At 36.1% G+C, this 113,075-nt stretch overlaps 4 protein-coding genes across 4 annotated transcripts; 2 read left to right on the top strand and 2 right to left on the bottom strand.

Moving 5' to 3' along the window:
* Positions 1–24,788: 24,788 nt before the first annotated feature.
* Positions 24,789–61,257, top strand: LOC121424728 (adhesion G protein-coupled receptor A3-like). The gene is made up of 17 exons (XM_041620480.1): positions 24,789–24,864; positions 39,834–39,905; positions 41,168–41,239; positions 44,635–44,804; positions 45,111–45,334; positions 45,879–46,038; positions 46,579–46,784; positions 47,442–47,588; positions 48,962–49,056; positions 50,439–50,682; positions 51,361–51,580; positions 52,174–52,278; positions 52,874–52,977; positions 54,262–54,398; positions 54,682–54,971; positions 55,399–55,465; positions 55,872–61,257. Exons 2-17 carry the CDS (start codon positions 39,874–39,876, stop codon positions 57,502–57,504), a joined length of 3,906 nt encoding a protein of 1,301 aa, XP_041476414.1. The 5' UTR covers positions 24,789–24,864; positions 39,834–39,873; the 3' UTR covers positions 57,505–61,257.
* A 5,136-nt stretch (positions 61,258–66,393) lies between these two features.
* On the bottom strand, positions 66,394–74,138 carry LOC121425022 (dihydropteridine reductase-like). The gene is made up of 6 exons (XM_041620954.1): positions 74,031–74,138; positions 71,891–72,080; positions 70,721–70,861; positions 70,105–70,213; positions 69,521–69,604; positions 66,394–68,592 (listed from the first exon to the last, which is right to left on the bottom strand). The coding sequence occupies exons 1-6, from the start codon at positions 74,115–74,117 to the stop codon at positions 68,493–68,495; spliced, it is 711 nt and encodes a 236-aa protein (XP_041476888.1). The 5' UTR covers positions 74,118–74,138; the 3' UTR covers positions 66,394–68,492.
* Positions 74,139–74,291: 153 nt separating this feature from the next.
* On the top strand, positions 74,292–93,259 carry LOC121424662 (E3 ubiquitin-protein ligase KCMF1-like). Its single transcript, XM_041620398.1, has 8 exons — positions 74,292–74,505; positions 80,816–80,983; positions 83,359–83,498; positions 84,179–84,280; positions 84,765–84,930; positions 86,178–86,359; positions 87,429–87,604; positions 88,234–93,259. Exons 1-8 carry the CDS (start codon positions 74,490–74,492, stop codon positions 88,481–88,483), a joined length of 1,200 nt encoding a protein of 399 aa, XP_041476332.1. The 5' UTR covers positions 74,292–74,489; the 3' UTR covers positions 88,484–93,259.
* A 931-nt stretch (positions 93,260–94,190) lies between these two features.
* On the bottom strand, positions 94,191–111,292 carry LOC121425136 (probable ATP-dependent RNA helicase DDX56). The gene is made up of 13 exons (XM_041621128.1): positions 111,176–111,292; positions 106,885–107,046; positions 105,936–106,016; positions 105,250–105,323; positions 103,858–104,119; positions 102,959–103,128; positions 101,981–102,184; positions 100,790–100,912; positions 99,909–100,003; positions 99,044–99,117; positions 97,969–98,164; positions 97,014–97,126; positions 94,191–96,452 (listed from the first exon to the last, which is right to left on the bottom strand). The coding sequence occupies exons 1-13, from the start codon at positions 111,245–111,247 to the stop codon at positions 96,399–96,401; spliced, it is 1,680 nt and encodes a 559-aa protein (XP_041477062.1). The 5' UTR covers positions 111,248–111,292; the 3' UTR covers positions 94,191–96,398.
* Between the last annotated feature and the right edge of the window lie 1,783 nt (positions 111,293–113,075).

Below are 113,075 nucleotides of genomic sequence, written 5' to 3'. Positions count from 1 at the left end.
TTCAGCTGAATGGCTGCCAACGCGGAATAATCAATGGGAAGAGTTGGCTGGGGATGATATGAAAAGACTGAGGTGTTTGGACTTCAGACCACAAAGTTATCTTCTGTCTTTTGTGACAGGAAAATAAGAATAAAAATGTGTAAAACAGCAATCCAAGGCAGTGTGTAAAATTAATGGGATCTTTTGAATCAGGAATAATGCATTTTATTGAACACAGCAAAAACTGTGGTGTACTAAGGGTGTGTTTATGCTTCCACTGCGAGGACAGAATCAGCGATTTCAAACGTCGATTCAAAACGCCGATCGTAAACGTGGTTCTGGGAGTGCTGTTTATGCTTGACTTTTTAGAGCAAATCATGATCTCCAGCTGGCTTCGCATCGTAAAGCGAGGTCAAATTGGGCGCGCCTTTTTTCGAAAGTTTTTTTCCGATTGTTGTTATTACGTAGAGATTACGTGGAGCAACAGACTGTATTTGCCCGCGGATTTTCATCTCACCGGAAGCATGTACCAAATGACGTCATTTAAACACGTTTACGATCGTGGTTCTGTTTATACTTCCCCAGAAAGCCTGATTCTGGTCAAACGACGTTTACAAAGGCACCTTTTTGTGAGTTTACGATCGGCATTTTGAAACAGCGTTTAAATGAAAGTAAGCATGGACGCAACCGTGTTTTGGACTAATCACGTTTGGAAACGCTGATTCTGGCCTGAAAAGTGGAAGCATAAACACGGCCATAGAGGACCACACCAGTTATTTTACACCGGTGTTAAATTGGTGGTGTTTTACACCTATAGGTGTTACAACACCTATGGTTGTTACATTTATACTCTTTGGTGTTATGTTCAATCTCTAGGGTGTTATTTAACAAGGTCTTAGTAATCCTAAGGGTAAATGCCAGATGTAGTAACGATCTCAGATTCAGTTTGAGCAGAATCCAATAAAATGAACGCTTGAGTGTTGGATAAAAATTATGTGCCAGATGGCTAAAAAAAAAGTGAAATTGCTGAGAAATTAGCAAAATAAGCACAGAATTCCATGAAAAATGGCTGGTATTTTTCCTAGCAATATTAATACACTGTCCCACATATGCCTTTTTGTGTTAATAGTGATTATTAGAGTTATATCAGTTTTCAACTAGGATTTCATGATTTGACAAAGTTCAGTTTCTTTCAATGTACCAGAGCCAGATCTGTGATAATATAATGGCAATTAACCTTGCTTTTAAAGACTTTCTAATGAAATAATTTGTTAACTGCAACTACTTTCTTTTACGTTTAAGAGTATGGAAGGTGAAATCCTGAATAAGCATGCAGTTTATCATTAAAAGATCAAGTTTACCCCTACAGAAAATTCACCTTAACAAATACAAAATCGGACTACTGTAGCTCTGAAAATTTCATCAAAATCAAATGTAAAATATGAAACATGTAGAAGGAAAATTAGGCCACTGTAGACAACTAGACATAAACTTCATTTAATAGAAACTGAAATCGGCTTTCAACTTTCTGAAAATAAAAAGATTCAAAGATAGTTTTATGAAGAACAACAGTACAAAGAGGCATATTTCACCTGTGTAGCTACTGCTATGTTTACCAATTTCTGTCATCTGAAAGACATTTTTCAATGGATGCCCTAGAGCCAGAGGTTTTATTTTGCATCTTGACATTATAACTTCCTAAAGTTATCCAGAGATTATTTGAGAGAGATGGTGCGAAACCCAGTTATATCCCACAATCATGCAAAAATATCCTGGAAATAAGGGCAAATTGTGCTTCTGATCTACATCCATAATTCACAGGCAATTTGGGATATTGGGATGGCTTGCCAGGCAAGGTGTTTGTACGAGCAGCCTTGTGGGGATTCACTGCTCTGGTATCAAGAAACCAGGATTGAACACACAAGTTCAAGGCAGCCGCGTCGCTTTACGAATTACCCGTGAGGCACCACTGTATCAGCTCGGGGAATGAAACCTGAGGTGATGCAAAGATTCCGTAAACCTGTGACCAGAAGTCCCAAGCAAAATTCAATATTTGATCCCGATCCGACGAAAGCCATCTTTTGTGTAAATGCAAATTACCCATCAGGCAATGGTATAGTGTCGGGATAAAGTATTACATAGTGGAGAGATTACTATCTTTTTTATTGGTCTTCTACTGATCGGTATGAGGAGTGGGTCTTAGGCATTGTTATTTTCATGCAAATTCTCATAATTTGAAATGTCACTTGGAATATAGATTTTGCTTTCTCATCTCCTGAACTAAGTATTCCATTGTGAATCTACTTTCGTTGCTCTTGCCTGGCCTCATATGCTTGCAAGAAGCTTGCTAAGTCTGCTCTTGAAGTCTGTATCCTTCTATTGAAAATACTTCATGTCTGTAGAATTGGAGATTGTGATAGGCCTACAAAAAGAAATGGTAATTCTCAAGGCCTTGCTTGATTTAGATTGTGATTGACATTGAATGTAAGTGGTGGATTGAAGTATGAAACAATGCCCTTTCTCTGTATTTGAATGTCGGCTAAATGGAAGGCATTGATGTGAACATTTCATTTCTTCACAGAGCTCTTGGCAATGAATCACCCATTGCTCATGAATAATGCAAGCCATGGTTCTGATTGCTTTTTCACCAGGATGACATATAGCATCAATGTGATCACTTCGGCTGAACCATCAAGCATGATGAAAGGACTCCTCCGAAAGAATGATTCTGTCTGGATGACTGGGTGAATGTCGTACGATTGATGACTTTCATTACTGACATCGAGAGATGTGAAAAGATAAAGTGAGATCTCCAAGAGGAGATATCCCATCTTAGAGATCAAAACAATCGTGGGTAGTTACCTAGCCGTTAAAGTGCTTGCTGAATCTCAACTGTGAGGTGCAAGCAGATACTGCATGACTGATGAGTGGGAACTGCCTCAACCGTAAAAGAGACATCAATCATGGACAGTCTTTTCTTTCTTTTACAAGATTCTTGGCATGAATGTTATCTTATCAACAGGCTGAGATTGGGCCCACATCAGTAGCGCATTGTGCCCATTGTCCTCAGGAGTTCTTTGAGGGCATAGACCGATGCCGACACCAGGCTGCGCCTCCCTTCTCCCTCCTTGCCAAAAGATTACAAAAGGAGGGTGAAGAAATCTTTCCATCGACTGCACAAAAGCATGAGGTTACCTTGGTTGTAGAGGATAATGACTTCATCGCGAGTTGAATGAAATGAACCCTGAGGTCTGTAATTGATAAATAAGAGTTGTCTTTTGCTGTGTATACATAGTATTCATGGTTCCACAGAGATGGGCGACATTTGTTCACACCAAATAGCTAGCAGTGCACTATTCAAAGGGGTTTTGTGATTTTTATGAGCGCCTTCAAGAAGAAATTTTTAATTTATTTGAGGAGCCATTTTATAAATGTGATTAACACAGTGAAACCTGTAACTGTAAGGACAGCAAAGTCATAACAGTGTACACTGTTAACTTGTTGAGTACTGAATTTTGATTTTCAGACTTACTTGACCTGTAATAGGTCATTCCATGTAGTTATTGGGTCAACAAGTATGAATATTTCATCTGCACGAATGAATTATTTTTGTTTTTTGTCCTTCAGGATTTCTTGTCCAAAGGGCGGACTTGCTTGTTTTTATTATTATTTTTATCTTGCTACCTTCAACCTAGCTCTAAAAAATATCTTGTTAAAATGATATTGCTGTAAATTAAGAACATAAATAAATTATCACATTCCCCACGACGTTAGCCCATCTAGGCAGAGGAGGCAGCTATTGTCTATGTTTTCATGCTAAAGGCAAGTGGCAAGGCTTTAGTTGAAGTAGTGCAGCCACCACATATGCTCGAGTCTTGCTTTAGTTGTTGTTTGTTCATTGTAGAACTTGATTTGGTGGAAAAAATATTTTCTTGCAAAAAATGGCCAAATCACTGTCAATAATAAGAAAGCAATGACTACATGAGGATATAGGAGCATGGTCGGCAGCCAGGCTGGCCACATCAGATGTTCGTTTCCGTTCTCTCTGGTTTAGTGTTACTGCAATGACTAGCTTCAGCCACTGTCTAGATTATAGGCTACCATTCCACTTATGCAGCATCTTGTCACACTAGCAGACAAGATGGACTGAGACAGACAACACTCATGACTTTAATGAACATGACATTGACAATTTAATTCCATCAAGGTGACACAACCAAGGAGTGAAATATTGCAATGAACCTGTCATTGGCCACCAGTAGCAGAGGCTAACATGAATTAGCTACCATGACAGCCCTGCAGGATAGAATGCATTGCCAATTAGACCGTATTCATAGTCACATTCCTGGACTGACCCAGTAAGGGACTGATCTAGAGGCAAACGATCCTGATTGATCCTTGAGCCTGATACCAAAGTCCACCTCAAAATGTGGTCTTTGAAGTGTAGACTGGTCCATGAATGACTAAATGGAAAAAAAACATTCTAGGAAGTAATCTTTACATGAGGGTACTTTTGTGGTTCACAGGAATTTTAATACATAGAGTGAACTTGAAAGTGATAACCCTGCTGAATAACACAGCATTTCCATAGCAACAAGAATGATCCTGTGACTGAATTAAAAGTGCATACTCTTATCCAATCCTCTGGATTGGTCCAGTTATGTTCAATCCATGAAAGAAACTGTAAACATGGTTTTACACCCTATTTGATAAATTGCTCCTTTTGATTTGATGTAGTATCCTTGTCCAGGAATCAACAACAAAATCACTGATAACATTGTAAACTCCGCATACATTCGTAATTCCGAAGCTTTGGTAATTTCATTTAAAGTCAGTGAAACATATCTTTTTCCTGATTCTTCACGAGATTGAAGGCATAGAAGTTGAGAAATGGGAAATCCCTGCTCTCGTTTTATCTCCACCCTAATCAAATTCAAGTTGCTTTGTTACCCTACTCAATCAGCATGGATTAGAATAGTTCATCCCTTTCTCCTCTCCATATTCATTTCTCTACCAATCAATGTTCAGAGTGTTTTGTTTCCAACCCCACCCTTGCCCCCCGTTCCCGTTCTCCCTTTTTGATCTCAATTAGAATATGTTGGTACCTTGGGAAATTTGTGGTAGAGAGTGCATCTCCCTGCATCCTTGTTTCAATCATTCTTCTACCCACAAAGTTTTAAGATTATATCCAACTCCACCCCCACCTCACTTCCTCTCCCCTCATCTCCTCTTTTTCTCTTCTCCCACCCCATCTCCGTCTTTGTCCTACTGGTGCATCCCCCTGCTCTCCCATCCCCTACCCCTATACTTCCCTTACACCCATACCTCATTTGTCTCCCACCATACCTCACTCGCTTCCATACCTCACCCCACCCCGTAACTTACGCTCCTCCCCTAATCTCTTCTACCAACACCCTTGCTCCAACACCCTTCCCACCCCTCCTCTCTCCCCACCCCACACTTCTCCGCTGTCAATTCTTCAAGCTCCATCCTGGAGAAGTTGAGAATGAGTGACACAGAGACTAGAGGGGAGTCCATCTTGGTCTGTTTACACAGCATCCTCAGCGCTGGGTATAGGGGTCATGAGGTCACGGGAGTCCGCATCAGATCTCCAGTGCTGCTACATCACTCAATCATGCCCCTGCCAATACCTCCACTAGGACTGCTGGAAAATATTTCAGATATCTATACACATCTTTCTTCTCAGATCTAAATATATCCCCACCTACATTTCTCATAGCTCCCAATTCCCATGAAAGTCTCATATGATGCATTTGTTCCCTACTATATTGTATACGGGTCCTGAATAAGCATTATAAATGTACATACCAAATAGTTTGCATCTTTTATTTTTGAAAAGGCTAATCCAGAGTCCAGAATATAAATGTACTATCTAAAACAGTAAATGATACATGTAGATTATGATTGCATCACATTTAGATCAAATCACAGTAACATGTTTATTTTTTATGTAATTAAATTTATGATGTTTCTTGTAATACTTGGTGTACAGATTGTTCCCAACTCTGAATGCATACCAGGTATTACAAAGGTCTCTACAATAATATCCATTAACCATTATCATTCTCTGTGTGTGAGTGATGTCAGTCATAATCATGGCTCTGTGTAGCTTTGATGGAAAACAAAGCATACATCAGGTTGATGATGGACTGCGTAGGTAGTGGTATGTTAATATCTTCAGAAGATAGGATGCACGTACAGAAACCCAGCTGTCAAGTGCATGGATGATCTCACCAACGTGTATCTCTCTTTGGCTTCTTTGACAAGGAGTTAGAGTACAACCTTAAATTAATTCAAGGTCGTTGAAGGCCGTGACTTTGGTTGCCCTGTTCACCGGCCTTGATGCCGTCCCCTCCAAACGGCCTTAGAGATTTGTTGTCTTCTTTAATTTTCCCATTTGTGCTGCAATATAGAAATGAGTCCTATGGAAAAGTTGCCTTGCTTTGAAAAAATATTAAAATTTTGGGCTTGAAGTCAGTTGATTACATTGTGAAAGTTGGGAACTGAAATGATGTAGGCCTGATTCAAAGTGGTATGAAAGCATACAATGGAGAGCAAAGCGAAGCCCTGAGAAAATGTCAAAAGAAGAGCACTAATTGCTTAAAAATGTGATGTACTGTGTAAAACTGCAAGTGATTGGAGTTATTGATGGTGCTTCCTTTCGTAGCATGCAGTGTTATATGACGTAAGGATACCACAGAACACACTTCAGTTAGGCATATCCTGATAATATGGAAGTACTATTTCAAAAGATATTTCTTGAAAAATATTTTTTAAAAAGAGGTGAAAACCCAGGTAAAAACAACAGACATCCAGGGACCGACATTAACTAACCTTGAAGACATCATCTGGGGCCTGTAACACAAAGGTTAGCGATTGATCGTAAGCTTGATTTTCATGATTAATTCAATTTCAATTCAATTCAATTCTTTTATTTCATTTCCATTCAAAACATAATACAAAGTAATATAAAACAATACAAGTCAAATACAATTTTACAGAAGGGCATTCTTACTTCGTAAAAAAAACAACAACAGTATAATATAGAGCATAAATGGAAATGGATATGAGGGGATCCACTAAAGAGCAAAGCTTTTAAAATTGTGGATCCCCCTTGGAAAAGAAGAAATTATAGTCGACTTACTATACGCGTACATGCATGTATTACAGGAAAGAAAAAGAAATCATATTGACGGAAACATAATTACTGAACAAATGCAAAGCTTTTCACACAAAGAGGTCTTAATTGTTGATTGTAGTCAATGGAATATTAAAGTCGTAGACAAATGTTCTACGATCATTGCTAAGTTTTGTGTTACTGACCCAGGATCTAGATTCATTCATTCATTCATAGCCCCCAAATCATGCTGCTGTCAAGTTTGTTGTCCCTTCATAATTTCAAGGACTTCATACATGCCGGAAGATATTTCTTAAAAAGTACAGTTGAACCCTACCAGCTCAAACGCTGTCAGAATTATTAGGTCCCTTGCATGGGGTTAGTCTATACAGTGCGTATCAAAAAAAACGGGACAGTTTTGAAAAGTCTATAAAAAATTTGTTTCAAATCATTATGTCTATATTTTGATGTTAATAGATGCTCTAAGATCTTATCTTTGAAATGCCATTCAAAAAAATAAATTTTGTTTATGCTTGAGCAAACACGAGACGTTTTTGTTCAAAAAGATGCCTGCGCCAAAATGGCAGAAATGGGAAATTTGATGATTAGAGTTTGGCTACTCAGACTTCCTCTTAATCTTTTCATTTTCTTTGCCATAGTTTTCGAATTATGCTGTCAAATTTAATTTACAAATTTATTTATTTTCCTGAATTATATGGTTTTTCATTCAAACTTCTTTTACCTTTGAATTTTCCTTCATAAGTAAAAATAGAAGAGACTTTTGTCAACCCAAGTAAGAAGATTTGCATCATTAATTGGGAGAATTTGTAATAATTCAAATCCTTTTATTATGTGAAAAATTGTTATTTTACCTTTAACAATTATCATGTGAAACAAATTATGTTATGGTACCTATTAAAGGCAGGAATCCTTTTTTTTCAAGGGGTTAGTGAATCCTTCACCAAGTTTAATTATGTGCTTGACAGGAAAAACAGGAAAGGATTCATGTTTTTCAATGGCAATGGTGAATTGAGTCAATTTTGAAGGAGCAAGATATGGCCAAATCGGGTAAAATGTATTAAAAAGTTGTGAAGCGAGGAAGCAAAATTTTCCACTTTTTTATTAAAATATCAAATTTTGTGATTTTGAAATATTATTCAGAAAATGATATCATATTTCACTTTCTATGTTTTCTGATATTTTCCTTTCCACTTTTTTGGTCGGTCATTATTTTTTTTTATTGGGGGGGCACCCCAAGCCCCCACCCCTCAGTATGCCACTGTTCAAAGGCACCATAACCTTTGTAGCACACAATGAAAGGATTAACAAAAAACGCTCGATCTCCCATACTTTGGTTTTAAAAAAAAGTTCTTGCCTAAACAAGGAATATTCAAAGCTAAAAGAGAACATATTAAAAAAGAACAACAGAACTATTCAAGCAAATAAGTAGATTTGGGAATGAATTTTGACCGCATAATTTGAAAATTATGGCAAAGATAGTGAAAAAGTTAAGAGGAAGTCGGCTGATTAGCAAGAAGTCCGACCATCATATTGATTATTTTATGCCATTTTGGCGCAAGCCTCCTTTTTTGCCCCAGACAAAAACATTCCGTGTTCGCTCAAGCATGAACGAAACAAAATTATATTAATGGCATTTGAAGGATAAGACTCCAGAGCATGTATTGACACCAAAATATAGATATCATAATTTGAAACAAAAATTTTATAGACTTTTCAAATCTGTCCCGTTTTTTTTGATACGCACTGTATATATTAGACCTGCAGTTTGCTCACAAGGGTAGTGCCCCAGTCACACATGAGAAACCAACCCAGACCAAGTGACCAAATCTACTTGGCCGCCCTTTCACACGGTACCAAAATCGTAATTTGAATGATGATTCCAGTTAAAAATAATTCTAATGATGAATTTTTAGCATGTGTGAAACCAAACTAGAATCACAATCACAAATTCAAATTCTACTCTGGAGATGAATTCCAGTTAAGTTCCACTCAAATTACGATACAAATTTTACATATGAAAGGGTTGACCTCCAAAACATCTTTCTTTTTTTTTAGGGGGGGGGGCGCAGAGCTTATGTGACCTTTCAAGCACTTCCGTAGATAATACAATTGTCATGCACTCATTGTTGTAGTTTGTATTCGTGATGCATTGCTTTGACTGACAAGTCACCAAGGAGACAATACCGCCTTCGCTCAGGGATTCGAATTCAAATCACAGTTTTCGAGTGAATGTGTGAAGGGTACGATGATTCTATAAAGACAAAAATCTTGAATCATCAGAAGGATTAAAGATTTTCATTTGGAAAGGCCATAGGTTCTATGCTACATGTACTGTATTTTCAATGGCTTACCATCTGTTGGTTTGGAGTCGGTTTTGTTGGTGTGACTCTAGCGTATAAAGGATGTACAAGTGTAAAGAGATCAGAAGTGACAAAGCATTGTTAAATTGCAGAGGGTGAACTGGAAGGAACAATTGTGTTGCACCATGTCTAATAAAATTTTTGTTGTCAAGATATCACAAATACATGTATAGGACTAGTTCATATCTAGAGCTAACTGTTGCATCCAGAAAAAACAGACACGTCAAATAAACAAGATACGTGTAGGCCTACCCGTTTGACCTCAAAACTTGTATGATTCCCTTTAAATTGTGTAAATTACTTCTACTACCAGTTCTGAAATACATGTACCTGTATACTGAAATATATACTGATATAAGTGATATTCAAAAATATGGTTGGATTTTGAATTCTAATCTCATTATATCACCCTTTGGTAGTAACATACGTTTCATCAATAATTGTACATGTAATAGAACCAATACTGGTAACAGCTGTCTTCCTGGATTTGGACATAGCTACATGTGCAGTATTGCAGTATTGCAGTACATTGTAAAGTATACTTGTCTGCCTCCAAAGCATTGCACTTTTCCCAAACTTCTATCAAATTAGAACCTACATGAAAGGAAAACAGGTTTGATGTTCTTCCACTACATCTATTTCTTGAATGGGGAGGAGGAGGAAATTTGGTGTAATCGTAGCAGCATCCATCAAACCCTGCTATGTAATCATCAATTTTCTTCACCATTTTCTAGTCGGCCATGCTTCCTCCCTCTCTCTTGGCTCCCCTTCATAACTTCATTCTTTCCATGTGATTACATCTCCCTTGGAGGGGTTACCAGGGGATACAAGAAGATGCAGCATGTATAGACATCTCATTGAACATGGAAGTGAATGCCATATATCAAGAGTGGTCACTGGCACTTCTCATACGACACCAGCAAGGAGAGTCCCAATTTGAGATCTGTTTTTCAAAAGAGTTTTTAAAGCCTGATGTAAATATGTCCCATCTTATGTTATCTGTAATGTGCAATTTCAGTGTTAAAAACTTGAATGCAGTGTTTTGTGTCCCCTGGGCACATTTGACCAATGTGATGGTGGGATATGTATTACTGGGAACTTAAAGTGTGAGGTTGAGCCACTTTGTGACACAGTTCTCAGTTTCACAAACATTGACTTGTGAAGTTGTCAGATCTGACAGCTCGTCTTGGTTTTAATTGGCTGAGAAGTGCAGGTGTCTGACGGTTACTATGATGACTGTCGGATAACAGACCTTGTCACTGTGCAGCTGCATTGCAACATTTTACCCAAGGAGGAGGGGTCACTTGAGGCCCACACTTTGGCTATTTTTGGCTGTCTGCCTACCATGACCCACACATTTTTTTTTTTTAATGGAAGGGGGGGGGAGTGATCACAGGTTTAAGTGTTTATTTTCCCTGCAGAAGCATGTTTAATAGGCTAAAATTCATTTCGAATTTGCATGATTCAATAAAACTATCCAAAACCACTTGTACCCATTTATTAGCTTCACAAAATACCACTCCAACAATTACTGATAAACAGCAGCTTAAGTTGCACAGTTGTAAAAACAGTGATAAATAGGGCCGTCTGCACCATCCCGAGTTTTCAAATTAGCGCGCTATTTCTGATCTGACACATCCCAAATTATCGTGCTATTTCGTAGGAATAATCTTGAGATTGCAATCCCAAGTCAACTTGGGATTATTTGCAAAATAGCGCGCCATTTCACGAATTATAGCGCTAATTCGTAGGTGCAGACGCACTCGGGATTATTTATACACGGCAATGCATCGACGCCTCGCTCGAGCAGGAATTGCTCTTCTTGCGATGGTGGAGACAGGGCTTCTTGAATCTCGAGATTAATCGCGAAGAGGGCAGATCGGGCAAACTCGGGATGGTGCAGCACCGCCTATTGTGTCAGCATGAAGGGGGGGGAATACATGGTCTCGAAGGAGTAACCTTATTTAGCTTGGAAGTCAAGAGACACAATCACCCTGTTCAGACTGTCCCCCGTCACCCGGGACATCCCCTGGAAAATCAACAGTCTGGACGGTCTGGAGGATTGTCCCCTGTCTCCCGGTTCTATTCCCTGGGTTTTTCGAAGGAAGAGCGACCTTGGCTCGTACTCCGAGATCACGCACCAGTTTTAATGATAAGTGCGCATGCGCGAAATGTGGTGTGAAGAGAACTGCTTCCCCTCAGGTCGATCATGATCGACAATAGTGCTTGGCTAGCTGCAAGTAATTGCATTTTCCACGTTATTATGTGTGGGCACGCCTTACATAACCATGCAGATGACCTAACCCACTCATCCCCCGGTGCCAATCTTCCGGATACGGGGGGGGGGGGGGATGTATGGCCGGTTGGTCGTAAAGAGATGAGATTTCTCTCCTCCTTCCCCCCCGGGTGACGGGGGACAGTCTGAACAGCCTGCTTATCATATATTTCTTCAACTGAAAATCACTTGAAATCATGAGTGTTTCTTTTCTCTCTATCTCAAGCAGAGATGTACATGTAAGTCTAGCAAAGCCTGTTAGAGAGATTTAGTAAAAAAAAATTCTTTCTAGTAAGTTTGATTATGAACCATATCCATTGAATGGTCATAAAAGGGTTTAAATGGGAAGACTTCAGAAACATGTAGTTATCCAGCTGCTCATAGGGTCTACCTATTTCAGTCAAACAGCAACTTGTCCAGGTAATACAGGGAGAAAGTAATTGAAAATGGATTCCACTTGAACGGGGATAAGAGGCTGTATCGAGATTAAGCCCGTAATGGAAAAGCTTTTTCTCTCTATCCTTTATATCCACTACCCAGGTTAGTTAGCCTACTTACCAGTGTTTCTATTCCTACTGCAATTTGCTTCTCAAGCCTTTGAAATCAGAAGCAATTTTGGTCAATATACTGTATCCTACACAAAATATTAATGATCTCCTACACATCGTATTAAAACATGATCCTGCAGAGGTTGGAGTTATTAATTTTTTTTCTAAAGGATATCATTTTTAAGAGCACAGGCAATTCTTGCAACCTCTGAAAAGGTTGATGGTTTGTCATACATTACATGTAGGCTTTACATGTATATAATATATTTGTATAATGTTTTTTATGTCGTCTGACTTTACTAGCCAATCAGAGACACGTGCCTTACATGCTGCAAGGCATCGTTCATACGCCACCCTGACAGAGTATAGCCTCTTTTTTACAACTTCAGCTCATTCTTCTGAAGATAACAAGACACTTGTCGAAACGTCAAGTTTGTGGAAGTCCTTTTTTCAGGACCAACATATGCCAATGAAAGATAATTGTGTACCTTAAAATATAACTACTGCACTCTGTGTTAAATGCGTTTGTGCTCTGGTATACTGAGTATGTAAAATTCTTAACCGCTCAATTAGAATAAATTTTTAAGGATTGTTGATATTTTTGAATGCGTATTCAGGGAAAGGGGAATCAAAATCAGCATTACACTTGAAATATTGTAGCTGCCTATTTGAGATAATTCAGCTTCCCGAAATCATTTAGAAACAATGTTGTCAAATTATGTTAATTCATTACTTTGCCTATTAAACTAGGATTTCTCTTGAAAGCCACAGTGAATATTTTATGGGTCTAATTAGTTTCTGTATAATGCAAGCAGAGGAAGACAAAATACAGTGCTCAGTTAAAACAAAACATTATTTTTCATTGACTTGACCAGAATTGACGTAATATTGCTTGTAGACTGCAGAGGCTGTTTTTTTACATTTCGTTTAATCTTTAAAGTTTCTTTGAATTGAAGAAACTATTATAATGAATAGAGATGAAATATATCATGTGATACAGAAGTAAAGTGGGGTCATCAGCTTTCTGAATCAAACAGCTTTAATAGGCCTACCTGTGCATTTAGACTTGTCATTATTCAATGTACACAAAACTTTGAAACACTTTGGAACAGGCCTACTGATTTGCACTTGATACGATGAAATCATAATCAAATTGACATGTTTTGTTGAATTTTCTTTATTTTATATTCAGACAAGCTTGATGTATGATATGTGATCAGACTCAGAGCACAGTCTCCATCTGTGCACAACTCTAGGTACAGTTGCGTACATGATGGGCTGAAGTAGCCTATAATTATGAAAGCACTACCTTTGGCCAAACAAGCTAGAAACAATCAAATAAAGCTGACTACCGTTAGAAAGTTCTTCCTCGTTGATCAAAGTTCAAACCACCTACTCCATAGGATCACTGGATTTCGGAGTGAATGACGGTAAAAAAAAAGAAGGTACCCCAGATCCGCCAAATCAACATTCTAATGTTCCTTTGCTTGTTGACATTGTCTCTGTTCACTGTCATAATAAGGTGGGAAACGTGTTTGCAAAGTCAACAACATCACTGTCAAGATTGGCGAAGCATGAGCAGGTCTCAATCGATGGTTGCCATTACACAGAAAGCTATACAGTGGGACTGAAGGTAAATGAGCCTTGAGCTTAGCTGTCCAAACAGGGAGGATTTATTGATGGTACAATCAATAGATAAAGCTTATTTCTCTCCAGGTTTTTTTCTCTGTGACCTCACAGATGTACTTCTGGTTCATCATACTCTTCAGAACATTATTATGTTATGATGATAGAATAAGAATAGAAATAGAAACTTTGTGTCATGAATGATTGCAGTATAAAGACTGTAGATGTATGGGTCTTGGATGAATACAGATATCGACCTTATAATCTATACCTTTACGTGAACACCACCTGTACCTTACTTCAATGGAAAGCTTTAATTAAGATTTCGAAGCCAGAAAATCTGGTTAATCTGTAACAACACTTTGCTGTCCTGCTTCCTCCCTTAACAGGCTTATGCAAAGCGCTATACTAAGATTCATTTTTATTGTAATCCTATTGTTCCTTTATGTCACTGATTATACCATCTAGCCACAGTATTATCATATTTACTTTTTGTCCTTTTTTGTTATGACTTATAAAGGGTTACTAAAGTGATAGTATTTGTTAATATGACATCAACACTGGTTGATTGTGGCATTACATGGCAAGTCTGAAGATGGCTACATATTTTTTATTATTTGCAACAACCTACCTAGATCCTTACATTATAGAAGCAAGACGATGGATGTCTCCTGAACACACATGCACCTGTGTGACCATATTTGTATGATTTATCAGTCCCTTGAACAATACATCACCATGCATTATGAATAGGGGGATACAACTTGACTTCTATTAATGATTAGACTTTCAGAAGAAAATATATGATGTCCTCGGGGAATTCTCTCCATTCCCTACCCCCAGTTCAGACAAATAGAATCTCTGTATAACTTCAGTTTCTAGTTTAAGAACTCTACCTGTAACCATACAAATACCATTTACCATAAGAACAAGAATATTTTAAAGATCTTTTTCACATGTCTTATTGTATGCCCACATGATGGTAAATTATTTTTTTCTGTTTTTCACATATGGAACATCAGCAAGCTTTTTTCTATTGCCATTATATCAAAACAATACCAGAATCGTAAAAGTAAGGATGTGTGAAAATATTGTGAGTACACTGAGTGCTCCCACTGGCTTTCCAGTATGCAGTGATAATTACCGGTAGGCAGACATTTTTTTTAAATGTTTGATAAAAGCATCAATGTTTAAAGTAATTTCAGGTGAAGAAAGAACGATGGTCTCAGAAGTGAATCTGAAAAAAATCTGTTAAAGTAAAACCACTCTGACAATTTGCGCCTTTACTTCGAAATATGTGCATAGAATTTTAAGAGAGAAAAATTTTCTAGGCCCTAGCTTAAATTTTAAGATCCTCATATATTAGATGTGTGTGATTGGACAAGGATTGTCACTCTGTACACTGGCGAATCCCTTTCAAACTATAACATGTTGTCATAAAAGTGATACTTTAAAGTTTGAATATTTTAAATTGTTCTATGCTACATGTATATGATATGTGACATTCATTTTCAATTTAAAATATAAATGTGGTCAACACATGCCCATATAAAGAAAACATGATGTACTGTTAAGCTTCTACATGGAATTTACAATGTAACTATTCATCCATATGTACATGTTATATTTTTTGTTGTGTGAACAGGGTATTACTAGTACAGGGTATTATTTCTACTTTGTATATAACCAGGTCACGTTGATGGATCATATTGTTAATGGCTTTAGAAAGAGCTAGTAATTACAAACAGTATTTGGATAAGACTTGCAATTCATAATGACATTTTACAGCATCTATAGGTGGTTTCAGACCGCCTCGAAGTTCGCCAGTTCCAGGTATTCTCTGATCGGGAAATTTACCCCAATCAGAAAATACCAGGTATTTTGGTAATGTGAAAGCAAACTACGCGTAATTTCCCCGAAAGAAAATACCCGATAAATAGTAGGTACTTGGCGAAATTACGAGAACTTTCATGGGGATTTTTCCAAGGTCGCAGGTATTTTGGCGATGTGAAAGCAAATTACGGGAACTTTTATCCCAGCGTGTCGTTGGGCGCGGCGGCGTGGGTGGCTGCTGGGCTAGAGATTTTGAATCTCCCGCCTTGCCTGCTTATCAGACCACACTGCGCATGCTCGTAACTTCGGGAACTTATCCCGAAGGATGTGTTTCGGGGCGGTGTGAATGCAGGAATAATTAACGGGTATTTTTTAGCCTTAAAAATTTCTCGTAATTTAACACGGATTCTTGTGATCGAGGCGGTTTGAAACCGCCTATTGGTTCTTTTTGGGGATAGGATGTGGATTGCAGCTGAAAATATGGGATCAGCTTATTTTTTATTTTGCCCTAAATCTCCCCCCTGCAATTCTTTTACAGTGACAAAGATTAGATTGGAATTCCTGTGATATATATTTCTCTTGTACATCTAGTTAAAGGGGAAGTTCACCCTGAAAAAAAAGTAAGTTGTAAAACTAGCAGAAAAATAATGAAAAATATTGGTGAAGGTTTGAGGAAAATCCTTAGAAGATTAAGAAAATTATTAGAATTTTAAATGAAGTTTTGCATTCGTGATGTCATAAACAAGCAGCTGCCCCATAATTATGTTATGTAATATAAAATGCATTAATTTCAATTTTCTAGTTGTTCGTGATGACTTATTTTTGTTTTCTTTTAAGAAACGGGTGTCTATTGATATACTGAAGGTAAAGAAATTTTTTTTTAAATTTTCTGAGAAAATGACATTTCATTTATTTTTTTTACCATCCGATATGTACATGTTGGAAAGCTACTTGCATATGACGTCACATATCAAATAATTAAAATTCTAATAACTTTTTTTATTCTTTGATTGATCTTTCTCAAACCTTCCGTTATTATTTTGTATGCTTTGTTACAATGAACTTTTTTTTTCAGGGTGAACTTCCCCTTTAATGCAGAGGTAGTGGGAGTGGTAATTTTTTTTGACTGACTGTTGATCAAACACCAGTGGATGGTCAATATCTTGACCAACAATTTTGCTTATTAATTGACCCTAGCATGATCAAAAGAAAAACAGAACAAATATTATTTTCCCAACATATATGCAAAGACAAATTATGCCCGACATCTTTACTTAAAATGTCAAAATACAAAGGCAGTGCTAGACAAATATTTCTTGGAAACAGCTTTAATAGAACTTTTGGCATGATGGATTGAGATGGGATGAAAGAAGAGACATATCCTGGAGATAGATATCCAGAGGTCAGACCAAGGTCAATGAAACCAAAGACATTGAATCTCAAACGTGACTCGAGGGTCTGTGGCATTAAAACTAGTCGCTTCATAGTTTTGGGATATGATTTGATATGGTGAGCATATTTCCAACAGGGCTCCAGGATGTAATAGATTGTCAATTGAGGGTAATCTTAGCTCCCATTGTGAGCCCATTTAAGCCTGAATCAAAGCATCAACCCGCTCCTGACTTTGGAAATGTAGTCTGTATTTTCACACCCTTTTCAAATATGCTCACTAATGTGTAGTTAATTCAATTTAGAATTTAAAGTCATAAAATCACTGTTTACCAAAAGATGAGCAAAATTTTTTGCTAAGAATCACAACAAGAATTTCATACATAGAAATTTTTAAAGCGAGGTGCAAAAGCTGGTGGATGATGATCGTGATTAATCGACTCAGACTTGACGCTGAGACCACAGTCTGAGCAAGTCAAGTTGAATTGCCCATTTGTAATAAAAGCATCATATAGCCTACTGATGGCTTGGTAGTATAATATTGTCCCCCAACCACTCATTTGCTCTCCCACTCATGTTTACTTCTTCAGAAAGTGTCTTCGTCTTTTGATCTTCCATCTTTGGAATGTTTACTTCAACTTTTGAGTTAAAAGGAGGACACACATTTTTTGATATAAAGACAAGTGAATTTCTATTAAACCTTCCTAAAAAAGATATCATAATGCATTTTTAGAGATATCTGAATTAAGACATTGAAATAGAACAACAGTTTTGTTTGTGCATACTATTACAGGGTTAAGGTGTTGGCATTTTAATAAATATATTGAGTTTGACATCTTTAATTAAATGACTTGATATACATACATGTATATGTGAAAGCGAAATGTTACATTATAGGAAAACGAAAGGAATTACATTTCACTGATTAACATAAAATTGAAATGAGACAGAACGGTATCCTATTTCCCATGATATGCCAAGTCAAAGTTATCAATATTTTGATATTTGAAAGACCTGTGCAGATAGCCATTTTGCTCATACCCCCTATATCTCTGTGGGGGGTTGTGACCTCAGCGACGTACAACTCTGTGTCCGACCTCGGCACTCGCCTTTGATTGCTAGCATTAAAGACATGGGCCAAAGTGGATCTGGCTGCTGAAAATTGGTCAGAGAGGGGCACAAAATGCAGCTTTTGCCAAATTCCTGATCCGCAGAAGAGGCCAGAAATCTCTTTAAAAAATGAGTGGCTGCACTAAAGGTTGAGAAATACAACATTCTTCCAAATTCACGAGGATAAGTTTTGTGTTACTTAAAATCGACGGTAACAAATAATAAACAACGTTAGAAATATTGAAATATACCACAATTAACAATTTAACAATATTCAAACGGGATAGACAACCAAACTTCCAACATAACAGTTAACAAGATCACTTGGTTCAGGGGCCGGCGGTCGGTACTTAATGGTTCATAACATGCCGCCGCGTACAGAAAAATCAAGCAATAGAAGTCGTGTGTTGTGGACGCCAGAAGGAAGATCCCAGCACGTGCAACCCAATAGATAGAAATCCACTGCCAAACGCAGTTCACGGTGCTGACTAATACTAACCTTGCAATATGTGTGATGAGTGGGCAGCCGGGGACGGCTGTACTGTCTACGTATTTAGCTTTGTCAAATTTGCCAATAGTTTGGATATAATAAATAAATGTGCAAACATTTTCATAAAAACTCATCAATTTGTGTTTTAAACCATATAATAATTTGAATAGCTTTTTGATGATATTTTCAAGTATTTTATGTATATATTATATTTATTTCTTGTAAAAAAAGTATCTATATTATGCAAACTCGGGGTTGGTTTCAGCCTGTGACTACATGTAGCTGCACATGGAAGTTAGTACCGAGAGCAGTTGTTCGCCGCTGAAGTCACAATTTTGAACGAACCTCGCAACAATGGCGATCTCCATTCAGAGACTTTGAACATGAAGAAGCCTAACTTAAAGAGATGGTACTCTACTCTGGGAAATCGGATTTGGGTAAAAGTGGAATCATTTTGATTATTGTTTAAGATCATGTTTCTGTATTAACACAAAGGTTAAAGATTAATCCGTCAGCAATTTTACGAACTGGCTCAAACATCAGCTGGTCTCCAACGTATGATTTAAAGATAATTGCGTTCAAAGTAGGGATGTTTTTCAGACGCTCATACATTAACTTTGAGCTTTGAAAGAAACCAGATCAATTGTTTATACCAATTTAAAGCCTACATTCTAAAATACAAAATTTTGTCCGCAATTTGTATGTATTCTTTTAATATTTGAAATAAAGTGCTTATATGCATTTTAGAAGCTGCTAATTTTTACCTAAAATGGGGTTTTGAGCCAGTTCGTAAAATCATGTGCTCTGTTTTAACTGTCATAAACGATGGTTTGAGCCAATTCGTAAAATCATTCAAGCAATGTGCATGTGCACAACCTTGTGCAAAGCACATACGCAACGCATATGCGCCACATCTAGGTCGGGTCTTTGACCTGTGCTCGCCATTCCAGAGACTTTATAGTATGCCATGTATGGTTTGAGCCAGTTCGTAAAATCAAAGGAGGGGGTTGAGCCAGTTCGTACAAATATTAAATACGCCCTTTTTAAATAATACGAATTTTGATCTGAAATTTGGCAAATCAATAGAGTAAATCATGGGCTTTCAGAATATATGCAGAAAACAAATTCCGAAAATTTGACAGAAAATTAGGTTTGAGCCAGTTCGTAAAATCATTGCCGAATCATACATTGATGTCAATGTAATAATGGTAAAAAATGTTCTACGATGATTTCTAAATGAATAAGATTCTAGCATCAACACAATACTTACAAAAGAAATGGGTTGATTTGTTGTGGTATTGAATGAGACTTTTTCCTCCTTTTCACCTGTACATTATGATAAATTTGAAGATAAAAAAATTAACCAAACAAATATTTCTTTGGATTACTTGTTACTTAATTATCTCTGTACTACTGCAGGAGAAAAGTCCTTTGAGTCTTTAAGTGACTAAATAACCATTTTAAACAAGTTTTCGTTATGCAGTAACTCTCAAGTGAATTCAAAACAGATTCATTTTCACTCATGTATGTAATTGAAAAATAAAGGTATCCATCATGATCTCTCCAAAAATTCTGGGTAAAAGCATCAACATTTTCTCTTGTCTGTTTTGATGCGGAAGGAGCTTGTCAGAATTCGGTATTCTTTACCCATCCCCTCGTAATATGACATGCAACGCACTAAGAATTGATTCTATTGAAATGACAGCCTAACTCACATGACATTTGCGATTCATTACGCCTGTCTGACATCCCTTGCCATGCACTTTTCACTTCGGTTCGACAATCAACATTCATGTGGCGTCAAAATTATGCAGGGATCGAGCAAGCACATTTGGGGGAAAAGAAGGAGATTTGAAACGATAAAAGATATTGGAGATGAGTAAGTTCCACTTCCAGCAAGAGGCAAACCATACTGGTATATGAGACTGGAGAATAGGTAGATGAAATTTTTAGGAAACCTAGTTATCATCTCCCTTTTGATTAGAAAAATGCAATTTTAACAATTTTTTTTGTGAATGAACATACAAGTTTACAAGATAGAACATGTTGAAACATTCATGTAAATATTTGTGGCTTATTAAAGTTGTGTGAAACGAGAACTATTTCCTGGCATGCAAAGATTGAGATTATCAGGTCCGTTGCCTGCCTGTTAAATGCATAGGCCTAGAATAGGTTGAAATAAATAATGGAGGGGATTTTTTTTTCACATCATTTCAACAAATATTTTCAGCTTTTTTATATTGCTCTCTTTGATTGGGATTACTATTTCTTATCCCATTTTATAATTCATTTGAGTTTCCATAGGAATACAATACATATCCCATATTAAAGACCTGGACATAAATCAGCGAGATTATATCGAATCCATAATTGCATTGAGATAGGTGATTTGTTCTAATGAGGATGATAGTAGTCGGAGAGTGATAAATGCGCTAATTAATATCCCATCCTAGTATTTACCATCATTTAGGATTGATGGAACCTAAGTACTGTTATCTCTTTGAGTAATCCAGAATGTTGACCTTTTGAAGGTAATGATGAATAGCCTTCTTAAAGGACAAGTCCACCCCAACAAAAACTTGATTTGAATAAAAAGAGAAAAATTCAACAAGCATAACACTGAAAATGTCATCCAAATCGGATGTAAAATAAGAAAGTTATGGCATTTTAAAGTTTCGCTTATTTTCAACAAAATATTTATATGAACGAGCCAGTTACATCCAAATGAGAGAGTTGATGACATCACTCACTCACTATTTCTTTTGCAATTTATTATATGAAATATGAAATATTTTCTCTTCATTTTCATGTGAAATGAAGTTTCATTCTTCCCTGAAAACATGGAATTCCATTATTTTAACATTTTGTGCTTCAGGCAAGGAGGTCCTATTCGTCAAATTCGAAAAATTGAAATATTGTATAATTCAAACAATAAAAAACAAAAGAAATGAGTGAGTGACATCATCAACTCTCTCATTTGGATGTAACTGGCTCGTTCATATAACTATTTTGTTGTCATAACTTTCTTATTTTACATCCGATTTTGATGAAATTTTCAGCATTGTGCTTGTCTGATTTTTCTCTATTGATTCAAATCAACATTTTTCTGGGGTGGACTTTACCTTAAAGTATACATGAAGCCCTACCTATTCAATTTTCCACTGCAAGTCAGAATATTCAATTTGATTTAATTTGATAATGATGATAGGTTATTCACATTGTGTAGATATCTTATCCACCTAGGCAAGAATAATAATTGTCTTTTCTGGGGATTTGTAACTAATCGAAATGTAGAGGAGGCGCGATAGCTCAGTTGGTAGAGCGGGGGTTTTGGATTCCGGTGTCCCGGGATCGATTCCCAATGGTGCGCTAGTGCCCTTTGTTAAGACATTTATCCTCATTACCAGGTCCCTCGGAGAGGACCTTAAGCCGTTGGTCCCCTGGTTGCTGGCTCACAGGCATTCGTGCTTTCTTAGCAGTCAGGTAAAAAACCTCAGTATATGTTCAGGAGAACAACTGATTGTACAGAGACTCAAAGACTGAATTTTAGTCTAATATCCACTTTGTTAGTTTCTGAAGGTGCTTCTTCATAACATTGACCCTAATTTAGCAAGACTACCTCGGCTACCAACTTTTTGAGGAATTCTTTATTAATAAATACCCTTGTAATGGCACCTGGGTTGAGTGCAGCATGGTGTGGATGAATTTCTTGCCAAAGGGAATTGATTCACCTATTTTGAAATGGGAAGAATCGCCCCTCTCAGTTGTTAGCTGTTCTGGTTTTCATGTACTTATTAAAAATAAAAAGTAAATTTTGTTGTTGAATTTATCGAAATATCAAGGAGATTAAGAGCATTACAATGGAGACTGAAGTACAGTGTAATCATTGCCAGAAGGTGCTATGTTGCTGATAAACACCGAGCAGCTATAGCATCTTTGTTGCATTGAAGTCCTCACAGTCATCATATGTAAGAAAGGAATTTATATGATGTTTACAGTGCAAGATGTAAACAGTCATGATGGTATGTGGACCAGGTACATGTAGGATGTATGGCCTGGAGAATCTCATTGGAAAATACTTGTGCTAGAATAATTATAGGGACAGAAATATGAATTATAAAGATATGTGTCAGGAATCTTGTAGGGTTAGCAACTTCATGTGAAATACTGTTAGATGCTGTAATTTGGAAACACTTGACTATTCCTTGGGTAGTACATACATGTTTACTCCTTGCAACATGCCAGGAATAATTTTGGTAGGCTGTTCATGTCTATAGAAGACAAAAATTGCATTTAAGTAATGATTCGTGATATTTAATATTAATTCAAAGTTCTGAAATGGAACAGTGAACTTGAGAGCTTCAAATTCATTTTAAGGTGTTGGGATAACTCATCCCTAGTTCTGTCCTCATGTTTGTTGGACATGAATTGACTTATTGTACCGATGTCATGCATGTACCTTGAGAATGTAAGTATAATGCATGCCTAAATTAGTGGCTAGAAGCATGGTCCCGTAGGCGTTATGATACACTATCCATTATCCAAAACATTCTTTTCGAGAGTAGATGATGGCCATTCAGAACATTTTTGTTGAAATGTTTCTCAAACTCCTGCTTCAGAATAAGAAAATTTGATGCATGTAAAACAGAACAGAAATTTCACTCTAATGCGTGTTATACAGAGGTACTCCTGCTTCACTGAATTGGGACATATAACTTTCTTTCCTGCTGAAGATTGTATCTAACCTAAATTCTACATGTCACTGCTAATGACACTCTGGTATCTGGCGTATCTTGACTATGCAGTTGAAAGAGAATGCAGTATGACAGTAGCCATGAAACATGGGTGTTCTGTTCCGCGTAGCCAGATTGGCAGATGTCCATGCTACACACTGGATCATATGGTTTTATGAGATAATGAGAGACAGTGTCATGGTCAGCTGGGTAGAGCAAGGTCGTGCGAAGGAATCTTTCAATTTATCGTTGAGTGGAAGCTGCGCTATGATTGTAGCTGTAATTTACTACATTAGTGATGTGTATCGTTATATTTACCCTAACGCCCATATTCCTTGTCCCTAAACCAAATATCATACAGATATTGCCTGCAAAGAGTTTGAATATAACATTTCCTCTCCCCGACAGAGTTATATTTTTCTCAAGGGATTATATTTTGCCCGAAGTGCACAGCGCTGAGGGGAAAATATTCTCCCAAGAATATTGGGAAAAATATAGCTTCAGAGGGGAGTTGAAATGTTATTTATTGAAACGATAGACCAGGCAATATTATATTATATAGTCTGTGTGGATTCGCAATCAGAGATTGCATTCATCATCTGGCTCCAACCCAAAATTCTTGCTACAGCTCTGATCCATCTGCGTCATAATAGAATTAAAAAAAAATACATCAAGCGCGTTCTTCATGCAATCGACACGTTAAAACTAGCACGTTCATCAAACGAACTACCTCATTGTGCAACTTGTAAGCAGCGAGTGACGTCACCTTCGTGAATATAACACCGCAAATAATAATACAACACAGTTATATTCGCCGAGGTGACATCAAAACCTAGAATATGACAAATGCGATCCTCGCAGCTATGGTCACTTGATGGCTTATTGACCTATCACTGATTGGAATCTACATATTCTATGTACCTGTAATATAAAATAACATTCAATAAAATAGAAGAAAAATAAAAAAGAAAACAAAAGAGATGTAGTAATTATTCTTTTCATTTCAAACTTCGAAGCAAGATGGTCACTGAAAGATTACAAGAGAAATTACAATTTGCACCATTACACCTTACAGTATCCTGTGCTGAGCATGTGGTACCCTGTATCCACACCCAATGTGTGATGGGACACAGAGAAGGTGGAAATCAATGATCATCATACTTATAGTCATCTTGATTGAATATAATTTTATTCATGACTATGTATGCGTAACTATGTGTTATGTGCTTTAAAAGAACAGATTTTAATTTACCATTGTTTCTCTGTTTTTTTTCTCTCTTTTCAATACAGGAATCTAAGTAGGAATGCCATCAGTTATATAGAACCCAGGGCATTTGAAGGCTTGTCAAGTCTTACTGTATTGTAAGTATTTTTGCATTGATGATTTTATTCAAAACTGCATCCTTCTATTTGATTAGTCCACTGTAAATAAGCTGTAATAAACAATGTATTTGAAAGTGTGGTCATGGTTTTAGTGAAGCTTACACAAGGACAAACTACCAATCTTAATACCTATTTCACTGGCATAGATACCCCCTCCCCCCTCCCCAAAGATGCCAGTTGCTCCTGGTATAAGGGCACAGTTGAAATTTGCAATGATTCTCTTTTCAAGCAATATCAAGGAGATGAGAGCTGCCATTCTTTCAGAATGTCTGTGACATCTAAAGCAATCTTAGCTCGGCAAAACAATAATCAGGCAATAACCTAATCTAGCCTGTAAAGCATAGGCCCTATTGGTATATATATTTTTTTTCAGTTCATGGGTGCCCCAATGGCTACAATAATCCCTTGCTCAGAGTTCAGTGAGGCCCCCTTCGAGCCTGTAGAAACATGCATTTCAAAGCAGTCCATATTGAAGAGTGCACACATTATTGCAAAGATTGTAGACTTAATTAAATATGTAATTGTAAAAGTGATTATTGAACTATCAGATTATATAAGGTACATGTAGTTATGGAAATGGTAGGTAAAAGAAAATTTTTAGAATTAAAAACAAATGTATTCAATAAAAAATCAGGATTTTCATAAAGAAAAAAGCTTTGCAATTATGAAAGAAGAGATCTAATTGGATCTTGGCCATTATTTTGAGCAAAATGTGGTTGCAACAATAATTTTGATTGGCCATCGACATTGAGCGATTGATTGCGAACCTCTGTTTAACAAAGCCCTGTCCTTTCATATTTTGAGTGAAACAATTGAAGAAAAAAACTCACAATAACAATATACTGATAATGTCTGCTGAAGAAAATATTACTGCACGTAGAGGCATGCTGGTTGGCAGCGACAATGCATCCTCGGGTTCAAGGTTTACTCCAAGATTAAAAGGAGTTTGATGTTATATGAACGCCTTATGAGTCATGGATCAAGATGCGTCATCGAAATGTAATGTCAAAGAAATGATGATCATGTTTTAATGTTGCCGTTATGGTTTGTCATAATAACTTTGTTCCCAATTAGCTGCTCATTTTCTTCCCTCTGACGAGTACCATGATAAGTGCATGGTGAGGAAGACAGACAGTTATTATTAATTTTGAATGAAATGCAAGATTAAGTAGATACTGATATAAGTGATACTTCAAAGTCAAAAAGTTAAATCATTATCAAACATATATCAAACATGTTGAAAGGAAGTGTATTTTTTTTTATTTGGAAACAGAGTTGTACTAAAACATTTGATGTATCTGGCAAATATTTTGTTTTAAAAATCACGCATATCCAGTTGAAAGTGAATTTTCAATTCCTTGATGATGCAAACGCTTTTTATTGGTCCAAAGTATAGAAATTAGAATTGAACATGAATTGAAGTGTGAAGTTCTTCTGATTATCAACTCAGAATTGGCTGGGACTTATTGTTTTAAAGGTGTTATGGTATGCAAACATTACATCTTTGCAAGGGACTATGCAGTTCACTTCTTGGAATGCTCCAAATAGTTTTATCTAGGGATTTGGGTTGATTGGAAGCCCATTCTTTCTTGAAAGGGAAATGTGACCCAGGTTATTATTTCCTAAAGAGAAGCAATTTGTCTAGGGATCTGGAGATCGTCTCCAAGAATTAGCTATCTTCCATTGATGAGGGGGCCCTTGGTATTCTCTATCGGGATAGGGGTGCTTAGCCGGAGTCACGGGTCGTTATCCGATGAGCATCATCTCTCTGCCTCATCAAACACCACCAATAAAAACTTAATTACATGCCATTTCCAAATGCAAGCTCTATTGATATCAGAGATAAGGAACCTTGGAGGCGTCTTGTATCTATAGAGCCGCAAGTCAGTGACGGATTGGGGCAAGGCGTGACTGAAGAGTGACGAGGTATCCACAAGAAAGGCTATTGTTAAATACTATTGAAGATCAATTTTGCATTGTATGGTTGTATTGTAGATATCACCTTGCTCTGGTCGTACAAAAGAGTACTTAGTTAGGTTTACATTCAATATTTTTTGTGCTGCTTGTATGTTTTGGACAGCAAGACATATTTTATGAAAGAGAGAGAGAGAGATAAGGAATAAGACATGGAGTTATTTAAGTAAATGAATGTCAAAGACTCTAAGAAATTGAGAATATTGAGAAAGTGAGATGACATAGTATGTTTTTTAAGGAAAAAATGTTGTGAATTTAATTGTCCACACGTGAATACAAGATACAGTGTAATGATCTTGCAGTAATTTGATGACCAACAGGATTTAAAAGTTATTTAAAATTCTGGAGAGAACAAGATTTTAAAATCCGGAGAGGCTGACAAGAGAGACATGCAGAGAAAGTAAACAACTTAGAGCTGTCGCAGTTACGAGTGGTTGAAAGTATGAAATATGGGACGGATAAGGAAAAACGTAAGAGATCAGCAAATGAAATGAAATTGATGGCACACATTAAGAGGTCAGTGGACCTACCTATAATCTTATTCATTGTGATATATACACGGTAATGGGATGAGCAAATTCGACATTCTTTCTTTGGTTTCGTTAATGAGTTTCTTTGAGCATGGCAGGATCCGAGCCCGCTTCTGTGGAAGTAATCGAGGTAAAAGGAATTAGGGCTTGAAATGCAAGTTCATTTGATGTTAATGAGAGGATACTAATATTACCCAGGGGATATTTTCTCCATAAATGATTTGGAATTTGGATATACATTGCTTGTCAGATGAAGCACTTTGTTAAGAGATTGACTGGTATTTGGAATTTATGTTTTAAGTATTTAAGATTGAGTAAGTTCATGTTCATCAAGAATTAGACGTTTGTATAAGTCACAAGAAAGTGTGTTTCGGACTATCAGTTTAAGAGAAGGAAGTAGGAAGAGGGGCAGGGCGGGGAAAGGTAGAGAGAGCAGGGGGGGGGGTGAGGGAGAGGGACAGTGACAGTGACAAAGAGCAAAACAAATGGAGAAAGAGAGAGAAAGAAAAAATAAAACAAAAAGCAAGATAAGAATTGGGGTAAAGAGTAACTTTTGAAATGAATAATGTTTTAATATCTACTACTGATAAGAGTATCCCAGTGTACATCAACCTATAGCTGTTCTTTTCTTATGTTTATCATTAATATAGTCAATTGATACTGTGCCATGTGAATTTCGATCTTTCTTAAAACTGATATCAGTTTAAGATCTACATGACAAACCAGGCACTGAATTATGTGAAAAGCATTAAAGTAGAACTATATTGAAAATCGTAAAAATGGAGAATCATATATCACAATGAAGGAGAAAATAAGGAGAACACGATGGTGTACATCATTTATCATGGAGACCGATGAAACTCAGTTAATTGATAGTTTAAAGTTCTCTCTCTGAATGCTTCAAACACGCAGAATTACGTCCGCGAAATTGGGGATTTTTTATGACGTCACTGTCTGTACGAGAGGCGTGATTGGCTCTCCCATGTGAAGCTCCACTTGCATGCAAAACCTGTTGCAAGGGTACATTTTCTCCACACTGTCACTGAATATAACTTCGATCCCGAAATGAAAGAAAACCCAGAATTTTATCTATATTTGGATTTTCAAATTGATGATTTTGAGATGAAGGGAATGATGATGAAGTGAACATCACAGTGACGTAGTTGGGGTAAATTGGGGAATTACGCCGATGATGATGATGAAAATTCAACTTGCAACACCATCACAAGTGAAGTCATGTCCATGCCAATTCGCTACCAATTCATGCTGCTGGAAGTGCTAACTACACCGTCTATCATGTCTATCATAAGAAGGAAAATAATGATATAATTGTACTTACAAACAAGTGAATAATCCGAACCTGAAGGCAAATCAACTCAACGAATAGCAGCAGACGTTATGCACCGACGATAAACTTCATGTGGCTGGGATAGATTGTCACTCGTTCTGTATATGTAACTTTTATCTCATTAATTTGACAAAATTACGAAACTCGGGGAATTATTTATCTATATGAAAATATAGTAACATCTCTTATCATTTTTTGAATTACGATAAAACCTGTTTTGAAGGAAAACGTTGAGGTAAATTAAAATTAGATGTAAAAGATCATCCCCGGCCATCATGCGTAGCATTATGTGATCGTAAACAAACCATCACAACAACACATGCCGTATTGTTTGCTCGCCTTGGCTGAGAGAGAGAGAATAAATCTATGCACGTGTTGCACAGCTCTCAATCAGCAAGGCGAGCAAGGAAGGAATACGTGCATGTTTGAGATGGTTTGTTTGCAATGACATACAAGCTACGCATGTTGGGGGATGATTTAGTTTACCTCAACTTTTTCCTTCAAAACAGGTTTTATCGTAATACAAAAAATAATAAGAGATGTTACTATTTCTATATATATAAATAATTCCCCGAGTTTCGTAATTTTGTCAAATTAATGAGTTACAAATTACATATAACAGAACGAGTGACAATCTATCCCAGCCAAATGAAGTTTATCGTCGGTGCATATCGCTATTCGTTGAGTTGATTTGCCTTCAGGTTCGGATTATTCACTTGTTTGTAAGTACAGTTATATCATTATTTTCCTTCTTATGATAGACTCTGTCTGGATGTGGTTATTCATTTTCATGGATTTAATTTGGCCCGCGTGGTGTATAGCTAGCACTTGTAGCAGCAGCTGCATGAGTTGGTAGCGAATGACTTGTGATCGTCAGGCAAGTTGAATTTTCATCATCATCATCGGCATAGTTCCCCCAAATTTACCTCCAACTACGTCACTGTGTTGTTCACTTCATCATCATTCTCTTCATCTTTAAAATCATCAATTTGGAAATCCAAATCTCGGATAAAATTCTGGGTTTTCTTTCATTTCGTGGTAGAAGTATTCAGTTACAGTGTGGAGAAAACGTACCCACGAAACAGGTTTTGCATGCAAGTGGAGCTTCACGTGGGAGAGCCAATCACGCCTCTCGTACAGACAGTGACGTCATCAAATTCCAGTCAATTCAGAGACCGATGCGAGGCATATTTCGGAGGGGCATTTTAGCGTTTTTTAATCGGCGATTTTCACCTTTTTGTATTATTTTCGGTATTTTTGAATGACCCACTGATGATCCCCACATCATTACCTTTCCATTGATATATAATAAGACCACATTCATAATCAATATATTTCTCCTTTAAGTATTCAGGCATTTATATCTTATTCATGATTGAGGGCAGCCACCTCAAACCTACTTCAAAGGTGCATTTTGAATCATGATTCAGCCCGTATCACCATTGCTTGAATCAATTAAATGCAACAGGGACCTTAGTCATGTTTATAAAGATATGACTCTGCCCTACAGTTGAAAATGCACACCCCTTGACTGACAGGTGTACATGTATATTTAATAGGGTTTCAAGGGCTTGAAATATAAATGCCATACGGTAGTAACGGGTACACATTAATTAAATTCTATTTCCAAATGTAAAATCTGCCTTCCTCACTGAGGATAAAGAATTGAGATTTATAAAACAGTTTTATTATCCTTGATTTGCCCTGTTTTCATACCACTGGGTTTGGAAAAGATCATCTTCACTTGAATTTACAAATGGAAAAAAAAATGTGAGAAATACAGTATGAGTTCTGCAATACAGGGGGAAAATATGAAATTGGTACATTCTGTGTCTTCTCAGGGGAAGAAGCTACGTGTTATTGTTATTCACTTCCCATATTCCCTGTGTGGTTTCTGTGCCTTATGCTCATTAAGGGAATCGAATCTCATTCCACTCCAGTGATATGCATCACAATAATCAATATCTCTATCATGCCTGAAGGTCTGCTGCGGACAAGGCAGCGGATAAAATACTGTATTTTCCTGTTTTGCGGGAGAGTAACCCGGCAAGAGACTCTAGTCGACGCTTAATTGGTTTTGCACCATCCCGATGGGGAGGGTTGCCAGTGCATAACGCATCGGAGGGGATCTAGCATGGATGCGACTTTACCAATCCCACGTTACATGTGTGTGAGTGTGTGTGTGTGTCGGAGTGGAGCGATGGAATCAGGAACTCTGATGTATGCGCGCATGAAGATTAATGAAGTGAGTCATCGTCATGGCGATTGGGGAGTGGGAGATGGAGGGTGAATAGCTGGTGAAAGGAAGAGGTAGTATTGTTGTTGACGGAAAGGGACTTCCTTGTAGAAGATACTCAGGTGATTTAGAATCACTTGGTTAAGTGATTCAAGATGGTTGAGGGTGAAGAGGGAGGGGGGGGTACTAAAAGGGGATCTTTTTCTTGGGGTCAGGACAATTTTCTAAAGCACTTAAGGAGGACATTTTATTCCTAGCTTTTTCACTCGTTTTATGAAACTAAAGTTTATAAAAAATTGTTATGAGATCTGTATCCTGTAACATAAAAGATACCATACAACAGAGACAATCACTCAAATCCGCGATATTTCATCACTAGAAATAATCGGCATCAGTAATCTTTCATTGATGTTCATTACCTTGCATTTAAAGACATCAAGGGTATACTGTGGTCTGAAATAAACATGAATTGAGCAGAATCAAACTCACAAGACAACGAAAGGATTACTTGAATCAAAATAAGTAGGCATTAAAGGTGTATAACATTTGTAAGTTTGGCAATATTTCAAATGCCAAAATAGTTGAACGTTAATTATTATACAAATTACAATTCATCTTCTCTGTCATTGGTATTTCAGCATGTTAAAGCACAATTTCATTTTGTAATACATTTGTATTATGTCTGTTGTAGACCTTAACTCATTTAACGAGGAGTCATATTTTCTTTACTCTTCCAGGTTAAAAGATCAAATTAATGATTTCAATAGACTAGTTAGGAATAAGTTTAGTTCTGGATTTTATTTGAATCCAAAAGATTTATTTTTTAATCGTGAAATTAATGAAAAATATATATTCACTTTTTGTTGAATTGATGATGAAGGGCACCTTTATAATTAAGTCAATGAATCATATTTCAAACATATTTATTGTTTTATTACACATCAAGCAGATGATTATTCTGTGCAACATAAACAACTTCTATATTTTGAAAGATCTTTATACTTCTGGTTGTATTCCGCACCATACAGCCATGGACATATCTTTGTTTTATTATTGGAATTTGACAGTTGTAGCTTATGAACAGACGACCTTTCGTAGACAGTCCAAAATAATTCAAATCATTCAATATATTCACTCTGGTGACGTCAGCCAAATTTAGAGCTTCACCAGGAATGACAAATTCTCTTACAGGGTAGGGATGACTGTTAATATCTCTACTTTATTCCATCCCGGCCGCTTGTTAGATATTTTATTTTGGCTTGACCAACTTAACCAGATTTTAGATGTTGAAGTTATTGACCGCCCTATAAAGCTATTGGCAGGAGCTGTCCATTTTGAGGAAAATATTTTGAGAAATATATTTCAAGTAAGTGACCATTTATAGATTGCTCATATTTTTCCCATTGTTTTAAATCAGATATAACATGTATTTCGTTCCTTATTTTGGTCATTCATTCATTCAGTCAGTCAGTCATTCTTTTATTCATTCATTCATTCATTCAATCAATCATTCACTCCAATCAATCAATCAATCAATCAATCATTTTCTTTCTGTACTTGTTATTCCATTCACTTGTTTGTTATACTATATGGGCCAATATTATAGATATTTCATATTTTCTGACTTATTCCTGAGTATGATTCAGTGGGATATACAGCAGTGGCCATTTAGAAAAGGGCTGAATATAAGATTAGTTTAAATAAACCAATTTACAAATTCTAGTTTTATGAAATACTTTTAATCCACATGAAACCTTTCATTTCCAGAAATTTTCTCAATTTATCTGTCATTGTGTCAGGAATCTATTTTGTTCAAATTTGTTTTTCATTCATTTATTATTTTGCCGAATTTCACAGTATAGCATTTTGCTTTGGTTTACGATCTTGCATGTACTATGTAAAGCAACTATTAAAATTTAATTGCTTTTTCTGATGACCTTGCAATCTTGATAGATTTGAGAGTACCATGCCATATGAAAGATACAAACAGCAATAAGATATTGATATTTCCCTCTTATTTGTACGAATGAATATTTGAAAATTCAATTGATTTCACTCAAGGATAGTATTATTTGGCTCAGGCCATGGCCTTAATATTTAATAAGTAATAATCTACATCATGTAGCTAATAATTTATTTGATTAGTTACATTAATAGCTTGTTTATCTGCACAAGGTCCTTTGATTATCATCCTACAGTGTATAAAGATATCAATATCATCTTTGTATGTGAAGAAATAATTATTTTGTTGTTAAATACGCAGCATAAACTAGAGCATCTGAACATCTGTTTAGTCTCAGTGTCAGAAAGGAATTATTACCAGTATCTTTTTAGAACCTCTCTTTGGCAATATATCATCCGTTCAGAGCTAGATGGTCACTAATGTATAAATTTAAAAGGTTCAGACTTGAAAATAATAAAATATTGGAGATAATGTACATGTACATTGACTTTGATAGCATGTGTAAATGAAATATAAAATTTCTCTCAGAGAAAACATTGCCAGATTATTAAATCATCAACTAATACCTTGGTCACATTTGCTCTAGGTGAGTCGAAAAACAGCCGTTTTATTCATTTTTATGCAAACCACATATATGTAGCTCGTACTTAAAATGTTAAAACGGCTGTTTTCTACTCGCCGTACGGCCGCCGTAGAGCAAATGTGATCAATGTATAAATATCATTGCGAGATGGACAGGGTGGGGGTTGTACTCAACTGAACATATAATTTATAGGTCAGATTCAAGAACATATTCCTTTCCTTTGTTCAAGGTATTCTATTCCGGCAAGCAATTACAAATCATGGTTCATGGAGCACATTGTGATCGCTGCTTGCATGGTAGGGAAAAAAAATGATAGAAAAATGGGAAATGAAATAAATCGACTGGTTGGATGACAATAGACACGGCATGTTCGGCCTTGCTGGAGGAAATGTCAACAGTCAATGAATTTCAATCACTGAAAATGTCACAGACTCTGGTGATCTTCTTGCTCAATCTTTTAACTCGTTCATCCTCTGGCTTTAGGGGTTGATATTAAAAATCTTGAGGAATGAATTATCCTCTGTTTTTTTTTGTAGAGAAAAGAATGAAAATTCTCTGATTTAACAGTGCAAAGTGGGTCGGAGCGTCTGCAATACAATTTTGATGGATTACAATTTACAGCTAGAAGAAGATATATAGAAGAAAAGTAATTATATTTGTGAATATTGTTATTGCTTGATTTTTGTCAGCGTGGAGGAAAAAATTCAAAGTGTATTATGTACAGAAAGAACGTTCTTGCATTCTAATATAGCATCATAGGAAGTGCATGAGGGCGTACACGTATACATTCGTAATTCCGAAGGTTCGGATATTCCGAAGGTTCGGATATTCCGAAGGTTTGTTAATCCGAAAGCGAAATAAGGTTCGTTATTCCGAAGGTTCGTTAATCCGAAAACAAAATGAGGTTCGTTGTTCCTAAGGTTCGTTTATCCGAAAACGAAATGAGGTTCGTTGTTCATTTCGTTTTCGGACAAACGAACCTTTGGAATTACGAACCACATTTCTTTTTCAGATTAACGAACCTTCGGAATTACGACTCTCATTTCCTTTTCGGATTAACGAACCTTCGGAATTACGCAACAAATGTTCGGATTAACAAACATCGAGTTATGAGCAATTTACGTGTTTCGGAATTACAAACCTTCGGAATTACGAAGTGTAACCGCATGAGGGCAATGGGTGACTTTGCCCAAATTGACTATAAACATCCCTACATGTAAAATGAAATACTTTGGGGTTACTTTCTTTTTTAGACTCGAAAGTTGCCCGATTGAAGAACGTTTAGAAAATCAATATTCTAGTATGTGTATGGCTCAACAAAAGGGTCAGCAATGCAACTGTTAATTTAGTCATATTTGACTATTTTCTAGGTCATTTGACTGAAACACATTCCTTTCTTAATGGGAATTTGTATTAAGATATCAGTTCCACCCAGCTAGTCCTATAGTGGGGATTTTTAGTATTGTTGAAGACTCATTATACACTTTAGGCCTCTATGAGGTCTGTATTTAATTGGACAACAAGTGCATGAATTTATTTGCTTCACTAATTGAGTGTATGAAGGGTCAACAGCTCAGTCTGTAATTGCCCAGTTTTTCATGCTAGGCAGGTACACCTTGCTGTCAATATTAATGACATAGTAAATGGATAGCTTGCGGGATTAATCTTTTTATTGACAGTAGGAAGCGAGTGTTGTGCCGCATGTTATTGGGTATATGTAGCATTGCTCATGACCATGACTGTTCAATAGACGTTGTATCTGTCATTGTTTTGTTTATGCTGAAATTGAAGGAGTTAGAAGCAAAAGACAATGAGTGAGAATGTGAGATTCTTGTAACAGGGTATGTGGCCTGGGCTCATGGGGCATGCATAATTTTCCAAAGGGGGCGGGCACATTTTTCAAGGAAAATTTGACAAGCAAAAAAAAAGGAAAAGTTTTCAGTAAAAAATGAAGGTTATTTTGTCCCGCTTCAATTTGAAAAGCAAAAAATAAAAAGTAAAAGGTCCTCACTTCTGTTTGAACGACATATTCCTTGGGGGGGGGGCACTGGCTGGATGTGCCCCCCCTGGATCCACCATTGCTTTGGGCTATTAATTTTTGCCCAAATCATGGGTGTCTTAACTTGTGTGAATTAGCTGAAAATTTGGCATAACAGTTCGTTATTTGCAAATAAATCTAGGTAGATTTCAGTTTGCAGTCTTGAGATTACATTAATTTATTTAGTTTTTTATTAATTTTTCCATTACAAATGAAAAAATCTTTTTATTATTTTGATCTAGATAATTCTTTTCCTTAGAAAAAGTGGTATAATCAGGGATGCCACTTTCCAGACCAAAGTCAGATTCAGACTTTATTTTTTTAACATACACGCATTTTCAGCCACAGAAAACATGTTTTTTCACGTATAGGAAAAGGTGGCAATTCAAGATGATTTTTAGACTTTTCTACCAAGCATCCCTGTTAATATCTGAAAAACATAGACTGGTGGAGATGTGCGTACTATTGCGCATCACAAGATGACTGGGCCCATCTGTAACTGAAGGTACATGTAGGAGGACTGCAAGGGCAGGAAGACAAATATGCCCCCTAGCCATCTAATCAGAACGGAAAGCTGTTCATAATGAGAAAATCAAATTTGCTCAGTGAATCACACTACGAGCAGAGATCCAGCACTCGAGGAGAATCATATGAAATCATACTCCACAAACGCCTCCTGCATACGGGATCAACTATGGATACTAAGAAATACATAGTAGCGCGGTGGAGGAGTGCTTCTTTGTGAATGATTGGATATATTTATCATAATGATTATGATATTCTTGAAATGTGCTTGTTTTAAAATGAAAGAAAATCGTGTGATAAAACCATTGATTGAATGTGATAGCTTGCTCCCCCATTCCAAGCTTCTGTACTTCATATGATTTAGCCAAATTTTGTTCACTGCTTACTCATCCATTAGAATTCTCCCCTTTTTCCTCCTTAAAAAAAGTAAATGAGAATCCATATTTTACTGTTCAAAATAAAAATCTGATGTATAGAAATACCGGTAAAATTAATTGTGGCCAATTGATCGTAGGCCTGGCAGTCACTGTGCAGCGTCACATCGACGTTGCTCTCTATCCCTTCCAGGTCAAGTCCACCCCGGCAAAATGTTGATTTGAATAAAAAGAGAAAAATCAAACGAGCATAACACTGAAAATTTCATCAAAATCGGATGTTAAATAAGAAAGTTATAGCATTTTGAAGTTTCGCTTATTTTTCACAAAGCAGTAATATGCATAGCTCACTGACATGCAAATGAGTCAGTCGATGATGTCCATCAGTATTTCTTTTGTTTTTTATTGTTCGAATTATACAATATGTAATTTTTTACAGTTTTGACCGTAGGGACCAACTTGACTGAATTATAGCATTAAACAATGCTAATTCCACATGTTCAGGGAGGAATTAATCACTGTTTCACTTGACAATGAGGAGAAAATTAGAATATTTCATATTCAATAGTGAGTGGATTACATCATCAGTCTCCTCATTTGCATACCAACCAGGATGTGTATATAACTGTTTTTTAAATTAAGCGAAACTTGAAAATGTTAGAAATTTCTTATTTTACATCCGATTTTGATGGAAATTTCAGTGTTATGCTTGTTGGGTTTTTCTATTTTTATTCAAATCAATTTTTTGTTGGGGTGGACTTGTCATTGAATTAAAAGTCTAACAGGGTGGCAGCCACTCTCTCAGATCCGGGGGGGGGGGAATCCCCTGAGGGCAGCAACTCTGATCTATTAACACATTTTAGTCTGACGTGGCAGGGGCTTGAGCTTCCAACCTATTGCTTGTGAGATGAAGGTTCTTTCAACTTAGCCAACACACCACAATAAAAACACTTCTATTTCAACCAAATTGGTAAATAATCCTTGCCTTTTCTTGTTTTGATATATGTTCAAAATTGTAAGCCTACATCTGGTATATAGGCTATATTTCCCTTATGTTTCTTTTGAATGAACCATTCTGTTTGCATCTACACGTATATGATTCCACGGTTTTACTTGAAGACTTGGATATAATCTAGTTTTATTGATTGATCTGAATCCAAAATATTTTTTGGATATTGATTCAATTGAAAATTAATTTTCATGGAGACGTAAGATATCAAGATTTGTAGTAGTTTTAGCAGGAGTAGTCCTCAACTGGGTCATATCCGAAGTGAATTGAGGAATGCTCTTCTTTATTTCATCTACTTTTCTTAAATCTAATTGTATTTTTTTTCCCGAGATCTTTTTATCTTTGATTAAGGAAGATATGATTGAGAAGTCATTTTGGGGCAGAGTAAATAAGAAGCAATTTATGAAATGAATTCTGTCAGCCAGCCGACTCAGTGACAGCCAATCTGTTGCCACTTTGATTTCCCCTAATCAATACTGCTACTCTCAACGGCACGGTGTTATTCTTGCAATTTCATGCGATTGCTCTCACTGAAGGAGGCAGCTGGAACACCAATACCTCTATCCGCATTGACTAGCTTGAGACTTTAAATATTAATGCAAAAATTCTAAAACCGATTCCATAGTGAATGGTGGTGTGGGCATAAAAATCTGATACATGTTGCAGCCATAATAAATAAGGACCTGGGGCCCATTTCATAAAGAGTTGCAACTGTTGTAACTTTGCCATTATGGCAACTACCATGGCAACAGGGCTCATCAGCCAATCAAAATCAAGGTTACCATGGTTGTTGCCATGTAACTCTTTATGAAACGGGGCCCTTGTACCAGGATGGGGCAGAAAATAAAAGTTTTGTCTGTTTATTACCATGTACTACCAATGTCAAAAGAAAATTGGAATATTTCATATAATAATATACAAAAAAATAGTGAGTGGGTGATGTCATCAGTCTCCTAATTTGCATACCGAACAGGATGTGCATCTGTTTTGTGAAATTAAGCTGAAAAATGTCATAACTTTCTTATTTTACATCCAATTTCGATGAAATTTTCAGTGTTCTGCTTGTTGGATTTTTCTCTTTTTATTCAAATTAACTTTTTGTGGGGTAGAATTGTCCTTTAAGCAGATGAATTGACAGAAAAGAAAATCTGCTATGTTTATTGATGATGGATGTGTTCAATGACCCCTTGCAAGAGATGATTTTCTTCCATATTTCGTGGTTCACAGAAAAAGCTGATGATGGAAATCGGCAGAGAGCGAGTGAGAGATAGTGAATGAAAGAGAATGGGAGGGTAAGGGAGGGAGGTCAGATAGGAAGAGCAACATGAAGTAAAATATGAAATGTGTTCCACTGTGGTTCAGCTCTGTCATAGAACTGCAGGAGTACTCTAAAATAATCCAGCTGTAGCTTATTTATTATATATACTATTTTTTTTTAATTGAAGTATCAGGCCTGACAAAAGCACACACAGAGAAAAAAAGATGAACATATATCATTGATAGACACTCTGTCCATATGGTATTGATTCAGGTCCCCACTCTGAGGCACTTTCTTTGCACAAATGGCCCCAGATATCCTTTTGATTAATGTAGAGGAAAGTTATGAATAATATCGCTAACGAAACATTCACAGCCAAGTTTCAAGTTGCTGTTCATAGTATTTATTATGGATTCTTCTCATTGATTGGCTTAGAGCAATTATTTCTTAGAATCCCAGAATTTATTATGATCAATAATAAAAAATGAAATGGGTCCCAGGCAGATGGCAATTTTGGGAGAATTTCAGTGTACGACTGTTACGTGTATATAAGAAAAAATAATCTATGTTCACACACTTCTTTTTGTCTTTATTTCTAAGTGATACTATGAAATGTAAATCATAATTCATATGAATAATTTTTTTCATTGAAAATGAATAAATATAGATTTGAACTTGAACTGAAAGATTTGGCAAGTTTTGTAGGATTTTTACTTGTTCTTTGTTTGTATTATATGATTCATGATAAAGTATAATTTCTTTGCTTAGATTCTCCATGAGTAAAAGTTCTCTGCATTATTATAAAGTGATGATTTTTTCTGTTTCTGTTTAATTTAAATGTTTAAATTGTATCAACATTTTAAAAATGATGAAAATACTGGTAACATCAGAAGTGAGCATCGTAACAAATGTTTGGAATTCTACGTTATAGATTAATCAATCAGTCAATCAATTGATCAATTAATCAATCAACCAATCCATCCATCCATCTATCAATCAAAAATAGAATATGGATTCATCAATTGAAAAAATTAAGTAAGAAATTTTAAGTGTATTTGCTTTTGTTGTAACCGAAGTATTTTCTTGTGTTTTTCTTTTATAATCTTGCAGGGACCTGTCATACAATAGGCTTGGTAGTGTGAATAACTCCATGTTCATTGGATTATCATCACTGGAAGAACTGTAAGTAATCCTCTCTATTTCAAACCCCTTTCAGACCCTTAGCTTTAATTTATATGCAGAATAGTATCTAGGGACAGTGATTTTACGCGATCGCGGAAAACGGACGGAATTCACGGAAAGGACCTTTTGAAACGGAAAGTAGCATTTCAAACGGAAAATCACGGATGAAATATTTTCCCTCAAAATACACAGAATAGCAACACAAATTACTTCAAAATCACAACAAAATGAGAATATTAAATGGCCACAAAACCCCAGAAAACACGATCTCACTTCGCTACAATCATGATAATTCACACATTGAGACTGCACTCGATTGTACCCCGCACCCGTACCCGGCCGGCCGGGTTGGGCTTCACTGCACTGTACACATATCATATCGTTCCAATGACACGGTTGTGTTTTGCTGCCCTCTACGTTTGAAGATGTAACAGCACGATATCTTGATCTTAAAATCCAAGATGGTGGATTGGCAAACGCCGTTGACTGATGATAACGATGTCAAAAAACCCCAAGATTATCGATGAAATATCATTTCACCGTGTAATAATGTGAAAGGTGAGGATGTATGCATGCTCAATATCTTTGTAAAAATATTATATACACCCGCATAGATCCGATTAAAACGGATTCTATTGTGTTGTTGGTACAGTAGCAGATACAATTTTGACCAGTGCGAGTGTAGATCTACGTGTAATTTTGCTATTCAATGTGGAAACGGAATTGTCACTTTTCCGTGTGTACAAAGTCTATGGGGAAACGGAATTTCCGTTTTCTGTGATGCTGAAACGGAATTTGAGATTTTCTGAAACGGAAAAGGCAATTTTTTGAAACGGAAAATCACTGTCCCTAAGTATCCCATATACAGGCCTACTTCAACTTTCCTGTTGACTGATAAGGAAATGTTTTAAAGATTGATCAGAATTGTTTCTACACATTAGCATTGGATCGCAATATCTTACGTTGTAGGTCCTTTGCTGGTTTTATGAAGTGGTAGCTAACATGATGAATGTAGAATAAACTGTTTATATACACATGTATAGTATAATAGAATACAATTACCAGCTCTGGTAATGGACAGCACATTGTTTCATTAAACTTAAATCAGATTCATAATGTGAGCTTTGAAATTTTAATTTTTGAAGTCAAGCTTACAGCTACTGATATGATCCAATGTCATTGGCCAACATTCGTTTATCTCACATTGTAAATCATAAGTTTATCAAATGCGATTTCATTTATTTTCACGTTTTCTTTTTCAGGATTTTCTCCCACAATCAGATATCAACCATTTCACAAGCAACCTTTGACCGCCTCACCATGCTCAGGAGACTGTAAGTTGTTAGTTTTTTTTTGCGGGGGGGGGGGGGGGGGAATGAGTACATTTTCTTAAATTCTGAAATTCATTGTGCCTTTAGTAAAGCCCCAGTCACATATAAACACGGATCCTCACGGATCAACACGGCAATACCGGCATGATCCGGGGAGGTCCGGGATAGTTTTGCCCCGGATGACTGTAAACACGGCATCAACACGGCAGCTTCACACGGATCTACACGGACCATGCCGGCAGAGCATGTCGTCAACACGGACCGACACGTCAGCAACACGGACCTACACGTCAGCTACACGGACCAACACGTCAGCAACACGGACCAACACGTCAGCTACAAGGACCAACACGTCAGCTACACGGACCAACACGTCAGCTACACGGACCAACACGTCAGCTACACGGACCAACACGTCAGCAACACGGACCAACACGGCAGCTACAAGGACCAACACGTCAGCTACACGGACCAACACGTCTGCTCAAGGACCAACACGGCAGCTATATTGACCAGCACGGCAAATGAAAATCTGTTCATAACAATGAGCTGATATTTATTTAATTATTCATTTATTTATTTATCTATTTGTTCATTTTTTCTCATCCTTGTCGCAACATTATCATGTTATGTTTAAAAAAGATATCAAAACTTCCTTAACCAGTAAAACGCTGGTTTTTTTTTATACAACACAATTTACTGTTTTAACAGTAGTTGTTAAGTACTTCAAGTACTTCTTGAACGACAAATGTAATTTCGATTTGATTTGATATCACTTCATTGAAATCACAATAAAGGAAAGAAATTTACAAAGTCTATAGAAAACATAATAACAATTAAGATAGGCCCAGGTCATGACGCATAACTGTATAAAACTTAATGTACAATTTCGATGTAACCGGTACATAACATATGCATATAAAATATTTTAAAAAATGAAATGTGAAATAATAATAACAGACAAAGTTGGGGGTAAATATTAGAAAAAAAAGAGAAAAAAAATATTCATACATGCACTAAGTTTACAAATATTAGGTTGGGGCCAATCTCCAAAGCGTAAGAAAATATCCTGAATCATTTAATCATCCATTTAAATAAATTAAGCATGTTTGTGTCAACTGTTTAACAACTACTGAAAAGTTCATAAAGTAAATAGCGTTGTAATGATTTGATGGGAAAAAAGAACACGGACTGCCAAGGATACTCCAGGCAGCCACACGGACCTACACGGCAGCTACACGGACCTACACGGCAGCTACACGGACCTACACGGCAGCTACACGGACCTACACGGCAGCCACACGGACCTACACGGACCATCCCGGATGGCTTTGCCAACCCGGCAGTCCACGGATGACGCCGGATGTTTTTGACAGTAAAAAACTGCCGTGTTGGCCTCCCGGACGTTCAAGGACCAACACGGACCACCCCGGACCTCCAAGGATGCCCAAGGCGCCAACACGGATCTCTCCCCGGACCACCCCGGATCAGATCCGGGGTGGTCCGGGCTCTATATGTGACTGGGGCTTAATGAATAACATTGTGCCTTAATGAGTAAAAGCAAAATCCTATAATGTGCTGAGTAGTGACAACAATTTCAAAAACGTTTGATTACCTCTTTACACGTGCTAGATTCAATGCAATGATAATTACATGTAAATACATTATAGAACAAGGTAAATTCTACTGCAGGAACATTTCCAGTATAAATGTTTGAAATATTTCACAACTCATCACACATTTGAAATGCTCATTTGCTATTTGAAATTAGAGAATGTTTGGATAATAATTCATTCACCAAATAACTAAGTTTTGTATGTAACAGAGATTATGGACATTGCTATGTATAAGCTTTGATCAAATATTGTACAAGGAGACAAATAAACATGTTTGTTGTTTGGTGATGATTCAATTCCTTTGCCCTATCTCTTTTTGTAGTTACAAAGTATTCTTTGTTGTGTAAACAAAATTATATCCTATCACTAAAAATTGCACCTCATTGTGACTCCAAAGTTGACATCTCAAGGGACATTTAAAATTTAAGTGGAAAGGATTATTTACCCTGAATTGGATCTATTCATCTGTTGAAGATTACTGTAGCAAATTAAAGGCTTTGCATCTTCTGATTGTTGGCTGTTTTTTAATAAAGTATTGTCAGCCTTGCCTCAAATTCCCTAGTGAACATTTCAACTCTTTTCTTGTAAAACTATTACCACATCAAATCACAAATAGAAAAACCTATGATTATTAATCTTAAATTTTGTAGCCATGTAGTGAGGTATAAACTGTTTTTGTATCCATAGTTTCAGAAAAATTTGCTTTTAAAAAAAATGTCTAAAATCTCATCAACATGTCCTTACAATGCACAGGAAGTTATCTCTTCAGGTCAAATTCGAATGGAAATAGAGACTGAAGAGCCCATAAAAATGGGTTGAATAACCATTTATATCCATCGTCAAAGATACCACTTGTTGATTTTATTCACACTTGATTTTATCCTGATAGTAATTCATCGTAACATCTCTAAATGATTCCCTCAGGTTTAATTTTTTTTCACTGTTGTTGTGACCTTTAAGAGACTATAAATTGCATCCATAAATGTGGGTACTCTACATGTAGCTCTAAGGGTAGATTTTCTTGCCATTATTTTTTGAGGATATTCCGGATATGGGGAGAGGTGTTCACACAGTGGTATTCTGTACCAGTTGTAAAATATCTCCTTTTGAGTTGAATAGAAACATAGTTTATGAGTTGAGAGTTGAAGTGATTGGTTAACATAGGTTTGACTTTTAAAAAATCTGAGCTAGAAGGTCACACTTGTCACCTGTGTCTGTGATATGTTAAAAAAATGAAGCCCAGAAAAAATTGCGTTCGAAAATGATTATTTAGTGCTTCAAAAATTGAAATATAAAGTGACCGGAAACACCATCTTAATGTCATCCCATACACTTATGTGTATTATTTAGGTGTCTATAAGACGCCTATTTACAAAATCGGGGTTTGCCTTGTAGTTTTAGCTTTTCATTCTCAATAATGGTTGTTTTCAGTGTTTATTAGTTCTAATACACGCACTTGTACTCATGTTTCATCTTGGTTTGAGAATTTTTTTAATCGGCTGCTCTCAAAGATCAACAATACCTTTAAAGTACAACAAGTAAAAATTGTGTGTTATATTAGTTGTGACGTTCTTATCAATGTCTTGTGAAGAAATATTATATCTTTTAATGCTTTCCAGTAAAATTTAGTAGAAATTCTGGGTCCCATAACACAAAGGTTAGCGATTGATTCTACATTTTAGTCAATGGAATCAATCGTAGCAAAATGTTCTACGATCATTGCTAAGCTTCGTGTTAGGAGCCCCTGATGTTAAAATGAAGCCTTCTCACCTTTCCTTGCAGTGAGTTTGCATCAGAGTATCTGGTCTGTGATTGTAAGTTGGACTGGATTGTGAAATGGAAGCGAACTCGAACCCCAAAGGTCAAAATCTCCGACAGTACGACCTGCGCAGTGCCAGAGTCTCTCGCCGGCCGCCAGGTCAGCAGTTTGAAGAAAGCCCAGCTCAACTGTGGTAAGTGAATTCATGATTAGCAGGATAAAATGAATGAATTGAAAGTAGCAATTTTGTGTATATAACCAACTCCAAGATTTCCGAAATTCATCAGTCTGTTGGTGAATTCTTAGCTAGGTTGAATCTTTGCCTGAATTAAAAGAGCTTATTGGAATGTTAAGATTGATTAACGTATTCTTTTGACTCCATGAAATATTGCCTAAAATGTATGGGGATAGCCACAACAAGCGTTTGTACGTCAACCATATCAAGGTCATTACAGGCTTGATTCATCCACTGTCTCTTCTCTCCCGACCGACCGGTCAGACTTTCCCCTTCAGATGTCCCGCTTTGAGATACGTCCCAGCAGCGACCAGGTGGTCTTCAAGGGGGATCCCATATCACTGGAATGCATTGCGTCTTACCTGGATGAGACCCAGCAGATGGTATGGCTGAGGAACAAGCAGGTCCTAGAGAACAATGCCTCGGCTGGGATCAGCATTGAAACACACATCATGGAGGACCAGGCTCTCATGACAAGCACTCTTACAGTAAGTAATCATGCATTGGTGAGTTGGGGCTGTGAAATTTAGGACGTTCCTAAGAGTAAAATTGGTTTGATTTGGTTTCATGTTTTGTTAATGCTGGGCGGCTCCTTCAGTTAAAAGGACATTTTTTTCCAGTAGAATAGTACATACATTAACAATATCAAGACAATACAGATTTTAACAAATACAAAACAATTTATCCTTTCATTAAAATGTACTATGCAAAGGTATAGACATGGCATGATATTACGTGTTTTGAAAGGCAGAAATGAGCAACTGATATCCTTGAGGAGGACAAATAAGTATTATTCCAATTTTTTATGGGAGAAGATATTTAGAAGAGAAATAGCTATTCAAATTCAGAATTTTGAAAGTTAACTTGAGTATTGCTGCACATTATCCAGAATCACTCTGAGTACTTTGTATTGGGATCTTTATGTAACATTGAGACAAACTTTATGCGATTCAATACAGTCAGCTTGTAACAACTTGACTTCCATAAGCCAACTCATAGACAATTAAAATATCTGGATCTTTGATTGATTAGATTCAACAGATAACCCAAAGCACCGGTCTGTGGAAGATGGAGTGTCAAGTTATGACTGGTAGTGGGCGTGGCAAGAAGAATGTTATGATGGATCTGTACGTGTTTGGCCACATCAATCAGTCTCACAACTGCCAGGAAGAAATCACAACTAACAACAAAGGTAAGAGAGTGAGAGTCAGGATGATGAGGTGGAGGAGAAAGGTGATGATGGTGGTGGTGGTGGTGGGGATGATGGTGGTGGTGGTGGGGATGGTGGTGGTTGTGGTGGTGGTGGTGGGGATGATGATGGTGGCCATGAGGAGAAAGAGGTGAAGATAGAAAGGATGTTGACAGTCATGAAGAGGAGGCGGAAATATGTGGTGGCTGTAATGACGTTTATTATTATGTTTATGATGACAAAACAAGTCTTGCATTTTCATGTCTGAATGTACATTTAGGTGATTGTAATATTCAATTCACAGTTAGTATGCATCTAATCAACCCATTTGTTTGAGCTCGAGTCATCATGATTTGATGAACATTTGTCGAAAAACCATTTCATCAATATATATCTATATCTGATACAAGCATCATCCTTTTTTGTTCACTGCTCCTACCTGTACATTAACATCAGCCTTTGTAGAAACAGTCTAATCAGACACGAGTGATGCCAATACTCTACAGAATCTGATGATTGCAGTTCATTACTTCTCTATGCTAGGCACTTTCCAGTGGCAGGCGACCATACCTGATATGACGGCAGAGGTGCCCTGCCCGTATGGAGGAGGTCTTCACTTCACTGGTGGTGATCCCTCAAGGGCAAAAGGGAGACGTACCTGCTTAGAAGGGGGCCAGTGGCAGACCCCTCAGACGGATCTCTGTGATTACGCAGATGAGGTCACCCGCATGCTGGAGAAAATGGCAATGGTATGAGAGAATTTGTCAGAACTAATTGTTTATGTGTAGGAATATGTATCAGTTTTTTGAATAAGGATAAAGCTTTGCTTTGAACACGTTATGCAATGTTTCAAAAAAATATTAGATTAGTCATGGATTTATTCCATAAAAAAAATTGAATTATGATTGTACTTAATGCCTTAATTTGTTTTCAGTTATATATTATGGATTTGTTTCTTGACTGAGTCTTATTTTGTTCACGTTTATTTTATGTGAATTTCATTTTTATGTTTTGTTTGAGATATTTAAAAAACCTTGTATGATATATATGTTTGGGATTTAGATGTGATACATGTAGGTAGTCACTTTGGCACTTTACAAGTGGATGAAAATTGGCACAAATGCTGACATTCAAGCAAAAATGTTATCTGTAGATTACATATTTTCCATAGAGCATTGTTTTAAGTTCCTGATTTTGTTAAGATTTCATTATGCAGTAAATGCTACAAAAAAAAAATGAAAATTTTAGATTGTTATGAATACGAATAATCCTGAGTGTGAGATTAGAAACATCTGTATTTAACCTCATTAATTTGTTTCAAAGAGATTGTTTGAAACAGTCATTGAATTTTTTTTTTTTATCAATCCATATTGAGTAACCCTTATTCTTTTCATCACATCCAACAGTCATCATATAGAAATGCTACAGTTGCACTTAAATCAGCTAGAAGGGTGGAGGTTCTCACGGCAGATGCTCATTCTTTCTCTGACAAACTGAACGTGGTCTTTGTGGCCAGATTCATTGAAAAGATTCATCAATTAACAACAACAGATGTGAGTATTGTTCTTCCTGCATTTCTGATAATTTTCAGAAAATCATTCCCCCCCCCCCCCCCCGAAATTATGAAATTGAGGACTCATAATCTCAAAATATTTTGTTTTTAAGTACTGTGCTGATACTGGATAAGAAGTATATCACACATTTTATGTAATGTATTTGCTTTTTATTCATATTTTTAAAATGTGGGTTGATGGTTTGAAGTATTAGTAAGCACTTGATTGAAAGATAAGAAGAGATACATGTATGAGACTCATTTCAACTTCATTTTTTCCATCCACCTGTCATCATTTCCTTAACGCCCATTTCCACGAATGAGGAGAGGAGAAATTGCAAGATGAATCTGAAAGCAGTCATTTATAGATCATCTTACAGCCTTGGGTCTTATTGGCAGATCTGTGACATGCTCAATCACGTGCAAGCTCTTTATCTAATAACAACACGACCCAGTTTATACTCGTGTTATCATTCATGTCTTAGGGCTCTTTTCATGTAATTGGAGCACTCTAATCTATTGATTAGGATTCCTGATAATATTTTGCAAGATAAATGTTTTTCTTTATCCCTTGGATGTACTTCATGATTATTGTTATTGAAGGAATACTTAAATGTAATTGCATTTTCTTACCTTGTCTACCTTTGTTTCTCTTGTCTCTGTCATTTTGTCATTAGTTATTTTATATCTTCACACTTCCTATTCTCTCTATTTTATTTACTTGCCTCATTTCTCCCTCTCTCTTCCTTTACCTCTCTCCTTACATTTATCTATCTTTAATTACTCTATTTCTTGCTTAACCATTATTTTCCCTCACTTGGTATTACCCAGTTATTAATTTTTCTTTGCATGATAGAGCCTAAGGTGGATGTTTCACCAAGCCTAGAGATTGATCATACTTATGATTTGATTGCTCATATCAGCATAGGAAATACTCAAGGCGATGGGCAGTTATGCTCTCATGAGATCCCAAATAGCCTCTTAAATCCCCCCAAATGGCAATGTTTGGAGCAACCATTCTTCTCAGAGTAGCCCCAAGATCTGTCACAAAAAAACATTAAAAATTATTTATAAAATCAATATTTTAACTCTGGCAGACTTTACTTGCATTCACTGCATAATAGCCTGTTGTCCCCCCCCCCAAAAAAAAGTAGCCCTTAAAATGAAAGAAATAACCCCCCCCCCATTCTGCAATTGCCCCAATATAGAGAAAATGATAGCCCCTAAAAATGAAAATTGTTTCCTACCCTGGCTCATGTTGATTCATGCTATCAATCATACTTATCAATGTCACTATCATTTGCTCCTTTCATGTAACTGAGCCTTGGGAGAATGATTAAGAGTGATTTTTTTTCTCTCTCCATTCTTCAACAGCTTGGACAAACTATGATAAACATTGCAAGCAATCTGATGGAGGTCAATTCTACTCTGCTTGCTCAAAGTCAGATACTGGATAGTTCTTGCTCAAAGTAGGTTTATCATGTATTTTTATGCAGATATTGACTAATGGGGTGTGTAATATAAACATTCTTTTGACCGCCGGATTTGTATTTTCCCGAGGGGTTATATTTTCCCGAAGCGCGCAGCGCTGAGGGAAAATATGATCACGAGGGAAAATATTGATCCTTTAGGTGGTCCAAAGAATGTTTATTTTACACATCCCATCAGTCAATATCTGTTATATTAGATAGCCTCTAATGATGAAGATAAAGTTAGGCATAACGATGCGTGCAGCATGTTTATGATATTCACAGCGATTGATTGAACAGGGGCCCGTTGCAGAAAGAGTTGCAATCAAACGCAACTCTAAAAATCACGCGCAACTTGATTTTCAACCAATCAACAGCGCGCATTTTTGACTTGCGATAGATTTTTTGACTTGCGTTTAAACGCAACTCTTTCTGCAACGGGCCCCTGGTATAGATCTAACATTAGATCTTGATCTATAGATATCTAAGTAACGTTAGTCTAACGCAGTGAATGACCCTTTTCTATTCAAATCAACTTTGTTTAGGCCTAGCCCTACATGTAAATCCAAGTTCGAGCCCAGACCAGGTCCAGGACCCAAGGCAGGCCGATAATGCATGGTAACATCTAATCCACCAGAGGGCATCATACACGAAGAAAAATATATTCATGGACCGGTTGGTCAATATATTCATGGAAGGTGGACCGGCTGGGAAAATACATTGATTTTGATCATATCACGTGACGCGTTATGGACCAATCGCGTTTGGCTATCTGTCTTGGCTATCTAATATCATAATTTATTGATGCTGCAGCTTATTTATATATAATATTGGCAGTAAAAAGAATGTTGATATGGAAATGACAGTTCAAAATTTTTCATAATTCTACAAAATAGTCATATATGCAACTTTGATGCTGCAACTTATTTATATATAATATTGGCAGTAAAAAGAATGTTGATTTGGAAATGACAATTCAAAGTTTCTCATAATTCTACAAAATAGTCATGTACGCAATTTTGTTGATATGCAAATGGCAGATTCAATTATTTATTTTGCATTGTAATGGAAGAAAAACTGTTTCATTTGTGTAGATTTTGCAGTAAAGACATTTTTCTACTGTTGACCGAGTAATTATAAGTAACAATAATAAAAAAGTCCCCATGTTCAAGATATCAAACCATGTTTAAAATAAAAGAAGAAATCAAAATTTCCATAGTTATTACTTAATAAACTTATCTCTATCTTTGTTTAAATCAAATTGTTGTTAAGGTAGACTTGGCTTTAAAAGATAAAATTCAAGCAGTGATAGCAATAGCTCTACTTCTAGTAAACCTTATCTTTAATCCCGTTTTATCACGAATTGACTGTTTCATCATCAGAGTGATAGCTGCCCTAGAGTACTTTGCCAGTAACATCCTGAGGCATGGGCATGGGATCGAGGTCGAGCACTACGCCCCCAACATTGCAGTACGTGCCATCAAACTCCCAACCACCAATAGTTTCAGCGGGATGCTGTGCGCGGCCATTGTCCCGGGACCAGGCCAGCTCGAAGACTTCTCCCGACAGAACGTCAAGTGCCACATGAGTAACATCACTTCGGCACAGTTAGATGTAACAAAAGGGGTGAGTTCACCCCCCAAAAAAACATAAGAAATAACTATATAATCAAATATATGAATACTCTTGGGTAAAAGGCAACAAACCCCCAAATAATAATAATAATAGAAAAGAATGCTAGTTATTTGTTTTACATGAGAGCATTTGTTATTGATTTTTAGTAGTTTCATAGAAAGAATAATAATATTGAAGGTAAAATTTTTTTTTTTCAGTTGGGTGAGTCCATGAATATCTTGCATATTCTGGGTATTTGTATGGATAGGATTCGTTTCTACCAGAGTGCAGATTTGTTTCTTTATCTAGATATGCATTAATCATTTATGGTTTTTACCCTATTTTGAAGTACAAAGAAATGAGTGTAGATTAATGGATATGTAATACATTATGATAAAAACTTTTCCCATACAGAAATCCAGTAAATGCGATAAAATAGGAAATATGTTGCTTAAAATATACTATGGCACTCATCTTTAGTCTATAGAAATTGATGAGATGTTGTGGTGTTTTTGAAAAAAGATTAAAAGAAATAAGGTTTACAAAAGAAAAGGAAGGAGAAAAATAAGGGTATTTAACTGATAATGTTACTAATTATTGAAAAAACATCATACGACATAATGGTAAGTGTATATCTACTGATTAGCAGAAAACAATTTACTTCATATTCTTGTCCAATTTTTTATCCAGCCCATCGAAGCATCCATCCAGCTCCCTCCAACCATCTTCCAAGGTCTGACCCAAGGTCAAAGGTCAGCAGCAGGTCAGACGTCTTCACGACCTGGTGTGGTCCTTCAGTTCTTTGTCTACAAGAATGGTAGACTGTTCCCTTCCTTGAAGCCAGGAGCGCAGGGTCAGATGGTCATGTCTGAGAGAGAGGTCACTTCAATGGTGGTCGCCAGTAAAATAGGTATGTTGAGGACTTGAAATATGTTGTTCTGAGGCACTATTGTTGTAGCTTTGCCGTTATGACAACTGCCATGCTAACAGGACTCAGCAGCCAATCAGAATTAGGATTTTCATGGAAGTTACAATAACATTAGTAAAGTTACTATTGTTGCAAGTCTTATTGAAACTGACCCAAGCTCTTAAAAAATAGGTATTTTAAGGTTGTATTATTGAAAAAATGAAGAGAAATCACAAATGTGTTCACTGTTGGACAAAGCTGTCAAAAGAAAGACAGTGTATTAGCATAATAGATCTTGTTCTCCTTTGTACTTCTATGAAATTCTAAGAATTTCCTTCATGTCCATGTTTGTAGAGTCATTCCTATCTTTTTTTTTTAATACCAATAACTTTGGCCTTAGGTACTAAAATCAGATTCTCAATTGTTTTAATTCCCATTAGCTAATGATATACAATATTGTCTTTGTAAATTGAAATTCTGTTTAACAAGCATTAGAATGTAAACTTTATCTATTGTCGAATTTGACAAGGGTGAAAAGAAACCTAGTCCATATGCACAATCCTAATATATACCTCTTCCTTTCTGTAATTTTTCAGAGAATTACAATGTAGTCAATCTGACTGACCCTGTCACATTGACCTTTCGACCTACGAACCTAGGTCACAGTGAGGCACCAGTCTATTGGGATGTTACATCTGAAGGTGAGTTTGGAATCAGCATTTTCATTCAGTCTGTCTTAGAGTTGGGATCAGTAGAAAAATCAACATCATCCTTCTCTGTCTGTCTTGTGTAGAAAATCAGTGTTATCATTTTATCTGGCTAACAGATATAAGCCAGTTTGGGATTCGATAGAAAAATCAGCATTTTAATTTTGTGTGTCTTTGTTACCCAGTCTAGGCTCGGGATGAAATTCTGGTGGTGACATGGTTACAGGTCGGTTCCGGAATTGGATTATTTTGAAACCATATTCCAGGAAGGAAAAAATATAAGAAATTTTGGCCTCATGTATTTATATTCTTTTCATAATGAATTGTTGAATTCCTCTTTTTTCACTTGCAAAATAATATGGGAGAAGAAATGAGTATATTGCAGGTCTTTGGATTAATCTTACAGTGTACAGTTGTAAATTTCTCTCAACCAATCTTATGCAATGTTTTTAATAGCTTGCAACAGCTGTCAATAAAGATCAATTCTTGCAAAAATGACATACATTGGCAAGAATCAAATACATTGTAACTCCTGGAAGTTTTTATTTGTATCATTCTTGACATCATTATAATGTTTCATTTTGTACAGGTACTCATGGAGAATGGAAATCCGATGGATGTAAGATTGTAATGAAAACGGATAATATGACAACAGTACAGTGCAGTCATCTAACCAACTTTGGCATTCTTAAGGTATCAATCTCTAATACCCTTTTTACACAGGATTTTCTTAACCCCGGACTATTGCTAACCCCGTACTATCCTTAACCCCGTACTGTTTTTTTTCCTTTTCACACATGCCAAATTGTTGTTGCTAGCCCCGGATAAGGAATGTTTGCTTTTCACACATGAAACTCGCAAACCCCGGACTAGTGGTAGCTCATGAATATTCACGAGCGCACCATTTCCAACTCGCTGACTTATGGCGCGCGCTTTTCTCATCGCCGTGTTCGCTGTTCATGAATATTCATTATGCTTACCTCTGATTGGGCAACAGGGGCGGCTCTGTTGCGGGCCATGAATGGGAGCGCTTAGCCCATTTTCGTTTTACACTAGCGATCTTAACCCGTACTATCGCTCTTAGCACCGCAATTGTTGGGATAAACCTGCTTTTTTGCAGGGCCAAGTAATCCCGTGCTAATGGTGGGGTTAGCTCACTTTGCAAAAATGCTGTGTAAAAAGAAAGTTGGCTAAGCTTAACCCCGTACTACAGGTGGGGCTAAATGGCAATTTAGCCCCACCTGTAGTACAGGGTTTTAGCGAGTGTAAAAAAGGTATAAATCTTGTAATTCCCTAGTTTTTTATTTTTCAAATTTTTTTTATTTATAGGGACCAACTAGATCCAGTAGACAATGGGATAACACTTTGGTTTCTTCCTCTTGTTATTGTATCAAATATGATGTGAATGTTTACCCTCTGCATTTGAAATATACAAAGTTGAATGGGAGAGTTGTTTTATGTAGTATCTTTTGATGGCTGCTATACATAATGGCCATTTCGTAGTGGTTACCATAATTGTATGTATAAGTTCTTTATGGAAAATGCAATTTTGCCTGTTCTTTTTTCTAAAAAAAATTTGTATGAATAGGTCGTGAAACCGGAACACAACAGTAGATAATTTACTGTACGTCCTATTTATCCCATGATAATATTTTCGTGCCTAAAGATGACTTTTGTTGTGTATGAAAAGGTGAGTATATCAGTGATTTTGTTTGGTGGATTTTCAAACTTAAACTCAATTCAACCTACTCTCCAAATTCAAAACACTCACTTGGATATGTAAGACTACTGCAAATAGGCATAAAGTATGTAAATTGTCATACACACACCTGAAGAATTTTATATAGATGCATTCAGAAAATAATTTATGTATTTACAATTCAGGGAGGATGTTTATTTTAGTTTGTTATTATGGATACATTGATTTATTATAAGTATATAACAGTTTCAATTTCTTTGTTTTTTTTTCTCCCGTAGGATTTTAGTGATCCAGAAGGGCAGTATATTGGTGGTTTCTGGCCAGCGACTGCTCTTCATCCTGCTATTTACATCGGTAGTTTCATCCTTCTTGTTCTTCTCTTCCTCACACTCCTCACCTATGTCTGCTTTCACAGGTTGGTACAAAGTTCCTAATCTTTGTTGTAAGAGACTTATATGGTAAATTTCATTTGTTAGTTGCAGATGTGATATGGTGTCACAAAGCTCAGAAACATTTAAAGTTTATAGGTCAAATCTTTGGTAGAACATTGAAAAGGGGTCGTAAATTTACATTCCAAACTATCATCATGAGAGTGAAATTTAATATGACCTTGAGAAACAGCACTTGCTTCACGAGATGCTGTATGAATGTATATGTAATGCTTCTTTCTTCAAACTCTATGCTTTTTACCCCTTCAGCAACATCCGTATGAAGCGCAAGTGTCGTCACTCCCTGATCAACATCTGCTTGGCCGTCATGTTCCTAGTAGTCTTCTTCACCGGGGGTATCAGGTGGACGGAACCTGTGCTGCTATGTCAGATCGTTGGGGTAGGACTTCACTACTTTAGCATCTGTGCTCTTCTATGGATGGTGATCCAGGCCAATAACTTACGCAAGGCCCTAGTGAGGCGCAACAGACCCCCTCTGCCGCCGGGAGAGAGCCCCCCTCCTCCTAGGCCCATCCTCAGATTCTACTTTGTTGGTTGGGGTGAGTAGTTCGATGTTCTTTGAGACCTGGGTCTTGTAACTCAAAGCTTAACAGTTGATCGTTCGTTGGTCATCCCAGTTGATTGTACATTGTGGTCAATGTAATCAATTGTAAAAATTTGTTCAATGGTCTTTGCTAAGCTTTGTTTTATACAGGTCCAAGATTACATATCATTCTGTTAAAGCTGAGCCATATCTGACTCTTAATTTTGTTAAAATAGGCTTTAGAGACATGCATGAACAGGGAGGGAACCAAAGAAAAGGAGAGAGGAAGAAAAAAATCACATAAGGTCCTTGTGAAATGAAGAACTGTTCATGTATTATATTTTAATCCAGCGATAACAATTTCAGGCATTTCAATTTTTCATGCGTTTGTGAAAAGCTTTTGCAAACCTAATTTGGGTTTCTGATGTATTATATTTTTACAGGCATTCCTATGATTGTAGTGGGCATTACAGTTGCTGCATCTCCAGACATCTATGGTGGCTCTGAAATGTAAGTAGTTGAGACATTCCTTGAACGAGGGGGAGGTTTATGGATGAAATACACTGATGTATTGCAAACTTCATCATTTGGTGAAATCGCTTGGGTTTTCTGTGATGGTTTTGTAAGATTTTCCTGAACATAATGATATAATTAATTGTGGAACAGGAGTGTTTGCTTTTTAGAGAAGCAGGTGTTTTTTTTTTTTTTTTTTTTTTGGGGGGGGGGGTGAAGCGGGAGGGACACTTTGTAAGTGTTTACCGTGGTTAGTAAAAATTAAGTCAAATGATTAATATAATCAATATATATCTTAATCTGTGTAGATTTACAATGAATCAGATGTTTAGTTTGGTTTCTCAAGAAAGTCGGCCAGTTGCCCTCTACTATTTAAATTGTATCCGTTTTTTTCTGTTTTCAGTTGCTGGATTGCAGATTTTACAGTGAGCCTGGCAGCCTTCTTTGGCATAGCAGCAGCCATGGTTAGCCTCACTTGTGCCATGTTTGTCTGGGCTTCTATGCACGTCAACAGGGCACCCTCTATGGCCCAGCTGCAAGCCTATGAGCTTCGAGACCAGAACCCCGATCACAAGGACCTACCAAACCACCGAGGAGAGAATGGAATGGACAGACAGACCGGTACGGACAACGAGTCGGTCGTTACGCATCGTACAGGAATCTCTGGAATGTCCAGTGTCATGGATTCTGAGTACACTTTTGCCAAGCAGATTACTGCAGCTGTTCTGATGCTGCTGGGATTTGTGGGGACCTGGACCTTTGGAGCTCTAGCCGTCACTCAAGCAGACTTCCTTGCCATGATTTTTTGCTATCTGTACGCTGGTACTGCTGTAGCACTCGGCCTGTTCATCTTCGTTTACAATTGTGGAATGCGTAGTGATGTCAAGTACAACTGGAAGAAGACTTGTGGTTGCACGCAAAAGGATCGGTATACGGTTGCAGTGACGTCTGGTCAAACCAACCAGAGTAGTAATAACGGCCATGTGGTACAGAGGAGACAATCGGCAAGCAGTGTGGATTCTAATGTAACAAACAAGTCCAATAACACCAATCACTCGTATCCGTCGGTAGTGTCAGGGTCACGAAAGACATCAAAGTGTAACTATGTACCGTCACATACAAACACAGGCACCGATGCCTCAATAGACAGTAGCACGCAGGACAATGCAGGGCGTGTGCATAACTATGACAAGCACCGAAGCAACGGTTACGCCCAACGGTACCACAAGCAGGCGCGTAGCCGTAGTAAGAACCACAAACATTCTCGTTACTCGCAGGTTTCGCGGGATGGCCAGGAAGGGATAGCCGTTCCGCCACCCATGGTGCCCATGTTACCCAATGGGGCGGGACGGACGGGCAGCAACTCCAGTTTCCCAATCACCCACATGCATCAGGTTGACACCAACCATCAAAGCCCTGCTAGCAGCAACTCTTATCTACCTCAGCATATGCATTACATGGGGAGCCAGCCTCGCATGGTGCCGCTTACTCAAGAACTGCACAGCAGCCATTCCGGGTTGGGATTGCACGCCCAGCCTGAGGCTCTCTGTACCACGCAATCCTGGGATGCACTCAGGGAGAACTCGCTGCCTCGTAGCACTGCATCCAGCGAGCGTTACGTAAGAGACAGGACAGGGTTTGTGCAGCCGGTCCGGCAACATTACATAGATTGCCCGCATGATGGCAGCATGCCGCGGGCAATGTCTGGTAAGAAGCAATCGCGGGAAGAACTACGCAAAGGCTCTGCCTCAAAGAATTCTTCTCGGGATCACCTTCCCCGACATGAGGACATTGCAGAATACCCTATTGTAGAAATGAATCCTCTTTTAGAAAGAACTCATAGACCGAATATTGGAAAGCCACCAACGTATGAAGAGGTGCTCCCTGAAAGCCAGGCTCTGATTGGAGGAAACATGCGAATGGAGGCGGAGCATGTTAATGGTGGCGAATCAGACCACAGTCGAGTGCTGACTTCAAAAGATTACCAGATGTCACAAAATGGTCTAAGTGGAGACAAGAGAGAAACTAGTGTTTGAGTTATTTGTTTAAGAATCTTCTTGTATTCATTGTATTTTATACATGTTGTCTTATGATGTTGATCAGTACATAACATGCTGACAAGTATTCATATGTATATTTCAATAGCACTGACTTGCAATGTTTTCACCTTATATATTGGCTGAAATGATGTGGGGAGGTTCCAAGAACCTGTCTGTTCAGAATTTGTTTATACTTCTTGACAGATATATAATGTAGTTCAGATTTTATATTAGTCATGATCAATGCCAAGCCCATAGTATTATTCACCCATACTGTATACATGTATTTTTACAAATGGGCAAAGATCTTGTTTTAACCTATTTGTGTTCAATGCACATTTCCATTGGGGGTACTGATAGTTAGATGTGGAATGTTATGTGATACATTACCTTATGCCCTTGTTAGCATGTATTTGCTTTTATCTGGTCTGCCTCTTACATCTTAAGCCATCCTGCCCCCCAAAACAATGGAGTATGTTTTTTTTGTTTATTCACATACTTAAATACAAAGTGATCAATGTGAACTTTGATTTGCTTGCAAGCATAAAATACTTGTATTTATTTAGTGAATGCATGGTCATTTGCAAGTCAATTCACCTAAGAAAATGTTTGATAAATGCTGGTTTTATTTTTATTTTTGTTTTTTATTTTTTATTTTTGTAGGAAGCTTTTGAAGAAAAAATATTTTGAAACTATAAAAAGAAAAATACAATCATGTGTACATTAAACAATTAGCTACTTATTTTCAAATGAACTTTAAAATGAACTTCCAAAGGCATAGCATATCAAATCATGTATTCATAATAGTTTTAGATAATTGATAGAAATATGAAAGCATTTAATCCTTAGTTGCAACAAATGGGACACACTTCCCTTTTTTATAATCTGCTATTTTTTGTGAGCCAATTTGCTGTGCAATGTTTTTTTTTGAAAACCATTTTACATAGACAAAAAAAGAAAAAAGAGTGAAGATCTTTTATCTCTATCATGCCAGCCTAAATCAATTGATACATAGTACGAAATCATGTTGTTCCAAATGATGTTTTACTATCATGTTTTCCTTTATCATGTGTACATGTAATTGGTAAAAGTTCACTCCAGTACTTCTGCACAGTAGCTTATGCCTAAATGTATTCATTACAAACAAGTACTATTCATATATATTTCCTTGTGATCTCTGCCTAGTAGGTAAATTTGTTCATGTAAGCATGGAATGGTTCATTGCACTATTCATGCTTTATATATATATATATATATATGACATCCAAAATGACAAAAGGTTAAGCAAATGGATCTTAATACGCCATTCATGTCAATTTGATATCTCATTTATCTGCAAAGTAAATTGTTTTAGTAAGTGCAAAATTAATGTGATTCGATCTCATCATGTATCATTTTGTTATGTTATTGATTGCTTCACTCAAATAGATGCCATTAAAGTTTGGATTGTACCCATCAAGTAAATTATTATCATTTTTTACAGAGGCATGCAATTTCAACATTGCCATTTGAACATAAGGAAATGCAATTGAAGTTTACAATTAATTATAAAAGTTTTTTTTTTTCATTGACAATTAGTTTTACAATAGATTTCATTTTTTAATATTATATCATTGAGATCAGTGACTATTTCAGATAGTTGGACTATTTAATTAAATAGATAAAGCTGTAATCTGCAAAAATCATTAAAAAAATATTTCACCTTGATTTCTTCTTCATTTTCAACTTTTTTATTCCATTCATTTCAATGCCAAGAATGGGCAATGAAAAAAGACCCCCCTCCCCCCCAAAAAAATGAATATATATTGCATGTAATAGGTCCTTTATGAGATGATTTACATGTTACTTAAAAAATGTATTTGGAAACATTTTGGATGAATTCTGCATGGGCAGTTGTCACCACATGTCACAAATGCATTACTGAATTTGATGACAGCAGGAACCATTGTTTCAAAGAAAAAAAGATCTTGAAAGCATGAATTTGCTATAGAAAAATGTAGCTTTGTTACTGAACATGAAACCTACACAGAAAGTATTCAGTTTTTGATGTTTTGAGACGGTTACAAGTTTTTATCACCTAATCTTAGAATTGTTGATACAGTTTGATGCTGTCACCTTGGACATTTTGATTATCATTTTTTTCTTTATTGAATTGAGGCATGCATGTCTGATACATTCAGGCAGTATGCCATGTGTGCTTGTGATGGTTGTATGAATCTGCAAGCGAATGAGTAAATTTTCCACCATTGCAGTATTTCAGCACTTTTACTCTGTCCTATTTTGACAAAAGGATACAGGTACAGTTGTAGCATAAGTGTAATTTCCTGTAAAAGAGCAAAATAATTCTGTCATTTACATAGACATCAATGCGTTGGCATGGTAGTTAACCTTCCATATATCATAGCAGCATCAGTGTTTCTATTAATTTGACTTCAATGACAAATCAATTTTTAAAATATGAATGCATAAAAAAAATCAGTTCTAGTTGATATGACACTTGCTTCCTTTTGTTTAAGTAGGACAGTACTGTGGCACCCAATTCTATTTTATCTTATGTGTAGTATTCAGATAAGTATACTCACAAATCAATGTTTTTTTTCTCCCCTATCCTCTTTAATATGGTCATCTTGAGTACAACTGATATGTACATCAGAATGCTACCATGTACAGTGCATATGCGTCAAATGTACATATGAATATTGTAGACTAGTCGTGATTGTCTTTGATACGATGTCCATGTATTCAGAGTTACATGTACAGGGTTTGTAGTGGCCTGCAGGAACTCGACCTTGCAGATCTGATTGCAGATCTTGCAGATTGATTGCAACTCTAAAAATCATGCGCAATTTCATTTTCGACCAATCAAGAACGCGCATTTGGGACTTGCGCATGATTTTTAGACTTGCGATTGATTGCAACTCTTTCTGCAACGGGCCCCTGATGGAAGGGTTATATCAACTCATTAGTATTTCTTTGGATTAGACGTGTTCATGTTCTGTTATTGTTTTCAAAATGGGATGAAAGAATGACACTGATAAAATGAAGATTACACAAGCAGAGAGAGAGATAGGGAGAGATGATGGTGGGGGTAGGAAAAAGATTTTTAAAATACAGAAAAAACTAGGATCACCAAGAAAAGTCATTGATATTTAAGACAAAACCTTATGTTTGCAAACAATTTGTATGCTTTTTTTTGTTCTCCATATTTCCATCTCTCATGGCATGTAATGAAGTGGTGACGGACGTGTCATTTAACTTTGATTCTAAATGCAGTAATGTCTTTGTATAATCAATCTGTTTTGTTGGTCTACAATGGAAATGAGAAATAAGGAAAGAATGTGGAGATTACTATAGTTTCGTGATTTTTATTCTCATTTGTGTACATAAAAAAGATAGCACAACATTATCAGGATCCACTTGCCACATTGTTAATCAAATATTGTTTATCAAATTTTGAAGTTGTTGTTGTCTTTCATTTGTTTTCTTTTTAAACGGGAATTGATTTTTATAAGGCATCCAACTTGCCATGTTTATTGCATTTTCAACTTTAGTCTGTTGTCTGCTTGAACCATATGGTTCTATTCTTAACCTCTGGGTTAATTAGAATAATAAGAAGTTTATAGCTTTATTAGACTGTTGTAGCATTTAAATAATTAGAATTTGTCTGGGAATGATAACTCCAGTGATATTCTTTACCATGTAAGCAGTATAGAAACCCCCACCAGTAAACCTGCAAACATACTGTGTATCTAAAAACAGGTGATATTTTATTTATTTTTTATTTATTTATTATTATCTTTTTTTTTGTTTATTATTATTATTATTATTATTCTTTTTTTTTGGGGGGGGGGGCTTTCCATAATTAAGCACAGTCTTACATGCAAGCCATGTCTTAAGTTACAGTGGTGCTGAAAATAGATTGAACCCCTCCAGAAAATGAACATATTTAAAAGTGTTCAAGATTTGCCATATTATAGATATATAATTAAGAAGTCAGGTGATAACATATATTCAATAAAGTTGGTTTTTCTGGGTTCGCTTGACATTGTAGTGTCGTCTACATTCAACACTCGGCATAAAGGAGTGCATTTTGTGGTGGGGTTCATTAACTCTCTAGCACCTCTGCCATCCACAGTTTGGACAAATGGGCTTCTATGTAAAGAATTTTCAACTTCTATTCTTGTTACAACTCATGTTGCTATAACCCAATTTTGATTTCTTTGGAGTTCTTGTTATATTTTTAATACAATTTTGTATTTAATATCACCAATACAGCTGTACGTTTTAGTACTTTGCATATACATGTATATGAAAGTAGTATAAATTTTCTTTCATTATTCAGATTTTTTAGGAATCTTTGAATTGAATTTCCTTCATAATGAAAACTTATTTGGTGCATATACAAAAAAGTAATGATATGCAATCATGTAGCTTCTATGTTTGTAAGAACTGATTTATCAAATGAGGATTTGAGTTGGGATAATGGTATTTCTGTGTGATGGAAGTTGGCAATATGCCATTCTGTAAAAACAGTGTACATGTATTCAGAAAACAGAGAAATATTAGAACATTTCTTGTCAACATTATTTTTTTTTACTTCTTTGAAGCTCCAATCAGGTTTTTTTTAAAGTTTTAAACATCAGAGTACTCTCTTATGTGTATTAAACTTTATTTGTATTGAACAAATCATAATTTTATACATTCATTGAGTCAAATGATTCTTCTTGGTGATTATTTACAGAAATTCCTTTCTTGTGAAATTCCCTGTCATAAATGTTAACAGTTTTGTAATACATCTTTAATCTTATTGTCTGAAGTTCTCTTATTTTGTTACGCAACCTTGCTACTTGTTCACCAGTTCTATTATCTTGCATTGTATTCTGTAGTCGATTCTTAGATGTTTTGGCTAAGAATGATAGAATCTTTATTTGGTAGCAACAAGAATTATTGTATTCTTTTGTATTATGAATTATCTTTGTTATATTTATGCATTTCTGTTTATATGTACATAGAGTGTACATATTACTATGTTGTAAATTAAACATGGAGAAGCAAAACTAAGCTAGCCATAATTTGTGGGTTTTTTTTGTCTCACCTGCGAAGCAAAGTGAGACTATAGGCGCCGCTTTTCCGACGGCGACGGCGGCGGCGTCAACATCAAATCTTAACCTGAGGTTAAGTTTTTGAAATGACATCATAACTTAGAAAGTATATGGACCTAGTTAATAAAACTTGGCCATAAGGTTAATCAAGTATTACTGAACATCCTATTAGAGTTTCATGTCACATGACCAAGGTCAAAGGTCATTTAGGGTCAATGAACTTAGACCATGTTGGAGGAATCAACATCGAAATCTTAACCTGAGGTTAAGTTTTTGAAATGTCATCATAACTTAAAAAATATATGGACCTAGTTCATGAAACTTGGACATAAGGTTAATCAAGTATCAATGAACATCCTGCATGAGTTTCACGTCACATGACCAAGGTCAAAGGTCATTTAGGGTCAATGAACTTTGGACGAATTGGGGATATCTGTTGAATTCCCATCATAACTTTGAAAGTTTATGGATCTGATTCATGAAACTTGGACATAATAGTAATCAAGCATCACTGAACATTTTGTGCAAGTTTCAGGTCACATGATCAAGGTCAAAGGTCATTTAGGGTCAATGAACTTTGGCCGAATTGGGGATATCTGTTGAATTCCCATCATAACTTTGAAAGTTTATGGATCTGATTCATGAAACTTGGACATAATAGTAATCAAGCATCACTGAACATTTTGTGCAAGTTTCAGGTCTCATGATTAAGGTCAAAGGTCATTTAGGGTCAATGAACTTTGGCCGAATCGGGGGTATCTGTTGAATTACCATCATAACTTTGAAAGTTTATTGGTCTAGTTCGTTAAACTTGGACATTAGAGTAACCAAGTATCACTGAACATCCTGTGCGTGTTTCAGGTCACATGTCCAAGGTCAAAGGTCAATGAACTTTAGCCGAATTGGGTGTATCTGTTGAATTACCATCATAACTTTGAAAGTTTATGGATCTGATTCATGAAACTTGTACATAAGAGTAATCAAGTATCACTGAAAATCCTGTTCCAGTTTCAGGTCACATGATCAAGGTCAAAGGTCATGTAAGGTCAATGAACTTTGGCCATGTTGGGGTTTTTTGTTGAATAACCATCATATCTCTGTAAGTTTATTGGTCTAGTTCATAAAAAGAGGACATAAGAGTAACCATGTATCACTGAACATCTTGTGCGAGTTAGAGTAGTATGCAAAGTCAGCACTGCTGCTATATTGAACCGCGTGATGCAGGTGAGACGGCCAGAGGCATTCCACTTGTTTGTTGAATAACCATCATATCTCTGTAAGTTTATTGGTCTAGTTCATAAAAAGTGGACATAAGTGTAACCATGTATCACTGAACATCTTGTGCGAGTTAGAGTAGTTTTTAAAGTCAGCACTGCTGCTATATTGAACTGCGTGATGCAGGTGAGACGGCCAGAGGCATTCCACTTGTTTACCAAATATGTTTAAGTCAAGAGAATGCAGGTGGTGAAGAAGTGTCTTGCTGGGGGGGGCACTCATAATATATGTGAGTGCCCCCCCCCCCCGGTGTCTTGCCAGTGTAGTGGATGTGAGAAGAGGTTACTGCTTTTCCTGATGGAAGCAGTGGCAGAGGTCATATATAGAGGAATTACGTGTCCCGCTCATCTGGAACACATTAGTTGGGTTAATGGCAAATTTTAACTTCTAAACAAGATTTATAAGAGGAATAATATTCAAAGTCCACCCAAAGACATTGGTTGATTAGTAAAAGTAAATGAGCAACACCCGCATTCAGTAAAAAGAATGTTAAATAAGGTGACAGTGATATGAAAAAGTCAAATGTTTCCCCTTCCAATAGAGGTGTATGAGGAGTCCCTCACAATAATATCACATAAAACACAATAGAAATTAAACATATTTGCAACAGCCAGCCAATGATTACTGCTTCTGCATATTACTGCAACATTGTAAATCTATTTCTTATAATTAAAAAAAAAAATCTGCAATTTTTTTTCATTTTCCTCTCCTGATTCAAATCAACACAAGTTTTGGGTAGACTTCAACTTAGATAAATCAATAAATTGACAAAACCAAAATTTTGTAATGAATAGATTGATATTTATTGGAGGTTCATAATGATTGTTCTAGTGGAAGACAGGGTTGACAGACATACACGTACCAATATTCCCACAAATCAAATTCACAATCGCTTTAATAATCTAATACTTATCTTGATTCACCATGATTTATTCATTATCCATATTTCTTACTCCACCTATGCACAAAACATCTACATATGCTAATCATGGTCAAAAGTTCTTGAAGATGCATTCATCATGAGTGTATTTCCCTCAACCAAAATGTTTCTTTGCACTGCAGCATAATGTATGTTTCTGGCTAAACCTACAAATATGTAGGGGAAGGCGGGGTAAGTTGTGACAGTTTTTGCTTTTTGCAGGTTAGAATTGATATGATTAATAATCTTGTCGAAATAAGTACCTTGCCTTGAAATTTAATTCTGAAGAAATATTTTCCACCTATATTTAACTTTCTATCCCCACACTGAAAGTCATTGTAACCTTTGAAAAAAACGATGTCAAATGGCTCAACTTGCCCCATATATGGGGTAAGTTTGAGCCACCTTCTGGGGTAAGTTGAGCCACAAAAACTATGTACAAAATATATGCAGGGAGAACCAGCATGTCAATTTTTTGTTTAAAGTCTTTTCACTTGCTAATTCTCTATAAATACTAACATCCTTTAAAAGGAAAAGAACAGTCATGTAAATTTGCTCCTTTCAGCCAGTATTTCAATTGATTTTTATGGTTTGTTTGTTTTTTAAGATACATTACCATAAGAATTACCATGGCTCAACTTGCCCCATGCTGTTTGGCTCAACTTACTCCAGTCCAGACTTAGTGCCATAATTTCGTATCCACACATTTATAATGCATCCATCATATAAAAGACTATGACAAGAATGAAGATCCATACCTGGACTAATAATGTTGTTATCATGTCTTTATTATATTTAAAGACGTGTGTGTTTATAAAGCACTTATCTATTTCACACTCTTTTACTTTTTTGGCTGAAATTCATATTTTTCCCTCTAAAAAACTACTTTTTGTTTCAAAGTTGAAAACAATGTGGTGGGGTTAGGGGTTATGCTATGGGTCACCAATACATGACACCACCACAATGTCTGACTCATTCATTATTGGCCTGGGGCTAGTGGCTCAACTTGCCCCTATGCTCAACTTACCCCGCCTTCCCCTACTGTATCCCACAAAACATTTCTTTACAAATGAAAACAAAATTAATTTCAGTCTTTCAGAATTGAATTATCTTGAGATATATCATTTTAGCTGATGCACATTCATTAAAATGTTAAGTTATATAAATTCTTTGATCAGAAGCTTTTGCCACAACAACTTATTTCCTGTGAACAAAGTACTATCTTTGATTGACTTTATGTTGGCTATGACAGTCAAAAGGTATCAAACTACACATAGATTTTAACCCCATATCTTTCGCATAATGTATAAACAAACTGCGTTACCTCTGAGCCATTTCATTGGTGGCACATACTAAAATAATATACTGGTACATGATCCCTCTGCATAAAAGTTACTATTATGGTAACTTTGCCGTCCAATGGTATCTACCATGGTAACAGAACTTAACAGCCAATCAAAAATAAGGATTCCATATAAGATATAATAATAGTAACCTTTACGCAACAGGACCCAGAAGCCTTTATAAATCTCTGTCTAACTCATTTGTGTTCTTAACAATATTCCTCCAATTTATACATGATAATGCTCGTTATAAAAAAATCAGATACACAAATTAACATATGATATACTATAATAAAAATGAATACAATTGATTTCTGAAGATAATTAATAAAAGCAAAGATATGATAAGAAAACAGGAAGCTGATACAATAAGTCAGAAATTCAATGGAAAATTCACTTAAAATTGGCATGATTTAAATATTCAGTCAGATCACTAAAAGTATCATAAAGGATGATCTGTTGGGCTAGGTTCATCTCAAGGTCAAAGCCACCAGTGTAGATTATAGCAATACACTCATTGCTGGTTGCTTGGGGAAATTAGTTATATTGTCAATTAAAATGGTGTGATGTTACATATCACTTCCCGTGCAAACGTAATTCTGAATGTGGTTGTATCCCCCCATCTTTTTTCATAAGACTATTCCACATAAATAAGTAATCCAGGATATAACTAGACATATTATTTTTTTCAAAATTGGTTTCATTAATTAATTCAGCTAATGCAAAACAGACCATGATAAAGAATATAAAAATATTTGGATCAATATGTATTTAGCACAAAAGTAGATGAAAGCACTTTTTCAGGCGAATGTGAATACATATTCAACTATTTCAAACAAATAGGTACTATAAAAAAATGTTATGGAATGTTTAGGAGAAACTTAAAAAACAAATACTGATGGGGCAAGCTGAGCACATGACTTAGTCACCTCTGAAATCTTGTTAACAAGATCTGTACTTATTCCCTTTTCAATAATAAAGTAAATAACTTTTTTAATCTATGAAATCATCCATAGAGTAGGCCTTTGACAAGAGAAAGTATATAGAAAGTTTACACAACACCCTAAATTAGACCTCTACCTTAAATGGAGAAGAAATTAATGTTCTGATCCAATAACCTAGTAAATCTAATTCTGTTGAAAATGAACTTGGTATATTGAGCAATTATCGTTAAAATTTGTAAATGGAGCCATTTTATGCAAATGTCATGATTACCTAACTACACTGTGGTCTTATTATCAACCTTTTTAACATCCTTTTATGATCTTGTAAATAAAATTATGTTTTCAGATAATTATTTTCAGGGGGCATACATGGTCATTGTCTTAAAGCTTTATTTGATTGTCTTAAATGACTTTGGACATATATGCCAAAAAGATTACATTATACACTACATACATAAAACATTCAACATACCATGTTATACCAAATACACCTTAACATTACTATCAGGAAAGGTTTATGTAATGTTTAATGACTTTATGAAACAAAGTTGCAAGCCATCTTGTAACATAAAATCAAACCTCATGACAAGTCTCTGCCTACTTATCCCACAGATTTCTGACCCCACTTTCGACAAAAATATTACTCCTACTACATATACACGAAAGATGACGTACAAATTTGTTAATGTAACAAATCTGATTCCTTTCTTTCTTTTTTCAAGAATAATTGAATACATTTAACTACATGTAGACGAGACATTAAATGGGGAAGAAAGGATTCGGCCACTTCAACTGTTGTCTTACATACAGCTATTACTCTTTGACACATACCGGTAAGCAAACACGCATACATACATACATGTATAATTCACACTGATACAATATATTTCTTGGGCATCCTGATTATGAATACTGATTAACAGAGAAGGCATCATGCTCATTGAGATATAATGGATAGTAGTAATTGGGAAGGGGTGGGGCGGTAGGTACATAATTGCTTGGTCTATTAACACTTGCTCTAATTAACAGTTAGTCAAAATCAGCATGGTCTTGTTTTCTTTTGCGTACAATTACTTCATCTAATTTCCATATTGTCCAATTTCCACATGGACTTTAAACAAGTTTGATTAATATCCAGTGTGGTTAACCTCATTTTAATAATGTAATATACCTAGAGTGAATTCCTTCTTTAGTTAGTAGACAAAATGGTACGTAGGCCAAGAAAAAAATTAGCCCAAGTAGTCATCAAACCTGGCAATTATAGACCAAGTGTCATTAAGACAAGATGAAATGTGGACCAAAATGGGTATAGCCTGAATGGAGACTGTCCTTCTGGAAATTAGACCAAATGTTTTTAGACCAAGAGTACATAAACCAGCTGGTGTATACATGTGGAAGATATCTAACAAACGACAAGTTCTGTGTTTCCTTCTTTAGTGATAAGTTGGACCAGAGACCCACTAGCTGGACGATCCTCTCCTTGAGACCATTTGTACAATAATCTGTAGAAAGAGAATATAAGCTTCCTATGATATCTTCTTCTATGACTATGAGTATGGTGTATTTGACAATCAGGTGTACATTTAAAAGGAGGGAGTGGCATGTACTCCCACCTTTTAGACAAAGAAGTGATAGCATTTTCGATTATTAATACATATTTTTTTTTGGGAGGGGGGGTGTAAAAACTGATGTGCAAGCAACCCTCTCTAAGTGCATCCCCATTCATGAAACTATTGATTCACCCCTGCTAGTGATGGAGATAAATCACAATTGCTAGAACAAAGGGAATATCTTTGAAAATTCAACTTCCATGAATGTCTAAAATAATTTGATAAATTGAATATCAAACAGTGAGGGTATACATTACAAAATCTACAAATAGAGCAAAGTTTGACTTTTAAAAAATGTACTTCATATCAAGGTTTGTATTACAAGCTTTAGTCTACACTAAAAGGACATTATGACATGCAACAATACTAAATGAGCGAATGACACATTATTTGGAAATCATACATTAAAATTGTCCTAATTGTTAAACTAATAGCAATTATAGGTAATAATTGCTAGCAAGTGTAAGCAATTACAACCGATTCTATGATGACCGCCCTCAAGGGGGGTTATCATATGCAGGTGAACTGAATTTGAATGTTAGTACACAGAATAGATGATATATGTTCAACAAAAATGGTCCAAGCCAATCATATTGCCAAAATATTACTTGGAAATATATTCTTAAATTAATAGTAAGAATCTAATTCTTTGTTATTCAACTTATTCCACAAGATGCTTGATATTTACACATTCTGCTTATTTTTGGTCACTTGTCATTGTGAATGGCATCATCAATAGGTAGTCAAGAATAAGAAAAAAAGAGAGAGCAGCACTCAATGTGCAGTACCGGCTTATTTTGAGAAAAGAAATAATACTTACTCCGATACATATTCCAATGTAGTCCATGAGGAGAAATCAGCATTGGCCATGAACTTTCTATTCATCGGTGTATCTAAGGTAACCCTGAATTTAGAATATTAAAAGGAAAAGCGTTCAATAACTAATCACTCTCTGGCAAATGGACATTTTTGTGCTTTGGTCATAACAATCCTCTACAAGACATCAATAAAGCTTGTAATTAATGCAGTTACAATAAAATATTATAACCTAATTAAAAGGTGAAACTTGATTGGTTCTGGGGAAAAATTACAGTCTCCAGGTGATCTTGCACCTGAAATGCTCAAAGGAGCCTTAGAAATTCAAAGAGAGCCCCCCCCCCAAAAAAAAAAAATAATAATAATGAATAAATAAAATAAAAAATTCCCATTCACTGCTTTGTTAATGTTGCAGATCAGAGATGGGTTGCAAATGATTAGGTCATGGGATTTGCTTTAATTAACATGGTTTACAGATCTACACTTATTGTATTAAAGTGAAAACTAATCTAGGTTTTCAAGGCTTTCTCCTGAAATTATTTCTCTTGGCAACACAAGTGTAGCTACAAGAACCATTGCATTACTTACGGCAGGATGGCAAGAGCTGTAGCGTTGGCTGGTAATCCACTGTTATCAGCACCAAGACCTTTGGTGAGTTGATGAACAGCTGCCTTGGCCATACCATAACCCATCATACCTTCAATTAATAAAAGAATTACATTCTTTGGTTAAAGGATTTTAAATCAAAAGTCATGACAAATACTTTAGACATAGATCATCTTTCAATATTTTCAGGGCCAGATATAGTCTACAAGTTACATTTTATTCAGGAATCGAAAATGATGTGCCTGATCTCATTACAAGCCAGAAACTCATAAATCTTTATAAAGTTCAATCCAATGATACTAGTATCTTTATATTGATTCATAAGGATTATGAGTCAATCTGTTTGTAGTTGTACTTTGGGAATTAGATCTAACTCTGCATAGCATACCGGTCTCATCATACGAACCCATTTTTCAAAATCTTGTTTTTCAAGTAAATTGTCTAAAAACATTCTCACATTATCAAAATCATTCAAAAGGGCATTTTTTCTATGAAACACAACAAGTTATAGACTAGTATATAAGGCTAAGAACAAATCTAAATTTCTAATTCATTTGATAATTTTGTGTTGGAGGGTCGCTTGTAATTATTATCTGACCTGCAGTTCCTTCTAGTGCAGGGAATGCACCGGTCAGCTGAAGTAGGCCACCCTCCTTCAAATGCCTGGAAGCAACCCCAGCCGAGATGACCGATGTCCAGCAACTCTGTTTAAACATCAGGTCAGCATTCTTCACCAGGTCTACGGAGATATATTTAAAACAATTCTTTATAAGTGCACAAGAAATGTGCTACTGAAGTCTGAATATGATAATAATAAAAAAGAAAACAGGAGCTGACTGGGGACATAAGAAAACAATGAAAAAAAAATGAATGACACCATGTTATCATCTAATGAAGATAGCAATAAGTTCAGTAGAACCTGATAAGAGGAAAAACAATCCACAAAAGGGTATATAAATCCAGCGAAAATCTGAAAACTAAAATGGGAACTATGTTATTATCTCATGAAGAGAGCACATGGTGATTTTTTTTCCAATAATATGATTTAAAATTATCAATGTTATTTTCGGTTGTCTGATAATCTACACACATTATTAACATCTTCTTCAATGACTTTCACACTGAATTCCTCTATGCATTTGTAAAATCAAACGCAGACAAAAATTTTGCATCAACATATGACATAGCTGACCTCAACATCAAACTAAAGAGAAAATCTTCCTACAATGAAAGTAATAACAATTAACTTTTTTAAAATAACTAGAAATATATCTAAACAACGCATAAAGTTTACAAGTGCCTAAAAATGTTTCTGATTAATTCCCTGCTACTGCTCCAAAATCAAAGAGTAAATGTAATCAACTCTTGTTTAAATTCAAATGTGTCTTACTGTAACAAACAACTTGAAATTAAACCTCTTCATATTTCACACTGTCATGTATGCACACTCTACACACAGAATACAGATAGTGAATAAAAAAAATCACATTTTTTTTCACCCTAAAAGATAGAATATAAGGAAACATAAGGGAAAAAAGTTTCAAAAGGGAAATCTCACCATCTAGATTGTAGAAAAATAATGGATCTGTAAAAACTTTAAAAAACACTATCTTTCAATCTTATGAAGATATCACATTCCCATAATCACTGGTACAATATCTGCCTAAAATGCAAAAAAAAAGACCAATATGACTTTCAACTTATAGATGCATCATTTTTAATTGATTAAACCTATACCTATTTGTGATAAAAAAAATGAGTAGCATACCTTTGGACTTTGCATTTCCTCCAGCCCATCCTCCTGCTACACATAGGATCGCATCTAACTTCTGACCAGAGAGGGCCTCCTCCACCTTAGAGTAGACTTCTTCCGACTGCTGGGTCCAGACATTCAGCTCACTGATGATGACATTAGCATCTGCTTGCTCGTTGGGGGCCAAATCTGCAGATAAAACCCACTATAAAAGGAACAATGGAGAGAAAAAAATATTGCTCAGCCAAGTTGGCAGCAAAGCCTTTTGGGTTAGATTGGCTAAATTGTTTACCAGAGAGCCCAAAATATGTAAAGCATGTTTTGATACCTTATAAGTCAAGAGCCATGTATTTTTGGAAATACAGATATTATTAGCCTACGCACTTACATCCCATTTACATGATTTAGCTTTAGGGCTGGATCTTTTAGAAGGAAAGTAGAAATCTTGGGGGCAAAAGTGAGGTTTTTTGGCAGTAGGCGCTAGGCCTTATCTTATCTATGTGACAATTTCTGTACTACTGCAAAGCCACTTGTTCATTGCTACCACCCTGCCTGTGGTGAATCTACAGGTAGGACTATGGTATGCCAATGTTGTACAGAGCACACACTTCAAAAAATCATTAAAATATCACTTTTGTGACCAAAATTACTAATTTTCCTACAGTTGCAATTTATTTTTCATTAGTAACTTGGGAATAATTTTTGTATTCACCAGAGCGCTCAAAAACTTGAATTTTTGGCATATTTTTGTGTACGCCCTCTATTGGTGGAAAGTAATATGGCAAGAAAATTTTAATTTTTTGATCTCTATTTTTAATTAAGAAAAAAATGATTTAAAGAATCAAATTGAAATAAGAGCATAGTATGAAAAATAGGTGTAATGAAAACTGTCAGTGTAAAAAAATCAAGCATTTGCCCCAAAGAAAAAGAGAAAATAAGCCAAACATTGCCACCCTTATTTTGCCACACGTGGAGATATAAGTGAGAACAAGGTTATATTATAGGCAGTGTATACAGCCACACGCGTGTGTCTTTACCATCCAGCCACACGCGTGTGGTTATATCCAGAACACCTATCTGTGGATACCGCCACACGCCGCCAGTAATAACAGTAAAACGCGTATGTAGGTCTGACCGTCTATATCACGATCAAAATAACCTCATTTCTTCATTAAATTCTTACATTCTAAACCCCTTTGATATCCTTAGATCATTTCAATTTCATTCTCACCGTCTTCTCTCCTTGCTTTTCTTGTCTTGTTACAAACGGTCGTCTGTTTAACAGCAAATTCTCTTTTTCTACTTGTGTGGATTCTGGCTTCCTTCGCGGTACGGTGGCAGACCCATACAGCGTTAGCGCAGCGCAGTAGACATACACAGTTTGGGTTACGTTTACGTTTGGTACAAATAATTTTCGTACCAAGCGTTAAGCATGCACGAATCCCGAGTTTCGTACGTACGCACGTACACGCACATAGCCTAGAGTCAGTAGAGAATCGACACAAGTAGAAAAAGTGTGGAAATTTGCTATTTAACAGGCGGCCTTTTGTAACAAGACAAGAAAAGCAAGGAAAGAAGACGGTGAGAATGAAATTGAAACGATTTAAAGAAATCAGAGTGGTTTAGAATGTAAGAATTTAATGAAGAAATGAGGTTATTTTGATCGTGATATAGACGGTCAGACCTACATACGCGTTTTACTGTTATTACTGGCGGCGTGTGGCGGTATCCACAGATAGGTGTTCTGGATATAACCACACGCGTGTGGCTGGATGGTAAAGACACACGCGTGTGGCTGTATACACCAATGTACACTGCCTATATTATAACCTTGTTCATTGAATGAGTGTGCAAAGCCAATAATAGAATCCCTGGCTCCATGGACAGTAAGCATATATTAGTAAATAATTTACTCTCTAGGAGCCTCCTTGCTACGGAGACTGTATACATTTTCTTCACCAACCCTGCCCAGCAGGGTGCAGCTGCAGCCAGGCCACAGCGCAAGCTGCTTCCAACAAATATAAAAACGGATGGGACTGTACTAACTTGTGTGCATGATTCACTAACGTAACTGACCCCATTTTTCATTGTAGTTATTTTTTTTAACTCCGAAAAAAAGTAATATCAATGTAAATACAAGTTCTCAACACTTTACCCAGTTCTTTGATTTGTAAAAATTCACCAATTGTGAACCAAGGGCACCTTTTCCACCATAAACGAAGACACGGGAGTTTGCTGCCATTTTGATGTATGAAACACTGAAGACTTTGGTGAATTCCTCTTGTTTTAGAAATACTGTCTGATATAAAAATATGAAAAATATTCAAATACCTTTTTAATTTTCCTATTATGCAGAAATTTATTAAAATTGTATTTGATTAGAAGATTTATATTTCTATTTAGAAAACATATATTTGAGGTTGTGACATCACTGCTCATGGGGTTGAGCACTTTTGATCTTGACCATTATGGGTGCATAATTGGACATAAAAACATCGTTTATATTTCATGTGGAACCTGTATGTAACATTTTTATGAAATTTTCATATCACAAGGCTCTTCTCAAGCTGTGAATGGATTTTGAGTCTACATTGGGGCCGAGTTTTTGCCTAGGATGTCCCGACATGAAGGTAAGCAGATTGCAGAAACCGGAACATGTCAGCATTATCCCATAGGCTTATGTGTGAAAAGGACCCACAGAATCCCCGACCCAGGCACAGTAACAACACGACACAGTGCAGTGCAGTGCCAGTGACAGTGGCAGAGCACTTACTTGCAGGCCCAGGCTCTGATAATATTAAAAATAGCTTTAAAAAAGATTAAGCTTGATCAGATTCATTTACGTCAGGGTCTATAAGGCATCTGGTGTAAGCCATCCATTCAGTCTGCCGTTCATTTCGTCAGCGGCGCGCGGTGACAGTCCCATTTTTTTTTTACTTTACACAATGAGCACACACACACGAGAAAAGAGGTGACTTATTTCAGGATAAGGCCAAGTCTATTCTACTACAATGACAATTAAGATTTAGACAGCTGGCACCCGTCTGTTTCAAGGAGTTTTTAAAAAATTAATTTCTCCTCGTACACAGATGTAGCCGGGCGCGCGGCTTCTTATCTAGAGAGTAAAAATCATATACTAACGTAAGGTTACTCTCATACGAAGCCAGGGATCCTATCTCATAGACCCACACAAAGGAAGCCAAAACTTGAAACTTTCACCCCCGAGATTTCTACTTCTAAAAGATCTAGACCTAAAATAATCATGTACATGGGATAAAACTTCATTTCCGACATTTCTACGCTCTCGTTATTTTTGAAAAAGAATTCATCAAAAAAATGAGACAAATATGAATAGACGGAAGAGACTTGCCCGATGTTTACGCCGCCATCTTGTTTTCTATTGTTCTTCGCCAACGTTACCCGACGCACGCGTCTGTGCAGCCACAATTAGGGGACTTACAATGCAAAATCCCCCCGTTGGGGCTTTAATTTTTGTCATTAATGAATCAAACTTTTGAAAATTAATGCAACCGGAATGCAAATTAATATCCCCTCTTGGCATTAATTGCCATAAAACGGGGAAAAATCAAGTTAAAAGGAACAAAAACAGTGACTTACCTCGGCTGTCACGCAACTTCACTTCTCTGTTTTATCCGAACTTAGTACATAAACATATGGCCATTGAGTCCCCTGTACAGATTGCACTAGAACTTCGGTAGACCTCTTGTATTTGGTGAGTGAAGCCAACGGAGTTCAGCTGAACACCAACATAACAGATACCGAAGCTTTTGGTCTACATGTAGATCTAGACCCACTGTAAAAGTGGACATTTTCGTGGTGTGGTCTTTTCACGGCAAGATTGATTGGAGAGCGCGGATTAAAGAACATGCAAATTTATGTCTCTGAGCAACTATTGAGTATTATAAATACAAGTTTGGAACCCCGGTTCGATTGCATGTATCATTTTGGCTGCATTATCTAAACTAAAGAGGGCGACATTTAAGCAAGCAAGCTTGGGCTTGAGCTCCAAAATGTTAGACCAAGAGCTTCTTCGTTAATCTGCCTCCTTCAAAATTGAAGATTCTTGCTGATGTGTTTGACTCAGTGTGTGTGAGTAGCTGGGTTCAGGTGCAGTGTGTGTATTTGCAGTGTGCACCTAATGCATATAGAGGGATAAAAATTATTTCACTATGGGGTTAAGAGCATGATTTAAATCACCAAAATTTATCGTGGCGCACAACTTTACAATTTGTACGTGCCCGATACATGTATTTGGAAACTTGACTTTGCTTTGTTGACAAACGGATCGGGCACGTAAAGTTGTGCGCAGCGATCAATTTTGGTGATTTAAATCATGCTCTAAACCCAAAAATACATGTAATTGTTTGAATGTTGTGAAAATTACTGAAATCAGCTGCACAAATGCCAATTTTAATTATTAATATCAATAATATTCATATAGAAATCGGTAAATAATGATTATTTACTTACCAATCAGGCTTTTTTCGGCTCTCAATGTCGGACGTCTTCTCTCAGCTGCGTGCGACTTCGTTCTGAAAATGAGCGTGCGCATGTCAACAGCATGCATTTCCAATTCAATTGGCAGATTCTGTATGTCTGATGTTTGGGAGAGTGCCATATTTGAAAGGTTGAATTTCCCGCTGTGGGGGTTCCCCATGGTGGCCATTGCAGATTTTCTTGTGATAGAACGAATATGTGCGATCTCGGCTGCTATAGTTCTGGTGGAATTCACTTCCCCCTTACAAGATTTTTTTGGGTTATCGTTCTTTTGGATTCCATAATTAGCGAGGGTTATAAGAATCTTTGGAAGTCAAAATCATTGATTTTACCTGGGCTGGATTTAACCCCTTGAATATTTTTTTTGAGCAGCAACCTGGATGTACTGAGTGTGCAGTTCAATGTATGTTCATGTATCTCTTGCATGCATGTCCCCTGCCAGTGCGGGTCCCTGTGCAAGAGGGAGTTGAAGTCATTTTTGTCCGATATACATGTATGGAACTGTCCGTTTGGGGGTTTTAGTTACTTTAATGTCTTTTCACAAAATTAAATTTGCATCAATTGTTTGTTGAATATGTGTCTAACATTAAACCCTATTTTTCTATTTTTAATTTCAATATGTTTATTTTCACCTTTTTCTTAATATTTCAGAAAGTCTTGAAATGTATTGCCATGTTTTGCGGCTGCAATTCGGCAGCCCCTGCCCTTCAGTCGATAGCACAAAAGTCAATGTGTGCAAGCACCGCATGCAATTGCGATATGCAACCCGGAAGTTGCAGCCATCATTCACTTTAGCATCATGCTGGGACCCCATGTATTGTGGTGATTGACTATGCTGGCTTTTGAAATTTTTTTGCCATGTTGAATTTCGGGCGCGTTAGATCTACTTCACTCAAGGGTTCATTATATGCAGCCGCACACAGAAAAGTCAAGCCATAGAAGTCGTGTGTTGTCGCAGCACGCAAGACCCACTCGTTAGAAATCCATTGTCAATCACGGTTCTTTGTGCGTGGTTAGTATACTAATACTAACCTCGCACTAGTGTGAATGGATCTACATTGTACTCTACAGTCAGTAAATTGTTGGGGGGAAATCTGACTGCTAACATTTTTTAGGCCTAGATCTAAATAAAATGGCAAGGGCCAATGGCTACATGTACATGTATTTGCAAACTTGTTCAAGACAGTTTTCAATACCGGTACCGGTAATGTCTACTTCAATACTTTTTGTTAATAAATTAGAAACTTACATGTAAATACATGTAGATCTAAAAGAAAATCTCCATCTTGAATATCGCCAATCTTTTTAAATAAATTTTCCAACTTCTTATCCACCAATCTAATGCCTCAAAATTATGCCTGTAATGTCAGTCATGCTTGTAATTCAACATTCTCAGCCTTATGAGACAGTATGAGACAATTTCCAATGCACATGTTTTGATGATTGCAATGACCAAAACAGGGGCGTCGATCCATTTTTCAGATTGGGGGGGGCAAAATCCTGAATCAACTTTCCAAAGGCAAAACAAACAAACTCACACACATATATATGCATATATATATATATATATATTTTTTTATATATATATATATATGTGTGTGTGTGTGTGTGACTCATGAGATAGAGACACATATCTCACCAATAAATTAATGCGAGCGCGAAGCGCGAGCTGAAATTTTTTAATATACTGACATGAAAACAGGAAAAAGGTACTTGTTTAGGACTGTTTGTAGTAACTCATGAGGAGGATAGATACATGTATATCAGTCAGTCGGCAGGTCCCAAGAAAAAGGCTTCTTTCATCCAAGTGATATTCATGACTATAGGGGTTTTGCATATTTAATGAGCTTGATGCGGACCAACACACCTCTTTTCATTTAGTCATTGCTGCTTTAATTGCGCATCAAATTTTATGATTTTGGTATCATTGTAAAGAAGAAGAATCATTCTTTCAGGTCATGTGTTTGCATTTATTCAAAGACTTTGTAATATAGGTTAAACATTTGATCTAAAACATGCTACAAAATAATTATTTTCACCTGACAAAATCTGCAATTTTTACTCTTTATTTTTGTTTGAGCCCAAATTATTTTTAGATCATGATAAAGCTGAATATGTATGCTTTAAAATGGTATAGGTTTCAAAATAACAATTGGTTTAATCGGGTCAAGATCACACTTTTCATTGGCCAAGTACAAAAAGCAGCTTGAAAACAAGAATACTGCACTCTGATTGGTCAAAGAGACCACACACTGGCAAATTCCAACGGTTCCAGTGCATGGATTCATGAGAAGGTCACACTCCCCATGTGGTACTCTCCTCAAATTACCCGCGCCTGTTGTTGTGCAAACCTTATCCAGCCAATCAGAACTCTGGCTTTCATGCAACTACAAATTTCATAAATCTCGTCTTGTACCTTGGTGGGAAAAGTGTGATCTTGACCCGATTAAAAGGCGCCGCATATCAAGAGTGGCATAGTGAGAAAGTAGAGAAGTTCAGCTTTACGGTGATATATATATCATTGAGGCTCAAAATAAAAAGTTTTGCACAATTTGCAAAAGAAAACAGAGGAAGAAAATTCAGTTTTGAGGCACGTTTTCAGGGCAGGAATTCACTTATTTATCAAAATATTGTATGCAAAGTAAATGACCAACATGAAAGAGTAACATTTACTCTATCTGATGGTGTAATGATATTTCATTTTACTTGAGGTTAAATCAGGTAAATTCTAAGAGAAAGAAAATCTCACGAATCACGAGATTTTGCAAGGAGGAGGATTCTGCCACGAGATGATTTGGATGAATCTGGCCTTTTTGCTCATTAGCACAGGGACCTGCGGTCTGACTGATATCTCACGTCACAGATAATGCGAGTACCGAGAGCAAGCCCTGAAAGCTTGATATTCGAAGCATTTTTGGTACCAATGATTAAGACGAGTATCTAAAAGAACAATAGATGCGAGCGTTAAGCGCGAGCTGAAAATTTTGATATTTCGATCTGAAAAAAAGACAGTTTGATGGACGTTTTTGATAAAGAACAAGATATATATCCAACAAAAAATTATTGCAAATCGAAGCGGGAGTTCTGTTGAGGTTAGAACTGAAAACGGGACATTTTATTCACCTATTTAATCATGGAAAGTATGGGTTTTTGCTACATAAATGATGCGAGCGCGAAGCGCGAGCTGAAAATTTTGATATTCCAATCTAAAAAGCGGACATTTTGAGCACAATTTTAAATAAAGAACGAGTTGGTATCTCAATCTCGCTCGCTGATTTCTGTGTAACATTACAATCTTATTCTATTTTTACACATCAGTGGAATTATTGGGGGGGCAAAACGACATGTTTGCCCCCCCAATATTTTCATTGGTGGGGCGATCGCCCCCCCTGCCCCCCCAGGATCGACGCCTCTGGACCAAAATGTGTGCAATTCTATATGAATTTGTCTTACATGGGGGTGGGGTATTACAAATTGAAGATTCTAATATGCCTGTAACGCAATGTAAGATGTAGTACAGTGTACATGTAATTGAGGGAACTTTTATCCACAAAGCCTTAAAGGCCTTTCTTTAAGTTGTCTTATTTCATTTCATATTTTCATGTATTTGTATATTGGCATATTATGTGATATCGTGTATGTTATACTTGTAAATGTCTTTTTATCGAAATGAAATAAATGGATTCAATCAAATATAATTTCCTCATTTACATAACACTCTTGATCCTGACTTCGCTTCCTGGTTTTCTCCCTCTGTTGTTTTTGGAGATCAACCTGATGGAGGGCTGATCTGCCTGATCACCCATTGTAGGAAAGTACAAAACTCCGAAAAGATATTGTTTTAAATGAGAATATATTGAAATGAAGAACTACATGTACAAGGGGTGTTGAATCGATCATAACAATGATCAAAAGTGCATTGTTTATGCAAGATAATCTTGAGAAGGTAGTTATTACTGTACTAGAATTCCAACCTGTTTTTAACAAGAATTGTATGTATTGACGTTTTAACTTTGGCTTTTCAAAATCACCTACAGGTGAACTTCTTTAATCTTAAATTTACATTCCTCTTTTCATGCTGTTGTAATCCCTGTTTTTCATATTCTTTTCAACATCACAAACATTCCCGTTGCCATTCCAACTGTACAATACATGTTTTAATTTATATGTTTTTCTTATTTTGAAGATCTACCATACATTGTGCTTCGAAAATTCATCTTCACTCGTATCATCTGACATGCATGTACATGTACTATGTATGTATTTCATCCTCATTGGTTCACCGTTCACACTTGGTTCTTCTACTTTCAAGGAATTTCTGCTTCTATGGTGGTTATTTTGTTAATCTTAAATAATAGTAACAGATAATTACTAGGAAATTATATCTAATGTCAGTCAAATAACCCTCTTTCTTTTGATTAGGTGTAAGCTGTGACTGCTGTCTGAAAAGTAATTTCCGAGGCAGAAGGTACAAGTGTCTGATTTGTTACGACTATGACCTTTGTTCGACCTGCTATGAAAACGGAGCAACAACTACAAGGCATACAGCAGAGCATCCAATGCAGTGTATACTTACTAGATCAGATTTTGGTAAGCTAAGAACATTCTCCCTTTTTCACACAGTAAGGATTGGATTTTAAGTAAACCTAAAATACATGAGTAGTTAGTAGAAGCAGCTCCGCAAGGTAGTAGTTGAAATATGTTGTATCTATTTTCCTCTTAAGTCTAAATACTGTATCTGTATGTGTCCTTGACGTACAATAACCTGCATCAGGTTGTTGCGTATGTTTGGGTTTAATGGGTCAAGCTCTAAACATGGCTAATGAATGTGCTTTTGGGACAAGGGTGTACTGTTGATATCCAGACTTTTTAGTTTTAATCTGAATACCGGTAGTCCTATGTCTTTGGAGATTCTAACATTCTCACTGAGAAGGTTCCATTCTGGGATGGTCTTGATATACAGGGAGTGTCGGTAGCAGCCCTTATTTGATCTAATTACATTTTATTTCAGAGTTTCCTTTTTGTTCAGTTTGATATAGAGTACAACTGGTTAGGTTTGGAGATGTACATGTAGATGGACTGATATTTTGGTGGGTACAAGTCTATGTGTCTCTTTTACAACGTTGTCAGCCTAGCCTTACTTATGATACTAGTGCTGTAACATCACTGTTGTTTTCAATTCCGTTTTACGGGGAGTCAAAACCGAAAGGTTTTCAGATAAACGATAACATCACCACTAGTAAAGACATAGCATCGGAAGTCCTGAAGTTGACTTGCTGACAGGATCTCTCTGTTTATCCAAAACCATCAAATTGAAAATGGCATGGGCAATAGTTTATCGGATGACTACAGCACTAACTTATATAGCATACTTTAAGTACATATCCCACTTTAGTTCTCGAAGCATCTTGGTGACACTAGACTCCCTGCTGTAATTCCTCAGTATGAATCTATATGCTCTATGTTTAGCCAACTTATTTCAAATGGAGATCTTCCGGGGGGGGGGGGGGGGGGGGAATGGCACTTGGGAATACTTTTAGAATTACCCTTCCTGTTTCCTTGTAGGATTAAAATTTGACATTGTTACAGTAGTTTAATTAATGTTTATTTACCTACAACTCATCAAACTTTGCCTAAATTTCCACTTTAATGATGTACATATAAAACATACATGTATGTAAATGTATACTGCTGCACATAGAAATGAACAAGGTCATGAAAACAAAAAGAAACCGTGAACATACTGGGTTAGTCACAAATGTTGGAATTAGATTTTAGTTCGAGAGTGACTACTCTGCAACAAGCATAAATGTCCATGATTTATTTTGTTACACTTTATATAATTTATTGTTGGTGTAAGATCAGCTCCTACACGTACTTAGAGATGCTTGATATTATTTTTTTTATTTTTGAAGCATTGATAGATACCTCTTGATAAAGCCTATTTCACACCAAAAAATTAATGTACATGTTACAAAAAAGAGGGCATGAATATTTGAGATGTGTATTTTTTCCCCCTAAAGTTTCCTGAAACTGGGTTCAAACGAAACACTGCAATAATCATGTTATTGCTGGAGTGGATATTTGATTTAAGTCATGTAACGTGTAACAATAACAATTTATAAACTACCTTTGGACTAAAGCAAGGAAAACATGTAGTTACATTTCACTTTGTCCAGCACTATACATTATGATTTGTCCATCTTTTTGGCAACTTTTCTTTGGAATAATTTTCTCCTATTATTAGTTGTTACATGTAACTCTACACAACGACCTCCAGATTATCAAAGTACATAGCCAGTGGACAATACTGTGTGGAGTCCCATAGCAATGTATAGAATAATTTATATGGTTCAGGGTTTCCCCATATGTAAGAAGACATCAGGGGTCAAATATTTTTCTGGTGTGTTGGAAACCCCTTTGCATACGAATAGCCTTGATTTTGAGAATACCGGTAAGCAAAAATAAAGGTCCTGCAATTCATGGGATTGCCCATTTACAGTGATTCACCAGCAAGCAGTAATAATCATTAGCCAAAGTTTTTGTTCAATCATAAATTTCCTTCAATTGCCATATTACGGCAGGCAGTGATGAAAGCCTGCAATTTGTACTTGAAGCTAATGAAAACATTGACTCATACAATTTTAAAGTACACTGTACGTGCACAAATCGATCTGTTTTTACATGTACATTTGTATGTGATGAATTATTCAAACCAAGTCTTTTCTTGAAACATGCACTTAGAAACTAAATGATGTGTGTATTCTTTATGTTTATATTGATAAGTCAAATCTTCCATGCACATGTATTAAATGTTTTTATTAAAATCTCCTTCCTGCAAGTTTATATTTGTGTCTATGTTTTTACACACTTGATTTACATGTACCTATGACCTCTGTGATTTTATTCAGCATGATAACCCTCCTCTTTCACGAGTTTTGTTTTTATTTTCCATCATTTATTAGATTTGTATTATGGTGGTGAAGCGGTGAGTTTAGACCAAGCCCAGTCCTTCTCCTGTCCATATTGTGGGAAGATGGGGTTTACAGAAACAACCTTACAAGAGCATGTCACTTCTGAACATTCTGACTCAAATGCAGAAGTGGTGAGTATACTAACCTCCTTCTAACTACTGCTCGTGTCATTGAATCAAAGGCCTGCATTCTCAAAAGAAATCAACTGTAGAACAAGCATTTCGAGGTGACTGCCAATTCAAAGACACTTGGGAGAGCACCCTTCAATTAAATTTTAAGTTCAAAATCATTAATAGGTTTTAAAAGTATTTATTAAAAACGTGTACCGGTACATATTTTCTGGGGCACATTTCATAAAGAATTACAATGGAAATCTTGATTGTGATTGGCTGCTGAGCCCTGTTACCACTGTACAATGTTTGACATATTCATAAAGTTACAATGGTTGTAACTCTTTGTGGAACAGGCCCCTGGTCTCAGAATAAAATAAGTATGATTGCTATAGTGAAAGATATCTATCAGTCACAACTTGCAATTGACAATTGATTGGAATTAAGTTTTTTGTGACCACCTTGGAAAATAGAACTGGCTTATTGATTAGTGGCATCTTTCGATGAGATTGAAAAGAGCGAGAGTGCAAGGATGTGAGTCCACATATACCCAATTTTCCAACATAAAACATGTCTCTTGACCTACATGTCCAGCATGTAACTATTCATTTCAAATTTTCTGTTTTCTTCTGTTGTATGAACATTTTTCCCCCTGTATTTCTCCATGTATTTGTATGTTTTTGTTCATTAATAATTTGTAGGTGTGTCCAGTGTGTGCAGCATCGCCAGGAGGTGACCCTAATCACGTGACTGATGATTTTGCAGCTCATCTGACGTTAGAACACAGATCATCACGAGAAATTATATCCTTTGTTTGATAATGAATGTAGCAATCATGTGAAATGAAACAAGGATGACCTTTTACATTTATTTTTATCAAAACATGCCTGCTTGAGAATATGTGAATTTGTTTTATTACATGTATAACCCGCCAAATGAAGTTAGAAGGGGTATATAGGAATCAGTTGGTTGCAAATCTTGTGCATTGAACTACATTGTACAACCTCAGTTAAGCAATACTCATGAAAATTGGAATACATATTGGTGTTAAGGTAAAGATGTGCAAAACGCATATTCTGTGTGTGTCGGAACTTGTGTTGCCATGGCAACAACATAGTATATGCCGTATATTAGGTAAAAAATTTTGTGGTTCGTACATCTTCATCAGTTTTCATCAAATTCTCATGAAATTTGGCTATTACATTGGTTATGTGTGGAAGATATGCAGGAGATATTTATTCTGAATCTATGAAGTTGAAATCTATTCCTTGACCTGAAGTATCTTACGATGAAGCAGGCAATGTGAGGCATCTAAGAAGAATGTTTCATCCAGGCAGAGGTATAGGACCCAGACCAAGGCGGACAAACATGCATTTTGGTGGTGGCAGTGCACTCTCGGCAGGTCAAAGTTCAGGTTCTCCTGGCAACAGAGAAGCCATGGATCCTATAGCAGGTGAGTGACGGGTGTTTTTTTTCAAATGATTTATAGCAATTGATATATTTATGTTAATTCTGACCTGTCATATCCGACCTCCGTTTACCCGGATCTCTCAATTATCAGGACGTACACTTGCAAAGATTTTTTTTTCAATCTAATGATTACATGGGGAAATTAGATTTCAATCTAAAATCAACACATCCTCACAAACTCATATCAATTACATATATTATCCAATGTAATTAACATACAACCACCTGAAATTTTTATAGAAATATCCTACCCCAAAAACCAAAAGAACATAGACTGAACAAGTTTTCATTAAGTCAGGGTATGGTGAGACCTTCTTACAATCATTCATTGTGCATACGTGTGCAAGAGAACGGCCGGATCAGCTGTTCACACAAAATTGTATTAGCTCCTCTCAAATGTATCGGTCATCAAAGAGCGGATGTTTTGCAATCAAACTCGGCCCTTAAACTAAATAAAAACACTGAGTTATATTTTGAAGTCAGAAAAGACAAAACTGAAAAAAAAATTTCCTCTGTATGTTTTTTATTTTTATTTCAGGGGAAATAAACAACACTTGTCTTGATTCTAGTCTTGCACATTATGGACAGCACCATTTATCATGTTTGAGCGTACAGTCAGTTTAACAATGGGTGCCTATTAAAGCGAAACCGTGATTACCAAATTTTGAAACTTAGCTCCATTGACTTGCCCACTTTCTTTCCAAGACCTGCTTGATACATTCCTCAATATTTTAAGCAGGCAAAGTATTCCAAGAGTTTGGCAGTATGATTTCATAACCATAAAAAAACGGCCAATAATTTTTGCACTGAGAGCATAGTGTTAAGCTGCAGTTACATTTCCCCTACAGCAGCTGTACAGTGAGTCGAACACAGCCGTTTGATTCATTTTCATTCAAACCACCTATATAGCTGGCCAAATCCTTTATTCGGTTTAGTGCTGGTCCCAACATGTCCGGAAAAGTTAGGTTGGACTGTATAATCTCTCTCTCTCTCTGTACATTATCTATCGTCCGTCCGTCCGTCCATCCATCCATCCATCAAGCTTAAACCAAGTTAATTTCTGATTATATTTGTGATCGTATGCCTTTTCTGAATTATATGAATCATATCTGTATGGCTTTGGGACAGTTTTGCCAATAATTCAATCTTGTGATGAAAATTTACCTGTATATTGTATGTATGACCAATGTGATTGACTTTCTTTTTCTTTGGGTTCTTTTATTGGAACAGAACTCTTATCACAATTATCTGGGGCTAGGCGGTCAGCGGGTGGTCTTGCCAGCCATTCTTCGACAGCCTCACAGTTGCATCAACTACAGATGATGCAGCTGCAACTAGAAAGGCAGCAACAGCAACAACAGCAGCAGCAACAACAGCAGCAACAATCTCAGAATGCCCAAGTTAGGAGTATGGTACGTAGTTTTTTTTTTTCCTCCAGCTCATTTTAATTTTAAATGTGCTGTGATTAGAATTCAAGATTTTTGTCTCACCTGCGAAGCAAAGTGAGACTATAGGCGCCGCTTTTCCGACGGCGACGGCAAGGCGGCGGCGGCGTCAACATCAAATCTTAACCTGAGGTTAAGTTTTTGAAATGACGTCATAACTTAGAAAGTATATGGACCTAGTTAATAAAACTTGGCCATAAGGTTAATCAAGTATTACTGAACATCCTGCATGAGTTTCATGTCACATGACCAAGGTCAAAGGTCATTTAGGGTCAATGAACTTTGGCCGAATTGGGAATATCTGTTGAATTCCCATCATAACTTTGAAAGTTTATGGATCTGATTCATGAAACTTGGACATAATAGTAATCATGCATCACTGAAAATTTTGTGCAAGTTTCAGGTCTCATGATTAAGGTCAAAGGTCATTTAGGGTCAATGAACTTTGGCCGAATCGGGGTATCTGTTGAATTACCATCATAACTTTGAAAGTTTATTGGTCTAGTTCATTAAACTTGTACATAAGAGTAATCAAGTATCACTGAACATCCTGTTCGAGTTTCAGGTCACATGATCAAGGTCAAAGGTCATGTAAGGTCAATGAACATTGGCCATGTTGGGTTTTTTTGTTGAATAACCATCATATCTCTGTAAGTTTATTGGTCTAGTTCATAAAAAGTGGACATAAGAGTAACCATGTATCACTGAACATCTTGTGCGAGTTAGAGTAGTATTCAAAGTCAGCGCTGCTGCTATATTGAACCGCGTGATGCAGGTGAGACGGCCAGAGGCATTCCACTTGTTTTGTATTGAAGATATAGAATATATGTATATACAGTAAAGATAATGTTAATGATAATACTGGTAATAGTAATGATAATAATAGTAACATCAACAACAATAATAGGCACAGCATTAATTACACAATTGATCTAGTAAACTATTCGGAGGTGCAGTAACATTGACCATACCATTTTTCATGTTATGACATTGTTACCATTTAGATTGAAAACTGGCTTGATCTTTTTGCTCACAGGGGAGACGGCAAGTAGAAAGTTTGACAGTACCTCCTCCACGGAGACCTACCGGGGCAGCTGCATCGGCCAACAGCAACCCTAGCCACGGTGCCCCTTCTTACAGTGCGGTAGTGGAGACTGGTTTATTAACAGCCAGCACATCACAGCAACCAGAGTCCCAGTATCTATTGTCAAGGTATTTGTCAGTCAGTCGTTCATTCATCATTTGGTCCTTTGATCAATCATTCATTATTTGACCGTCTTACCTTCGTTCTTCCTTTCCTCTTTTCTTCCCTTTTCACTGTAACCTTTGACATTACAAGATACTTAGGAGTTAGGAAGGTTTATATATTCATTTGTTTGATTCTTAATTTCTTGGTACTTGCCTACAGGTCTCAATCTCAATGTGGCTTGATAACTGTACTGTGGCTCTGTCTATTTATGCTACAATAAATGAATTTAAACTCTCTATTTGAAAATTGACCTTAATTAATGCTTGCTTTGATACTTGTATGTCAATTTTTTACAGACCTACATTTCTTTTTTAATTTAATGGTAGGTTTAATTTTCAATATCAAATAGGAATCAATAATGGTTTAAAATCAGATCTGAATTATTAAGATCTTCAAAATGTTACAGACTCTTGAATGTTGAATAGTTAGATCTCATCAATATCTCCAGTGGAGTTTTAGGTGGAAATTAGGGTGAACTTACAACAGCAAGTATCAGCAAACAAGATTGATTGAACCTAAAGGGGTTTGTTAAAAATGTGATGCACAATGAATATAGTTGTCATCTTTACTCTCTTTTTCTCTACTATTTCAGGATAAACGAGCCTTCCCTATCAGAAACGGACCTCCAGGTTTCAGAGATAGAGAATGCTGACCGCAGTTTCTTTCTCCAAGATCTGATCCTCTCCACGCTAAACGACTCCGACAAGGAGTCGGACTCTTCACTAGAAAACATAGAGGGCCTCCTTGCTTGCAGCAGTCTCACGGAGGATACGACGATAGCATCGCCAACCCTTCACAAGTTAGGATCTTTAAATTTGAAAGAAAAGGAGGGGCCGGCATAGCACATAGCCTCTCAGTGTGTTTTGTGTGTTGTTTGTGACTGATATTGTAAACGAGGCGAGTAAAAACAAGATAGAATGAAAAAAAAGAAACAAAATCAATTTACCAGTGCATTCTTGTATATTATATTAATATGAATATATATAAACTATGATATCCAATGGTAGAGAATCTGCATAGCATTATCAAGTCAGTTTAGGACTGGACTAAGCCAGGGGCCGAGAATAGTGGGCACTTATATCAGTCTTTTGCAATATTTCTTTTTATACTTTTTTTGCAGATGCAGTAGATTGTTAGCAAGAGAGAGACAGATAGGGGCCTCACTAAAGTTATATTGCTATTGGTAACCTCTGTCTGACAGGGATTTTTCCATGTTTTTTTTTGTGTGTAAGAATGTGGATCAATTATGACATTCATTATTAATGAGATCCTCTGTTTGTGATCCATCATGTTGCATTTGTTGTCTTTCTGTCACTTAACCTGCCAGATAAGCATAATTTGTTCGTCTCATTTAGAGCAATTAAAAAAATCAAGCATATGGATCCGTATTCTGATATTAAGATTAATGTAAACTATGTCTAAAGTTGTGCTTTATCTATGATAGAGGTCCAAACTGTGAGCGCATGTGACATTGTAAGGCTGATAACATTATGGGAAGACTAACATGTTTCTTTACCCTTCCTGAGAATGATAAATAGCATCTTTTTCTTCACTTATTTCGGGGATAGCACAGTTTTCTTCACCTGAAAAAGCAAGGGGAAAAGAGTCCAAGCAATATACGATGAAAACAGAGTAAATAAAGGTATATTTTCGGGTTCCTATGATTTTGGCATTGACTTAGACCATGGTTTAAACTAAACTAGACTTTAGAATATTGGCCAATTTGTTTGCCTTATGTCATATCATAATCTTTCTAATTAATGTTCTCTGACAGATTCCATTATTCTGTTGCATAGGCTTTCATATTTCTTTTATTAGATATAATAAGCTCTTTATACACACATGTAACATTTTTGGACACTCCTATTAATGCTGTAATTTGAATTTAATTTTTTTTTCTTCACTTTTTATCTGTTGGCCCATCTGCGGATTCATACAATTGCTTTCTCTTAATTACTTTCAACTTAAGTGATTTGTCCTGTTACACAAAGCTCACAGATCAATTGCACAGTTGATTGATACAATTGATTGCACACAATGATCTATGGATCAATCATTAAAATCAGCCATATTATCAACTACAAAGCTCTGTGTTATCAGTGCTCTGATTGGTTCTTTCACTGACAGAGATTGGGACTGTTCACATTTAGAAAATTGCCAATGTTTGCAAATGTACTGACTTTAAAACCAGATATATTTGAACACTATTAATATTGATAAAGGTTTTTATTTACTAAGACGACAGTCATTTTTGTATAGAGACTTTCTTTATGAGAGTTTTTTAGCTTAAATGAATCACAACTATAAACAGATCATTTGTGCATCTTCCAGGATATTCTTGAGTTCTGGTATTGAATGACATTTTTTTTAAAGATGGCTGTCATATATGCTCGACACAAGCAAATAAGCTTAAATGAAAATGTCTGAATTTAACTAATAACAGAAAACCCAAACAAACTTAAAATAACGATGTCTGATTGAACGGTCTTGGGGTGAATATCATTTCCCCCATTCTGGATCTGTGTTGGTTTTTTTTAAGCACCTGGGAATTCAAAGCATTTTCATGACATGCGCACTTTGTGCATCTGAATTTTTTTCAAACAATTTAAGAACTATTTGACACTGAATTTTTTAAATTCATACACTGTCTGAACTCAAGAATACATGGGAAAAACAGGCTGTAAGCCCTTCGATAAACTGATGTAGTGTACCAGAAATTAAAACTTTTTTACCGCTGTCGTTGACTTGTGTATCTAATATCTGTATTGTTGTGTATGAAAATTATCAAAAGCAATGCCTTGAATAGAAGGGAGAATGATCAACAATGTCAATTTATTGAGATGACTAATGCTTATTAGGAGGACGGTGAAGGAAAATGTCCAGCCTTGCAGAATTACATTTCTTGAGACATTTTCTATTTTGAAGGATGTGATTATGTGAACTGATACAATCGTTGTTTTGTTTAACCACCGACGTTGAATTTTCCACCCTTTGCAGTTTATGAAATTTGAGGTGTAAATGGTTGCATTGGAGAATGGCAAGTAATGGTGAACAAAGCTATGTAATTTCAATATATTTTTCAAATCAGAATAATTTCTAGATATAAGAAAGCAATTTTTTTTCCTTCAAATTATGGGGCTCTCTGGGAATGTTATTCTGCAGAAGCTGGAAATATAGCCGATGATGTCATTGCTGATTAACTTCATTTTAAAGTACTTGTTTATAAAATGAAGAAAGAAAATTAATTTGATTATAAAGCAATGGGATAATGAAAAAAAATATGCACAGTGTTTGTATGTATTTAAATGGACGCTGTGTACTGAGACATTCTATGGCATCGACGTGCAAGGGAGGGTCGACTCCCGAATGACAATGTATGTTTGAATTGTGTATATATTCCAAGACAAATTCAAATGATGATGGCATTGTGGAAGTGGATTTCGCAGTGTGTTTTCAAATCTTGTATTTTTTTCATGTCCAAAAGGCTAGGTGGCCTATGAGGCAGCTGCTTAGTTTTCAAGCATTTTTTTTTTGTTTCCCCCTGTTTCCATCACAAATCTACTTTGTGAGAGATAATTTTGATATGGGATGAATATCTAGAAGAACTTTGCATTATGTCATCCAGAACTGTTGTGTCAAAACTTGTATTTCTTTCATTTAGGGTAATCCTTTGAAGTAATATTCCTTTTTTTTTTACAAGAAAAATTTATTTTTGGGATTCTTCTTTGATATGATTGATCTGGGAGTAATGTAATACTTGCAACAATATGACTTAAAACAGTATTCCAAAGCAGGGCATTCTCTTTTATACCAAGTAAACTATCGACACACACACACATATACCCCCAAACACAGACATGCTAGCACCCTAATACAGACTCACACACAAGAAGAAAATTATTTTCAAGACTACTGCATCATTCCCCAATTTCCCCTTAATACATGCACGAGCAAAATTAGATTTTGTATGGTATAGCCATTTATAAATATTCATTATACATCCATCCTGTGGAAATATTTTCATTTACAGAGGTCATTCAAATTCTTTAGAAATCTTGAAGAATGAAACAACCATTAACAGGGATTTCTTCATAACCCTGTTCTTAAAATTACACATTGACTGGAAAATGTTCTTGTGCTTAATCATTTATTCAGCCAGAGTGTCTTTTGAGATTGAGGTTCTTGTTATTAACATAAGTAACATAATTTATAATTTGTCAACATTTCAATGGATTTATACAATGTATGCCATTGTATCTGTAAACACATGATCTAATTGGTGGCTCAGTAGTGTTCGTCCACTGTATTTGAGATTGATTTTAAGTCATATTTGACCTTATGTGCAACTCCCATGGTATTAAGGCAATTGTCCTCTCAAAGCATATGCTCGAGGAGGTTCATGATATTCATGAGGAATGGAACTTTTAAAAATCCAAACAGGGTTCCTTAACACAAAGGCTAGTGAACAATTGTACGCTCGATTGTATATTGTAGTCAATGCAACAATCGTAGAAAAATGTTCTACCATCATTGCTAAGCTCTTTGTTACGGGCCCCAGATACGTGTAGGCTTCATATGTTATAAACTCATAACATGTCTTATTTTGTTGGTTATTATTCCTCTGTCATTACTTTTGTAACAAGTTTGTCCTCTTATAGTACAATCCCCATTGTAGCCAACGATACTGCAGAGTTCACAATAATCTCTGTGACAGGCTTTGTAGTAATATTAGATAACTAATTTCATCAGTTTTCTACGACAAAATAAGTTCATTATTTTTCAGGCATTGCTGGTTTGGTTTCATTTTCCTGTTAGATTACTAAAGCAAATAAAAAAAATGTAATGGTTTTTGTGAGTTATGGGATGAATAGTGAATTCTAAAAAGGTCCCTGACTTCAAGGTTGAGACTCGAGTACAAAGAGAAAGACTGAATTGGTATTCTGCTTTTGGCTATGTTTATCATACATGTACTCACTCCTCTGTCTCTAAATCAGTTACAGGACTCTTGAAACATACTAGATTATGATATTCACACTTTCTAGAATTATTTTAATTGTAAAGAATTTTCAAATGTCAGTTACCATGAATTTTTTTGGGTCACTGAATTATGATTTTGCTGTGAGTTTGAAGCTGGCCGTCGTCTCTGTTTTACCTTGATCGATAAGATGGCTCACCGACCTCTGAATATTTTCTTTTCTCCAGTAACATTAAAGAAAATATTCTGAAAATGCTGCTGAGAGCTCTTCGTCCTCTGAATTTTCCCAAGCCCTTCCACAAAATTACAAACGTACCATGATCATGTAGCATCTTTGAATTTAAAAAAAAAATGCCTTACCATATTTGATATTTGCAGAATTTCTACTTTGTTTTACTTGTTGCCTCTCTTTTTTTTTATTGAACTTATTTAAAATGCTTGTTTGACAGGATCTCTGTATCATGACATTTTCTTTTGTAAGGTAGGACGATTAATATTATATCTAATCCAAGTTAATTGCTTCTGCATATGACACACTGTTATATCCTTCCGATGTCAGCTGTACTGTGTACATGAAGTTCAGTATCCCAGTGTTCACTGCATAAATAGATATGTTATAAAAGATATGAAATTAAAAAAAATATTACTGGTTGCAACATGTGTCTTTCTTTTTAAGGATTTATCTGTTTGTGCGATAAGATTATGATATATTGAGCATATATCTTGATGATGTTTAAAGGGATGGCTGAAAATATTTATATCTTAATAAATAGAGTAAAATTCAGAGCAAAATGCTGATAATTTGATCAAAATCGGATAACAAAGTTATTGAATTTCAAAGATTGGCATTATTCTGACGAAACGGTGCTAGGCATGTCTTCATGAATATTCATTACATTGTAGGTGTGCTGATGATGTCACATTCCCACTTTCCTTTTTCTTATGTTACTTAATGAAATCATAATTGTTTCATTTTTCATACACGTGTAAATGATGTGTCTCCAATATGCTGAAATAAGTTGCGACAATAAATAACTAATGCACTTAATCAGTTGTCAATCCAGTTGTTTTAGTTCTTGGTAGAAAAAAAATTGAATAAACCTAATGTCATATAATAAAATCCAAAAGAACATGTGAGGTTATGACATCAGCCCACCTAATGAATATTCATAAAGAAATGCCTAGAACTGTTTCACCCGAATAATGGAAATCTTTAAAATTCAATAACTTCATTATTTGTTATCCAATTTTGATCAAATTTTCAGCATTTTACTCTATTTATTGAGAATACTATCATACTATCAAGACTAGTACATTTAAATCAGTTTCAATTTCACGGTCACCTTTAGTTTGGAATAAATGTTATAATATGATTATGATGAATTGTATTCATTTCACAAATCCAATAGCAATTAAGATCATTCAAAACTTTGGATAAAAGTACATTCATGTTCCATTCATGTTGTTCATATTATACATCATAACTTTTTATTCAAAATTCAGGTTGCAGACCAGTCATAAGGTGCAAGTTGAAAAAAAATAATAATCACAATCGAAAACACAAATCAGATAAATGCAGTTAAATATTCATTCTGCCAAAGTATTGTATTCATACACTCTGTAAATCTGAAACATGCATCAATCTCATTAAAAATAATAATAATAAAACGTCATATTTTACCCAGGGTAGCCACTTCAGTTCCGAAAACTGTTCTCCCAGCGGGCCCTGCTAAACATGGCAATGTTATTATTATCCTAGCTTTAGCACGGCAACCTTGATCAGGCGCTCGAGCAAGACCGGGTACCCATTCACCTCACCTGGGTCGAGTGCAGCAAAGTGTGGATAAATTGCTTGCTGAAGGAAAACACGCCATGGCTAGGATTTGCACCCACCACCCTCTGTTTGAAAGGCGGCAGTCAGAATCACTAGATCCCAATGCACCCACCAATATAGATACTATAACTCTGTATGAAGTAAATATTATAATATTGAGGTTATGATACAAAAGCATTAAAAAATTTAAAGAAATTATTTCTTTGCTTTCCACTCCATCAATCAAAGAGTAGGAGGGTTTGGCTAGGTGATGATGAATTTGTATGGTAGTGGATCGTATTACCACACATTTTTCATGAATTCAATCATATCAAACACATTATTATCATAAAATTCACCAAACTTTTCACCATATACCTACAAAATATAGATATGTTAATATTTTGCTGAAATCGTTTTTCTTCTTTACGATATCAGCTTCCAATCGGACCCCTCTTCGCATGTGAAATATATTGGTCACTTGAAAATGGTATCGTATACTGAACATGCGTTTTCTACGGGAAAAGTTGAGAAAACAACAAAATCACTGATGAGCTATATTTGTAATATTTTATTATTTTGAGCATATAAAGACTTTGAAAATGTGCTTTGGGCCAATTTTTAAGTTCCATTTGGAAGGATGTTGCAAAGTTTTAAGCGTATGAATTTTTTAACGCGTACAATGCGCGGGTTCGGTAATGCAAGGCCTGTCAGTACAATCACTCACTATACTCCATGAATTTGACAAAGTGGAAGGGAAAGGTGAACGTGATTGCCATGTGATTAATCAAGCTACTCCTGTCCTTAAGGAACAGATTCAAAACCTTGATTTGTTATAATATCAAGTGCTCTGTGCCATTGAAGACTGGGGAATTGTTATCACTCATGTAATGCTTATCCCTACGACTCAAACGAAAGCAATACCAATAAATCACATTAGATATATTTAATAATAGAGTGAATGTCTTAAGATCTATAAACTGCTATAAAAGATGGTTTCAGTGCATTTCAGAAGGGGAGTGTCTTACTCTTACCACCAAATCCTTAACATTACTGAATAGTGAGACGGTGAAGGTAACTAGCTGACCTAACTGATTTGATGGGTGCATATGAATCAATCCAAGTTGATTGGATATAGTAGCCTTTCTGATAGAAAATACACAATCCAGCAGACTTTTAATTTGGAAATACTTCCGTCAATTTGACCATTGGTGAATCTATAGACCAAGCGATATGCAGAATCAACATCTAAAGGGTAAATCTACAATTCATCACATGATTAATATATTACTAATCAGACAGCGACATTCTTTGTACATGGAATGGTGAAGTTCATCACTGGCAGTAGAACTGTCTTTGAAGTCAGTATCCCCCACCCCTGCATCTAGAGAGTATATGGCTGCAGCTCTTAGTGCAAACCTACATGATTCACCAAGGCGGATCCTACAATTCAGAGAATCAACTAGACATGAGACTGATATCGAGAATGTTTCACAAAGAGCTATTAAAGTGTGAGTAAAACTCATGCTTAGGTGCCAATACACACGATACTACTGATGAATAGAGAGTAGAGCACATCCCAAACACAACTAGGGATTAAAGTGTTATACATTATACTACTAGTATAAGGGGATGAAGGATTAGAGAAAATAAGACAGAAAGAGACAGACAGACAGAGAAAGAGAGAGGGAGAAAGAGAGAAGAGATATTGAGAGAAGGGATGAATTCTTTCTGAAGTCACATTCTGTAGATAGCCCGTTTGATGGCATTGGTGTACAAAGATGACACTCCTATGTTGTCGTCGTCCATGAGCATATTTAAGAGTAATTCACTTTGTTCCATATACAAGAGTCTGATTGGAGATACCATTGCAGCTCTTTATACTCCATGCACATAGTCCTACAAAGTTCTTTTAATGGCTCACTCAACAAGAGTCCACCTGGGTTCAGTATGAAATTGTTCCTTGATGTCATTTCTTTCCCTTGTATTTGAAGCTCTTCAGTGGATCTTCCTCTGTTTTCCTCTGTCAGATACAGAAATAAGATAAAGAAATGAATATTACTGTCATGAGTCCATAAGGATTCAACTTAAAAGATATTAGGCTCATGTATGAAGTGCCAAATGAAATAGTGATATATATCATTATTCATCATTTTAATCATCCTAAAATGTCCTGCTTGAAGATAGAGGCAAGCAAGAGACAGAATATTCTTTTCATGATATAAAATGAGCCATTTTTATGTATATGACCTCTGACCTTCTGACCCCAAATCTCATCCATTTATGTTTGCTCCCAAATGCATACATGGGTCAAGTTCAAAGTTGATTCTTCAAACATTCATTGAGTTATCCAAAGAACAAGATATCTTCATGAATACACTGACCTCTGTGAGCCTTTACCTCGAAACTTAATATACCATCATCACTCCTATATCCATGCATGACCAAAATTTCAAGATTTGCAAAATAGTTCTTGGTTATTGCAAGAATAGAACTGGGTGAGAATGACAGAAAACATGAAAAAGAAGATGGAGGTAAGAAAAAGTGCTATGACAATATGACTAGATGAGGATATCTCCTATACCTTCATTTTGGCTATCCTAGACTCTTTCTTCTGTCCCACAGTACCCTCTGCTGTCCTTTTTGGAGCTCTCCGTCTGCTTGTAGTTGGTATGGTACCTCTCAATGCCCTGGGGACTGAGAATGAATCACAAGGATGAAATGTTAGTTAAATAATTAAACCCATAAATTAACTTGTCACATGTTAAAAACATTGCTTTCGACGAAATTAGAGGAATTCACTTTTTTCCCTTTTTTTTCTTTTGCGCGATCAACAATGTTAAAATTTTTTTTTTTTAAATGGAAGCATTTATATATCTTAAAAAGAGAAAAATTATTGATGTCCCGTTAGTCAGCAAAGCTAACGCAGTTCCAATTTGACCTTAAAGTTTGCAAGAATGATAACAATAGTGCTGGAATGGGATTTATAATTATTCAAATGCTATTAAATGTCATATAAAACTGCTTGGGCAACACATTCTTGTGTTCAATTCTAAATGTTCAGAAAAGTGAATAAAACCAAGAGACATGGCTGGAATGACGCTGAATCTATTGGCATGGTGTACCTACTGCAAAGTATTTTTTTACTTGAGATAGAGATCGTAGGTTTGGACAAGGCATCACTTTATAATCTAATAAATACATGTAGCATGGTATAAGCACTGCCACTAAGTAAAGATAATAGGCAAAATGGTAACTTTGTGAAGATTTTATTTTAATTAGCTGCAGAGCACCACTACGATGGAAGTTACCATTAGATGGAAGAGCTTTAAAATTTCATGTTCCAGAATTCTGGGCCATATAGCACAAAATCTATAATCCTAGAAGCTTTGTCATTCAATGGTAACTCCTATAGAATCCATGATTCTGATTGGCTCTTCAGCATTGTTACCATGGTAGTTACCATTGGATGGCAAAGAAACCATAACAGTAACTTTTGTGCAACAGGACCCTGGCTATCACAAGGACGATATTCTTACCGAGGTATTCAGGTACATTCTTGAGATCTGAGTGGACCTTGGCAGGATGCAACACCTTGTCGTGTCTCAACAGCTGTAGGTCCCTTGGGTTGTCTTCAAAGAAGGCCTTGAGTTTCTTGGAGTTGAAGATCTCTTGTTTGATCTCTTTCACCCGGGCTTCGCGCACTGCTACCCTCGTCACTGCTCGCATTGCATCCTGGGTAGAATGAAAAATATTTTAAAAAGAAGATAGACTTGGGACTGAAAGTGTTTAAATAAATGCCTCCATTATTACAAGACTCAACCCACCCACCCCCCAAAATATATATATATCATGCATAATAGCTCTAAAGAGCTCCACATCTTTTAAGATCTAATCAGATAATCAACAATAATAATCATTATAATTGATTGTATAGGGCTCAGCACTTACATATCATTAGTCTCTAATTAAAGCACTCTACAACTATGCAGCATAATAGCAGAGTAGCTGTTATGCACACTGCGTTTCAAGGAATACATGTCTGCCAGGGCCCCATTTTCCTTACTTGGCTTGAGAGCAGTACAATATGGATGAATTTCTTGCTGAATATCTACATGAATGGAAATGAGCATATTTGGGGCTGTATTCATTCAATAGCTAATTTGCATTAGAACACCCAATTATTTAAGCGTTAGGCAAACCCCAAGACCCCCAGATACATAGGATCATTGACACTCCCCCATGCAAACATACATAGCATAACAGTTAAGGAGTTAAATGGGTACCCGGTAGTATGTGAAAGCCTAAGCATGCCTAGCAATTGAGTTTTGCGCCTCTTGTGGAATGCTCCCCAGGGAGTGGAGAAAGGCATAAGTTGAATGCCAGCATGCGAGGATCCGATGACCAGGGTATTAATATATCTGTAAAGCACTTAGAGACATTGTTCCGATGTATTAAACGCTCTATAAAAATGGATCATTTGTGTAGACAAGGACAGCACATTTGGCACCCCATAGTTTAACCATGATTTAGCACAGTTTTTATTTGTGAATATGGGCCTTGGAGATTCAGTAGAATGGAAGGCTACTGGATATGAGTGTCATGACTGCTTACCTTGGCACGGTATCTAAATCCTTCAATCTCGGACATCTTGAACTGATACGGTTTAACTAAAGGTGTTCCGTCATCTGAAGAGAAAAAAAATAATTGAAGAAACTTTATTCTGATCTCTTACCCCTCGCAATATATCCATGGTCCAAGCCAGACTCATTACACCTTGTACAATGTCTAATAACTAAAAAGCACTGGCCAAGATAGTCTGCTCTATATTAGTGCTAGTTTTAAGAGTACCAAAAAGGGCAAATTACAAGGTGAACACTCACAGCTTACTGAAGGGAACCGGTCCAAAGTCTGTACTAAGATTTTGTGCAAGGTCAAAGGTCAACTGTACAATTTCTATGTGCATGAGCAGTGAGAAATGCAATTGTCCCCTCTCGCGTTGATCTCTTCTGGCAATCTAGGTTAAGTCATCGGTGCCCGCTGTAAATTACTGAATGCAAGTTTTGCTACTCGTAACAACGATCAAAACCATGTACCAAAAGTTTACTGAAAGCAGTATCACACTTAACTGCAATATCATACAGTTCAATCTGTTTAAGTCAACCTTCCATAAGTCTGATAACTGCCCAAGTCAAAGGACCTTTTCAGACCTGGGGGTATCTTACAAAGATCAAAGTGTGACTTTTAGAATTGCACTTAAATTCTGTTTCGTGTAGTATAAAACAATTCACCGCATTGGCCTAATCACGCTCAGAGGACGCACACTACTTTGTACTTGTCAATGAGATATCACCAGCCTGTTTGTCTTTAAGCATGGTTTAAACTCACACTTAAAAAATCTTTGTGAAAAACCCCCCAGATTATGTAAAGCATGAGTTGTATTTGTCCCCCAGATATGCAAAGAAGTTTGAAATTTTACCTCCAACAAGTTCTTGTTCTACATTATCTAGAAGATTTTGCTCATCCTCATTCACAAATGATAACGCCGTTCCCATCTTTTCTCCCCGTGCTGTCCTGTAAATAATGAAACAACATTGTGTAAACAAATGAATACAAACAGCGCCCAGGTGGGTAAAGGTCATCACGTATGACTGCCCTATTCAAAGAAATCAGTGAGTCAGTAAACTCAATTTTTAGTTAATTATTTCAAATTAAAAAAAAATAAAAAAATACATTTCTGGTTTTAATATCAACTTTGCTTTTTGAGTATTCAGAATCAGAATTAATAAAAATCAGAACATCAAAACAGTCATTGAGTACTGCCCATGACATCACACCATCTTGTCTCAGGGAAACAGATAGAGTGTGTCTTTTACCAAACTTCTATCAAACCATGACAGATCACCTTTATTTATTTAATGTGATATCGCTTTAAAAGAGAATTTAATAGTAGTTTTTATGACTATCAAAACATATTTACTATTTTCTGGGAAGTATTTATTTTCTGGAATAAGCATTATTCAATTTCCAATTAATAGTAAATAATCTGATTACCCCCCCCAAAAAAAAAAAATGCCAGGCTTATACTACAATCAAAACTAATACCATCATAAAAATACTACATGTATATAAGAGTAATAAATTGTCATTATCACCACATATTACCCGCAAATACATGTAAATCTTCCTACTCTGTCTACAGAAGACTTGAAACTCTCAGAAAATAACAGCTGACAACATGACAGACATTCACAAAACAAAAACAAAGAACACAGGGACATTTACAAACAAGGGGAAAAGAACAAAGATGCACTGAACAAGGTACATTTAGAGACATTCATAAAACAAAATTCAACATACCTTCCCACTCTGTGGATGTAAGACTTGACACTCTCAGGGAAATCAAAGTTGATAACATTACAGACATTCTGAAAATCAATCCCTCTTGACACTCCATATTCTTTATCTTTCTTTTGCTTTCCTCTGAAAAAAAAATCAAATATGGATTATCTCTAAAAGAGCAGTTGCACATAATGGCCTGTATTCTGAACTCGGGTTTAAATCAAACCCTGGTTTAAAGTTGTGGTTTAACTATGGAAAGCCAATTGGAGCACTACCGGAAATCCCTAAAACTACCCATTCAATTTATTAACTCATATGACAACCAAATTGTTCATAATTGTCTGGGAATAATAAGTGAAGTATTTTCTTCATAATAAAAGCAAAAGGATACAAAATAGTAAACATAAGAAATATACGATATACTGTAAACAGACTTTTTTTAACGTTTGGCCTCCTATAATTTTAGCACGGAGTGAGACTGGTCTAAGATAAACCTGACTTCAGAATACGGGCCTATGACATCAAACAATCAAGGTGTAATTAAAAAGTTGTCCTTCATATTTATGTGAAATCATATGACATAACTTCAATAATTTTAGCAGAAAAAGATTAATGTACACAGTTCTTTTACACCTTGTATAGTGCAAATTTTACTATTGAAAGGTAATGTATTTTCAGGGATTGGGAATATATTGATTGTGTATCATATTTATGTCTTCTAATTTTGCTTTCCTGAAAATGAAATAACATAAATTAAATCTTTACTTTCTGAAAAAACAACATGTGAAATGGACAATTTAGTGAATGGTTTGCAACTATCTCAGAGAAACTGTTGAAATATAGATCCAAATTTATATAATGCACTAAATTATGCAGGCATATGATCCATCAAACAATATGGGATGTGCAAACCATTATATCAGAAGAGTAAATAAGAAATCTGTGGGTTTGTGAGCATTTTATACACATCTTTTGAGAGACCAATAGTAAAAAAGCATACGGATCTAATACACAAAGATGATGGGATATAAAAGTCAGGACAATAAGAACACACGACTTGGACGTCTTCTTGTTTTATTATGCACACAATATTGTTTGCATGATTTATGATTGACATAGGAAATAAATTTGACTTGCGATTGTAAATTTCTTGCAATGCCTTCTTAATCATTTCCAAAACACCCTAAGACGTGCAAGATTGGTACTTACTTGTGACCTTTTCCTTTCCTCTCTTTCTTCTCTTCTGTTTCATCAGTTTTCCTTCCCTCAAAGAGACTAGATTCCTCAGAGGCTATGATGATGTCATAAAGGCCAGTATTGAACTGGTTTACGATGTGGCACCTTGAATTCACCGGTAATTCTGAGTTCAGTACACATACAGCTACTGAGAACTGCTCGAGATACAGTTTCAGTCTACACAAATAGAAATACAAAGGATTATAATACAATAAATTACAAGCATATTGATCTTGTTTGCGATGTGGCATCTTGAATTCACTGGAAGCCCTGGTTCGGTATGCACACTGCTACTACAAACTGCATTTCAAGATACATCTGAAGTCCATAAATAAAGAAATACTATTAGTATCATTACAATAGAAAATCAACATGCAGTGACCAATAGTATGTTTTTCATTGACGAAATCTTTACAATACTATGAATTTGAATATTGGATCAGAATTACTGCATTTTCTCATTTTTTCTATTATTCATATTCATAAATCTAATACTCATGAAACAACTTCTTAAGATTTATCTCTTCATTTTGATTTGAAGATATTAAGTGATGGAATGTTTCTTATATAAATTGGTGGGATATTCCAGGTACCCATTCACTTCCCCCTGGGTTGAGTGCAGCACGATGTGGGTAAATTTCTTGCTGAAGGAAAACATGCCATGGCTGGGAATCAAACCCACGTGAAAGACGATAGTCATAACCACTACACGATGCCCCACTAGGATTTATTCCTTGATGCTTTAGTGCCAATATGGCAGCTCATGATGGCCGGGGCAATAATATGATACCAAATGTCAAAGTGCAGTTGAGTATATGCACATGGTAATAGCGCTGGATAAATGGACATATTATTCTTACTATAGGATATTCCTGAGGTTAGGGACATTGAGGAAAAACAGAGAGGGAAAGATATCATGAAAAAGGAGAAAATAATAATTCTTCTTCTGACCTGTAACACCTGTCTATTGAGTTGACAAAGATGATGGTTTTGCCTCTGATTAGCTTGAGCTTTAGTAGCGTGTAGATGAGTAGAAATTTGTCCTCTTCTATACACCTTATTTGATACTGGCTTAGGCGGTCTGCTTCTGGAAGTTGAGATTCTGCAAGTTTGAGCGTGATCTGTGTGGAAATAGGAAATAATTGATTTGTGATTATTCGAAGTGAGATCCTCCTTCTCTACTTAATCTGCATCTGAGTTTTAAGGATTTAAATGTTAATACAAAGATAAATCTTTTAGACCTTACACTTTACGTCAGTTTATTCCACTTTTATCTTATAAGAACTTGGGAACCAATTCTAAAACATCCACTAGGCATTTGATAGAGCACCTTTTCAATGCGGTTACAAAGCATGATTTAACACAAACTCATCCACATTTGTATATCCTCATGTATAAAAGCTAGGAGTTTAGTGTTGACAGATAATTTCCTTATTTCATTTTTTATAAACTTTAGCATCACTATTCTGGAATTGTTTTCACTTGCAACAATAGTAATGCATGAAAGTTAACAATTTACTTGAGAAATTAGCTGAAATATAATCACTGCAAATATTTCAGCAATCACAAAAATGACCAAGTTGAGATAACTTTCAAGCTCATATTAAATCAAAGGAGTTGTAAGTTTTCAAGAGAGCAGGGGCCTATAACACAAAGCTTAGTAATGATATTTTTCTACGATTGATTGCATTGTCTACAATGTACAATCAATTGTGAAAATCAAGCACACGATTAATCGCTAACCTTTGTATTATGGGACCTAGACCAAGAAATCATTATCATCTATTAATAGTGAGCAAACACAAACTAAGGAAAAAATTAAAGATACAATCAGAAATCTCCAAACTTACTGGATTGTGTAAGACCAATTTCTTGAGAGTCTTTACATCTTCACTCAACGTAGCTGACATCAATATAGCTTGATAAATCTTTGGGAAATGAGAGAGCAGTGCCCTCATGTCTGCCTCATGGCCGAAGGAAAATACTAAGTCTGCTTCGTCGATAACAAGCATCTCAAGGGATCTCTGTAGAGACAAGTTCTTGGCCTGGATGTGGGCCAAGATCCGACTGGGTGTGCCGAGAACTATGTCCGGTCTCTCCATAAGAAGGGGTCTGTAATATTTGCAAGTAAAGAAAATATTAATTATGATTACATGAGTTTATCAGAATTGATCACAATGATCATTGTTATTGATTTAATCTTTACCATTATCAACATCATTAACCCTTTGAACCCTAAATATTAGGGGCGGTGGTGACCTTGACCATGAATTATTTGCACATATTAACCACATTCACATATTCCCATGATATGAGACCCAATGGCATCTTCCCCCCGCTAGTACCCGGACCGAGCCGACTGGAGTTGTTTACCTTCCCGTAGACCTAGTCTACAAACAGAAATATCAACTTTAGTGTCTGTTTTGGGCTCAAAATCACTGTTTTTACCAAAGTCAGATGCTTCAGTTGCTTCCCAATAGTAAGCACGTGACTCGCCGCGTATTACACAGGGTGTTACTGCACATACGACAAGAGGAACCACAAAAAAGTGGCATATTTTGGCCATTTCTTATGCCAAAGCCTTCCGAAACCATTGCCGCCCTTGACTGAAATCATCGACTAATTATTCCTACACGTTTTGCTACGTGTACACGTACTAGAGAGATGACGTCATTGTTAAAGATCACCTGACATTTGAAGTCACATGGCTGTAGGCCGGTATTCCGGCCTATCGGGTATTTGCGCGTTCACTGGTAGGCCGGTATTCCGGCCTGTCGGGTTCAAAGGGTTTATAATATTATCATTTTCATAGTGATTAACATGATCATCACCATCATCATGTTCATCATCATCATCATCATAACCATACAATCATCATTATATTCTCTCATTATCATCACCACCACCATCATCATCATCATCATCATCATTATCATCATCATAGCCATATAATCATCATTATATTTTATCATCATCATTATCATTGTCACAGTGATTATCATCATGATCATCTTCACTACCATCACTACTGCCACCACCAACACCATCATCATCATAATCATCAATTTCATTATTATCATAACACAATTATAAATACAATGTACACTGTATTTTATACAATTTGTTATTCTGTGACCAACTTTCATTTTTCAAAAAATATTCCTCTACTTCTCCGATTTTCTTTCTTTCAAAAGAAAGTACTGTCTGTTTGAATAAATCTTTGTTTACAGTCTTCACATTACCTCTGGGCTGACAGATCCACTTGACCGGAGACATCAGCACATCGGATTTCTTTAGAGCAACATTTACTGATTTCCTGAAACAAACAAAAACAAAATGATATGATACTTTATTTTCAAGCCATCATTCTGGGCCACCATAACATAAAGCTTTATTGATCAATCGTAGAACTGATTTTTATGACTGATCACACACAATAATCAATTCAATCAATCATAAAAATTCAACCTCATGGTCAATTGCAGAGCCTCATGTTACAATTTCAACTTGGCCTGTATTCTGAATTCAAATCTTTAACAGTACAAACTCATTTATCAGCACATTTGATATTTAAATCATGCATAACTATTTTAAATGTTAACTATACTTTGCTCTTTTCCCCTGCTTTCACTGAGAGAATTTGATGTAATTGGGTCAGGAATGCAAGAACTATGAAATATGAGAATGCTAATTGAAAAATCGCCCCCTAAAAAAAATTAATAATAATAAATAAAATAAAATACTGTAATAAATAAATGAATTATTCCAAAAAAAAAATAAACACACAAAAAACCAAACAAACAAATTCTACTTGGCATTTTAACATCACTTCAATACATAAATGTGCATAATAACTTCCTTTGAGAAGTAACTTTTTAAAAAGATCATTTATGTGTTTTGTGGAGCAGAGCCAAGTATGTTGATTTACCTGTAAATTCCTATAGGCCTGTGAACAGAGTTCCCTGGAGGGTACCAAGACCAAAGCCCGAGTTGCCTGTTCTCTAGCTGTCTGTAAGGAAAGACACATGCAAATTCATATGACAAATGCATAATGATTGATACATAGATTATCTACAAATGCAAAATATGACCAATAAATATTACCCAAACTAAGTCCCAAACACATGTTAACATTGTTCAACAAATCCAAATAATAATGCTACAAAACATAATTCTTAGAATTTTCATCAATGTATCAAAGTTGTGTGATTTACCGTGCATTGGATGAAACCTTCTCATGTTACATCAAGATGTACCCATTTTATTCTTCCTAATATTAATTCTTGAATGTCGCTCTGGTAAATATTAACTGTTTAATTTTTCTTTTGTCTTTCATATGCTATACACCTTAAGCACTATGCAGAGTGATTTAAGCACACTAATATATTTCTATTTTTTTGATACATGGATACAAACTATCAAGGAAATTAGAACAAACATGTAAAAAAAAAAGAATAAATTTTCATTATATTTCAAACTGTTCCACATTTTCAAAGATATAGATCTTCAAAACTTGAAAATTACTGGTGTTAAAAGATCAATGGTACTCAGTACAATGGGAAATTTAGCACTAAATTACTACAAAGATTAATAGTGCAGAGCAGATAGTGATGCGACAAATACACATGTAGTGTACATTTCAATTTGTAATCAAAGAAAGGACCTCATGTTAAATTTGTGTCTGACAGGGGTAACAGTACTTGATTTCAATAAGTTACATCAAATAATGACAATATTTCATTTAAATCATTTGAGGAAATATTTGAAAAGTTGTAACATTCAAAGAGTTGTTAAATGAAAAAAAATTCTGTTACAAAGATATCTGGGCCACAGCACAACCTCCTTCAAAAAAACAACAAACAAAACAAACCACTTACCTCTTTTGAACTTAGGACCTTTTGAACGAGAGGGATAGCATAGGCAGCCGTTTTGCCAGATCCAGTCCTTGCCCGGGCCAGTATATCCTTTCCTTCCAAGGCAAGTGGTATAGCTTTCTCTTGAATCAGAGTAGGACTAGACCAGCCAAGCTTTGCAAGGGCCTATAGAAATCACATCATCATGAAACAAGAGCAATTTACTTAAAAATGAATAAATAAAAAAGTAGCTTCCCAAATTTTTTTTCTTCAATATATGAGCATAATCTGAGTGAAACAACTATGCAGGACATTTCTTATCTTCATTTGCTCTTAAAAGTCTGAATGAAAATGCAATTGATCTTTAATTACAGTTATGAATGAGGGAGCACATATCATTTCAGGTATTAAAATTGCAATTTTTCATATTTCTTGAGGGCCATCATAGGGGATATACAGAATGGGGCAAATTTGGTTTTGAGTGAATAATAATTTAATAGGTGCCACTGATGTTATGGGTATTCATATGGAAGTTCATAAATGGAGCGTTGGGGCCCAGTGGATTAGTCTTCGGACTTTGAAACAGAGGGTCGTGGGTTCGAATCCCAGCCATGGCATAATTTCCTTCAGGAAGAAACTGATCCACAGTGTGCTGCACTCAACCCAGGTGAGGTAAATGGGTACCGGTAGGAAGTAATTCCTGAAAAAGCTGTGTGCACTACATGTATGAACGCCTAGCTTAGCCGGGTACTGTTTGTACATGTATTATGTATAATTTTCATTTGGATAATCTGAAGGTAAAGTATGCAAATGGTGCTGGACAAACTGTAACGTGATTGAACGTAATTCAACTGACAGTAATGCAACTGATAGGAGTTTCTCTATAAAAACATACCTGAAGTTACTTATCAAACATTACTTGAAACCCCTCTGTGAAAGTCAGGTTTTGCACATTTGATTTGAAAGTACTCAGTTACTTTTTTTGGCCATGTTAATATTTTTTGTAATATGACTAATAAATTTTAGGATGTCATATAGATCACAATATACTGTACAGCCAGCCTGCAGCCTTTCCTCCATGAATTTATTTAAAGCTTTAGTTTTCAAGTTGAATTCATAGTATTACCTTGATATCAAAATTACGGCGAAGCCATACGAACGATAATATCAAGATCGGAGCTGAATTACAGCTGTTGCCAATTGCAAAATTTGGATAAGCAGAGGGCATTTATAAACAATTTCTGGTGGGGAAATTTGGTCGAAGTCAGCCAGTGCAAAACTGCATTAGCACCGACTAACATTAGGATCTTTAAGACGGTAAATTGCCAATTCATCCACTAGCAGCGAATTCATTCACTCAACACATGGTCTACCTTCATTTACCAGGGTAGTCTAATGCCATTCCATTTAACAACCATTTGGTCTAATTATCATTTCATCTACATGTAATCACCATTTCGTCTATGACCATTTTATCTCATAATCAATTTGGTCTAATATTTGTATTATTTTCATTTATTTTGCACAATAATTCTAATCAGACCAATAATATTTATTATTATAACAATAACTATTTATAATGAAGTTTCGTATTTTACTATTTGTTAAATAATAATTATCTATTAATTGTTCTTCAAAACGGCATTTTGTAACATCGCTTATCAAAGGTACGTCATAACGAAGCGGTTCAAGGGTCAAGCCTATTGTATTTGCTGTGTTTACGAATGGATCGAAGGATCTAAATGAGATCGGTCTGGTAAGAAACCTCTCATTTTTCATATTCATATAAATATCTTTATTCCCTACATATGGATTGGACGTATGTAGGGGTTAAAAATATTTAGCATTTCAAGGCTCTGTGATGAAAAATTATCAGTGGCGTACCGTTGGTCACGGCATTAGGAGGGCACCAGCAAAAATTTTGAGTCCCTTATTGAGCACGCAAAGCGCGCTCAATTGTCAGGTATATTGACCTAATAGAGACATTTTAAGAAAGCACTTGTTGTCATTGTAATCATGAATAAAAATACGCATCGTCAGCAATCAAATAATGCGAGCACGAAGCGCGAGCTCAAAATTTTTGATATTCAGACCTAAAAAGGGACATTATAAACATGCATGATAAGTACCTGTCTTGCTAAGCAATGCGAGCGCGAAGCGCGAGCCAAAATTTTTGTATATATTGACCCCAAACAGGGAAATCTAAGGACTATATTTTAGGAATCCCTTAATAGTATACATATCTCACCATAGTCATCTAATGCAAGTGCCAAGCACTTGCTGATTTTGTTAGAATCACATCTGAAGACAGGAAGCACTTTTTGAAGTCATTTTAATCATGATTACCATACGCATCTCACTAATCAAATATTGCGAGCGCGAGCTGAAAATTTAGATAATTCAGACCTGAAGCGGGCATTCTAAGGCTTACTAGTAGGAATTCACCAATACTATATGTATTTCACTAACCAAATGATGCAAGCGTGAAGCGTGAGCTGAAATTTGTTTATATTCACATCAGAAAAAGGGACATTTTAAGGACTGATTTTAGGAATTCACGGAGAGCAGACTTATCTCATCACTCCATGGATGCGAATGTAATCACGGACAGAAAATGTTTCATATTAAAATCTTAACATGGGGCAATCATTTTAAGTAGTCATGAAAAAAGAAGCATATATGTCACTACATAAAACAATAATATATTTGATGTATATTGACTTGAAACAAGTTTTTCATCCAACAGGTTTATATATCTCTTTAAAAAGATAATGCGAGCACCAGGAACAATGACAACATAGGCCCTGAGCAAATTATGTTTCATAAAGTTATGATAGAAATGTTTCCTAAGTAATATAACATAACATGATTATAATGTAATATACCATTATAATGAATAATAATTTCTTCTTTCCCACTACGTTCCTCTTCCTTTCTCCCTCTTTTTCTCCTTTTCCATTTTTTTTTGTCAGCCAATTTGGAGGGCACGTGCCCCCCATGCCCCCCCCCCCCCCGTAGTTACGCCGCTGTGTAAAATATTTATAACAATCATCACAGTGTCCTCAAGGCTAGGACTAGACAGCTGGATCCATCTGTTTCAAGGAGTTTTTTAACATATTTTTATTTTTGACTTGTTTTTCTCCTCGTACACAGACGACTCGCGATTGTGCAGCCACTGCGCCAATAGGGGTTACCCTAAACAATTCAAAAAAAAAAAAAACAGACAGGGCTCCTTGATTTTTGTTGGCTTTATTTCATAAAAAGAACAAACAACCATAGATTAATATTCCATTTTGGCATCAAATGCACCAAAAAAAAAAGAAACTTAAATTGAAAAATAAACAGTGAGTAGATTTCTATTTTTAAACTTAGATCTATTTCCATTAGTTTTACTCAAACTTTTAATTTGTCTACTTTACTCTGAATTAGTTTGGCTGTCGTGATCGTGCAACTCCCACTCCCCTGGTTTTAATCCCAACCACTCATTCGATGAACAAGGTTATAATATAACCTTGTTCTCAGTTATATCTCCATGTGTGACAAAATAAGGGTGGCAATGTTTGGCTTATTTTCTCTTTTTCTTTGGGGAAAATGCTTGATTTTTTTACACTGACAGTTTCCATTAGACCTGTTAATTCATACTGCTTGGCTCTTATTTAAATTTGATTCTTTATATCATTTATTCTTAATTAAAAATAGAGATAAAAAATGAAAATTTTCTTGCCATATTACTTTCCACCAATAGAGGGCGTACACAAAAATATGCCAAAACTTCAAGTTTTTGAGCGCTCTGGTGAATACACAAATTATTCCCATATTTAATAATAAATAAATTGCAACTGTATGGAAATTAGTAATTTTGGTCACAAAAGTGATATTTTAATGATTTTTTAAAGTGTGTGCTCTATACAGCATTGGCATACCATAGTCTTACCTGTAGATTCTCCACAGGCCAGATGGTAGCACTAGCAGTGAACAAGTGATCCCAACCACTGCCAACTTAATACATAAACATATGGCCATTGAGTCCCTGTAGGCTGTACAGTTCAAGCTAGACATTCGGTCTCTGTAATTGGTGAGTGGAGCCAACGGAGTTAGCAGAACAACCAATAAAACAGAGACCGAAGCTTTACGTTTAAATTTAAGTCTAGCACTGGACATGACACAGAATCCAATTTATGGGACTAAGCTTAAGAAAATTGTGAAATTCGCATTTAAAGAGTGCCCTAACTGTCAAACTCTACTTTAAAAAGTAATAATATCATGAACAGATATTAATTCGGTAAGATTTGAACATAACACAATGTCAAATTACCTTAAGGACGCGATCATCTAGACCCATACCACGAAATGAAACCACATTTTTTTCATGAGTGGAGGCCGCCATCTTTAAAATTCCGCATGTGGCTGATACCGTAGCTCTCCTCCAGACGTTGAAATATATGTTCGATTCCCATCTTCTCTTGTCAGCTGCAAGAGCTTATTTTTCTATTTTATTTAACTAAAAATATTTAGTGCATTGTTGGAAGAGTTCGTTAATTATACATTAACTTAAGTTCATTTCTTCCATGTAGGTGATTTTATGTGCAAACCCTTCACTTGGCAAATGTGGTCTTAATATGCAGCCTAAAATCCATGGCCATGCAATTACCACTGATCTGTATACTCAGTGGCAATGACTCCCTGACTTCCTGAATTGAAAGGCCCGGACCCTAAAGGGGAAACCTTGACGAAAAGTTTATTCAAAAAATAGCAGAATAAATAAAATATATTGCCGAAGGTTTAATAAAAATCCACCAAAGAATTTAAACAAGTTATTAGAAATTCAATCATTTGATTTGTGACGTCATATGCGAGCAGCTTCCATTGTGTCGTATGATAGGGGTCATGGCTCAGAAAATGAAAATTGTTTTTATTGTACCTTCGAACAATAGACAAATCATTTCGCACCTGTTATTTCAGAAGTTTGTCAAACATATTTTGCAGTGAATTCTTAAATATTTCAATCTGTCAAAATTATTGGGCAGGGAAATCGATCTGTTTGCCGCATCCCCAATATTTTCATGGCGATCGCCCCCTACCCCATGATAGAAGCAAGATGTAGAATATTTGACTCTACACACTCTACAATAGGCCCTATGGCTATGTGTATAGTTTTGTGTATACTTTTGTGTTATGGCGGTGATCATTATTCATTGGCCGGCCGGGTTTTGCAGCCTTTGAATATTGAATGAGTATCCTATAGGCTGTTCAGTAATTTAACGATGTTGTAGCTGTAGGCCTACATTTATTTGTAAAGATCATAACGTGCTCCAAATGCTAGGTTTAACTTTTAACATTTTCTCCTCGGTCACCACATTCTCTCGTAATACTTGTAAGGGGTCTGTCATTGATATTAAACCCATCTCATGCCATGTTCTATTATTCCTTTTACGTTCAAATTAAATCTTTGAAAAAAAACGCACGGCAGGAGAGAGTAACAGTTAACCATACACACAGCAAAAACTGTGGTGTTAACCGGTGTACATAGAGGAAACACCAGTTATTTTAAACCGGTGTTAAATTGTTGGTGTTAGTTTTACACCTATAGGTGTTATTACAACACCTTTGGTTGTTACATTTACACTCTTTGGTGTTATGTTCAATCTCTAGGGGGTGTGGTCCTCTACAATTGGTGTCAGTTTTAACACCACAGTTAGAGCACCCTCTATCATTAAATGCCCTCATGCATAATAGAGATGAAAAATTCTCAAGCATTTTGAAAACATGATTTTTTTCTGCTTGATCACTACGCTCCCTCGCACGATATTAGAAATATTTCACATGAGGGGGACTGGCTGTTTTTATGTGTATCAGGCTATTCACAATAGGACATTTTCATTGTATTGAAAAAAAAAAACCAACGTCAAAAATTTGTCTAGCCCCAAAAGCCCCCCCCCCAAAAAAAAAAACTTTTTGTCTAGAACTAAGCCTGGTTTATTTTAATAAAAATACCGGAATAATAATTATTAAAAAAAAAAACATCGGCGAAGGTTTGAAGAAAATCTATCAAAGATTAAGAAAGTTACAAGAATTTCAATCTTTTTATTTTTATTGTGACGTCAATGACGAGCAGCTGACCCAAGATGTTATGTAAAGGACCTACAAAATACATAAATTTCAAAATTGTTAATGGTTTAAAGTTTTTTTCTCTCAGTAGTAGGTGTGGAATGTAA

This window comes from Lytechinus variegatus, chromosome 12, assembly GCF_018143015.1.
Source record: "Lytechinus variegatus isolate NC3 chromosome 12, Lvar_3.0, whole genome shotgun sequence".
NCBI classification, from domain to species: Eukaryota; Metazoa; Echinodermata; class Echinoidea; order Temnopleuroida; family Toxopneustidae; genus Lytechinus; species Lytechinus variegatus.
The sequence above is the reverse complement of the archived record's forward strand: the minus strand, read 5'-3'. Positions and strand labels throughout refer to the sequence as shown.

Coding starts and splice junctions, on each gene's coding strand:
- LOC121424728 (XM_041620480.1), top strand. CDS start 39,874: ATGTTCATTGGATTATCATCACTGGAAGAACT. Junction 52,978..54,261: donor CCAACTTTGGCATTCTTAAG/GTATCAATCTCT, acceptor TTTCTCCCGTAG/GATTTTAGTGATCCAGAAGG. Junction 54,972..55,398: donor ATTCTACTTTGTTGGTTGGG/GTGAGTAGTTCG, acceptor ATATTTTTACAG/GCATTCCTATGATTGTAGTG.
- LOC121425022 (XM_041620954.1), bottom strand. CDS start 74,117: ATGGCAGCAAACTCCCGTGTCTTCGTTTATGGTGGAAAAGGTGCCCTT. Junction 70,862..71,890: donor AGGAAATGCAAAGTCCAAAG/GTATGCTACTCA, acceptor ATATCTCCGTAG/ACCTGGTGAAGAATGCTGAC. Junction 70,214..70,720: donor TGCACTAGAAGGAACTGCAG/GTCAGATAATAA, acceptor TATTAATTGAAG/GTATGATGGGTTATGGTATG.
- LOC121425136 (XM_041621128.1), bottom strand. CDS start 111,247: ATGGCGGCCTCCACTCATGAAAAAAATGTGGTTTCATTTCGTGGTATG. Junction 104,120..105,249: donor GTGGATCTGTCAGCCCAGAG/GTAATGTGAAGA, acceptor CAAATATTACAG/ACCCCTTCTTATGGAGAGAC. Junction 100,004..100,789: donor TACATCCACAGAGTGGGAAG/GTATGTTGAATT, acceptor CATTATTTACAG/GACAGCACGGGGAGAAAAGA.
- LOC121424662 (XM_041620398.1), top strand. Junction 80,984..83,358: donor ACTTACTAGATCAGATTTTG/GTAAGCTAAGAA, acceptor ATCATTTATTAG/ATTTGTATTATGGTGGTGAA. Junction 83,499..84,178: donor CTGACTCAAATGCAGAAGTG/GTGAGTATACTA, acceptor AATAATTTGTAG/GTGTGTCCAGTGTGTGCAGC.